At 43.7% G+C, this 138,324-nt stretch overlaps 10 protein-coding genes across 14 annotated transcripts in view; 4 read left to right on the top strand and 6 right to left on the bottom strand.

Moving 5' to 3' along the window:
• The first annotated feature begins 17,130 nt into the window (after positions 1-17,130).
• Positions 17,131-31,616, top strand: LOC121612373 (vasopressin V2 receptor-like). Its single transcript, XM_041945208.1, has 7 exons — positions 17,131-17,401; positions 18,392-18,465; positions 24,538-24,923; positions 25,936-26,181; positions 26,429-26,575; positions 27,594-28,110; positions 29,327-31,616. The coding sequence occupies exons 3-7, from the start codon at positions 24,540-24,542 to the stop codon at positions 29,524-29,526; spliced, it is 1,494 nt and encodes a 497-aa protein (XP_041801142.1). The 5' UTR covers positions 17,131-17,401; positions 18,392-18,465; positions 24,538-24,539; the 3' UTR covers positions 29,527-31,616.
• A 3,962-nt stretch (positions 31,617-35,578) lies between these two features.
• ssr4 (signal sequence receptor, delta) lies at positions 35,579-38,928 on the bottom strand. Its single transcript, XM_041946198.1, has 6 exons — positions 38,760-38,928; positions 38,412-38,530; positions 38,244-38,318; positions 37,306-37,395; positions 37,114-37,179; positions 35,579-36,230 (listed from the first exon to the last, which is right to left on the bottom strand). Exons 1-6 carry the CDS (start codon positions 38,806-38,808, stop codon positions 36,126-36,128), a joined length of 504 nt encoding a protein of 167 aa, XP_041802132.1. The 5' UTR covers positions 38,809-38,928; the 3' UTR covers positions 35,579-36,125.
• A 1,087-nt stretch (positions 38,929-40,015) lies between these two features.
• On the bottom strand, positions 40,016-49,085 carry LOC121612378 (rho GTPase-activating protein 4-like). Of its 2 annotated transcripts, none has more exons than XM_041945218.1 (22): positions 48,965-49,085; positions 47,252-47,341; positions 46,876-47,047; positions 46,562-46,724; positions 46,275-46,409; positions 46,068-46,196; positions 45,847-45,975; positions 45,374-45,595; positions 45,190-45,291; positions 44,486-44,659; positions 44,315-44,399; positions 44,109-44,136; positions 43,853-43,952; positions 43,646-43,706; positions 43,290-43,367; positions 43,039-43,167; positions 42,842-42,947; positions 42,045-42,272; positions 41,910-41,965; positions 41,587-41,818; positions 41,447-41,495; positions 40,016-40,788 (listed from the first exon to the last, which is right to left on the bottom strand). In XM_041945218.1, exons 2-22 carry the CDS (start codon positions 47,316-47,318, stop codon positions 40,612-40,614), a joined length of 2,622 nt encoding a protein of 873 aa, XP_041801152.1. In that variant the 5' UTR covers positions 47,319-47,341; positions 48,965-49,085; the 3' UTR covers positions 40,016-40,611. The 2 variants fall into 2 exon arrangements, with proteins under 2 accessions (XP_041801152.1, XP_041801153.1); XM_041945219.1 differs by having other exon boundaries at positions 46,275-46,337.
• A 1,525-nt stretch (positions 49,086-50,610) lies between these two features.
• naa10 (N-alpha-acetyltransferase 10, NatA catalytic subuni) lies at positions 50,611-53,516 on the bottom strand. Its single transcript, XM_041946015.1, has 8 exons — positions 53,328-53,516; positions 53,069-53,167; positions 52,886-52,944; positions 52,744-52,789; positions 52,505-52,620; positions 52,329-52,373; positions 51,332-51,416; positions 50,611-51,166 (listed from the first exon to the last, which is right to left on the bottom strand). Exons 1-8 carry the CDS (start codon positions 53,346-53,348, stop codon positions 50,984-50,986), a joined length of 654 nt encoding a protein of 217 aa, XP_041801949.1. The 5' UTR covers positions 53,349-53,516; the 3' UTR covers positions 50,611-50,983.
• Positions 53,517-55,070: 1,554 nt separating this feature from the next.
• zgc:158263 (ceramide kinase family protein) lies at positions 55,071-61,328 on the top strand. 3 transcript variants are annotated; one of them, XM_041946665.1, is made up of 14 exons: positions 55,311-55,437; positions 55,664-56,304; positions 56,678-56,773; positions 57,001-57,138; positions 57,432-57,560; positions 57,664-57,727; positions 57,834-57,979; positions 58,064-58,138; positions 58,249-58,401; positions 58,680-58,785; positions 59,620-59,729; positions 60,113-60,309; positions 60,395-60,711; positions 60,859-61,328. In XM_041946665.1, the coding sequence occupies exons 2-14, from the start codon at positions 56,217-56,219 to the stop codon at positions 60,977-60,979; spliced, it is 1,740 nt and encodes a 579-aa protein (XP_041802599.1). In that variant the 5' UTR covers positions 55,311-55,437; positions 55,664-56,216; the 3' UTR covers positions 60,980-61,328. The 3 variants fall into 3 exon arrangements, with proteins under 3 accessions (XP_041802597.1, XP_041802598.1, XP_041802599.1); XM_041946663.1 differs by lacking the exon at positions 55,664-56,304 and having other exon boundaries at positions 55,071-55,437; XM_041946664.1 differs by having other exon boundaries at positions 55,071-56,304.
• An 877-nt stretch (positions 61,329-62,205) lies between these two features.
• On the bottom strand, positions 62,206-65,872 carry LOC121612505 (glucose-6-phosphate 1-dehydrogenase-like). The gene is made up of 12 exons (XM_041945425.1): positions 65,715-65,872; positions 64,957-64,994; positions 64,726-64,834; positions 64,436-64,653; positions 64,177-64,335; positions 63,878-64,003; positions 63,679-63,772; positions 63,404-63,590; positions 63,066-63,301; positions 62,787-62,863; positions 62,611-62,703; positions 62,206-62,511 (listed from the first exon to the last, which is right to left on the bottom strand). The coding sequence occupies exons 1-12, from the start codon at positions 65,841-65,843 to the stop codon at positions 62,421-62,423; spliced, it is 1,557 nt and encodes a 518-aa protein (XP_041801359.1). The 5' UTR covers positions 65,844-65,872; the 3' UTR covers positions 62,206-62,420.
• A 600-nt stretch (positions 65,873-66,472) lies between these two features.
• galnt6 (UDP-N-acetyl-alpha-D-galactosamine:polypeptide N-acetylgalactosaminyltransferase 6 (GalNAc-T6)) lies at positions 66,473-74,251 on the bottom strand. Of its 2 annotated transcripts, none has more exons than XM_041945555.1 (11): positions 72,793-72,925; positions 72,181-72,686; positions 71,486-71,658; positions 69,737-69,886; positions 68,911-69,145; positions 68,707-68,824; positions 68,421-68,621; positions 68,113-68,244; positions 67,900-68,001; positions 67,643-67,801; positions 66,473-67,057 (listed from the first exon to the last, which is right to left on the bottom strand). In XM_041945555.1, the coding sequence occupies exons 2-11, from the start codon at positions 72,660-72,662 to the stop codon at positions 66,944-66,946; spliced, it is 1,866 nt and encodes a 621-aa protein (XP_041801489.1). In that variant the 5' UTR covers positions 72,663-72,686; positions 72,793-72,925; the 3' UTR covers positions 66,473-66,943. The 2 variants fall into 2 exon arrangements, with proteins under 2 accessions (XP_041801489.1, XP_041801488.1); XM_041945554.1 differs by lacking the exon at positions 72,793-72,925 and adding an exon at positions 74,017-74,251 and having other exon boundaries at positions 66,474-67,057.
• Positions 74,252-75,126: 875 nt separating this feature from the next.
• LOC121612326 (adenylate cyclase type 6-like) lies at positions 75,127-106,660 on the bottom strand. The gene is made up of 24 exons (XM_041945142.1): positions 106,392-106,660; positions 103,961-104,152; positions 102,966-103,848; positions 88,453-88,602; positions 87,929-88,050; positions 85,661-85,772; positions 85,226-85,353; positions 84,845-85,003; positions 84,607-84,748; positions 84,293-84,421; positions 83,174-83,202; positions 82,783-82,930; positions 82,561-82,658; positions 82,330-82,417; positions 82,069-82,185; positions 80,750-80,902; positions 80,418-80,593; positions 80,160-80,192; positions 80,043-80,072; positions 79,819-79,951; positions 79,193-79,456; positions 78,823-79,027; positions 78,520-78,644; positions 75,127-77,117 (listed from the first exon to the last, which is right to left on the bottom strand). The coding sequence occupies exons 3-24, from the start codon at positions 103,845-103,847 to the stop codon at positions 76,989-76,991; spliced, it is 3,552 nt and encodes a 1,183-aa protein (XP_041801076.1). The 5' UTR covers position 103,848; positions 103,961-104,152; positions 106,392-106,660; the 3' UTR covers positions 75,127-76,988.
• An 11,125-nt stretch (positions 106,661-117,785) lies between these two features.
• Positions 117,786-127,165, top strand: cacnb3b (calcium channel, voltage-dependent, beta 3b). The gene is made up of 13 exons (XM_041945276.1): positions 117,786-117,830; positions 121,294-121,413; positions 121,673-121,795; positions 121,879-122,000; positions 122,257-122,309; positions 122,598-122,617; positions 122,837-122,917; positions 125,366-125,424; positions 125,642-125,742; positions 125,906-126,057; positions 126,668-126,763; positions 126,874-127,044; positions 127,136-127,165. The coding sequence occupies exons 1-13, from the start codon at positions 117,786-117,788 to the stop codon at positions 127,163-127,165; spliced, it is 1,173 nt and encodes a 390-aa protein (XP_041801210.1).
• Positions 127,166-134,450: 7,285 nt separating this feature from the next.
• rnd1b (Rho family GTPase 1b) overlaps positions 134,451-138,324 on the top strand; it is a 7,432-nt gene continuing 3,558 nt past the window's right edge. Inside the window, exons 1-2 of the mRNA XM_041946158.1 lie at positions 134,451-134,570; positions 135,110-135,197. Of these exons, the coding sequence (XP_041802092.1) occupies positions 134,451-134,570; positions 135,110-135,197 (208 nt within the window). The remainder of the gene's footprint in view (positions 134,571-135,109; positions 135,198-138,324) is intronic.

Here is a 138,324-nt window from a genome sequence, read left to right as displayed (position 1 = left end):
CAGTGTGATATGTAGCTGTTAAAATGCGATAACCAGGGAGTTCACTGGGCTGTTCAAACACTTCATCATCACCTTATCTTTTAAAATGAAAGGAGCCAATAAAGCATCTGACTCCTGCCTCTTAATCAGGAGCTGCACACTGTTTTTTTTTTTTTTTTTTTTTTTTTTTTTTTTACACAGCTGGTTTTAACACAATAAGGATTCCATCTGGTGAGATCATAAGATGCTTATCATCGCAGCCCTGCTGAGAGTGAAGGGGTGCCCATCAGGAAATTCGTATTTTTCCACTTTCTGTTTTGGTTGCACGACTCTTTCAATTTGATGACTGATTGTTAGTCTGTCTGCAGAGCATGCATCCCCTCAACTGCTGGGGTTATACGACCTTGCATGTGGTTACTGCAAAGAGCATGTGCAGGCCATCGTAGCGTTTGAACCTGGGCCATGCAGTTATGAGAGTCTCTCTGACTTGAGCCTAACTTGGCCACCCTGCCCTACATAGTTGCAGGGGGCTCCCCAGTCTGAGCTCATAGTCAAAACATAGTTACTGATTTGAAAAGGAACACACATGCTTGTTTTATGTGACTCCACTTATCCTGTGCCTTGTAAAAGTAATGTGTAAGTCTACGTTGCTTTCTATTTTATCCCCGGGGAGGAAATCCGAGGCTCCAGGCATGGCTGCGTGTTTGTGTGTGTGTGCATGCTTGTAGTTTACTTGCAGTCCTACATACGTCTTACATACTGTAAGTGTGCACATCTGCATATGCTTTTACTGGAGCCATGTTCTTTGCTCCAGGCAGAGAAACTGATCCCACCTGTGCTACACAAGCAACCCGTTACACAGCCCTGCCCTGGTATTCTGCGCTGTTAGAGGTCCAGTGTAGTTAAATGTTGCATGGGGAGGGGGAGGGCATGCGTGTGGGGTGCCTTGTTGCATTGTGTCTAAATAGGAACCTGCCTGTCTTGCTCACTTTTCCTTAACCACCTCACACCATTTTCTTTCCCCTCTCCCCGGCACTGAGAGCCTCTTGGCAAAGCGAGAGCGAGGGGAGCCTGTGAGCTATTTCTGTTTGGTTTTATGTTTATGATGAATTAGTGCTTGTGTTTCTGGCTGGCTCTTCTGAGAATGCTGATATGTTGTGTCTCATCAGAGAGAAGCAGTGAAGATTGCAGCACTGTGGCCAGATGTATACTGGGAAACAAGGGAAGGAGGAAAGGTGAAAGCAGTGATTGATTGGTTATTGATGGGCTATTTGTTCCATCTGAAACTATTCCTCCAGCCGTGCCAATATTTCCTATGTTCTCTCTTTCTCTTTCGATCCCTTTACCTCTGTTGCTCTTAAATGTTTTACTGTTTGTGCCCTTGCTTGAGTTTAGGTGGCACTGCCAGAGTTACATTACATTAAGGCAACCTGCATTACACCGCCCTGATGTCATTACAACTTGCTCCCCTGAAACTGGAGCTTCTTGGCACTTTGACAACCCTGCAGCCCCCAACTTTCCAGCTCTGTGTTCACCAGTTCAAAAACAGTGTGTTGCCAAAACAAAGCATATTTCCCAGCGACACTCAGTTAATCTAATAAATCTCTTGATTCCCTTCCACATCCACTGACTCAGCACCGTCCGTCCCACCTGTTGCCAGACACAAGAGCAAATATGTCACACTAAAAGACACGTGCAATCCCTCTGAAACTCCCAAAATGAGAAGTGGGAAATTTAAATGCTATCCAAGTCCAAATCCTGTCATTCTTTGTCCATATTTTTAACTTAACAGTAGCTGTTAAATAAAACTGAGCCGTTTCTCTTGTGCCTCTCCCTTTTTTTCCTGATTTCTATCCATTTTGACCCCCGCCCTTGTCTTGAATGTCTGCAGTACTCCCCCCTCTCTCCAAGGGTGAAGCATCTCTAAAGAGTTTTGATGAAAACAGTCTTCTGCAAATCCACCAGAAAACACAGCTTTGATTATATATTTCCATTCACAGTGACAGCCTGGCAGGGTTGTTGTCTGTGTTGCTCTTCATAAATAGGGAAGTCTGGGTGGGAGGGGAGAAATGCTGTTGTTCCAACAAAACCTGAAGTGGGTTTCTGAGGTTCTGCTCATGTTATGTTAAAACAAAGGTGTATTGAATATGTGCTTATGAAAGAAAAGACTATGCCAATGTTCCAGTGACATGGTTTTGTGGCGTGTTTGATCCTGGTGAACCAACCAGGAGGCTGCAGACAGGAAGCGCAGTGCAGCAGGAACACGCCGGGCCTCTGGGCAGGCTAATGTGTGACATACCTGATGTGACCCGGTGCAGAGCCACCTAAGACAAGCTAGATATGAAAACATAGTCTCGCAATGACCTTCCATCGCCTCTTTTATCTCGCCATCTTTGAGTAGCAAAGCCAGTCTTTGGGTAAATCCAGAGGGAATGAAGCAGTAGGCATCCAATCTCTGACTTAACTGTTCTCAACTGATGTACTGCCATTAGGTTTTAGCACTTAGGACATGTTTCTTAGCTGAAAATACAAGCAGAAACATGAAACAGTGACAGTGTTTTTGCCTTTATTTCTAACTTTATCCTGCTTTTGATGGTATCTTATGGACCAGCTGGGATAATCACAAAGGAATGAAGATGGGATAATGGATCCAGTCCAGTTTGATAACATGCAGTATGTTGCCCCTGTATGTCTTTTATAAACTGATAAACAGACTGACTTTTGAATTCTATGATTTTTCAATGCTCATATCCGCAAGAATAACACTGTTGTTACTGGCTCTTAGGGTAAAGGTTCTGCTTTTTTTTCTCACATTCTTTCACTGTCGGTGACCATGATTCTTTCAGCAGCCCCTCAAGTGCACATACCTGCGTGGCCCCTCCACTTTACCCACTTCAAAGACCCCCCGCCATCCTTATCCATGGTTTCCTATCATCCCATTGCCTAATCTTAGAAAAAACAAAGCACAGAGCCCATCTGAACGGCTGTGTGTTCAACATATGCCTTCATTTTTCAGATTTTTGCTATGATCTCATGCTCTAATCTTCCAGGCTATTAGTGTATCTGTCTTGAAAGCGCTAGTGTTAACAATTCAGCCTATGCACAGGATAAGCGCTTATCTCTTTTTTCCAAATCTCTGCCCCTGCACTAACTTTAGGTGCACACTGTCCACATGCTACTCGCTGTGTGGTGCTCTGGCTCATTCTAGGAAACTACGGGCCAACAAACATTTCTCCTACACCCTCCTTGTGTGTCAACGCTGCGATACCAGTCATTAAATGATTACACTTAATCGTGGAAAGAATCTCCAGACAAGCTGTGTGTTTATGTGATTCTCCAGAAGGCATTTTGGTGGCGGAGAGCCAGTGGAGGCGGGGGGAGTCCTTCCAGCAGGCAGGTGGAATTAAAGACACTGGAGGGACACCGAACGTGGGGTGACGCTTATGGCAAGGAGTCAGGACAATCATGAAGCCTGAGCTCTGGCGTCTTTTGTTCCCTGTCAACTCCCTACATCACCTCATTTTCCACGGAAATATAATACATAAATCAGCCCTAATCTCTGCTCTGTCCCACGAAACAACTCACAGACTATACACAAAGACGGCTTTCTAAATATAACCCTTTCTTTATTTCTTTCTTAACCCTCCACCCATTCAGCGTTCTGCACTCCCATGAAAAGTTAATCAAGAGCTTTTACTTGGACATCACACTCAGGATGTCTTCAAGCTTGAGGAAATGTTTCAACATCAACAGATGACATAGTTTATATTTACAACTGTGGAAAAACTCAGGCTAATTGTCTGCATGATGGCTAACATATGACCCTATGGCTCATATGTTGGGGCTGCGCTGTTTATGCTGCACTCCATCTTATATGAACACTATTGTACTCAGGATATCCGCTGAAGAGCGAGGAACAACAGGGGCCACCCAGGAATGGTTTACGTTGTAGTGATGGCCTCGCTTCAGAACCAAATACAGCATTCTATGTGTCTATCTAATCTATGTAATATTCTTCAGTTACTCGTGAAAGGCATAACGTGGCATACCTCTAAGAGTTGACATTCACTGCTTCACCGGACTCTGTGGCCATCACAGCGGGAAGGAAGTGGGAGAGGGAACAGCTAATCCACCGTCATTCACTGGAACTTGTCATCCATCCCATTTGGCCGGTTGTCGCGGCATCATAACTGCCCTGTCACAGCCTTGCCATCATAAACACAGCAGCCCAGACTGAGCAGTAGCAGATGGCGAGAGACAGAGCTTGCGCTTCCTTGTTGGGCTGCCAGTATACGCTCCACTTATGCAAGGACTGTTATGCCACTCGGCAGGACGCACAACTGTTTGTTCCTGAACTAGAAGCGACACCTCCGTCACAGGACAGGAGTGGCAGAAAATTGGTCTACCAAGATCTTTTTATGGCCTGAATGGTCAAACTGTTGCAGGGTTTCCATAGCCTGTTCCTCTCCCAGGGAGCCGTAGGGTCTCGCTCCCTGGGAAGCTATGGGAACGCTGCCATAAACAGGGTCACACCACAGTATATACTCCACATTGGCACCAGCAACGTGAAGCTTATCTGCTGACAGTCGATCATTATGTTACTCCTCGCACAAACAAAATTAACCATATGTGTGCGTCTAGACATGGCCTAACAAAGTTACTCTGTCAGATTAGCACCCTCAGTCAGGCTGACACGCTGAGCCCGATCAGGTGTTAAGACTCATTTTACACTCGAGAGGGCCTCATTAAACAAACATTAATAGGTAGAGATACACACACACACACACGCTGACACACCCCCAGGAATTAAGGAGGGCCTCTCTGCGAAAGGCACTAACCTGATACCTCACAAACACAGTATGGCGACTGACACACTTAATGTTTCATTGACTGTAACAGGAGACGTACACCATCTACCTAAACACCTTCTCTTATGTATGCTGCTTTGTCGTGCTTGTGTAGGTCAGTGTACGTTTCTGCCTCCCTCCTTTTTAAATGCCCTCATCGCTTTTCCTAGAATTTCTGCCTCCTATTATCATGCCAGAATTTTTCCACGGCATGACCAAGCATTTCCCCCCTTAAGGTTAAAGGAAAACAAAAACAAGAAAAAAAGGCCCCCTTTTTTCACTCACCGTTCTGTGATCTTCGTATTCTGTTTGGCTCTTCTCCATCCTCCACCCTCCTTCAATCATCCCAGAGACCTTCCTCTCCCCCATTTCCTCCCCCTCTCTGCTTAATAATGACAACCAGCCTGATTTAACCGGCTCCTTAGCAGCTTTAAACTCAGGAAACACTCAGATCTGCATTTCGGACAGCGATTGTTCCCACAGCCGAACCGTACAGAGAATGTCAGTTGGGTTGCTTCCTGATAGCACCCCCATGTCAACGCCTGTGTCTAATTAAGCAGATTGATTACAGTGGATGACTGCATTGCAGCGGTCAGTGCAGTTTGGGAAAACATGGATTAAACATACAAATAAGCATTTTGTTCATCTTGGCTGTAAATACAGTTGTGTAATGGTGGAGCTATTACTCATGGTTACCTTTAATTTCCATTAAGCCATCAGATTTGGTCACTCTGCTATTAAATATGCCTCCACTGGTGTCTCTCAGTCCAAAGCAGTGTCTTGCCAAGCTCCGATTTACACTGCCTGCCACATGGCGGTGGTTTGTAGGTTTAAGCTGTGATAAATCACAATGGTGGAATAACCAGGAGCAGGCCTTTTAATATACTCCCCCTCTTTACATAGGCCAGACATTACTTACAGAGTCCAGAGAGTTGCTAAATGAAATTACACGCAGCAACATATCATTGCATGACACTACAGTGCATAATAGGCATAATGGTGCCATTTGAATTACAAGCCTCCATTCGGTCACACACACACACTGACACACAAACACCCTGATACGATCAATCAGACGAGGGACTACACTGACATGTAAACACACCACAAGAGGCTCTCTCTTTTCTCTCGCTCCCCACACAGAGAACTATTCACCCCTCTTCCCCGCTCCCCATCTTCCTCGCTCCCTCTCTCTTCCTGCCTTGTGCTCTGCTTTCTGCATCCCCCGACACTGCAGTCATTCAACCCCGTCTACCTTTTTCCACCTCCGCAGATGAATAAACACCATCGCCTTAATCATCATTAACACTGTGACGTCAGCACTCGCATGTACGCAGAACTGCGTGTGATAAGTGGGTATGTGGAACCAGTCATGCTCACATACATGCAAGTATGCCAATGCACACAAACACATGCAAGCACACACCTTGGATTTGCCCGGTTCTTTTTCCACAGGGGAACACTGGTTTCGTGGTGTGACATAAACAAATGCTCATTTTGATAGAGAGCAAAACACTTTTAAGGTGGCTCGACAGTGTGTTTGTGTGTTTGTGTGTCCTTGTTATAAGTGAAACATCTAGAGATGATTTCCAACCTGGATCCACTTTACCATCATACTGTTTATGTTGCTTTCATTCATTAAATCACATTCACTCTCCTCGAGTTCCCTCTTTGTCTGTCAAAGTGGAATTAATATACCTCTATTGTTGTGGTTTTGGATTTTTTCCCAGCCACAACTCTTCATCCGTCTCTTCCAGCTTGTGTCCTTTACTGAGTTAGACAGCCCAAGAGATGGACTGTCTAACTAAGTACATCGTTTGGGGTTTACAGAGGGATGTTCCAGGATTCAGGGAGATCTGTCTACACAAATAGCTGCGACTCATCTGGTTGTTATCTCTGCTCCACAGACATTCTTCTCCTCAAAAGCTACTGTTCCTGATTGTGAAAGATCTGTTCTGCAACCAGACATACAGGCACACAGAGTCAGTCACCTGCTTTAGGCAGCCCTACAGCTAGATTGAACTAATGAACTCCTATAGGCCCTCCCTCTCGCCTCCAAATATCAATCAAATGGCGAGCACAAAGCTGACCGCAGCTTGATTATATTTTGCCGAGAGCACCTGAAACCAACAATTACTCCTTTGCTGGAACACCGCGTAGCTCTGGGTTTGCTGTATGTTTGTGGGAATGTGATCAAAGAGGAATTCCTGTAGGAATATGTACCATGTAAGCATAATATCAACAAAAAACACAGATATCCAAAGCATGTAGAGCACATATTCGAGCATTAGAACATTGGTTGTGTACATGCAAAGAAAAATGAAACTGAAGCACAGGTCTGACATTTTGGGAATACCTTGATTGATACCAGTCTCCTGAAAATACCGCTGAGGTCAAGCCAGCCGTCATTCGCAACTCCATGGTCAAAACACCCGCCCTATATTTGGAGTGGGCTGACAGGGTTTGCAACTTTGTTCTGTCAGATTTCTCACTTTCCAAAGACCAGAGTGTTGCAGTCTGAAAGTCTTATCTTAAGAGGGGATCTGAAAGCTTAACTGTACCTGACCACATCACATACAACACAAGAAATCGGACAGAATAAAGTCGATAACGCTCCCCGTCGGTTGCTCTGGAATGTTTCAACGCATTTACCATAACAGTGTGAATACGCGTGCACTCCAAATGCAGTGAAATAACTAACTAACTAGCTAACTTAGCTTAGCATAAAGACTAGAAACAGGAGAAAAAAGATTCAGTGTGTGTTTACGAATACTGCATCCTCTGCTGCACACACACTACAGGTCGTGATTCCAGTTGCAGTAGGGGGTCGTTGGCTGACATTGAGAATGTGGAAGAAACTCGGAGGGCAAAAATGTCGTTGACGCTGGCAGCTTATCCCAGAGACCCCTCAAGCGTACAGACTGCTATTCACCACATCTGCATCTCCATCTGCATGCTCACTTCTCACACTCACGCTACTCTAAACAAACTTCCCATCTGTATGGAAACATGCGCCACACTGAGCTGCTCACTCATGTACACGCTCTGTGTACACACACGAACACGCCGCCTCCCACAACCATCACGTTGTGCTTATGGTCTGTTTTTCTGGGCGATCACGTTCGAGGCTCCACGGGCACAATGCTCCTGAACTGTGCTTTATTCCACTGTGAAGTCACCGGTGTTCCCATGTCTTGCTTTCTCTTCACTAAACACTGGCAGACAGCCCCCCCCCCCCCCCCCCCCCCCCCCAATTTACCCTGCTCTCTTCCTTTCCACTTAATCCCTCTAATTCCTTCTCCTCATGGTGTCTGTTTTTCTTTTTCCAGGATGCAGCTATCTACCATTCCGCTGCCTTCTATCCATCTTTGACGCTTGAATTACAGACTATCCCGTTTTTCCTGTTCCCAACCACTTCTACAGAGGGGATGCAGGATTGTGGAGGATGGATGGACAGATTGTGCGTGCAGAGGAAAGGAAGGATGAAAATACTCCTGGGCAGAGAGTTTTTAAAGTCTGTTTTTGTTGCAGCCTCCCCTGATTGACGGTTCAACTGATGCATCCTTAAACACGGCTCTCATTCATGGATCAAAACAAAACATTTGAAAAGCATCTTCATGATGAGTTAAACCTTGACAGCATTGTTCCCAGTTGTTTAACAATCTTTTCTTGCGCTGATTTTCTTCACATTTTTTCTTTCCTCTTGTTTATGCATCTTCTCTACCTGCTTCTTTTTCTGTTGTCCGCTCTTTTCTGTTGATAGATTTGTTTTGCTGGTTATCTTTCCCTTATCTGAGCCTTTTGTGTGTTTGCTGTGTACACAGAAAATCCATCATTGCCACCCAGCAGTAAGAGGGCCTCAAGCAAAAAAACAAAACAAAACAGACCTATAAACCAAGTAAGGGGCCACAGAGAGGAGAAGAAACAGACGAGAATAAAACAAACGTTTAAAATTCTTGACAGTTACAACAATCCTGCAGGAAATACACATGTACCCCAGACCCCCTCTGCAGAAGTTGTCAGCTGTGTGGTACGCATCCATGGTTTTCCTAAATCCTCATGGCTATACTGATTCTGGTCCGAGAGGATATTTAGCTGCACTGTGATGTAACAGTGTTGTCTGTGATGTCACAAATCGACCTGTGATGTCAATGTGTGATGTCAGTGTGTGATGTCAGTGTGTGATGTCACTGTGATGTCAGTGTGTGATGTCACTGTGTGATGTCACAGTTTGATGTCACAGTTTGATGTCACACTGTGATGTCACACTGTGATGTCACTGTGTGATGTCACTGTGTGATGTCACACTGTGACATCACACAGTGACATCAGTGATCACACAATGACATCACTGTGTGACACACAATGATGTCACTGTGTGATGTCACACTGTGATGTCACACTGTGATGTCAGTGTGTGATGTCACAGTTTGATGTCACACTGTGATGTCACACTGTGATGTCACACTGTGACATCACACAGTGACATCAGAGATCAGTGACATCACTGTGTGACACACAATGATGTCACTGTGTGATGTCACACTGTGATGTCACACTGTGATGTCACACTGTGATGTCAGTGTGTGATGTCACTGTGTGATGTCAGGGGGGTTGTCTGTGAGGAATTTTTGTGGCAGGAAAAATGTTACAAATTGCTGGAATCGAGCCAAAGAGATGCTCACAGTGGTCAGTGTATCAGAAAGGGGTTTTTTTTAAGGGAGAGCGGCTTTGACAGCTGCCATGTCTAGAGCAAATAAACAAAGGATCAGAAATAGGCTGGGTTTCTACACCCAGTATTCTTTAATCCATTCAAAATGCCTGGATTGGGCAGATCCACCTCATTGGCTCAGAACACGACATTCCACATGCATGCACGTAACCTCCATACATTTATTCCTGTCTTCATGTTCTCATCTCTCTTATTCTCCCACATATAGATGCATGCAAAATATGCAATTTATTGTCGCTGGCCAAACAAAGATTTGGAAGCTGCTTAGACAGCAGTGCTCGTTTTTTCTTCTTTTCTCCTATCTGTGTGACATCCCCCTGTGATCCATCTGTATCTGTGAGGGCCAGTGGATCAGATGTTTCGTCAGAAGCCACCATTAACATCCAACTTGGCAGTGAGCATTACAGGTCTGCCATTCAGCTTATTCATCTATGTCTTCCACAGCTATTAGTATGACAAAGTGTGCATAGATAATAGCTGTATTCCTCTATGAGAAGTGGCTGTGGCTATCCTGCTGTGACCATGTGCAGAGCTTTGCTGTGATATGATTAATTAACTCACCTCGTCACGCTGAACACTTTGAAATTTCATAAACAGATTATATCTCGGACAATCTGTCTTTTGAAGTGAACATAAACAAGACACATATTCAGAATGTCTGCACTTTCGATCAGCAGGACTTTTGTTTACAGAGCTCAAAGACCACAAAGTTGATCCGAACAACAGTATCATGTCCTGCCAAAGTGCCTCATTAATAAGTGTCCTTACTTGCCCACATTGATCTCACAGCAGCAGTCACTTCATAAAATGCAGTTTAGTATCATGCAAAACAGTTCATTAGCTCATAAAAATGAATGCACTGATGCAACTGACTGAGTTAAATGTAGCCACCGTGTGTTCTTTAAAAGGAATTTTAAACACAAAATGTATAAATGAAAGACGAAAACAAATGGATCCATTTTTTTTCCCCAAAAAGGATCAAAATCACCTTTCTTCCACACATTCTTGTCAAAACCAAGGAAACTGAGACAGAAGGAAGGGTAATTATAATAACGTTCTAATATTCTGCTTGGTGCTTATGGAAAGATGCCTGGAGAAGCACATTAAAAACCCAGCGTATCTACGTCTTATGACCTTTAATGAGTAAAAGCCTCTATCAAATGAAAGAATGCATTTCAGTGAACAGCTGTTCACTGATTTTTCCAAATGTGAGCATCCATTTATTTGCTGTTGGTCTCTGAATAGCATCCAAAGATGACTGTAGGCACAGCACTCGTGGCGAATCAAATTAAAATACACACAATGACAAAAAACAAAGTTGCAAGTTCCAAAGTTATAATAAACATTGTTGACAAAATCTGGGATCCACATTCCTTCTATTTTTACTTTGATCTGGAGGATGCTTTATGATGATTGTACACGAATGTAACTTGCAGGCAAATTAATGAATTGAGATTTAAATCAAACAAAATCTAAAAGAAATCTATCCTGAAAACACGTGAAACATTATCTGAATAACGCACCAAAATACCAGTGCCTTGTCTGCCCAGACTGAACCTGTGAACCCGAGGGGAGAGAGGTGAAGGGGTCAGCCCATTCACCGCAATGCTAACTGCAGCTGACAGCCTTCAAGTGTGGCACCAATGTGTGTTCATGGGTTAATGTGCTGCACAGTGAAGAAATCACCGTTCCTTCTTTTAAAGTTTCCTCGCTCAAAAACCTGGCACCAACATTACCCAAAACGCAAATCAACTGCTGATAGCTCGGCTGAAGACTTGATGGTTTAGCCGCAGCCTCAGACTACACAACACACCCACAGTACTGCATGACACTACCACTTCACCACAGGACACATCTCTTTAGATAATTTCCTGGATTAATGTTCTTATTTCAACCCAAAGCATGATCTTTTTCTAAACCTAACCAGCCTGCAACTGTTTGGAGTCCTGTGTCCTGTCTGTGACCCAACACAGGAGTGAGGTAGAAGACATGTGAGGACTCTACAAGACTCAATGGCCGTAACAGACCTCAGCTACCTGAGTTTTAACAAGAAAAGTTCAAAGAGCCAGAGACATCCATCCAGTTCACAAGCAGGTTTATTATTTAAAAGGTTGGGACAGCGCTGTGGATTACTTGGATGAAAGAACAGACGAGTAAAAGAAATGACCTTTATTTTACAATAATAAGAAAACGGTTCCTCAATAAAGACCTAAAACAGCTGAAAAGCTGAAACACCAACTGGCTGCACAATGGATAAGACTAGTACCAAGAAAAGTAGATCAAGAAAACAAGGATAGTTACTGCAGGGAGATCCTATCCAAGACCCCAACTGAAACCACCATGTGTCACTACAAAACACTGATAAATGCACTGCAAAGGTAACTCTAGAAGATAAGTGACCTTTACCCTAGGGATATCACAACATTTGCAAGGAGTGGCGTTTATACCATGCATACTCCCCACAGGGCTTCCCACCGCCAAAAGAAAAGAGGCAAAGCAGAAAAGAATGGTACTTAGGCTACAGTTCAGGTTCACAACAGTTTCACATATATCCCAGCATACAATCCCAAACAATATAAAAGTCAAGGCCATATTAACTAATAAATGGCTACTTGAGGCAATCTAGTAAAATTCAACATACAATCCCATTAGGCACAAAGGTCTAAAAGGTGCTGGGAGAGTTGCCAAGTCCAAAACCAGTAGGGCAACCTAACAATAAGCCCAAAATGACTGACCAAACCCACAGGCCAAACGGCATTGGTGAATCAGCTCAGGCAAAGCAGCAGTCTGGCGTTAAGTCTGAAAAGGGAAACATTGCATAGACCAATGGATAAGTATGTAGTAGTGGCTAATGTAGCCTTGATGATTGGACTACAGCCCAGCAAACAAAAAAACCCTTCCCAGCATGTCTCCTAAAGGTCCTCACTGAGTTCCTGCTGTGTTATGGGGACTTTTTTGCAGGATTTAATTTCATTCACTTTATTGATCCCAAACTGGGAAGTTCTTCTCTGCATTTCACCCATCACTGTTTTGAAACACACACGCAACATACAGTGAAACACACAGGAGCAGTGGGCTGCGGCATCAGGCGCCCGGGGAGTAAGTGCCTTGCTCAAGGGCACATCAGCCGGCTAATGGAGGGGGAGGGGATACTCCACCACACCCAAATTTTCCTGTGCCAGTCTGGTGGGGGAATCGAACCTTCCGATCACAAGCCGCTTCTCCAACCTCTTGGCCACGGCTGTTGGAGGAATGTGTTGTTGTGTTGTCTTGTTGAATGTGTTCAACAAGAAATCCATCCCTAGCACGTCCTAAATGTCCTTTCCGGACATCTGCAAAATGCTGAAGTATGTAAATATTATCAGCAAAATGTACTTAAAGTATCAAAGGTAAAAGTCCTAATAGTGCATTAAAATAGTCCCTTTCCATGTTTTACTGTCATGAAGTTACTGGATCAATGTTACTGCTGCATTAATGTGTGTGTTGTTTTTACTGCTGTACATGTTTAAGGCTGAGCTCATTTTAACTACTTTATGTGATGTTGTGTGTGTTGTGTTGTGTTAATCTACAGCAGTGCATCATATTCTATAAGATCACCATATGTTTTTGGACTTGCTGTCCTGTTACCTCTGAAAACTCAACTTTCCATGAGCTCAGACAAGCAGCCTGTTTTCAGCTTTGTGACGATGCACTCCAGCTAAACCAAGAGGGGTTTAAAATTGTTTATTTATTTTACAAGGCATCTTCTCAACCCCTAAAGGGAACAGTTAATACGTCAGCTGATCAGGAACATTCAAAATTAGGTTTATATGGCTCTCACTGGACAGATAGGGTAGGAAAAACTGTAATCTGAGAGGTAGCTAGTAACTGAAGCTGTCAGATAAAAGGTAGTGAAGTCAAAAGATCATGTTCTCTGGAGTAAAAATGCAATCAGTACAAAAAGTACAATACTTGCCTCTGAGATGTACCACAGTAGGCCTAGAAGTCTAAAGTCACAGACAATGGAAGTACTCAAGTAAAGCACAAATACTTCAAATTTGTGTTTAAGTGCAGTACTTGAGTAAAAGTACTGAGTTACATTACACCACTGACTACTACTGCTACTCTAACCACTACAATAATGTGCTTTATATGCATTTTTGTCCACACCTAAAAGAAAAATAGCACCTGCCAGTGTCTATATATGGCAGTCTGTGTGTCAAAGTCGTGCAAGAGCAAAGCCAAAAAAATCATACCTCCAAGACTGATAGCCTCAAACACAAAAGGTAAAAAATACACTGCGGTGTGTGCACAGAGCTGCAAAGCCAAAGCAAAGGAGAGAATAAAAAAGCTTTTTACGCATTGCTCTTGGAATTGAATGCTGCGAGGCTTATAGGAGAGCCCTCCATGCCTGAGCCAATGTGGATTTTAAATCTAGGTCTGATAACCTCACTTTCCCTCTCACTCCCCACCCACAGAATTTTTTCGTTTTCAAACTTCAGCCCCAACAGACACTGCTGGAGGACTTTACACAACTTTTTTCACATGCAGTAGGACTCCCCGAGACATGTAAACAGACTTTGATGTGTAAAGTCGAGGGAAATCCCACTTGAGGACATGTCACTGTGACTGCTACTACTTCGCAATACAGCTACTTTATTCAATGTAGGCCTGATAGAAAAAAAGCACATTTTCAACTTATCTCTGGTGGTATTTAACCATGCAAATGGTTATATTTGTCCAGGCGTTTGAGATTTCTGCTGCTGCATCAACATAGGAAGTGATAATGGAAGTGAATGGACTTTTGTGACGCTCACAGCATTCAAAATGAAAGAAAATCTGCAGCAATGTGTCACAACACACCAGTTTTCAGTGGCACAACTTCACAGCAGTTCTGTGGATTAGCTAGAGCAACAACAGGGAAATTGCTTCTGGAGAGAGATGTTGCCATTCTTTTTTTTTAAATGTGCTTTTTTTCAATGCTGTGAACACCGCAATCAAAATTCCATCCACTTTTATAACATTGCGCTGAAGGCACAGATGAAGGATGGGTGGATCAGATGTTTAAAACCTGTACAAATAAAACAAAGTAAGTGTGATTTAGGTGAAGCAACCTATAAATGAAACACTGTGGTATAGATACAGTTACATGAATAACATATTTTAGTTCTTCTTCACCTCTGTGGCTCTGTTTAAAAGCATTAACTTCACCATCAAAATGGAAGTGGAATGTGTTTTTTTGACAGTCATTGACAGGTTAGCAGAAGTGATTCATGCTCGCAGCATCTTGTGGAAAAGAGCTCTAAGAATAATGACAGTAAAAGGGCCTCTGATAGAAATAAAACTACACTTTATAATCTCAGACAGTATCTTTTCCTGGTTATTATGGATTCACACAAGATGAATCCCAAATTCTTCATCTCTCCCTGTTATTCATGGGTCGGCTGACAGTTAATGATTCGCTCAGATGTTCTTAACTTCTCAGTGCCAACTTTGTCGGACCAGGTGTTTTCTGCACTCTGTGCACTTCTTATCCTACGGCGTGGCCTAATTCAGGCTCCCCTAGAGGAAGACAAATCACTCTGTTGGACTTCTGTTCCTCTGGGTGAACATCCAGTTGAACCCAATCACTCTGTTGAGGTTAATGGTAGCCATGTCTTCGATAAAGCGAAACACTTTGGACTGAAAAGCGGTTGAGCGACCACTTTTGAATTTCGCTCAGTTTGTTCCAGGACTGCCTTCATCGTTCTCTTCTCCAGGCGGAGGAGGGCCCCTGATTGACCACCCGCCCACATACCCTCAAGGCAAGATGTTTTATAATTGTCAACACCTCTGTTCACATAAAGAGGTCCCTGAGAAGTATCATCGAAAGGTCTTTGCAGAAGAGGCTCCTTCTCAGAGGAAAACAGCTGTCATTTTTTATTTCTGGCACAATGCTAGGAGCTGGAAATAAGCCCCAACATGTGGGAGAATGTCCAGCCAGAAATCTCAGAGGAAAAGGTTGTCATAGATTGAGATATTTAAAGGTCTCAGCATTCCTTTAAAACTTCAGCGGCGCTCTGCGACTGAGCATGATGTGTGAGAGATGGTCCACCTGGGGATAGACAACAGTAAAACAATGTGGGTTGATGTTTTCACATATAGAATTTCATATACAGGGTGTCTTTCTCTACAGGAGCGTATTTTCATAACCTTAAAACTCAAACTAAAGCTGAGCAAATCACCTCTTTGTCTGTGGTTTCTTTGTCCAGCCTTTTCCTTTTGTTGCTGCTCCTTCCCTCTTCTCTCTCTCATCAGTTGTCATGTGCAGCTGTTAAACCACCAAAGTGGATTGTGGATTAATTTTGCTGCTTTAGCGCTTTGTCACAAAACGTCCTCTAAAACCAGAGGAGCCAGGATAATCATATTAGAGTGATTCTCAGGGAGCTTACAGCCCAACCACTTCAGCGGCAGGACAGAATGCTTACAGATATCTGATGTGAAACTGAAGGCACCACTGGAGGAAAACGGCCAGGTTATCTGACATCATGGGACAATTTGGTCTCCGCTGGACAGGGATGAATGGCTTTGGGCTAGACAGACAGAGTGTGCCCCCTGGGGATAGTGTTGTTGGTGAGTGCTGCTGGGGGCAACAGAATGGGCATGACATAATACTTGTAAAATGTCAATGACCTACAGTTTCCTTGTCATTTGCAACTTTCAGGGAAAAGGTAAGCTGCAATTTACTTGTCGAAATAAATTTGAGTATTGGGTATTTGCGTGTTTGGTTGGATTTATGTGTGTGCATGTGTTTGTGCATAAGACTATGCACAAATTTATGAATTGACTCATTGTATTCATCTATGAGTGTTTGTGTGCATGCCAGCTTTATTTCCTTGCCATCATGTGTGAGAGAGTGTGTGTGTGAGAGAGGGACAGCCTTGACATTAAAACTGAAAGACAGCAATTTTTTTTTCCTTTGCACTCACCTTCACTGCTCTGTGTGTTCACCAAGGGCGTGACCTGCTGTCGGTCCGGCTGAGTCAGCCAATCGGCATTCCTGGATGGGTGGAAGTGCACCGTCCCTTGTCCACCAGCAACAACGGGAATGGAAGACAACAGGGTGCAAAACAGGGAGAGCTTTGGATGAAAACATGAGCGGCATGTATCAATGACTTACACCAGACATAAATCATTACAATGAGGGGAAGTGCTTCTGTTGTCCTTCCCCCTACTCTCCCTTTGCCACACTCGCTCACACACACACACACACACACATGCAAACATTAACTTTAAGTTACATATGCACATGCACACACACACAGGCCACATGCAGATAAGCTCAGTACTCAGTCCACCTCTCTCTCTCTCATACACTTCATAGGTATGTATAACGCCCTCCCTCCACTCCTTGCTGCATGCTCCACCCTCAGCCCTGGAGGACAGGCTGGTTGACCCAGGAGGAGGGGATAGTTGGGTAGGGAGGGGGAGGTAGGAGCAGACGGAGCTCAGATTCATTTCTGCCGGTGGTGCTGGAGGCACAGCACATTGCAAGAGCATAACGTGACGCACAAGGAGCCGGGACACACATGGCTATCAAATGGATTACTCTGACACACACTTGTGAACTCCAACAGAGGAAGGACAATACAGTCAGAGAGCTCACAAAGGACCAGCTCAGACCCTGCAGAACTCCGCTGTCACACTGACACAATCAAAAGAAAAACGAAGTGACGTTTTATTGTGCGTACTCCCAAACTCATTCAGGAGCCAGCTGGTTTTACGCTGAGCAGAGGGACTGGGATTGCCAGCGCTGACGATGTGAATGGTTTGGGTAAAACCTGACAGCTGTCTGACTTCTTGTCACCGCTGAAGTGGATCATAAGTGAGTGCCTTTCAATTCCTCTGTTGTTAATGTTTGATCTGATTGCTGATAGTGATATTATTACACTATTTACTACTAATAATCCTCAAATAACTCCTCTAATCACTGAAAACACACATCGGCCCCGTGGCGTGCAGGAACTCAAACTTATACACACTGCTAGTGAATGGATTTGTTTACTGATTAATCTAGGTCATCTGTCTGTACATCTACAGTATCTCATATCCGCATGAGATACACATCTCAACTCACGCTCTGCATGCAGTATTTTGCCATTTATTGAGACTACTAGACTGCATTGTCGTTTTAATTTTTGCAGTTTATTCAGTTTATTCTTTTACACACAGTCATTGTGTCATCATCACTATCATTGGTCTTACTCTTATTAGTACTCTGATTAGTATAACACTTATTCGTGTTAACATAACAATAGTAGTTCCTAGTTCTCCTAAAAGAAAATCTTCTGTGTCATTTGATAATTAATAAAATAGAACAAGAGTAAAGCTAAACAAATCTCTTTTTAGTACCAGTACACCTGTTTTGGAAAGAACACCTATGAAAGAAAGCATATATTATTTAGTATATATATATTTGGTATATTTGAAAAACGTGCCATGTACTTATTTAACATATACATTGATATTGATTTTTAACATACAAATGATCTGAATGACATCTGTTTCTTTGCAGTTGAACATAATAAACATTCAGCACATTACACATAAGTAATGATATGTACAGTGTGTATTTATCATGCCTGTCAGTCCCGATTTCAACATATGTGATATATGTGAACATAAACAGTATGTCCGGTGTGTTTGATTGGAAATATTTTGCAGCAGAGCTTGAACTGAAAATGCATATGGTCCCCTCAGTTTTTCTGTGGATTAAAAAAGCTCAAAGGAACTGTCAGGTTGTTCATGTGACCTCCTCTAGCGTGCAAAGTTAATGGACTGTACTTGTGATGGATCTTAATGCTTTGTCCCACAGCCACCGAGACGAGAGCAGAACACACCGGGAGAAAAGGACACGCGTGAGAAAGTTTACCATGCACTGACAACAAGGTGAGAGGTGACAAAAGGCACATACACTCGCCTTCGGGTGCTCTTCCCTTCTGTCTGTTAGTGTGTCCTTATTTGATTTTATTTGTGTGTGTATGTGTGTGTGTGTGTGTGTGTGTGTGTCCTGCCCGTATTTTAAATGGTAAATGAAAGGTGTTTAGATGATAAAGAGGACATTTGTGGCTGCGTGTTTATGGTCAGGTCTCCATCTTCAAAGTTCTTTGATTTATTGCCTGACTTTTAAACTCTTTGGACAACAGATCGACTAATTTCTTAATATGGAAATGGAAATGAAACGTTTCTCTTCACAGTGACGCAACATTCACACAGCAAAACCCCAAACTTGAATCCTCAGTGAAGGCTTGTATCCTTACAGTAGGGGAGTAATGCACGCCAAGGGTTGTTGAGAGGTGCAGGAAGTATGATGAAGTATGATTGTGCATCTTGAAGAAAGCCTGAGGGACGAAACGTCGTCTAATAAAAGAAATGTATATGGAGCCAGAGTGTGTGACACCTCTTTTCCACTCTTAAGGCCTGTATCTCTACCATTGCAGCAGTTTGTCTTGTTAGTTTTCTCAAAAATAACAACTAAATTACATTGTCAGTTGAATAAACAAATCAAAGAAAATCACTGTTTGACAGAATCACTTTTTGAGATTAAGGCCAGGAAGATGCATCAACCAAAGTAATTGCTTTAAAGGGATTTTTTCCATTAATCATACACTTTCCTTCATTTTGTGTGTGTGTGTGTGTGTGTGTGTGTATTTGGCACAATCTATTATATGTACAAAATGACTTCCTTGATTGTAGCCACCATCCGGAAAAATCATCATCATCATCATTGCTGTTATTTTCATGGTCAATTTAGCTTGGTCTCTAACAGGGAATCATTTCATCATGTGGCGTGGATCTGATCATATCAACTACAAACCTCCAGGCCTGTTTTAGCTGATGTGGTAACACTGCGGCCCAGTTTCCATTATTCAGAGGGAATACTCTGAATTTTAGATCAGTTATGTCACATGAAAAAAGGCCCTGCTTTCTTTAGGGCACATGCTTGTTGGCAGTATGCTGGTTAATGATACATAACAAGAAAAACAGTCAGTGGTCTTATGAACAGGCTTTATCAGTGCTGATAAAGGGACTTAGACCTTCTTCAACACTGGACCTGGTGAGTTCTGTTCTCTGGCCAGTGTATTATGGAAATAAACTCATACTGATATATGTGACTACAAAACTCAAGGAGTGTCACAGCCCACATGCAACTGCAATGTGGGCAAGTAATGACTGTATCAGTGTGTTCAATGAGGTGTGGTCCCACATGATTAACATTTAATGGGTTGTTTGGGCAAGAGAGTAGAAGTGTTTACTTTTATTGCTCATATCGGCTGCAGTCTGTGGCGGAGACTAGGACCTGAGTGGCATGAAAGAAAGGAATACATCATGGTTACAGAGCTGATTTTTAATAGGTACAGCAGGTGTCTCCACAAGTCAAAATGCATAAATATATGCAGAGTATCCATCTGTCATTGAACCAACTCATTCAGATGGGGAATTCGTGCTGCATGTGAGAGTGTCAGCTGAGAGCTAATTTAGTGATATTTGGGGTTTAAGGAGAAAGCATGGTCACACCTGTTTTATCATGCAGATGAAATGCTGCACAGCCCAGATTGTGGCACCTCATGACTCATTTGGGCCTTTATTGTGTAAGAATCTATTGATCAGTATGCAAATAAAGTCTCTTGCTGTACTTAGAAAAGCAGCACTGAATACCAAAGCTCAAGTATATCGCATGATCTGATGCTTGATTCATATGCTTATTTTCAGTCGGCTGAGATGCAGATTGGGTCAGACCATTTTAATCCTGTTTTCTGCTGCCAAAGTCTGCCAATGAGGACGATAATTCAAATCAAACCAAAATAACAACCATGTCAGAAACTGTTTCCCCTGCAGTTTTGATCCTTAATGACAGAGAGGAGATGGTGGGTTGGCTGGGACAGAATGAGAGAGAGTGAGGGGGGTGCATGTAAAAAAAAACTGAAAAAATAACAGGTGAGGGGAAAAACAGAGAAGAGGAAGAAGAGCAAATTAGAGGGGGGAATTAGCAAATTAGTTGTTTGAGTGTACAGCCGGCTGCTAATGAGAACAGAGGGGTCCTCATTAATCAGATTGGGTGAAACCTGGTGAAAGGGAACTAATCAGGGGACTGACATGCACACACAGGACTGGCGGGGAAGTGATGGATCTTTCATTATGTCTGGATTATTACAGCTAGCGTCGAAGCAGCCGCCACCATTTCATGTTAGCTACTGATTAGCTTTAAATCTGCCATCCAGGTTCATCCGCGCTGTCAGTGTCTTTAAATGCAAATAAGGTGCTCTGTGCATGAAAGAGTGAGAGAAATGTGTTTCCCTACCACGCAAGAGACGGCAACGGGACTGGAGGCGGGCAACAGTAGAAAGTAACCAGCTCATGTGTTCTACTTTTATTCAAATTCCAGTTTCTTAAAAAGTAGTTTATTTTACCACAAGTGAAACTTACAGGACCGTAACAGTGGATTTTGTCCACCGTTGCAGACATCCAGTGCATTCCTTTCATTATCACTCAATATGAAATTCTATTAGCGAGCTCTAGAATCTTGACTGCATTATGTAAACCTTCACCTTGCAGATCAAATTTGCATTGATTTTTGTTACATTATTCAAGTCACCATTATGCTACATTATTGTGAGGTGCAGGCTTCAAATCAGCCTGTGCTCAAACTGCACGCAACAATAATGCAACACTGACGAGCATGAGTGCAAGTCTGATTTGTGGGCAGATTATGTAACACAGTTTTCAAGTCTGTTGATTTGTTTCCAGATCATGCAGAAAAGAATGAAAAGCAATGGCAGTTTGGGGCTATAATGGTATAGTGTGCATTTGTGAATAATACACAAAAATATACAATATTCTATACATACATAGAGCTATACAGAATGAATAAGATGCTACTCTTTGCACACTGTTATTGTCCTTTAAGAGTACCGTTTTTGTTGCCTGAGCCACAGTTTTTGTTCACAATCGTTCCAGCTGATCAACAGGTTAAGTCTCATTGTTCTGTATGTGCTTATATCACATCAGATTTATGACCAGTTTATCCTCTAAGCTTGAATTATGTTGAATATTTTTCATTTTGACATTTAGAATCTCATCCCGAACATGTGTCTCTTTAAGACATTTGGTACTTGACACACTTTGAGATGGTTTTAGAGAACTTTGGCACAAACAGATAGCGTTCGAATCTGGAACATCGCTGGAACATGACGTCGTTTGTCAAATGAAATGACCAAAACATGCGTGAACAGCCAGAAAACAGGAGATGTTGAAAGAGGTGAATGGTTTGTTTGCTATAATGTCTTCTTGCATGCTTTAACTACCTGTTTTGTCCTCCCTGAGGCACTGTATTGCGTGCTGGCGTAGAAAATGGATGGCTGAACACCGGCTTGTATCTGGGAGGAAAGCAAGAGAGGAACTGACTTCATCATTAATCATACTGAAAGCTTTAAAGTAAAGGGAAGCAATGTACTGCGCTAACTACTAAAAGCAGTGTCTACAGTCCATCCAACACAGAGGGATGGAATAATTTGTGCCCAACATTAAGTCGATCTGACAGATGGGAATGCCGCGCTGTGCTTGTGTTATTAAAGAGAGAGCATAGCAGAATACATTTTCAGAGACAGGGCATGTAAAGGAATACATCCAGCACAGTTCTGCAGGCAACATTTACCTTCTCTACATACCCTCAGATGAAGGAATTTCCTCTGAGGACAGGAAACATCGGTGCCAGAAGTTTGGGCTATGCGTGGGTCTCCTGTAGTTGAGCCATTGAGCAATTTTAAGACGATCCATCTTGATTTCTTGGATGCACCAGTCATGCAAATGAGATACGAGTACGTCTGGAGAAAAAAAATTCTGTCCCTCTGGAATTCAGGAGAACAGAGGCTAATGACTTAGAGATGGAGCAATCCAAAAGCTTGACGCCATTACAGAATCAATCCTTTGATTTTGTTTTATTCAATACAGTTTGGAGATATTAGTTTAGCATTAATGTAACACCGTAGATTAATTTCTCAGGCCACACCGGTATTATAGCACCTCCAACTCATTGCGCCTTGTCTTCACAGACTTGAAAAGGGGTCAGAAATTAGTCACATGGGCAAATATACATAATGAGATTATATGAGAGTATAAAGGAGCGCGGCAGCACAAAGAATCCTCTCAAGAATTATGCTGTAATTACAGAGAGGGGCACAAGGCTCCTCAGATTCTGACAAAGAGGGGCCAGGAGATTCCTCGTTGAAAAAAGGCCTCGTTGTCTAGACCCCTAATTAAAAAAAACTTGAAAAGGGAAAAATAATAAACAGATAATAAGAAAGAATATTACCAGCTTTGATCCAGAGGACCTTTGTACAGGACCGATATCTGAGCCGCTTTCTAAAAACTCACCGTGCAGATGTGGAGGAGCGCAATAAAAGCTGAACTCGGTTTGGCCATTTATGGCAGCGTTGAGGTGGCTTGGTGTGGCAGCAGGGATTCACTCAAACCAAAGAGTCTTCGTCTGACTTGAGAGAAGCGGTTCCGCTCAGATTCCCCTCCTGTCACCCTCCGCTCCACCTTCATGCAGGGTGGAGGGGTCCCGGCCTGTCATGCATTCATCTGAATACATTCCTCTAGCAAAGCCAGCATGTAGCGCTTGACAATATGTTCAGCTGTGAATATCTCATCCACCCCGCAGTGAGCAAGCTATTGCTAGCAAATTGGCCATTATGTCTCAGTGGAGTGGTGAGAACAACCTTGTAATGTCTTGTTAGTCGCGCTCAATTGAACAGCACTATCGCTTTAGTTTTCCTCATATTTTTAGAAGTGGAAAATTTCCCAACACTCGTTCGGCTGTAAGGTTTGTACACCAAACCACTCCTTGCACATTAGTCTAAATAATACGTCAATATGGTGTTAATCAACTCACACTGTGTTAAATAACAGCATGCAATTCTCCTCAGAGTTATATTTGACCTTCTCTTTCCTTATCTTATCAGCCTTTTTCCATAACTCTATTCTTTTACCTTTTCTCTGCTGTTTTTTTTTCTTTTCCTGCCCTCTCTCCACATTTCCTTCATCACCCTTCTTTCATCTTCCATTGTTTTCCCTTCCAGACTTTCTTCTACGTGCAGTTTATTTAACCAAGGATGCCCCCGGAGTCCCACAAACTCTGTTTCTGAAACTGTCATCTCATTCCTATCAACTTTCGGTTTTTGGGGGGCCATTTATTTATAAGCAAAGAAAAATAAATGTGAAAATTCGTTGAGATCAAGAGAGGGAGTGTGACTGAGGGAAGGAAGAAGAATGCCTGGGTGTATGAGAGAGAGCCGGGGAGGGGAGGGAACAAAAACAGGGGAAAACAGGAATGTATGGGGGAAAGCATGGGATGAGAGCGATTATGAGAGCGGAGGTGAAGGAATAAGAGTGGTGGGTTAGAGGGGAAAGCTGTCAATTCAACCTTGAGAAAATATGAGAAAGAAAATAAACCACGTTGGACTTGCGTCAGACAGAACTTGAGGCTTTGAGAGATGGATAAACAGACACACTGAAGACTTATTAAAAAAAATTGGAGACAGCACCAAAAACACAACAACATTCACATGGCAGCATGATCGGTGCAGTCTCTGGCTTTCATTACTTTCAGTGACATTTCATAAAATTGCATAAGAGAAGCTGCTGATCGTGTGAAAATACCAGATGCACCAAAAACAAAGAGTTCCTGTCAATTTCTGCATCACCATGCATCTTATGTAAAAGTTCTCAAGGGCAATTTGAGGAAATCTAATAAAGAGGCCAGATATGATACGGACATCGTGATAATACAGAGGAGGCTAATTGTTTGCTGATCGAATCGTCTTGTACAATCGCAGCATCTTGTGACACTGCGCTCGTTTGACTCCTGAGGAAGATTTTGCGCAGGGCATCACTGAAACAAACCAAAGGAACACCAGATTGTATTTGCTTTTCCACATGAGCTCTTTGTTTGTCTTTCAGGAATGGAAAGCATCAGCGTGGAAACGGACTGGGATGGGTTAGCCCTCTCCTCTCTGGTCGTCACAGGAAGGAACAACTTCTCTTCCTCGTCTTTGTTTGTCTCTGAACTGAACTCCCTCAATAGCTCTCACAGCCGGGGATCCTTGTTCGGGATCTTCCCTGAGAATGGCTCCACCACCACGCCTCACACCTTGCCCCAGCCCAGGGTGAGGGATCTGGGCCTGGCCCGCGCCGAGATCGCGGTACTCGGGTTGGTGCTGGCTCTTACCACCCTGGGGAATAGCTTTGTGCTGTGGGTGCTGCTGAGGAGAAGGAAACACAACGCACCGATGCACGTGTTCATGGTCAACCTGTGTGTGGCTGACCTGGTGGTGGCTCTCTTTCAGGTCAGTTCACGGGTTACATGAAACCGTTGTATGGAATGTAAAGTATGAGAGTGAACAGCCAACCTTCTAGTTTGTCCGCTTGATGAAGCATTTATCATGTAAACAATGTCTATGACTCCGCGATGCTTTCAATGTCTGTTTAAGGTAGCACAGGTTACAAATTGCTCTTTAACTAAGTTGAACTCGACTTGTGTGGCTGATTTTTTTAAACTGTCTTTGGAAGTATTAATTAGTACTGCTTCAATTGCTTAGCAACACAAAAAACGTAGGTAGACGTAGGTAAGAGTGAAGTGTAAAAATGGTTTTGAAGTCAGTGACATGGTAATGAACTGTGCGGTGTTTCAGCCATTCACAGCCGTGTGTAACAAGTTTTGTCAAAAACAAAAATACTAAACCTGTAAAGGATAAGACGTGTTATTCTATATTTTTATATTGTCAACAAATCTAATGAAAAGAGCAAAACCAACAAGTCCATCTCTCAATACTAATTAATTAGTTAATTTCTCACCCCCAAGTCCCCTGGTCCCTGCTGAACACCTCACAAGCATGTATCTAATTTGTTTCATTATTATTTCCTGAAACAGCTGGGCGCTGCAGTTTTTAGCACATGCACAGGAATAAAAACGTGCATCTGTAAGGGACTATTTTCAGCTGCGGATTAACACACATTTTGTTCTCTGCACAGAGTTTACAGCAGTAGCAGTAGCAGCAGCAGGTGTATGCGTGTTAATAATGATTGATAACGATTAAATAGTTTTTGGACAACAGTGGAGGTCTATGACACAGAGAGATAAGTTCTATCAGGCTTGATATCGTTGATAATTCATTGTTGGTTTTGGTCTTTCCATTGGGTTCGTTTACAATAAGAAAGAAGATAAGATAATAAGAAATACAAAATATCAGCAGACTTCAGCAGCATTTCAAAGAGCCAAACTAGGAAAAATGCTCCACCAAGCAAGGAATTACTTTTATATAAATACATATAAATATTCTTTTTTTAATCTGTGTTCAGGTACTTCCCCAGCTTATATGGGACATCACAGAGAGGTTTCAGGGCCCTGACTTGCTCTGCCGGTCCATCAAGTACTTGCAGATTGTGGGCATGTTTGCCTCCTCCTACATGATAGTTGCCATGACAGTAGACCGGCACCATGCCATCTGCTGCCCATTGCAGGCTTACCGTGGGGGAGCAATGTCCCGCTGGAACACCCCTGTCATGGTGGCCTGGGGCTTGGCTCTAGTCCTCAGCATACCGCAGGTAGGGAGGGGTGAACACATGCAAACAATACTTCACACACACTTACACACACTCACACACACGAAAACACATGGTGAAATAGGAAATGAGAGCTCAGCTGGTGTTCACACCCAGATTTCTACAGTAGAACTCAAGATGTTGGTCTATTTTTAGCTCAGTGAGGGCATTGCAGTTCAGCGGATGGAAGAGGAAACCGACAGTCGTGTCTGTGGGTGTTCTGACCACCTCCTTTTGTTCGGTCTGTCAGGTGTTCATCTTCTCTCGCTCAGAAGTGGCTCCCGGGGTGTACGAGTGCTGGGGTCACTTTGCTGAGCCGTGGGGCCTGAAGGCGTACGTCACCTGGATGACCGTGGCGGTCTTCCTCCTGCCCGCCCTCATCATTACCATCTGTCAGGTAACACCGATTGTACTGTCTGAACTCCCGATCTCTGCACAGTCCACAAAGAGCCACTGACGAGGGATTACATGCTGTAGGCAACATTATCCAATAATGAAGCGTGTGGCATGAATGAAATTCTGTTTTGTTTTCATGAAGGGCGCAGTTGGCAGGCATTGTTCAATAACCCGTGGGGGACCGCGGTTGGTGTTATGTAGCATCCCACGGCGGATAGGCATTCTGGGCTGCCTCCCATCAGCCCTGCTGCTCTATTTGCGGAAAGATATTTCCAGTGTCCAGCTATTTCCCCTAATTAACACAGCACTTGGAGGGCCACTGCTGAGACGGCTGCTCAGAAAATCTGCCCACTCTGAGAACCTCTTGCCAGGAATTGGAATGTACCAGATCTCAGCCAAACATAGAAGCTCTGACCTTTGTTCATTATCAGATTTCAAATCAAGGACCTCTTTACTTTCTTAGAGGTATGATGTAATTCTAAAAGTTTCAAATCCAAACTGATTAAAGACATTTTCTTCACTGTGGTGCTGCATGGAGTTGTAGATTGGAGATACGTGCCCTCATAAAGCTGTTTTTAAAAGCAAAAGGTGGCAGAAGAGCAATGGTTGGCAGCAACAAACCTTGAAATCATTACAAATAAAGCAAAAATAGCTGCAAGTATGAATCACCTGTTATTACTTCATTTAAGGTTATTATTTTAGTTCCACAGGACAGCCTGAAGAATAATGTTGCTGCAATAAAACTTTATGGTAACTTTTCTGATTGTAACAGAGTGGAGCAATAGCGGTATTGCAAAAAAATGTCTGAAACTGGTTTATGGCTAAAGGTGAAGGCCAACACACACTCTCACTTAGGTTTCAAATTTCCTGTCAGCGTAATAGCAGCAATGCAAACAAGATTGTCTGCAAATAGCAAAGATAAGCATTTCAATCTGGCACGTGCCAGTCATAAAACTTAATCCTCAGGCCCTTATAGGTCTTCGAGTGCCTGAAAACTGCCCCTATTCTGTTTTTTTCAGATAAGAATCTTTCGAGAGATTCACAATAACATCTACCTGAAGTCAGAGAGGATGGTGATGGCTGAGCTGAAGAAGAATGAAATCCTCTTCCGCTTCCACAGCTTCAAAAAGGAGGATGAGAGGACCAGGGACAGGGGGAGACGGGCGTCGGGAGGAGGGGGCAGGGACGGGAGGGGAGGACAGCTCTTAAAGGGTGTGAATAACAACCCTCACAATAACAGCCATTTCCGTGGTGAACATGTGACCACAGCGACATCGCCTACACAGCAGCAAATACTGAGCAGCTCAGATTGCCAGGAGTCCTACGCGTCCTACGAGCTGGCCTCAGGCTCACCCCGCTGCTCCCTTGACTACGCCCCCCCTCAACCCCCATCCACTCCACCTCCAAGCATCACTAAAGCCATGTCCAAGACAGTGAGGATGACCCTGGTCATCGTGCTGGTCTATACTATCTGCTGGTCACCTTTCTTCATTGTCCAGCTTTGGGCGGCCTGGGACCCCAACCCTCCAGATCAAGGTCAGCCACATATACTTGCTTTACGGGAACTGCGTATCCGTGATATCAGCCCGAAAGTAACATTCAATTATGTGTGTAGTTCATGCTCAAGAAGCAATAAAAATAGACATGTTGGTTATAACCACTTCCAGTGAATCACTTAAGTTGTTTTTCCTGATGTGGACTGATCCCTTTAAGCCCAGTTTATCCATTTAATTGCCTTAAATGTGCAGACCCTATCTGCTTTGCAGCCAAAAACAAAAGCAAAATAATTAGGTCTGGTTCATGACAGCAGCCTCTGATCAATGCTGTTGTCCATCTTACTGAGTCTAAACACGATCTCCCTTATTATTCCAAGGACACCTCGTTCCAGCTCAGATGTGGTAACAGTGAGTGAAATACAAGGTCAAAAACAATGTTTGTTTTGACCCACAACCAGAGACCCCTGGATGGCCTCTGTACATTTTGGCACACGAACAGCATCTGTTGATGTCTTTACTGGCAGCCAGTGACAGAGCAAGCAAGGCTAGCGTAGCCTTAAGTATGGGCTGAGGGGCTGCCCTCTGGGCTGAAGATAAACATCAGAGGCCAGTAAATAACCTGTTTATATCCCCCGCTGATTTCGTAATGCCACCAGATGTTCATATTCATCAACAATGATGAAGCGCCAGCAGCTCGCACACATAGTAGAAATCAAAAGCAGACACGCGGCGCAAGACACGTAAGCTTGCACACAGGCGCTCATTAATATGCAGAGTGTACTCACATGCAGATCCAAGTATGCATACACATGAATGAATCCTTACTGGCAGGCAGCTCCTATCGCCGCCACACACACATGCACGTACACACACACACACACACACACACACCTGTCTAGCTTTGTATTCTAAAATCAGTTTGTCCTTGCCCTCAATTGGCTGCAGTGAAATAAGCATGTTTCAGTTATTACATAAAGATGTATTATTAGAAGGGGAAAAAAAGGATGTATGTAGGACTTTTTACAGCACTGCTGCTTTCGCTGAGGGAAATGCAATGTAAAACAATAATCATGCAAAGTTTATATACAAACTGAATAGTTGTTGTGCATATTTAGGTTTGTTTTAGAAGAGAGAACAATGTGATGCACACTGCGCTCTCTAGTTGGAAGAATGCTCTTGCTCACAAACTGTTCATGTGAAAGTTCATGTGTTTATGCACTTTATGCAATGTGTGTGTGTGTGTGGGTTCTCTGCAGGAGTGGCCTTCACTATCCTGATGCTGCTGGCCAGTCTGAACTCGTGCACCAACCCGTGGATCTACACAGCTTTCTCCAGCAGCGTGTCCACGGAGCTGCAGAGCCTGCTGCACTGCCGGTCGGGACCTGGCCGCCGGGGCTCCCTGCCTGACGACTCCACCACCACACACACCTCCACCACCAAGGAAAGCCTGTACTGATAGAGACTACTGAGACAGAAACACACAGAGAAGACGTGCATGGGCGCAAGGACTCGGCCACCACCACCACCTCCGGCGTCGCAGCCTGAGAACAGAGAGCTCTGACCTGTACCAGATGTTTCCAACAACAAAGGACAGCTGTACTGTCAACAGGACCTCCATCTGTAATCACCTGTCCTCTCCACCCCAGCAGTGAGGAAGGGTGTCATTGAAGATGTCAACACCACTTAATGAGGGCACTGTGGAATATACTGTACAGTGACAGTCAGTGACAGCATCTGCAATGCAAAATGGTCTTGAAAGTAAAGAGATTTTCACCTTCACTGCGGCTGAGCAGGTCCCTGTGCATTGATTCATGTGAGAAAAACTGCTCAGACAGAGAAGAGCTGCAGGAATGCAATGGGTGGATCACTGCATTAATGGCCCTTACGGCACGCCTAATGTACAAAGCAGCAGACAAAGCTATGGGTGTAGAGAAAACAAAGCAGCAGGCTGAGGGAAAAGGAAGGAAAGACACATACAGACAGCAAGAGAGGGAGAGCGAGACTGCGGCTGGACGGAGAACAGACAGGGGATGACATGGATGTTACAGCTGCAGGAGCAGACCTGAGAAGGCTGTAGTTGAAATCTAATAATGTGAACAAACTTTGTTAAATCAAACAAAAGTGGATTACAGACGGAGGCTTGAGGCTGAATTCATATTCGCTCAGGAGGAATCCGGTTCCGAAGAACAATAGCGATTTGTTAGCAAGAAGGATGGAGATTCACTCATGAGGAGGGCGCAGCAGAGTCGAGACACTGCCCCACGAGGAGCTGGAATACTGCGGACAGGAGGAGGGGTGGAGGTGGGGGGGCGCCTGGGAGAATACAAATGAACAATCCAGGTTTCCTCAACCATGCAGGACACAATTATGTGACTGTATATTGTACAAACACAGCATATGAGGTACATGAAGTTACCTTCCTGCCACGCTCTCCTGAATGTACGAATCAAGAGCACGAACGTTAAGCAGGAGATACAGGAAGGAACCAAACACAACACAGCAAACAGCATTCCATGTACAGTGATGAACAATGTAAAGTATATTTATTGAACATGTAAGGCACATTGGATGTTATCTCATTTTGTGTAAGGTAAACGTTGAATGTAAGTCTCGCAATGGTAGCGGCCCGATATGTGTGGTAGAAAACAAGTCAAACCAAAGACATTGTGAAGCTCGACTGTGGACTCAATATGACAAACCTTCAGCATTTCAAGTGAGAATACTCCCGGTCAAACCAAGTGCCTGGGCGTTTGTAGAGGGGCCTCCCTCACAGGATTTATCTTCGAATGATGTCAGCCATGTTATTCTTAGACAGAACAACCACCAGGGCAGGAATCATAGGAAATGTTACATCACACCATGAGCCATGTGTGCTTTAATCTGTTTATTTATTGTTGTGTAAATGAATATATATATATATATATATATATATATATATAAAGAGAGAGAGAGAGAGAGAGAGATGTGTACATATGTATAGATAGATAAATAGATATATCAGTTCCTGTTACGGCCTTATGTTTGTGTACAGTTTTTATATCACATTTTATTCTTCGTAAAGAGTAATGTATTACGCCCCTCAACTGCATGACAGATTTAAAATTGTAATGTTATGACATTTTTTTCATAAAAGTGCGATTATATAAGTTACTATACACACTGTAGGTAACAACTTTCTGTGTGTATAAATTAGGGTTATAATTTACTGTATGTGGTCACACTATTCATTTCAGTCAAGATGTTCCTGTAAATGACGGCGTGCTTTTTTGAAATGCTGCTTACTCATCTTGAGCCAGTTCAACGCATCCTTATTTCATGAGAGAGCAGTGTCATGCGTGTCGGCGGGACAATGCTGGGATGCTTTCAAGGTGTCTCAGGAGCAGCCGTCTGGGTCGAAAAAAGGCCTCACCTTTTCCTCTGTGTGGCCAGGGTGTTTGGGCTTTCAGCACGCCACTGTGAATTTGTTCCCGAGACACAAGCCTCGGCTTTGATTCTGTGCCAGATGAAAGGCCGCAGCAACAACCGTCCCGTGTCTTACTTTGTTATATCAGGAAATAAATGAACTTCTCCCAAACCCTCGGGGTGTACATGTATTTTCCTCTTCCTGAGAGGAAGTTGAGAGGTCAGAGGATGATTCTTCTCAGCTGAAAGGGTCAGACTTCAGATCCATCCAGGCTTTCAGAGTGATGGGATAGGCCGAACGCGCTCTCTCTGTGCATTACACTGTCTGTGCAGCCATTAGTGAGCATTACAACAGCTAAATAATGAATGTTTCCTGATGAATGGAGAACTTGCTGGCACAAACGGCCACTAAAATTAGACCCATCATTGCAGAGAATTTCTCCGTGACTTGTTTCCTGAGGATAGAAGGTCTGACAGTAGCTATTATCGCCCCAACCACCATCACCGCCCCCCCGTCAGAGCATATGATAGATGGTCTATAGGGTAGGTTACTGCTTTTTTGCAATGATGTGGTGTGTCAGTGTGGGTGTGTTTATGCTGAACATCCTGATGCTTATGGTTTCCAGGCTGGAAGGTTGATGTCTAAACTCAAGGTCACTTCTTCATTACAGCGGGGCACAGCTTCCTCCCCTGTGGCTGTGATGGGGGTATAAGGGAAATAAACGAGCGCTCTGTGTGGCTGTCACAAGGGCAGGAAAATAGGTGAACTTGCCTCTTCAAATCAATCTAGGGTCAGCCAAGGAGTGCATCCAGTGGCTCTGAAGAATGACGGAGCCCCCCAGCCTTGACCAAAGTCGGCATAAATCAGACCCGGAGCCAGGAGCTTTACTACACTGAGCAATGTGTCTGCATTGCTTAACTCAAGACCCCTTCAGAGACCTGATGACTGCCGAGGCTGCTACTAAGCTCCCGCCCCAACCAACTTATACAACCAGCTCTGTTAGCAGAGAGCACTGGAGCATCTTGCTTTATGAGGAGAGGAAGCAAAAGAAAAACAAGCCAGACAATTTATTATGCCTTTTGAAAACACAAAATTGTTTTCCTTGTTTCGTTTTTTGTTCCTTTAGCTCGATTATTTTTTTTTTACACTTTCTGTCTGTCAAAAGAGCAGAGAGTTTATTTTGGGAAATATATTTTTCTAACATAAAAGGTATCTGCACCCATTACACCAACAGTTTGACTGCAACTGTTTTCAAGGTGATTTTTGCCAAATATAGCCACACTTTTATTTTTATTGGCAGCAATTATACCTCTTGCCTCATATGTGCGAGAGCCAGGGGGATCAAGGTTAGCTTTTATCACTCTTGCCCACCTTGTTTTCATTACTTAAAGCGTGGTTGTGTTCACACCTCAACAAAACCCTGCAATTTTTTTTTGTCCATTGTAAAAACAGGCATGTGGAGAGCATCTGATAAAATCCGTTTTATGGGAGCTCATTCAACAGGCTCTCACAGGATTTCTGTGCAAAGAAACGGTTTGTTGTGATGTGTCTGCGCCTTCTTTCTTTCCAGTATTTCATGGCTCCAGGCAAGCCGTGAGCAGCGCATGTCAACTTAAAGAAATGCTCCATTTCTGAGGTTGACCTTTTCATGTGAAATGTGAAAGGGGTTGTCTAACATGGTGTAGGAAAAGACATTTACAAAAAAAAAAAAGAGAGATTGACAAAAGGGCATTTCCCCATATATGGTTGGTTCTTGACTGGCGACTGCATCAACAGGCAAAGGGGATTAGAGGATGCCCAAAGAGGACAGGAAGAGGGGGATAACGCAGAGGAAAGCACAAAAGCTTCAACATGACAGTTAGTTCATTCACTCCAAACACAGTCAAACTGCCGTGGTTACAGCAGCAACACGTAGAACACGCACCACTGTACATGCACACGAAATAACCGGAACAATAACTGTTATTGTAGAGTGAGGAAGTGGAAACCGGCGTGAAAAGATACAGTCTGTTTTCTGAGTACTGAGGTTGCCTGCAGTTTGTTGACCTTGTTCTGCTTTGCAAAGAGTGTGAAGTGCGAGCAGCAAAAACAATGCTCATGGCAGAGACAGTAGGTGCGACTCATGTGAGAATAGTTTGTGTGACGCCAGTTTCCACATTGCTGAATCTCACTAAGCCCATCGGTGTCTGCCCCCCGAGTCAGTGTTTTACACACCTCTGTCAGAGCAGCTTTTCTCTGCCTCACAGCACACACACACACACACACACAGATTCTTCTGCAGCAACTTCTATTTCTCCATTATGTCTGATTCAATAATTTTAATCATCTGTTTATAGCAACAAGCTCTGGGCTCCTCCAAAAACAAAGTTACAAAGTGATTTGTCCTGCTAAATCCAAATTAAAACCATGTGTGGTGTAATTAGATAAAAGCAAATGTGATTCCGATTTTTATTTTTGCACTACCTTGTAAATTAGTGTCTGAATCAGAAAAAAAATATCTAAAGATAACCAACGCAGCATTGAATGAATAAATTGTGACTTCCTGTGACTGTATTCAGTCTGAAACAACAGCAGCGATCTCAGAAGATTTCATTCCACATCTGCAATCATCTGCCCTGGTGTGTGGGTCGAGGTTCTAAACTCAATCACACAACAAACAGGAGGACGAGTCTTGTGTCAGCATCGACTCGGCGGCTGTTTGTTTGTTCATTCCATTTATATCCCTCCGTCAGGCCGTCCCGAACTTCCCACAGCCTACTAGGTGACTCCATGAGGGAGCGCCTGGATTCACTCCAGCTCACGTCTTCTCTGAATTACCAACATTGTGATGTCTCTATTGTCTCCTTGCCAAGGTGAGAGGAGACAAAAGCTGAGATGTGCTTACACCATGAGAGTGTGTGTGTGTTTGTGCTGACAAAGCTACAGAAAAGCAGACATATGAGAAACTCCTTGTGCACTCAGTGCTCTGTGCAGTGTTTATGTGTGCTGATCATGTTACCCCATACACAAAGTTTACATTAGTCCCAAGGGAGTCAGTGAGACGTAGTTGTGCTGCACTCAATGTGCTGTACAGTGTGTGCAAACACTGATTCGGGCAAGCTACAGAAATAGACAAGCTAAGTTTAAATCTCTAACAAACTGGATCACATAAAGATGACATTGTCCTAAGTACCTCTAAATGTGACAGAGTGAAGTGGATGTAAAACAGGCGATGATATTAAAGTGTATTATGCAATGTGTTGCATTATATTAGAAACATCTGATACTGAACCACTAATAATCTCATGTAATCTGTCCATGAGGTAACAGCTGTCCTCACCCTCAATCCAAGCGATTGCTTTGAAAAGCAGCACAGAGCTGCCACAGTGTGTTCAACAAGCGGCACTGCACTACAGGACGAGCAGCTCTGATGCCCGTTTGCTCATTTAACACTTGAGCCGTGCTTCATGTTGGTGCACATCGAAGAGAAAACAGGACGGGACAGCAGCTGCTGGAGCGCTGCTGTGTCCGAACACGTCCCTCTCCTCAACTATCTAGGAATGCCAGTGGGACAGTGATGCTTCTCCTCTGCAGACAAAAATAGCCCTAATTTCCACTAAGAGTTCAGGCACAAGCTTCAAGCTGAACATGTGTGCAGCAACAGGGTTGTTCTTTATGGTTTTATTAACCACTATAAATCCTGTTAAATGACTAACTTTTTAAGTGCAGACAGAAATAGTTATCATATGAATCTTGTATTAGTAGTGATGTTCCATGAGTACAGTAGCTATAAATATTTCTTCATGGAAATTCTTAACTTTACTAAATCAGATATTGAAAGGAGGACATAGAAGGATACAAGTATAACCATCTTTCATCCCTCTAGCAATTAGCTGGTGGGAGCCAAATCTTCTTGGAACCGGTTATCTTTGATCTCAATGAGGTCAGGGATTGTTGAGTCATCCAGACTACCACTGTCAACCAGGAAAAAAAACTCTTCAGTTTAAATATGTTGCTATGGAACAAGAAACCATGAACCTTCCAGTCTGTCTTGGAGTAAAAGGAATTTATAGAAGAGGCGGTCCACGACTGGACTATCACATGAACCAACACCACACCATCACACTAGAAGAAAAACAAGCCATTTATTCATTTTACTGGAAGAGACAAATACACTAGGCCTGTTCAGGCCAGCCAGTGCAGTCACATGATTGACATTTCAGATGCATAGAGGTCTGAGCCGCTCTGTTGGTGGTCAGCACATCTGTAGTCTGTAAGCCCCAGCCTGCTCCCACACAGAGGGGTAATCTGGTCTGGCTGTAGCAACATCTTTTAAGTTAGACTGAAAACAGTACAGGGTCAACATTTTTGTTCATTTATGTGGTCCAGGTTTATTGTTGGGTTTTATCAAAAAATTACAAAATTCCGTCTATATTTACAAGACAAACTCATGATGAAATCATCTGTAAATTGATAAGACTGATGGCAGACAGACACAGTCTGAATAAAATAAAATTAAAAAAAAGACCGCTACTCTTGCTCCTCGGCCCAAAGCAGACAACGTGGCAAAATCCTACTGGCTTGCCCGCACACTGGATGATGGATCGTTGGTGAAGCACCACCAGAATACAGTCTTTAATGATCCAGTTGTTAAATAGTGATTGTGAATCTGTTTATGCTTGGATGGTGCTCTTAGCACTGAAGGCCATGTAGTAGACCAGGATACCAATGAGGGCGGCCACCACTTCAGTAGACACCCATGGGCCGCTCCATGCACCCTGTAGAGAGATAAAAAAATCATGGGTTTACAGAGGAGGAGGAGAAGTTAACACTGATTACACACTCCAGTTTCAGCTGGTTCTAGGAAAACTCAGGCTTGGACCGGATATCACAAAGTACACAACAACCAATCAAGAGCCATTTTTGAAGTATGATGTTATTCTTAATAGAGCCGTCCTACATTTGTACATATAAAATTAATTAGCACTGTGGATGATAGATTTCAAATTTGATTGTGTGTAGGTGAATAAAATTCTGCCTTAAATCCATTTCATGTTTTATGTTTTCTTTAAGCTCTTTCAGGAATTATACACTAACCTGAACACTTGCAATAACTGAGTTTTTTTGGCCTCTTGGGGGCAGTGGAAAAAAAAGCTATGAAAAGAGCACTGGCTTATGATGACCCTTTCAGTTGATATGGCAATTATGTCAGCAAACAGTTGACTATTTACACATCTAGCAGATACGGAGCGACATTAACATTCATTGGGAGTCATGTTTCTGGATGCCTACTTCTGTTTTTGGTCTCCACTTCTGTTTGCTGTTTTCTTACTGGGTAGGTAATGTTCAGTGGGTTTTTAGAGCTTTCTAGAGCTGAAAACAACTGCTTGCTGATGAGAGCATTAAGACTGAACCGTGAGCTGAAAGATGCTATAAAGCTCTGTAAAGCTGAGAGGAACAGCAGAGTCGGGTGATAATGCTCTGTGGGTTTATCACTTCAGGGGAAACCTTTCACACAGAAGTAGTCATGTGGTTCATGTTGATATAAAAATTATGAACATAGTGGCTTTAATTCATGTGTTTACTTGATTTTACAAGGCTAATGGCACCACGGTTGTGACTAAATCATGTGTTCAATCCAAGAGTCTATAAGAAACTCACCCTGTGGTCGATGTTGACAGAGAAGAGAGGCTCAATGGCATTAACGTCTTCATTGTTTCTCTGGGCCTGGAACAAAGGAGATTCACACATATGAATCAAATTAAGCAGCGTTTTCTTTGAAAGACAGCAAACTGCAAAACAAGTGGAGCTCATTGCGGGTAAATGATGATCAACTATGCATCAAAAACTAACCTTGCGCAGGGCACTGTAGGACTCCTCGTCAAAGAATTTGACCTGATATGTTCCAGAGCTGGCCTGTTTGTGAGGAAGACTCCAGGACACCTGAGGGAAAATGGTGCATGGTGACAATAGGCTGATGTTTCTTTGACCCAAGAGGATTGGGTCATGGTCATGGTATGCTTAGAAGTTGAGTGAAGAATTAAAAATAGGTCTTGAGAGACAAGTACAGATCCTGCCTACCAATACACCTCTACACACCTGGCCACTGTGTGAAGTTACAATAACTTTGTTCTTTCATAAGCTCTTGGTTTTAAAGGTTGGTTGAGTCATTCTTGAGAAAGATTGTTGATATAACCATCCCTTCTTTTTCAAAATGTGATTACGTGCCTGATCTACTGTCCCTCTCGCTGCCCTCATCTCCCCTCCCCTTCACCTTCGCCTTGTCTTGCATGTACACAAACGCCACCTGCTGCTGATTGGAGTTGTGTGGCTCAGTCTAAGGCACTTTTTTTCCATTTACAGATACGTGGCTGTGTACAAAAAGCAGATTTCTTTTCAGTGCACACACAGAATGGATAGCTAGCAGGCAGTGAATTTAGAATTCAGCAAATATCAACAATCCTTCTCCAAAATGCCTTACCCAACCTTTCAGAGATGGTTCATCTGTGGACGACCAATAATCATTGACACTTTTTGACAAACATGAATGAACAAACTGGTCAAACAAAATCCAATGATTCCTATGGCTCTTGGTGTCAAACGTGTTTTTGTTGTTAAGGGTAAGTGGTTCATGGTGGTGTGGAGTAGGAACAGGAAACTAGACAGCACTCAACTCATTGTGGCTATGAGATCAATCTTCTTCAGAGGCATTAACTTGTATGATCTAGTAGTAACCACAAAATATTACCAATACAGTGAGAGCAAATGCCTTAATAAGGCCGCTACCATACCTGGTATTTGCCAACATCCTGGCCTCTAGTCACAGGGAACTGTCTTCCATTGACATCAGCATACAGAGTCACACTCTGGAGAGGACAGAAATGATCGGCAGTGAGTCAGTCACTAAATAACATCAACCTATGATGAGTCTGTTTGAAGTGTTGGAGGTGGACTGTCACCTGTGCTCCGTTGGCACAGGCCAGGCTGAGTTCCACGATGAAGACAGACTCAGAGGAGATGACGGCGTCAGAGGTGGTGTAGGCCGACGGAGTGATGGCTGGGTCTGTGCAGCTCTCTCCTGTCACCACACAGTGCAGAACGAAGGTTAGCTAAAAATCTTGGACACCAATGCGTCATCTGCACGGTGCTAACAATGTATATATCCACAACCAATACTCATACTCCACCTATCTTAGAGGAGAAACTGACGTGATTTGATGAACTACTTAGCTGCTAGCTAAGGCTGGGTAGCATTACAAGCTAATTAACCCAGGCGGATCTCTCCCACCGGCTGCCCGCTGACTTACCCGAGCAGGCGACCACCAGCAGAGCGAGGAAGGCGGCTATCCGAAGCATCGTGATGTCTGAGGGTGTATCAGGTAGGTTTCGCGTTGCTCCGGGGGTCCAGCGGCTGAACTGTACTGCTGCTTTCACACTGACTAAAGGGAAGAAGTCCACCTCAGCTCACAGCTCCTGCACCTCTGCGCATGCGCGAGAGTGACGTGGACCGTTGCGCCGAGATGCATTCTGGGAAGTTACTCTGTCGACACGTCATCTGAGTCAAAACAGAGGACAGCATTTGAATGCAATCATTTAAATTAAATAGCTTTATAATTTTATAATTTTGATAGGTTGTACCACCACTAATCTGCATAAAAACATTTTAAAACATTTTAAATGCTGTGTGATAGTTGTTTTTAGTCTGATATATTTCATTTCATAATGTACTTTTTACTCCATTACTTTGCATTTTAAGGCTTTGTATTGAAAACATGATCATAGACCAAAAGTAGGCTGCATAAGACAATTTAAATTAGCTCATCCCAATCAGCTAAAATATTTAAATTCATATACATGTATGCATCTCAAAACCTAATGGTGAAAGGAGACATTCTGTTGACTAATGTATACTTTTACTTTTATACTTTAAGAACATTCTGCTCATAATACGTAAGTTTTTTAATTTAAGTTTGAATGCAGACCTTTTTACTTGTGACCTGGACCTGGATTCTTCTTCCACCACTGAATTTATTACATCCTTATGGTTCAAAGACTTATTTCTTGGTTTCTATAGTTACATTAAAAGTGAATCTTGACGCCATGATAGCATTCTTATAATACAAACAAAAATCGAGTTATAATCATACCCAGAATATATCAAAAGAATTTTCACATCAAGCAGTGCAAAAGCATTGAAACATGTGGGTTTGTGTAATCAAGCTATTTTCTGTTTTAGGATAGATAGATATTGTCCCTTGTTCTCATTCTTTCTTCTGGCATCTTCCTTGTGGCCACCATTAAAATAATTTAGCCCTTAATATTTGTACACTTTTATGCTCCCCAGTCTTACTTGCTTTTTGTTTGTCTAAAAAGCCTGAGGCTCATTCAGTATTCATTTAAATGGACATCATAATGAAGAGCTACCTAAATAAATTCAATTTAAAATTTTAAACCTACTCATAATGAACAAGGTTTAAAGTGAAAGAAATGCAGATTATACATGCTGTATTTTCCACTACTCGTATTTTAAACGAAAAAAAAAAAAAATTAAAAAAGCAGCCGCAATAGACAAAATATTTATTTGGCATGTAGCCTTCATATACAGACAAATCATAAAATGTGAATCAAGTTACAAATCATTAATATATACAAATTCCTTAGAGATACAGTATTCACAGTTTTCTTATCTATGTGACTCCATCTCATTTTGTTAAACAGACATTTGACGAATAATGTACTTGTGCTTGTGTGTAGATGTGCGTGTACTGACTAAAAATAACTGAGAAAATTTGGCTTGAACTGAAAACAGTTTAACATCAACAGCTACACAGATGCAGATAGTTGCATAACCACATTCAGCTATTCACAAACACATCTGTGCAAGTAATGCATAGTTTGCACATTGTACTGCAGGTCTGCAGTCACAGCAGGGTTCTGCTGTACAAAACATGACTGAAAGGGCCTCTGAATAGGGAGCCACCCTGTGGGAAGAAGCCCAAACCAACAGGGACCTCAGAGAAGTGACTATGGGTCAGTGATCTCAGTTTTCTACAAATAGATGTGCTGAAAGCTACTGTCAGAGCACATCACTCTACATCTCAGTTTTCCTTAGTATCATCACTCTCTCTCTTTCCATGTCATCTACTGTTGCCAGTCCTCTCAGTCCAGTGGATTTGCGACTTTGAAGAGCCCTGCTCCTCTACCCCTGTGTCCATCCCGCCTCTCCTTCCTTTGGGGAGCCTGGGCAGAGGGAGAGGGGGCGGTGGAGGAGGGATCCTGCACCACTTGCCGCAAGAGGAGCTCCTTGAAGACAGAGTCCATCTGGCGACAGACCTCCTGCGAGATGAAATAAACATTGGTGATGAGAGAGAGGAAAAAGACAAAACTCTCTTTGTTCTCCACACTTTAGTCTACTCAAGAGCTTCTGATTATATTTGTCAGAAAATACAAAATGTGCTATTGTCTTTAAATAATTCGGGTATTAGTAATTTGGTTCCATCTTCTAATTAGACACTTTCTAAAAGGTTTATAAATTATAATTAAACATATATAAAAAGTGAATGCATTTACTATAATAGATCACTCATAAGCTGTTTGCAAACTATATTTAAGTTGCCAGGTTGTGAAAAATCTTTGGCTGGTGTTAAAACTTGATTTGTCTTTTTAGGTCTTTAGTTCATCAGGGAAAACTCTCCAAAGAATGATTCAACCACTTAGCGTCTGGAAAAGTGCTGCAGAAGTGTTCAGTTACCACATTTGCAACTGCAGACTTGATAGATTGTTGTAAAAACCCCCAAAAACTTATTGACATTACCGGCTGCAGATGACTTACTAGAAAATAGTCCCATTAGTTTTTTATTTATGTGAAAGCAGTGGAAAATGATTAACTAACTCTTATTAAAGTCATTAGTTACAACTTACAAATCCTTAAAAACAGGTGCCTTGTCACATAGTGGAACCAGTCATTTAAAACCAAACGAGAAACCAGACAGACCTTGTCTACTTGGACGGAGATATCCTCTGAAGACGAGTGTTCCTGAAATCTGTATGAAGAAAAAGATCAGGAAACACTGAATATTCATTTCTGGCGTAAACATAATGAGTCTGCTGTAATGCTGCAGCACCGGTACTCACTCTCTGCGCACGTTGCCAGGAGAGTGGCCCCGCCGTGGCTTGCACTGTGGCCCGACGGGAATCTGGAGCATTAGCTTCCCGCCTGAAGCGAGGCCGCCCCCCGCTGGCCCACCTGTCAGCCTGCTTTGGTCCATCGAACCGCTGCTGTTGGCTCGAGGACGTTCTGTTTTTTTCTGTGTTGGTGCTGCTGACGAGCTGATGGTGTTGTCAGATGAGCGCCCTGTTTCCAACTCTGTAAGCATGTCGCACAGTCTTTTACTCTATTCAGACACACCATCACAGCCATACTGAGGTGATAAACTAAGATGAGCACACAGACTTACCATCTTTGGAACGGGTGCACTCAGCTTCTACGTCCCCCTCTTCAATAATAGGCTCACTGTGAAGAAAACACCCACAGACAGTCATTCCACCATACACTGCATTCATGTTGTGTGCATTAACGTCTTTGCTCTTACCAGTCATCCTGTTCCAGCGTCATGCACTTCTCGTACACCGGCCCTTGTAATTCGCTCTGGCTGGGGAAGATGCTCTCATGCTGGATGATAATGTTCTTCACCAGGGCGTTGATCTGAGGCTGCAGGGTGACAACATCATCGTCCTGAGCCCCTCTCACCAGGCTGGGGCCGAAACACACGGCCAGGTTGTAAGGCTGCATCATGTTCTCGTCGCTGTACTGAGACACACTGGAGGCAGAGAGACACAGAATCACACAAAGATGGAGTGACATTGTTCAAAGGCAGAGAGACACATAGTGAAACAAAGCTTAACTAAGCTTTTTTGCCTCCTTACATTTGTCCAAAAATGATCAAAAACATTTCACCTCAATTTACTTTAATTTAATTTAATTTAAATTACATACATGTGTTTCCATCAGTTTGGTTTGTTTCTGTTTTGTAAAAATGCACAATATTTTGTGTGTAAACCCTTATTTTTGTGTATTTTATCTCTGTTCTCTGTCAAGTCACTATTTAATCTGAATCTCATTTGGCTATCCATTTTATGAAACAACAAATCATTTGTATTTTTTTTTAAGTTGTTGTGTATTATTTTGTGTAATATTAGAAGCTCCATCCAACACACTTCTGTCAGATCTAATAAGACATCAGCCAGCTGGTAAAAATATTTCGTTCATCCTCTTCGTGGAAAAAAAAACACATTTCGGTTTCCTATGAGTGACTGACTCTTTTTATAAATACACATCCTGAACGTAGTTAAACAGTTCAGGATGTGCTAAATGTGTTAAAATACTCACTGATGAAGGAAGGCAAAGAGGTATCTCATCACAATGACGACAGGCTTGGGGTAGGAAGAGATGACCCCTTTGAGCTGAGCTGCTCTCTCTGCCTCGTTTTTTATTTCTGAGGAAAGGTGATGAAGGAAAGATTGATGCAGATTCCAAACACCGCTCATTTGACATTTCCACACACACACTCTCGCACACCCACTTACGGACATGCTCCAGGAGTTGGCCAGTGCTTTTGATGGGGAAGAGGGGATTCTCCAGACCTCTGAAGTAGAGCTTCAGCACTCCAGCAACAGAGTCCAGGTCAACACTCTGCTCAGCCAGAGGGTCTTCTCCTGTAAGGGAAGCCCACAGCACACTGCCCCACATTATTAATGCTCCACAGTTAGGGGGAGCCACTCCAGTATGACACATACGGGCCATGCAAACACATACACACTAAAACACACAGGCCTACCTCGCTCAAATGCATCCCTCAAGTTGTTGATCTCCATCTGAGACCCCGGCACTCTAAATATCCCTTCATGGTGTAGACCTAGAAGACAGACAGATTATTAGAACCATAATTATATTTATATATAAAGCCACTATTTGTAAGATTTTAATGCCAGTGGCAGAACACTGCTGTCTGTCACAGTGGCTTTTTAATATGACCACTGGGTGGCGCTCAAGATGGGAATTTTCAAATTCTACACATTGGCCTTAAGTCTCACTGTACTTTTATTTAAACTGAAATATGTGGAATATATTTTTGCATTTGAGCTGTAAATGTGCAGCTGCTGTTCTGGTGCTCCTTCAGCTTTGAATACTCACCATTGAGGTTGATAAAGCAAATGCAACTTTGCACAACAACTGGAATTTGCTGTCCTGATGCCTGAATGAAAGAAATGTAGTGATGAATTTCACAAAAAGCGAGTCGAATACGTCACTGCTAATGGAAAAACAAAGGGAGAAATACACCAAGAGAGAGGAATGCTAAAGGAGGAAATAGTGAGGTGGTGTAATCATGGTGGTAGCTACCTGTATGAAGGACAGCATGTCGCCATTGAAAAGCTTGTGATTGTGCATTAAATTGCCACTTGAGTGATTCTTCCTGACACGCATAGACTTTCCATTGTGTCTGCAGAGCCAGATATCATAATGTCAGGACCTGGTAAACTTCATTTTGTCACAGTTGCAGAATTGTAGAATCCTAAACTATACAACATTGTTCACAATTAAACCAAGAACACAATGACTTTATAAGAGAATGCTCATAAAGCATTTCTATCCATACCGAGGCTGATGTCCATTTGATGCTTCAGCTGGGAGGGACAAAAAGAAAATCAGAATAAATAAAGATTTACTGCTCTGGTTGCCAGTAAAAAAAAGGAAGGAGGGTTTAATGGAATATAATACCCCATAATGCACTGTTTTCAAATGACACTTTGGGTCAGCAGTTTGCCTTTTGGTATTGTTGTGTGCGAAATGCAGAAGCGATACCTTTTTCCACAGCCACTTTAAGCTGGTCATGTTTTGCTTGCAGTTTAGACACCAGGGAGCTGCCTAAAAGGTACTCTTTTATTCTCTGAAAAACAAATCAGATGGGATTTAAAGTCATTATCATCAGTTTGCTGCTATTCTCATGTATGACTTTAAAAAAAACGGACTCACAGTGCTGTAGAGGTTTTCTATTTCCTGCAGGTTGGCCCTGCGTCGGGCCGCACTGGGCTTGACTGTCAGGTTCTCAGTGCTGCCGTCCTGAGACGAACCGTTGCCAGAGTCCAGATCGTCATCAGTGATGCTCTCCAGCAGGGAAGACTGGGCTGCCAACATGCTCTTACTCGCCTGTATGACAGCGGTGACTGAATATTATGCTTTGGCAATATTGCGTTTAATTATGATGATTCAGTTGCATAAATAATCCAAATTACCATTATGGTGACAGTGTGCAAAATATGAGAGTCTGAGGTGAACTGACACTGTAATAGAAATTATGTTGCATTCATGTCTGTTGGGAAGCCCAACATGAATAATAATAGTCTCGACTTGGACTTGAGGTTTTAAGTGATTCAGGCTGGAAATATGGTCTAAATAAAGTCTCTCATTGGGCACATTCCTGCCATTTATTGACCTGAAGGCACACTGGCCAAATTTTGATTAATCTCTATAGAAAGTCAGCACACTTCAGTTTAAGTTGGATCTTTTGTTGTTTTTTTTCCCCTCACATGTTTACTTGAGCTTAGGACACTCTCCATCTACTTAAATAAAGGGTGGTACAGAAGGCCCTGGACCCAGACGTTAAGTAACAGTGGTAGATACAACATCCCTACAAAAGGGTGCTAATGAGGTGTTAAGGGTTGTGTGACGCACTCTACCTCCTCTGTTTCCTGGGTGACTGCTTTCAGTCTGGTTTGTATCTGTTTGAATCTGGTCTCCAGCTCGCATCTCATCTCACACTCTGCACTAACCTCACAAACCTGACGGACACAAGAGAGTCATTAGAATTAGAAAAACAGCAGAATAATCCACTAAATGCGCACACAGACATAGAATACAGACCTGGTCTCCATCATGGGGCTGATAAGAGAAGCGAAGGGGCATACAAAAGGTGTTAAAGTGATCCTGCAGGAGGGCGTCTCGGTCCTGGCTCTGGTCCAGTCCAGACACTGTGTTTTGGAGCTGCTGCAGCCCCGTGCTCAGGTTCTGCTGGCTGCGCCACCGACTGGACAGGTAGGCCCGCATCACCCGGCCCAAAGAGAGGTGGTACCCTGCATCTGCACACTGAGGGAGACAACGGAAACTCAGACAATAATCACCTATATAATTTGGGTGCTGTCAGATCATGAAGACTTCCTTCAACATGAGGCATAGCAGTAAAGGCAAGTAAAGACAAAAAGTGATGATGCATCTCCTTACTGAGTCGTACATGTGGTCTGACTGGCCCTAGAGTTGGGGGATCATAACCTCGAGGAGTACACAGTGTTCAAAGGAAAAGACAGCAGACACACCCAGGTGTTAACTGATGCACTCACATCTATGAGAGTAGAGATGTCGTGGAGGTAGTACTTATTCATGGAGGCATTGGCAGCAGCCAAGTTCAGGAGGTAATCGTTTCGGGCCTTGCTGCACTTCAGGTAGATGTCTTGGACCTTACCTTGTCTCTATGGCACATAAAACCCACATCAGTAAAAGGCGAAATAGACACATACATGTACATATGCACGTAATACTATATAAAAGGGTATTCGTTTACTTTCTCTATCAACCTCTCCAGTTTCTTAGCAGCACTCTGCTTCTGCTTTTCTTCCTGTTTCTCTGCCTCCTTCAGCTTCCCCTCTGCACACACGTAGTCTGAGTGGTACTGGTAGTATGTCCGCCATGCCTGCACACAGACACACGCAGCCATGCTTTCCTTTGTTTACTAAACCGAAAATGTTTTGGGTTGTCGTTTTTCACTTACAGTCTGCAGCTCTGTGGTAACCTTGAGTAGCCCGTCTTGCAGCTGAGTGCAGATGTCTTTACTCTGGAGACGAAATACCACAAAGTGAGATGGCAAAACGCAGGAGGAACACAGTGAACCACAAGATATCGTTTGCTGTCAAGAGGAATACAGGGTCAAGTCAGAAAGGGAAAGTGGTAGCATTGTGAGAGTCAGGCAAATTGCACTATTCACGTACAGACTTGTCCCAAATTCGTTATGAAAGACTGTGCTTCTGGTTTGGTAGGTGCCAGTGCTTGTATTAGTACCTTCTTAGCAAGGCGTTGTGTGTACTCCAGGCAGTGTGTGAGAGGCTGGATGAGGAAGTTACTGCAGCAATCACTCAGGCCACTGTGGTCCCTACTTTCTTGGCGGGTCTGGGACAGCAGAGCCAGCCAGACCTGGGCCACTGAGTGACTACTGGGCTCCTTTCTGAACACATGTAAAGAAGGAAAGGAGGACGAGGGGACAAAAAAAAAAAAAAAATGTGTGAGATGCAACCAGGAACGATTCACAGCAGCAGCTTCAAATGAACTGTGGTCAGTTCTTGCGCAGTCTGTATATGTGAGGTTATTGCCTTTACCTCTTGATCCTGGACGTGAAGCGTTCAGCGAGTTTTTCAAGGGAACGGGCGTACTCGCTTTCAATCTCGCCCCGTCTGCGCAGATAGTCAGTCAGGTCCTGCAGCTGCTGGCTCTTCTGCTCAAGTTGCAAGTCCAACACCTTCAGCTGGTCTACAAGCTGGCAACGGACCTCTGAAAAGGGAAGAAAGATGGGGAGCAACAAACACACATGAGAGAATATGACTCATTCTGAAAGTCTTGCTGTAGAGTGAGAAACGGATTTTGAAAGGGTTTTTTTTTTTCCACGAGAGGAACACATGTTTATCAGTCAAGATGGGGTGTGATAGAGGGAGAGCTTCTTCAAATGCTGCTAATAAAGAGGTATCCTTATTGTACCTTTGATTTGTGTGTCGTAGTCCACCAAACCAACCCTCTCCTTCCTGAGTTTCACATGGGAAGTCATTGTTGCTCCAACTGGCTGGAATTCTGGGAAAAGGACGTGAATATTTTGTGTAGTTTGTTGTATGAAATACCAGCTGCTCTGTTCCTTTTACCTCTCTTGCAGAGTCATAGTCTGCTGCATGTGCATGTAAGCTATTCTGACTGTCTTTGCTGCACAGTGTCGGGGAAAAATTAAAGGTCTATGCCCCCACTGCTGCACCCAAGCATGTCTCTCTTCAAACTGTCACACTCATAGCGCTGAAACACCCGCCCTCCTCCACAGACCGTGCTAACTTCCTCCTGCCACAGAAAGAGCAAAACGTGCATGTTCATCTTACTGTAACACATCTCTCAAAACCGGCCACCCTCTGCTGAACGGCAGACGACTAGAAAACCAGTTGGCATGTGCAGCCTGCTGCACCGGTCATGCTGCAGAATTGCATGAGGTGCAAAAATAGCTCTAGCAACATCTAAGCTGCCCTAAAAATAGGGTGCACCATAAGGTCTACAACTCTGTGGAGATGTTTGTTCTGGAGAACACAGGTGGTTTGATACTCAAGTTTACTGATTTACTCGGAACATATTCTGTGTTTTCAAGAATGGGAAATCAAGTCACTTTCTGGTTAGTATTTGTAGAGATCCTCAGTCAACAAGATGACTGAGAATCTTCATAGAAAGTATATTTCAGTTTAGGCACCAGTTTCTTACTGAAGCTATGCTTTAGACCGAATAATCACAATTAACCGTAATCACTGAAAAACATTTATCTGACAAACTTTCTTGCAATTGTTTTGAGGTTGTATGACAGCAACTATCACCACCTTATAATATCTAGTCCCGTTCTCAGCAGCATATTGATGAAATGGTGCAGAAGAGAGCGAGGCTGGAGCATCTCAATGCATGACAGCCATTTGTACACACAATCATCTGATGGGCCTCTAAAAAAGTGAGAACGTCAACTTAGCCACTAATGTCTGCAAGATATCACTGACAAGGACAACATTTATTGCACATAAGAAAGGGGAAGAGTGGGGTGTTTTCTTGCTGGATCATAACCCTTTGTACACCATCAAACACACAATTTCTCTCGTTCCCCCTCAACTTCCCCTTTTTCAAAAGCCAAACATCACTCATCAGCATTCTCTTCAGCTGAGACATTTACTAACAGTCCTGCTAAAAATGACTCTGCAGCATTACAACAAACCCAAAGCTCCCTGTAGAAAGGAGAGTGCCTCAATTTTCCAGCCTATGTCACCCTTTTCCGTTCGCCCTTTCATTCTTTCTCTGTGTGATCAGCAGTGAATCACCACCTCCTGTCGTCACAATATGCTGCAATATTTTATTAGAGCTAGCCTTAACCTCACTGCACCAATTCTTTCAGTTGCTATTTTGGTAATTCTGCGTGTTTCGCTCTGAGTTTTCACAAGTACTAACACACATATGCTGCTTGAGCTATGAAACTTTAATGACCCGAGGGCTGTGTCTGTAGCCAACAATAACGTAACTGAAATAATCAAGCAGAATGATCCTTCATGACAGCACTTGCTTGGCGTTACAAAAACATGTTTATTAGGTCTAAACTGGCAAACCGGCCTGTTTCCTTGAGACAGGTCAGCAACTGAAAATCAAGAAAAGTTGAATGCATCCAGAAAAAAAAGAGAGTCCTACCTGATAAGGAGCAGTCTTGACTCGTGTCTTCTCCAGACTGAAGCAACTAAATAATGCCAGTTAATAACACAGCAAGCTCTCAACTGTTTCACCTCCCCCTCACATTGGACACGGATGGATGTGGGTGGAGTGGAACTCATCTCTCTGACTCTCTCTCTGTCACACACACACACACACACTCGCTGCTCTACTGCTCTCTCTCTCTCACCCGTCATCTCACTCACACATTCAGTTTGAGCCATCGGCGTGCAATTGTGCAAGTGAGACCAGTGAAAACCTTTTTGAGGCTCTCTTTCATGCTGCCACTTGAACTCCGGAGAAGGTTTTCAGTCCAATCAAACACCAGCTGTTTTCACTGATTAGTCCCTCTGTGCTGCTTATTCACAGGCTGGTAAATGAAATCAGCTGCTATAGTGTGCAGTTGGGGAAAAAAAAAACATCCTGACTACTCTGAGGGTATTTTTGGCATAACACTGACGGCCACTATGATCCACAATCTGCCTGCATGCTGTGTGACCAGTTTATGGTGAATAATGTAGCTTGTAACCTTGGAAACATCTCACTTGAAGAAAACAGTTATACAAAAGCTAAGAGGGTCTTTGACTTCTGAGAAAGTCCCCAATAACATTCATTGTGTGTACCCTGGTCACAAAAGGAGATAAAATTGCTGCTACTAAATCACAACTCACCTATCGGTGCCTCATTGCTCTCGAATATTTGTCTTGAACAGAAGAAGCGCTGTTGTCTTCTCTCACCTCTCGCTGAAAGTGTTACGTGGCATTAAGGCGTGAAACGATGCTATTTCCAATTTGAGACAAGCAGCCAAGCTTTCTGAAAGGCCAATGTGCAACAGTTGCTGTTATCTGTCATATACTTCTCTCTAAAAAAAACACAAGTATGAAAAAGTACAATTAGCTGCAGGAAGTCACCACTGAGTCCTCATGTATTGTGAGTTCTCACATTGAAATTGAAGAATTTCCACCTTTGAGCTCGACTGCAAACAGATGGTTTACACATAGAAATCAGATATTTGCTGCAGAAAGCAGTCTTTCACTGACTTGACTGTTGAGCTGCATGCTTTTCATTTATCTTAAATCCCTTTTATGTAGCATTATTAGGATACATTTTGTATTTGTAGAAAAATGTGGTAAACCTGGTGAAAACTGACGCAGCCTGTTGCTTTCAGCCCATTCATTAGCGTCCAAGGGTCAGATCCGTTACTGTTTAACAGTGTGCAATGCAGTCTGTCACAGTGTCTTTTTTGATGCTACCACTAGGAGTCGCCAAAGTTGAAAACTCTCAAGTTAGGACACTGTGTTCCGGCCTTTTCACAATCAATGGGAACCTTTATCATGGACCTTGTGTACCTGATATGATTGTGTTCAACAGAAGTAATATTTATGACATAGTGAATTCAACTGTACCTCTTAACTGGCTGTGTAGATGGTACAAAGCTGTGATGACGAATTCACAATTAAGTGTTGCTTTTACTAAATATTTTGATATATCATTAACCTCCTTTGCACGTGACCAACTTATTTTCCCACTGTAATTACTGTTATAAAAATGTAATGTTCTACAGCCGTAAAACAAATAAGCTGCTTATACGATCACTTGCTGAAAAGAGTACAACACAAAAAATATTATTTGAAAGATTTATTTGCAGTAATCCTGTTAAATAATGAGACCAAATTGAAACAACTTGTTTTCAACTCTGTAAATCTCACAGAATTTTGGGTCACCTTTGCTAATCACAACAGCAATCCAATAAAAACATTGAGACCAGCTTTTCCTTTTAGATTCCTTTTGATAACACCATGATTCATGTCATGTTCCAAGACATTTTGCTCATCACTGCAGTCAAAAGCAAGACTTAAAAAAAAAAAAAAAAAACAGTGATGGAAATGTGTGAACAGCTTTGACGCACAGATAGTCACAGTTTGCAGAGTCAGAGATATTGTCAAATAGAGATTAAAGTGGAAGTGAAGGGTGAATTTAAAAATGTCTAGAACTGCAGCGTCATTGTGAATCAGAAGAAGAATCTTTAACGTCTGTGCTTTCTGTTGCCTCGCTGACTTCACTCAGCTCTTTGCTCTCTCCTCCGCTGTCTCTCTCGCTCTCTCTCTCGTGGTCACCAGACCCTGACGGGCTCTGGCCAGACGGTGCATCCTGACCCGACACGCGCACTCCGGGCTTTCTCAGCTGTGGGACACACGGACAAAAATACGACACATTCATGACACAATCCGCTCATCTGAGCTCAGTGGTGTTACACAACCCCTGAGGGAACAAAGAGACTGTGATAATCATGTCAATATAGTGCCAACATCTGCTGCCATAGTGGATAAAAGTGGAGAATTAAGTCACCTCATCAGCCATGTGGGCCAGGTCTCTCTTCATGGCGTAGGCATCCTCTCCATCTGCATAGTATTTAGGTTCTACCTCACTGATTCTGTGGACCAACAACATGACACATCCGCTACAGTCAAAACAAATTTCAAGTCAGAGTCGTGGCTGCCATTGAGGACACTGAACTCATAACTGGAGCCCAACGGAAACCCCATTTTTGAGGCCAGTGCTGATGTATGTATGTAGGTAGGTAGGTAGATACTTTATTCATCTCTAAAGAGAAATTTGCAGTTCCATATACAGTAGATGTTATAAAAATCTGACAACAATAATTGCCAAAGCAATTTTTTTTAAAACACATTTTTGAAAAGGATCCCTTAAAGTTTTTTTTTGTAAAATATATTTTCCAAAAGGCACGAGGCAGAACATTTCACAAAACTCAGCACTCTCTCTCTCTCTGATGCTCCATAATGGCAACACCGCTTCAAAATGACCTCAAAGATAGGCGTAAGAAAAGCTTTGAACAGAGTGCTCACTGCAGAGCTGGATGAGCTGGAAACTGCAGAATGAAAACATGTGGTCAGAAAAAAAAATATCGAGCCCAATGAAGCACTAAGCAAACACTGCGCACCTATCAAGTTAAAAAAAGATCCTTGATCATATATTTTTTTTATTGTTTGAGTGTGCATTCACTACTACAAACTGTTGTGGTTTGGTCATTTTTTTTCTGACCGCAAAGATATCTTTGACACTCCTGTTACATAATTTCTTGTTACTTGTTGGTCAACATATACCAAAAAAACACTGTAAGCTCGAAGCTCGAAGCTGACTGTAATACATCTGCAATAAGCTGGTTGACATATCAGCCCAGCGAATCAATTGGTCTAACACCATTCATGACCTCAGTATTCCTGAAAATACGGGCCATGGCCACGCTAACTGTGTAACAATACTCCAGGAGTATATGTATTGCAATAAAAACACTGAAGTAATGTTGGGAGAGAAACAGACTTACTGGAATTTGAGTGTGTTTGAGTACAGGTGCAGGGCTGCTCGGTTGCTGCAGTAGGGAGAAAAGATTGGTAAGTCCTTCGAAAACAGGAGCATTAACACACATAGTCAGAGCCTGTAAACAGGGAACTATACAATAATTTACTGCAACAAAACAACGAATAAACAAGCACACAGTACCTTTTGCGAACATGAAGCGAGACATATTTAGCATTGAAGTTTTCTATCATGGCCCGGCTGGCCTGGTCCATCAGCTTCTGAGCCAGGCCAAGACGTCTGTGGGAGCGCTTCACTGCCTGGAAGACAAAGTTGAGGGTTTTTTTTGTTTCCCGATAGAAGTCAGCCAATACATTAGTAATATGAAACATGTAATTTAACGAAAGGAGGAGATGTGTGAGGTGCTTCTCATTCACACTCACCAGGGATGTGATGTGTCCATGGGGTACATCATCTGGGTCCTCCTCCCTAATAAGAGTTCACAATAGTTTTTTGTGGAACACATTATGTATTTCCTTTTTCCAAGTGATGTCAGGCAGAAAAAATAGGATCACTTATACTCACATCTTTGCCAGCACATATCCAACAATTTTGCCATTTTCGTCCTCTGCAATGTATGAGAGCTGAAACGATGTAAACAGACATTAAGTGTCAAACAAACGTACGAATTCACGGAAAGAATTTGGATGATGGAAGCAGCAGTGTTAGCTAAGAGAAACAGGAAAGAGTAAAAACTACACTGATCACCTGAGGCCAGGACAAGCCGTGGTAGAAATAGTATTTCATCTGGTAGTTTTCTGGAAGACACAGCAAGTTACAGTGCTGCATATTCATAAGGTCCTCCGGCTGAAAGAAAGAAAGTGAATGTCAGAAAGGTGCATGACACGATGCTGAGCTCTTCAGCGGCGATATTTGGTCAGCTAACGAGTAGGCTATAGTAACTAGCTTAGCTGTAAGTTAACTAGTAGGCACAGCATGGCTGTCGACAGGTTTTCAGCACGCTTACCCTTGCGTTTCGTATGTTCATTTTGTTAGTTGCTTTGTTACCCGGACTGTAGAAACAGAAATCAAATGTACTTCGATACACTAACCAATCAATTCATAATAATTGCACTTTAAGATTTAAAGAGCTTCTCTAACTAGCTAGCTAAGTCGGCTTGCTAGCAAGGAAGGGAGGGGAGGAAGGAGCGTGCCACAATAACGACAAGCATTTCCGGCCACAGTATGCGCTGGGACTTCATAATAAAAGTCGTAACCCTTGCATGAGGCACAAAAATATTCCACAAATCACTTTTATTTTGAAGAACGCCTTCCCGTCGATAAGAACTCGGATGCTAGTTTCTTGAGTATTATCGTACACTTTCTACACGTACAGGCAGGTTAAACTAGATTGTCAACCAGTGAAAGACGGTGACTGCGGGCCCCAGATCCCCAAGGACCCCCCCAAACCACACCTTCATTTTGTGGCAGTTAGTTGTTGCACCTTTACAACACTAAAGTACAATAACAACTCTATTTAACAAAAGCATGTCTTACTACCTGGTAGTGTGACCCTATGAGGGCCTTGTGATTAAATCAAGTTATTAGTCCTTAATTAGATAGAATGAGTTGCCATATATTGTGCATGCACATGCTGTCTCTCACCTGTTACATGAGAGCTGATACCAGCCAGCTCAAACAGAGGGGCAACCAGAGGATGGAAGATCTTTCTCCCTTTCTTTTTCCGTCCAAATGGGTTGATAACCACCAACAGCCTGTGTGGGTGCAATGGACCTAAAAGGTACCTATGGAATCTTACAGGAATCTTAGCAGGTAAAAACTGTCCTCTATGTGTTGCTATATTGACTTTCAAACAGTGAAAATACTGCAGCTCCAACGCTAAATTCATATACTGCAACATATATTTATTATAATTTAGGAAAATAGTAGTTTTAAAGTAAGCAAGTCCAAGTTATGTCTCAAGTCAGTCAAGACAAGAAGCCTCTACTAGCCACAAGTCCTTGAGGGAACATTAATATGTCAAATATTCAAAGCCAGCACCTTTCTGACAATATGAAAAAAGGTGCAACTATCTAACATTTGGACCTTTGGTTGGTGTTCATACTGGTCATCCAGTTCTGGAAGAAGCAGGTCTGGAAGAGAAGGCGGGCGGGGGGTGTTGTGGTCAGAAAAGGCCCATGTAGTGTTTTTGTGATCTCATTTGCTTTTTGAACTTTTTACATTATGATTGCTAAATTGAGAAACAGCAAAATCACTATTCTTATCTGTGCGTCAAGGAAACTTAATATATCTAAAAAATACGACAATAAAAAGTACAGATCCTACGTGGAAAAATGAATATAAACGTGGCGACCTAGTGGTGAAAGTTAAATAGAGCTTTGTCACGATCATTTTGGAAATAATAGTAATCACCTGCTCTCTCTCTCTCTCTCTCTCTCTCTCTCTCTCTCTCTCTCTCACGCACACACATATACACACGGTTGTATTTCCTCTGCAGAGTTGGATTTGGTTTTTATAAGTGAACTTGTAAATTTAAATGACTCACTTTATCTCTTACTCACTGTGATAAGGCCCGATTCTTCCTTCCATCACAAAAGTTTTCGTGTCGCTATAAAAACCGGCCAGTATGCTGATACTCCAGGTAAACTCCTGGCGTCCAATCAGCAGTGCCACATGCAAATGCAGCAGGTGTCACCAGGGAGGGACGGGAGAGGAAACAGATATTTTTAGAATAACATCCTGTGTGGCAGGCGTTGTCTTCAGCACTTCGCACAAACAATGGCCTAAACGCGTCTGCAGGTTCATTGAGAGGGAGATGAAGACGCGCACATGTCGGTGAAGGACTCTGGTGGCCGCTTACTGACTGATGGCGAGGACAGATTGCCACCCTGGTGCTGCTCAGAGTTGCGACAGTAATGAGTGTCAAGTGTGATCTTATTAAGTTTTGTGAGAAACGGCAAAGAGCGACGCTGTGGCTGGAGCGCGTTTCCAGATGGAGACGGACCTGAGGCTGGAGTCGAGTTTGTGGGTCGGGAATAAGAGATACCGAGCGGTCCTGACTGGCTGGCATTTCAACTGGACCGAGGTCGATAAGAAGAACCGCGACAAGAAAACAAGTAGGTGTCTCCTCACCATCCAGAGCATCAGCACATCTATCGCGTCATGTGTTTCCTCGCCATAACCTCGCTGTTTAACACTTGTTTCAAAGCCTTAGCATGTTTCCTGTCTGTGCTGAGCTGGCACAACAAGACAGCATTCATTATGTGAAAGTAGCACAGGAAACACTATGAACAGACTTCAGCCCCAGAACACCTGACATGTCATTTTTCTGCACTATTACAGGAAGACAGCGCCAATTAAGCCCATAGCTGCTCTGCAGAAAACGTGAAGAACAAGTTCAACAGCACCAACATGAAACACAACCTGCTGACAGTTTACTGAAAACACAGGCTATAGAGCTCACACACCTCCTGGCACAATGCGATCATATAGGGCTTGTCCTTTAATCAAACTTTGCTTTTCTCAACACCACACACACATTGTAAATGATTTTATTTGAAAGTGAAAATTTGTTGTCAGATGCTTGAAAGACGTCTGTGTGTCTTCTTTGAGACACTTATTTTTTAACATAATGATGATAAATTTGAGCACAATCTATGCCCCATTTCTATAAAACTCCCCCATAAAAACCCTTTAACAGGGAAAAGATGAAAGAAAACTGTTATAGATTTTGTATTGTTGTATAAAATTATAGACATATTGTAATGATATATGTTGACAATATACAGTATGTTGTCTTTGATATGTGTTTGAAACTAAAACATTGATCCAAACTGTTGTTAATGGGTCTCTCTTCAGGTAGACTTTTTGACTTACCATCAGCAGGTGGAACAGTATGGATGACAGCATCATTTTTTTCAGGTGTGCCAGTGAGCCTAACTGCAGAACACACCCTTTTCACAGCGGACAGTTTGCTTGTCATAGTAAGAAAAGCTCTGACGTTTACTAAAAACATCAACAATGGCTCTGTCTTCTGTTCAAGTGTCCCAGGCAGTCATGACAGTGTGACAGTGTGACAGTGAGCCAGTACTGAAGCATGTGAATGGCATTCAGTCATCATCAATGTTATTTGTGAGACCTGTGGTTTTCCTAGCGTGACGTGTCAAGAAGGCCCAGAAGAGAGGGCCTGTGTTGGAGCACCTAAATGGGATGCAGCCAGTATTCACCTTATTAGTGCCACCTGTGCTTTAATGGCCATGATGAGTAAAAATATCTGCTGTGAGGTCTGAGGATAGTGGTTGAAATATTCTGTTCACTGTACCCTGAAGTTTGTGCCACTTGTCTGTGTGATTGAAGTTTCAGTACCTGTGGCGGAGGTGGTTGGAGTAGAGGAGGGTCGGGTGGAGGTACTGCCCCAGAAGTCAGTTGAGGACACAGACAAAGACTTCACGGGTGGGTTCTCATGTGAGACTCTCAGATATCACAAACCCAAGGCCACAGTCAATGCTTCAGTAGATAGTGACAACACAGGCTCGAAGCATTTCGCATCATTTGCTGTTGAGTTTAAATTGAGATGAGTGTCAATAATTTGCATATAAGTGCAAAGCTCCACTTTGCATATGTTTTTACTGTGGTTTTACAGTATAGTTTTGTCTTCTTTATCTATCATCCATCTCCAGTTTTCTATGTGAAGCGCTGCAGCAGTGGGGGCTCTTATGGGTTACTATGGAGACTGGGCCGGACCCAGTTCAGCTGCCCCAGTCGGGCGCTAAGAGAACAGTGGACGACATACCTAAGAGCAGCTCTCAAAACCCACAGTAAGAACGGATAATCAGACAAAGCTGATATCATAGCTTCTATGTCAAGGTACAAGGTGTAAGGTTCGTTAATTCATCATTTTATGATACAGAGTTGTATAACGAAATGCTGGTTATATTATCCTCACAAAACACAATGATATCAACGGATAAACCCATGATCAATCATAAAACATATATGTATGTTTAAATCTTTTTAGAAGACAGTCTAAATACATAATCATTTTATTAATTACAATATTTTCAAATCCGTCAGAGCTTGCTGACTATAATATTCCAAATGTATCTTCTAGGCCCGTTGCGTCCGCACAGGCTGTTGGTGTTTATCAATCCATTTGGAGGGAAAAAGAAAGGAAGAAAGATTTTCCACTCTCTGGTCGCCCCTCTGTTCGAGCTGGCTGGTATCAGCTCTCATGTAATAGGTGAGCGGCAGCCTTCATCTGTTTTGAGAAAAGTTTAATTTGCTTGAAAAAGTGCATGAAAGTGATTTGCAGTCTATATGTAATGGTCACACTTCTTGTTTAGTGACTGAGCGGGCCAACCAGGCCAGGGACCACCTCCTGAAGAAAGACCTGACAGGCTTTGATGGGTGAGAGCCGTCCACAGTGCAAACACCATGCTATGAGAGTGCTACAACAACTAAGCGGCCTGGGAGGTGCTGTCCTAACAGAAACTCCTCTGTTTGTTTATAACAGTGTGGTGTGTGTGGGTGGGGATGGCATGTTCAGCGAAATACTTCATGGTTTGATTGGGCGGACACAACAAGAGGCAGGCCTTTGTGAGAATGATCCCGCTGTCACTTTACAGCCTTGTCCGCTTCATATTGGCATCATTCCTGCAGGTAATGACACTGTTATTCATAAACGGATGGAGCTAGATTGAGGGCAGTTGCAACACACAGCCTGTTGTCTCTTACCTATTATAGGCTCTACAGACTGTGTGTGTTATGCCACAGTGGGAGTGATCGACCCTGTTACTTCAGCTCTGCATATTATCATTGGTGAGGAAAGATTCATTCTTTGAATCACCCTTTAAATCAAATACCTGAACAGTTTTGTCAATCCTGAGCTCTGTAGTTTAGTCATTTCTATCTCCCACAACACCTTGCAGGAGACTCTCAGCCGTTGGATGTGTGTTCAGTCCATCAAGCCTCTGCTCTGGTGCGCTACTCGGTGTCTCTGCTGGGCTATGGCTTCTATGGGGACGTTATGGCTGAGAGCGAAAAACACCGCTGGATGGGGCCTCTGCGATATGACTATTCAGGTATGGACTTTAAACTCATTTAGAGAACAGAAATTACAACATGCCGAATTACATTAGATACTATTAGATCTCTATTTATTTTTGGCTCAAATTAAAAAAAATACCCCTGAAACTGTCGCTGTGACCAAGATCAAAGGACGTCATGTGATGCACATCCTCTTTTTAAAGCATTTTATGAAACAAAACCACATTTCCTTGCATAAGCTCTTTTTTAAAAATCTCATGTGTACGTGTAGCGTTGCGCATTTTCATCTAACCTGATTGTTCTCTTTGTCCAGGCACAATGGTGTACCTGAGCAACCGAAGCTATGCAGGCATAGTTCAGTATCTACCAGCAGACCCGGTGCTCTCCAGCCCGAGAGACAGAACACGCTGCCTCTCAGGGTAAAACACCAACTGCTGACATGGCATGACATGAAGAAGAGTGTATACACAGTGCAATCAATTACAAACACAAAACAGACTCTTAAAAAGAGAAAATCAGCAGATCATGGTTGCAAAAAAATATTTAAACTTTCCCTGCATCACAGTCAGAAAATGATTGTCTCACAATAAACCCCTTTTAGATGTGTCATCTTGTTTTCAGGGGGGGTCCCAAACAAACAGCTGGAAACAGAAAACCAGTGTCATGTAACTCAAATATACGAGGTGGCACAAGCTTGACATAAACAACACCGCTGCAATGACGTTTTTATGTAGTGTCTCTCCATGAGCTCCAGTTGTTTAAGGCCAATGAGACTCTGGTAAGAGGAAGACAACATGGGTGCAAGGTGTCAGTGTCACACATAGTAAAATCTGAACTTGGTTCCTTGGTGATTTATCTTACTCCCAGCCTTTCCGTGAGTCCTCATTCTTATCTAGGCTATCTAAGGATGTGGCCGTTTTTAACCTTCCCTTTTAATCTCTCAAGTGTCCTTGAGAGTAGCATCATTATTATTCAAGCACTAGTGAAATGGTCCAAATTAACTGTTCGAGATATCGTAACTGCCACCACCTGCAGCAGGGACACAGGTGTTGGGTGCACCTTAAGGAGGGTAGGGACCACGTCAGGAGGAACTTGATCTTGATGAAAGGTGATCCTTGGCCTCCTGTTAGAGTGTACAATGCCCCCAGCATTGTGACGCTCTTATGAATAGGAGTCAGGTTGAGGAACTTGTTATTTCACACACTTGCAACCAGAGTGAAAATTCTTTTGTTTTCTGTGTGTGTGTGTTTTAGGTGCAGCGTGTGCTCTAGAAGCACAGAAAGACTTTTCCCCCACTCTTCAGATTCAGGCTCCCTGTACAGTTCCCACAACAGCCAGTTCAGTAGTGACTCGGAAGGTAAAGGTATGTGTTTGTTTTGTATATTTTAGCCCATTTAGCATAAATTCTATATACTTAAAAGCCTTCTTGGCTTGTGACCTTTTAAAACAAAGCTCAGTCTAATAGCACCTTCTCGCCAGGTTGCACAGTGTGAATCTTTCTTCTAAGACAGTTTTATTTGAGTTATTTATAGAGGGCTGAAGAGGTGACATTGTCCATTACTTAACAAGAAAAGAAAACTGGAAAAAAAAGTTTTGTAAAAGAAATCTGTTTTTTCTGCTCCCCCATCTACCAATCATCTCACAACCCCTCAAATTTTATGTTAAGCAACCCCTCAGCCCAGTTAAAGAATCAGCGGTGATGTACAGTTTTTTTTTTTCATGTCTCTCTTTGCCTTGTCTCTCCAGGTGACTGGGTGACTGTGGAGGGCAGGTTTAGGTGTGTGTCTCTCACTTGTATGTCCAGCTCGTGTCCCAAGAGTCCCCTGGGCCTCTCTCCCTCCGCCCACCTGGCGGACGGAACGGGGGACCTCATCCTGGTTTGGGATTCTCACCCGCTGGGATTCCTCAAGTTCCTCTACAGGCACACGAGCACACAGGACCAGGTATGGGCGCTTTCACATTAAAACAAAGCTGGACAAGCAAGTTTAGCCAGCGCTTCACCCAATCTCTGTCTCCCTTATTTTTTAGTTTGACCTGCCGTTCGTGGAGGTCCACCGCGTGAAGGCCGTGCGTTTCTCTCTCCCCTCTGGCAAAGACGAGGAAGGATATGAAGAGATTAGAGGCAGGAATGGTAGGACGGACGAAGAAGAGAGCGACTATGTCGAGACCATGAGCAGGAATGGCTCTCAGCAGCACTTGGCAGAGAGACCCACAGGACGAGAAATGACAAGCGAGCAGAAAACAGCGCCCCCCTTCCTGTGTTGTATGTGCTGCAGGAAAGCTCCAGCAGTGTCAGTGTGGAACTGTGACGGCGAGATTCTGCCGTTCACCGACGTCTTTTGCAGGTAATTCAGCACCACAATCCGTTCTTGCATACTTCAGAGTCAGATTTAACACAGCTCTGTCATATGGCAAAAAAATCGTCCACAGGCGGCAAAGGATGAGCGTTTCTCAGCAGCACAGTTTTTAACGGCTTTCGCTTCTCCTCACAGGATTCACGGCCAGTTGGTGCGTCTGTTTGCCAGGGGCATTGAGGACAGAGCAGCTGCGGACAACTGCAGTGAAAATGACAAGTGTAAAAGGACATCATACACAAATAGCCTCTCACCTTAAGTTTGGAGAGATTGGCGACCATGAGAATGTTCTCTAAGGCAAGGCTGATTTATTCACGGCCAAAGAGTTCCTAATATTTCAGGTAATTTTACATTGCAATCATTAAAAAAAATCTATTTATTCTTAAATGATTGTGTTTGTTGAATGCTGCTCCTTTAAAGACACTATTTGCTAAATGATGCACTCATCTGTAATGCAGGTTAATCTGCACAAAACGTGTCTGTATGCCGTGTCTGGTCTGAAATGTTTTTATTTTTACTTGAGCTTCCAGAGATTAAAATCATGTGGAATGTCAACAGAATTTAAAAGACAAATATTTTAATTTAAAGCAATAAAAAGACTGACCTGACAGTTTTATCCTTTATTGTCAACATCAGTTCAGCGATGCATTTCACCTTTGGATCTGAATAAGAGCAGCAGCAGCTTCCTTTTTGTTGCACATAAACAATCATGCAGCGGGAACTATTTTTTTCTAACCTGATCCAAACTAAATTTGCTCATGAGATTAGAACATTTTCAAAAATATCTTCACTACTTCAGCATAGCGTCCCATGGAGACAGACCATTATATTATTACTGCATACAGCAAATGTTTAACAAATGAATCAAATAATGCATGAAAGAGCAAACAGAACATTCCCGGAGAAGTTCTTTAAACGCATGCTCAGGTTTGCTGCACTTCCCACGGTCCTCTGAGTGCTGGCAGGCCCACCAGTGGGACTGTTTTTGACCAGTGAATTTGTGTGTTTGTGTGTGTTTGTAGATGGGAGACCCCCAGCTAGACCACGCACCTGGTAGAGACAGACAGGTCATAATGTTAAATCTCATCCATGCATCCTTATATATGTTCGAAATGTTATGAACAATTATTTGAACTGAATTTAAAACACCTACCTGAAAGTCACTCTTACCTTAAATATTCAAACCCGTCTCCTTTGTTATTAAGAGAGTCAACTGTTATTACAAACCAGACCAACAAGCCCTCCTACTATAAATGTTATGTGGTGTTGTTGCTTGACATGCATCACGTTCAGTATCATCGTGGTTTAGTGATGACTGTCAACACAGGCCTGCTTGCAGCAGCGAGCAGGTTTTTATTCTTTGCATTCGTGTAAGTAGAGATTTTCTGGCTCTACAAGTCTCATGTAAGGTTACAGGTGTGGCCGATGCTATTTTTTTTTAAAAAAAAAGAAAAAAGGGCAGGTGCAAGAGTGAATGACGATTTATTTTGAAATTTACAGGTGAACCCTTAAATCAGGCTAGTACATTCATTCTTGTATGATTAGGGACAAAAAGCAGTGGTATGTTTATTTCACATGCAGACAAAATCAGACGGTACAACAGTGAGTGATTGCAGTAAACTTTATTGTCTGTAAACTTGCCGACAGCAGTGTGCGTGTTCATGAGTTACGTGATGCGTGTGTGTGCGTGACAGAAGGCATCATGTGGTGTGGGGCTGCACCCACTTGTATGTTCCTTCATAGCGGAATCCCACCCTCTTCACCAGATCATCTGCCTCATTCGGGCCGCGACTATGGGCACAACGAAGCAAAGAGAGGAGGGAGAGAAATGAAAAGGGAAAAGGGAAACGTGCTCCCTGTTTTAATGTCACATTAAACAGATGATGTTACCTTCCATATGTGTAAGAGATGGGGTGTATCTTCTCTGCTTCTATCTGGTGGAGGAGGGGGGTGAAGATCCTCCAGGCCTCCCGCAACTCATCGCTGGGACAGAAAGAGGAAGAGTTCAGGCCAGAAAACACAACATTGAAACAAAATACACCGTGAGTGTAAATAGGACAACCAACCTGCGGACAAAATGCATCTGATTCCCACAGAAGACATCCAGTATCAGCCTCTCATAAGCATCTGGGAGCTTCACATTCTAGAAGAAGATGCAGCAAGATGAGACATCAAATATCACCTCAAAATGAACAGACTTATAAGTGTCTGGAAAGTCTGGAAACAAGTAAAGGTCTTCAGAACCTTTTCTTTTAACTTTAAGCAAGGTAGCTCATCATGTTCACAGTAGAAACAATAATCTAAGACTGACGCTTGGACTTGAATGACGGATGGATGCGCAGCACCTTGTATCTGCTCCTGTAGGTAAGGTCCAGCTCAGTCTCCTCTGGGCTGAAGTAAACCCCAGGCCTCTTGGTCATCATCTTCAGGTAAATGGCCTCGTTTGGCTGCACCCGCACCACCAGCTCATTCCTCTGACAGCGGTTATCAAATATGTCTCCTGGCACGTCGGTGAACTGCAGACGCACTTCTGCCTTCTGCTCGTTCAGAGCTTTCCCACAGCGGAGAATAAAAGGAACGCCTGGTGGTTGCCGTGATGACAGGCGCAAAGGGAGAAGATGTCATGAAAGGCAGAATAACACAAGGGAGGAAAAAAGAAAGATGAGAAAATGTTTTGCCTTACCATCCCACCTTTCATTCTGGACATAGAGGACTGCGGTTGCAAAGGTTGGTGTGCAGGAGCCTTCTGGTACCGTGGGGTCATCAAGGTAACCCAGCCTGGAGTGGCCCTCCCCCTTGGGGTCCCCCACGTACTGACCGAGGACCACATCTGACATAGCAACAGGGGCTATACACTTCAGTACCTTCACCTGCAGCACATCAACAGGATTGCAATGACATACACAGAAAAAATGCACAGAAACGTCCTATTTCCAACCATCCGGTCATTGTTGTTACCTTTTCATCCCTCACGTCAGCTGGGCTGGTGGAGGCAGGTTTCTCCATGGCGACCAAACAGAGCATCTGCAGGAGATGGTTCTGCATGACATCTCTGCATCAAGAAACAAGTACTGTAATCAGGCCAGGCAGAGGCGCCAGTGCAGCAATAACAGTGTATTCAATGTTTTCACTTTTATCCGAGTGTACTGTCTCTCACCGAATGATGCCAAAGTCATCAAAGTATCCTCCACGGCCCTGAGCGCCAAAAGGCTCCTTGAAGGTGAGGACCACACAGGCCACACTGTTCCTGTTCCATATGGGTCCAAAGATGCGATTTCCAAACCTGGAAGTAGGAGAATAAAACACTGCTAAAATAAGGCCCTCAACACCAGCGGCACAGGAAGGATGAGATGAAGGATAATGAGTACCTGTGAAATCCAAAAATCTTGTCTATTGTGATGTTTCGATTTATACCTGTGGTAAAGGGCTTGGAATAATGTGTACAGAGCTTGTTACCTCAGAACCATTAGGTTCTGGACCATCTCTTTGCCCAGGTAGTGGTCTATGCGGTAGATCTGGTTCTCTGTGAACAGGGAGGACAGGTGGGCTGACAGCTCCTGTGAACTCTCGAGGTCACGGCCGAAGGGCTTCTCAACAATCAGCCTGTTCCAGCCTCTGTTTTGCAAGCATACACAGATGAATAGGAGAATGTGGTCAAATAGCAAGCAAACCACTGCTTCTGTGGATTATAGATAACGGTGTAACAGACACTGACTTGCTGCTCATACAGTGGGCTCTGATGTTTGTGCTAACATGGTGGTAGACAGTGGGAGGCAGAGCCAGGTAGAAGAGCCTGTTGGCGTCAGCTCCCCCCGGCAGAGATGACAGGTGAGCGTTGAGTTGAGCGAATGAGCTGTCGTCGTCATACCTGCCTCTAAGGTAAGAGTTCTTACTGAAGAAGGCTGAGAGACACTCACTCTCTTCATCAGTGACCTGAGGGAAACACACCCCAACCAATCAACAGCCCTGTCCCAGGTGGCCAACAAGGAGCCTTAGATGTCTTACCTTCATTTGAGGCAGACATGCTGTCTTGATGTCCTCCATGGTCAGGTTAGATCGGGCAAAACCCACAAAGTATGTGTCATCTGGGAGCAGGCCATCTCTGAATAACCACCTAAAGAGGGGGCAGAGTCAGTGAAAAGCAGCGAGGCAGAACACTGGCCAAGGGTCAAACTCCTCATGATACGAACTGAGCTAACAGCTTTAAAGAAAAAGCTGCAGCAAACCTTCACTCACCATAAAGTTGGATAGATCTTCTTTTTCGCGAGATCCCCCTGTGCAAATAAAACAAGCAAGAGAGAGCTCTGATTATGAACCACTCCTGATATTCACTGTGGCCGAAAAGAATGAAGAGTCCAAAGAGTAGGTAAACTTTAAAAACAAGCGGTCACGCTCATGTGGAGCGAGTGATTAAGTAATGTGAGAACTTTGAACACATTCCTAATTGCAGGACTCTGAGACTTCATGTAAAATTTAAATCGATCACTGGATTTTGGCAAAGAGAAAACGAACAAGAAAAACATAAAAAAAAAAACAATTGGATTTTGCAACTTGTGCTGGGCTTGAGGCCAAGAGCAGTCTGACAAAATGTTCCCCGTCTTTCAATGCTTGACAAAGGAAAAAGTAGATGCAGCACATTTCCGTCAACATGCTCATTCCCTGGCTTTCATGTTCTGATTAGCACACTGCAATATTGCCCAGTGGATTGTTCTCCTGTGAGGCTTTGTGTCAGCTCTGCTGGGCCCCAGTCACTTTAAAATCTCATTTTAAACTCTTTTTCACAGTACGTAGTTTAATGCAGATAGAAATCTAGATGGATGAGCTAACCTCCATTAACAAGAGTTTGTACAAAGTTTGAACAAACTCATTATTTCTGCAGATTTGTGTTAAATTGTGTCAAAAGGAAATTGCAAGTGTATCATATATACTTTCAGAATAGAGGAAACAGTGGTTTTTTCTAGTCATGTTGTAAGAAGTTGAGAAGTTGTACTCACAGACGCTCCAAGGATTATGAAAATATGTGTGTTGGAGTGAGGAGACTGCTCCTCTCCATAGAGCTCCCTCCTGAGCTGTCCAAACACCTCGGAGCGAGTCAAAGGCTCAGTGCTCATCTTCTGGCCCATCTGGTCTCAGTCTCTCCCTACTGTGGCTACTCTTATGTCCCTATGGCCACATGACACACAGTATGGAGTAATTTCAACTGTCATCCTCACCTTGCAGAAAAACTCAGTGAGTTCATGCTGCCACCTACTGTTGCAAAGAAATAATGCCTTAATATCACAGCTTCCTCATAGTTTGCCACATATCGGCTGAATAACCTCTGCTGTGAAATCGGCTCTTGAAACCTGCAATGTTTCCTTTAACCCATATTTCAAGTCTACTCAGACAAGGCTGAAAACAATGGGCAGGAATGTTCCTCGCGCTTAAACCACTCCTTGGACAAATGTTGCGCAAACGTTAACAGGTGCCTCTCACTGAGAAAGTCGTATGATTTTGTAGCAGAAAGAAGTCTTATCAGTACATAACCTCTGGCATCGCATCTGAGTTAATTATTCTTTCAGGAAATTGTACACTTGTTAAATCAGTACCCAAAAAAATAAAAGACAGCTCTAGTACTAATAGAGGACTCCTGCTCTATACATACAGTACAGTAGTACAGTTGATCAGGATAGATCAAAGCTTTGAGTTACAACTCAAATATATTTTGACGTATATGGTGATTAAAAAATAATACAAATGATCATGTATCTGACAACATAGTTTTTTTTATTTAAAAAAAACAAACATCTCTTACTGTTTTGTAAAACATTTCAACATTCATTGTCAGACCACAAAAAAAAAGTCACATGAATCGTGATTTTAGCTGGAGTGTAAATTCACTGAATTAAGGTCACTGCAGTTGACGGCCACTGCCCCACAGTCAAGCTGCCACTCCTGAATGCAAAGTTCACATTCTGTTTCATAATGCCCAGCCACCATCAAATGCCTTTCCGGAGTTTCATCGTAAATAAATTTAAAATAGATTAAGGCCAACCCGAGCGTCTTCAACAGATGTGACTGTCTTTATTGTCCTCCATCCTTAACTGTCAACTCAGTATGGCCAAATGCTCCAAGCTCCACAGCATGAAGCCCTCCTGGATCAATGTTAAGTTGGCTTCTCGGAGCGGAGTCTGAGGAAGGGGACACATGGTGCCAGAGGTCACCTGATGGGCAGACTGGGAGGTCAGCTGAAGGTCCAGTGCTGGAAGAGGTCAGCACCATTACAGTAGTCCATCTGAATTTGGTCTCCTTTCAACCGTAAACATTGGCCACTACTGGGATTCCTCAGAAGATTTTCCTGGAGAGTAGTTTAGAAAAAAAGGTGAATCAATACAGAAGCCTAAATAAATACACTTGAACTATTCCTTCAACCATTCTCTGCTGAAGAAATATTACACTTTGCAAAATATGCTTACTTGCTTTCTTGCCAATAGTTGTGTGAAAAGATCAAGGCCACAGCCAGCAGCTAGTTAGCTTAGCTTAACAGAAACAGTGAAAGCAGGAGGAAATACATAGCTAGCTCTGTCCAAAGGTGACAAAATCCATGTACCAGCACTTGTAAAGCTCATTAATTAACATGTTATATCTAATTTTTAAAACCAAAGCGTACAAAGAACATTTGGTGGTTTTATAATGGGCTATGAGCCAGAATATTTTCTTAATTGGGTGCAGTGACTTCTTGCAGTCTCTCCTAGTTTCCTGGCAACCAAACGGTGACAACAAAAGTCAGGAAGGCTCACTGCATTTATGGTAAGCTAGCAGCTAGCTGTAGCCTTTCATTGAGCAGACAGATATTATACCGATACTGATTTTCTCATCCAGCTCTCTGCAAGAAAGCCAATAAGTGCATTTCCCAAAAATGTCAAGCTGTCAGTGCTCTCACTTCTGTAAAGATCCACTCCTGTTGCGGTGCCAAACTGGTGCCCTTCCCCTTCCGCTGGCATAGATCGATCTTCACCGGCTCTAACTGGGGTGTGGCATGAAGACACAGCTGCTTCCCAATGTTATGGCGCAGCTCCTTATGAGATGAGTATTCAAAGTACTAGAAGAGACAATTATCCAATCAGAGACCCAACTGTCCCAGAGAACACCAAATTATTTTCAATTCTTAATTTCACATGTGTGAGTCAGTCTTTGTACCTGGTTGCCTCCCATGTTGTGACACTGGTACATGATCAACGGTTTACCTCCCTGGTTGTTCTCTCCAACATCCAGACAGGTATTAGATCCTGAGTTTCTAATCTGGTGCAAACACAAAATAACAGTGAGATACAGCTGCAGTTATGCAACTTGTGAGGCGTGTTATATTGTCGATATCCACATACAGACAAGACAAAGGGAAACGTGACTCACTGCTCCGAACTTTTCTGGGGTTAAGTCTGGAATGAAGGCCTCTGGGTAGACTGTGTTTAAATACCAGGTGAAGTTCTTGCACTGAAGCCTCTCTCTCAATTTCAGACGATCAGAGATGTCCCCATACTTATTCTATAACAGTAAAGAGAATGAATTTAAAACTCTGAGAAACAATCTAAACAATCACTTATGATTACATGATCAACTTGTTACATCACGGGGGCTGCCTATAAAGGGGCTAAATTGCATTATATCCCTGTGCTTTCTATATCTGGACACTGTTATTCTTATCAGCAGGTCACACTGACCTCTCTGGCCATAGTTGCAGCATTGTTATTGCGGCGATAGTAGATCTTCTTGTAATCATCCATCCAGACCTCAGCCAGGCGCACCTGGTTGCGAGTGATGACCTCTGTGCCCTTGGGGAAGGTGTGGGGGCTCTTGGTGCGAAAGACATGGCCCACCACAGAACAAGGGATGATCTCTAACTGACCCCCACACTGCCACACCTGTGAACCACATTTGACACAGGTAATTCAGATTAACTTGGTAAGGACATTGAGACTTATTAAATAATAAGATCAAGAGACTGACCCTGAAAGACATCTCCACATTTTCACCACCCCAGATCTCCATCTTGTCATCGTATGTTCCAATGTGTTCAAAGTACGTCTTCAAGATGGAGAAGAGGCCTCCAGCAAAGGTAGGGGTTCTGAAATGTTCACAGGCAGATGCAAAAGCTTTAGACACTTAAATGATTCAGGATATTCTAAGTGAAACCAACACGATCCTTCTTACTTTACAGGGTAGGTTTCATCCTTGCGCAGCCTCTTCGCATCCTCAGGAATCGGCTCCCAGCCGAAAGTCAGGCTCCAGTCAAAGTTACCTCTGTTGAAAGCGCGGTTTGTCGCCACAGGCCTGTTGAACTGGAAGGTGTTAAGGTCAATGGTGGTGATCTCAGGACTAACCACTGCAGTGGGTTCCTCAACGATGCGGGCCAACAGGGGCTCGAGCCAACCATGGAAACACTCGCCTAGACATGACAGGAAGGACAGATATCAATACCCATTTCTTTACATAGAATCTATTAACTGCTCCTAATCAGTTTCAGGTGTAGACAGTTATGATGGGGCAAACCATGGCTTCATGAACATGCTGGTACATTACATTTAGCATGTAGCACTTGTGTCCAAATTATTTGGTACATTTTTTGCATCACTGCTCTGCAACATCACCAAAGTCATAATATATGTTGAGGTTAAAGTAGGTATAACTCGATATGATGATTTATAACATGCAGGTGGAGAAAAACTGGTTAAAAAGTAACACAGCAAAAATACAACATAACTGGACCTAATCACTGCCAATGGCAGGTGGCTGAAGACAGAGGGAGATGTCTTCCAGCTGCCGCTTGTTTAAAATAGATCTGATGCTGCACGACAGAAACAAACTATTTTGGGAATTATAGCAAACATGATTGCTTGTTGCAGTATGTACATTTATAGTTAGGCTTGGAAACAACACATTAACCCTTATTTCCCCTAGTTATCCCAATGAATTACACACAGATGCTTAAAATGGCCACTGGGACTAATGCAATGCTGTGGTTGTGTGTGTGCCTTACAGTGTGCGTCGAGAAAGGTTAGCACTTCGCCCTGAGCGATACTAGCACCCAGAAGCCTGGCAGTGATGAGGCCCTTCCTCTCCTGCTGCCTCACTACGTGGACAATCTTCAGTTGTTGCACATATTCCTCCAGTTGACTCTTCAGGTGCTCTGAGGGAATAAAAACAACATTATTGTGTCTATGTCCTCTTAATGTAAAACAAAAGCTGTCCAGGTGCAAGTGTTGTCTTCAGTGAGTGCCAGTGGTGCAGCTCTTATTCGGTTTCACTTTGAACCACAGGGACTTCAAACTTGTGTGGTCAGTGACACAATTATCTTCAGCCTGGTGTTTAAAAAAACAATTTGCTGCCTCGGAGAAGAATAAAAAAACAACTAAACATTAGTTACAACTGTGAGATCAATGTCAGAAGAAATAGCAACCAAGTGGAAACGTTGCCAGTAAAACTAGGTCACACTTCCCTTCTCAAAGCAACTATGACCACAATGCATGCCGCACATTTGTCATAAGTTTCGGTCTAAGTAAGTCCACCAACCACTTCTAAACATTGACAGCATGCTGCTGCTCTGCTAGCAAAAAGGGAAGTTTGGTTATAAAAGCAACTGTACACATACAGCTGAGGGTGAGGGTTCATTATCTAAAGAGAGAACTGACAGAGGACATTTCAAGCTCAGTCAATAGGTGGATAACACTAAATTTAAGTATCCGACCATGCATGTAGCAGTGTGAATGACTTATCATTGTCTGCTTTACTCTACAGGGCTGGTCAAACTAGTGTCAAATATTATGGAGTGTGTATATAAGGTCAAAAAACGGCTTGCAAAACAGACCTGATAAATCAACACAAACACATTAGAAGACAATGATTTGTCTATCTGTGGTGATTCATTTTCTTCTGGTGCAGGGACTGAAATGAATTCACACCTAAGACAGTAGCTGCCAGCTCTGTTGGTGTTACTTGAAACACTGTAGTGAACCTGATCTGCATTTTAGATGAGATTCAACTTTACGTCATGATGTTTTACACTTTTCCTGTATTATAACAAACATTTACAGACAAATCAATTATGCTGCTGTTGAACAATAATATGTGACAGTGTGTGTACAGCACTGACATGTTCAGCTGTAAAACACTTTCCTATGCAAACATATTGCAAAGCTGCACTCTGTACATCAACGATAGACTTTTTTTTATAATAACCCCCCTGTCACTCACTGAGATGACTGTAAACTTGTCAAGCTGGTGCTCACTGTAATTTGTATGTCACGGCTGTGTGCACATTGTAAAATCCACAGGGTCATTCATATTTATGACTCTGTTAACTACTGTCTCCCTGCATGTTACACTCAAACTTCTTGCGCTGCCTGTAAAACCCCACCTATCTATTACTGTGTGTGCTTTGTTAAAAATCCAAGGCTAAAATCATTCTGGGTTATCTTATCAAAGAAGTGCTTGAAATGCTGCCCTAAAAACACTTGACAAACCAAAAGTTAATCAACAAATTACTTGAACGATATGTTCCCTGTTTGTGCTCTGCACCTGTTGCATGCCTTTTTAAGAGCTAACCCACCAGAGCTACCTTGTGATTTTCTATCATGTTGTTAAGAAATGTCTCTTCACTGTCCAACTTTTCTGTGAAACATACTCAGCTGTTACAGTGAGTGTTGAATGTTATCTTCACATCTTAAATAAATAATAATGTCAACACTGAATCCATTACATCCATTTTCAGTATCGGAAATGCACACACCTGCAACACTGGCGTCATCTACCAAGATGATCTCTTTGAGCAGGATAGCAGGAGAAGTGTGCAGGACGCTGTAGACCGTCCTGAGGAGGGTGGACCAAGCCTCATTGTGGAAGACAATAATAACACTGGTGGTAGGCAGACGAGGGCAGCGTCGAAACTTTCTGTCCACACACCTGAGCGACGCGAGTCATGTCAAAACACAAAGAGAGACAGGGAAGTGTGAAAGTCACAGACAGCCTTTCAGTGCCACATATAATAGACTATTGTTTGCTGAGATATTCAAGGTCTGCCCACAGGCACTTTAAATAGTGCCATGTACAAACAGCCAAACAATCGGTTCATTTAAAAAGTCAAGTTCAACAAAGCAAATAGCCCAAGGGCTATCGAGCTTGCGATATGTTGAGATGTCGAGTTGGATAAAAAAGCTTACAACGAGTGAAAGTATTTACAACACTGGTAACGCCTCAGTGTCAGTAATGCAGGACACTGGCATGTGCCTGTTGCTATGGGAAGTGATTTGACAGGATAAGGGAGAGCGCAATATGAAAATACATGTAAATAATTTACTGCCCTGAGCATGACCCCAGCTGAGACCCGAGGTATTATCTGGCCTGCTGTGTACATGTCAGCACACTTGTTGGTAAAACAGTGATTAGTCCAAGCTATCTCAGCTTATTTTGAGAACATGTTCTTACTCTGGAGGCCTTGTGTCATCCCCAAGACTACGGCTAAGCGAGATGCGGTCGCTGGCAAACTGGTTGAAACAGTGCCGTGTCATACCCTCCTCCTTTTCCTTCTCCTCCTCTGGGGACATGTGGTCTTTCTGAAATGCCTTCCCATCAGCCCCGGGGCTTCTAGGGTCCTGGGGCAGTCTCTCCAGGTGAGGTTTGAGCTCAGCCTGAGTGTAGAACCCAGAGGGGCAGTTGATGTCCTGGGTGGGCTGCTCCTGTCTTGATGGTGGCTGTGGCGCTCCGATTTGGAAGCCGAAGTTGTTGACAGCGTCTCGGACCATTACCATCACCTTGTCCTTCTTGTCCACCAGCTCCTGAAACCAGGGGTCATCAGCAGGTGAAGACCCAACATCCCTCTGAAGAACCACCAGGACCACCATGAAGACAGTCCCACCAAGGAGCACCAGCTTTAGGGGGGACATACGCCGGCGTAGGAACATACGCATGTTTCAGGATGGGGGTCCTCAAGGCTGTTGAAAGCAGAAAAAGCAAAACTAATTCCCCAGAAGCTGACAGCAAAATGTTTGTGCATGTTATGGGAGGGTTTGAGCCGACCCACTCCTCTGTAACCCTTACCTGCCTTTACTTGCCAAACATTCAGCAAGTTATTCTTGTTGCATAAAAGGACGACAGGCAAAAGAAAAATCCCTTAAACCGGTTTGTATATCCGAGCAAGTGTCATAGCAGCAGGTGATCTAACCAACCTCACTCCTTCCTCCCTCCCTCCCTCCCTCCCTCCCTTCAAGACACAGTCCCACTGGGCGGGTGGAGAGAACAGGGAGGTGGAGAGAGTGAACAAACACACCACACCTCTAAGTAAACACCTGAATTCACCTGCTCCGGCCACAGTCCTCCAGGACCCACGTGGCATCAGGTGGGCTGGGACACTGCTGTCTCAAACTGCATCTCCCACGCTGGTTAATAAGTGACGCACTACACCTTGCTTAGACACCTGCTCCAAAGACAGCTTGCCAGTAATGATCATCCATCATCTGCAGCAGGAACTAGACTTTGCTACGTGGAGCGTGACAGGACCATAACATTGCGCAGCCTTGGCACAATAAGAGGCTGTTTCCTGCTATGGGAAACAGGATATCATTGCAGCGTTGGGACAGCTGCGTGTCCTTAGGTAGTCACTGTTCAGTTAGAGACTCACTCTTACTTGGTCATAATTAATTTACTCAATTCTCAAGCCAGCCTCCCTCATAATTGATTCAAGAGGACACTCTTTTGGTGTTCCAGAAAAGGGAAACAGCCACAGTCCACTTTGCATTTGTCTGATGTGCAACCAGTTAGTCCAGTTTGTTGGCACACAGTTACAGTAAGAGGAAGCAAACCTAAAAATTTTATTTGATATTGTATGGGTCTGCAAATCTGAAATTACTGCCAAAACACCATTATGCCCAATTGGGCCAACTTTTTGTATTTTCAGGAAGCCACAAGTGTTGTCAGAAAGATCATTTATACAAATATTTGCATTTCTCTACATATCAAAGGGACTTGAAGCACAAGTAGACAAACTGTGGGCAATAAAAGATGCTGAGCACTTACAAAAGTCACCGTGCTAATCGACGCAGTGTAGCACAATGAAAGGGGAAGAGGTGACTGAAACTGTTCTGCTTCCATTCAGAGCATGTAAACCCACCGAATATCACGTCTAATCTCTTCTAGCCGCTCAAGAAATCACATATTTGACGGGCGAATAAGACCTGACAGCCAGCAACACAAAAAATGAGACGGAGCCGTTGCTTAAAGGTGAATATTAAATAGTTTCTATCTCTCGAAAATGCCGCCACTCACCTAAAACTGACGAGCAGCCGTCGCTTACAACCTGTTCCGGTTGATCTGATATTTCTTTATTCGTGTGGAAAGATGCCAAGTGAGCGCGCGGCGGTCTCTCCGGTTTCTTGAAGTTTTCAGAGTGGACTTTAGAGCGAACCAGGACGCAGCAGTTCCGTGGCCTCCCGGCTTTTCCTTTGAACCGAGCAGGTGCCATTTGTTGAAATGATTAGCTGGAGCGAGTCCTCTGCTGGCCGCGCGCGTCCTCAGCGGAATTATTTCCGTGCAGCACGAGCGCCTACGCGAGCGTGTATACAATAGGCATCAAAATGCGGAAAAACATCAAAAGTACTCAGAACTACAAAATAAATACAAATACAAATAAAGAAAAATTTAACAGTCCCAAAAAAATTATTGGTAAAAGTTCAAATATAGAAGATATGAAGCTGCTGGAAATATACTATATTTTAAAGAGATACCAAAAAAAAATAATGTTAAAAACAAACATAAAACTAGTATTCTAGTGTGCATTAGAGACACGTTACCAGTCCCTGTGTCATCAGCCTATTATTGTAACATTAGTGCTTTTTCATCAGGGATTAGGGGGAATTTATGTCGCTTAATTAATGTTCAGCATAGAGTGCTGTAAGTGAACATTGCCATTACCTCAACAGAAATTCATTATTCATGTACACGCAATTAAATACTCTCTCCTGTATCACCCTCTTGAAACTGTAGACTGATTTATTCAGAAGAGGAGAAGGAGGCGTCTCTCAGGTTACTGACACGAGGAGAAATCTTGATTGCAGGCTGCTGATTGACATGAGAGCTAAATTAAAGCCAGACAAATAAAGCACCTCTAAGCAGGCTAAAGCTATGTTGTGAAATAATATTTTTTTCAGCTGCTGGGGAAGAAGTGTTTGATGTCTGTAATATTCACTGCCCCTTTCTAAAACAGCAATAATAATAATATAGCTTCTTCCTTTCTTTTTTTTTTTTTACTATTTATTCTTCTCAACACAGGTTATTAAGAACAAATTGAAGGTAGGCGCTGGCTCTCTTATGTAAAATCTATTTCACAGTCATACCTACAAGAGCATCAGCAGGAACAATTAAAAGAAATAAACACAATCAATGCAAAAACAGCCATTTATTAATTTCTTATTCATGGGGAAATGAATCAGATCAATCATTGCACTATTTCCTAAACGCAACCTTTTAGAGGAAAATGCAACAGTGTTCAGTTGACCTTTCATTGTAAGGACAGAGAGGGATAAGCGAAAGTGACGACCTTTTTTTGTAGCCTATGAAGGCAGCATTTTTGACTCAGGCAGAAAAGTGAGCACACCAGGTGTAAAGCTTGTCCAAATACAAAATACACCTTCACTTTTCAGCAGACATGGAGTCCAATCAATTTGTCCTCTAGTTCAATGATTAAGCTCCTTCCTCAATACCAAAGGCAACGTAAAGAGTGGTTTTCTTCAGTAGTAGTTTCATTGTGGACAAAAATATTAATTATTACATACATTCATGTCATTTTTGATTTAAACAATTAATTTTGAGGGATTTCAAGCCACCATGTGCCAAATACAACCAGCTAGGGTCAAATACTGTTGTGTAAAGTTGTGAATGTTGGTCCATTAAGTATGTGGACCTTGGAACTGCATAATCTCAAGGCAATATTCGTGATCAGACAGAGAATTCCTGTATAGAGTTAATCCTAAAGCCGTCAGGAAGCCAGTTTACGCTCACGTGGTGTAACACAATCCAAAATATATGTTTCGTAGACTTTTGTCTATTTAGGTTGGAATTAAATCAGTCAAAATCACAGTCCAATAAAAGGCGCTGTAGATATAATTCTCTTCAAAGGATCATTTTGACACAAGAAATCAGGAATGGGCTCACAACTCCGAAGAATAATAGAAAACATGCCTTGCAGCAACCAGTTTGGCAAGAAAGCATCATCATACAGTATCATAAAAACCTCACAGTGAAAAGTTACAGTATGCCCCTTTATAGATAAAGATCAGCATTCAGCCATGTGTTTTCACACCCATACACACACACCCAAACACCCACACATAGGGTACTCACACACACACACACACACACACACACTAATATAAAATGTTTCATAACAGTTTAACAATCTCTCTTCAGTACCGTGATACTAATGCAACTGTTCTTCCTTCATTTCTTACATCTTGTTTTTGCCTTGAACCAAAAATACACTGCAGGGAGCGAGTAATCAACCGTACATTTCGGTAAACCACAAACAGCATTGTGTCCAGACTGCGGCTAATCACAGGCTGGAAGAGACAAAGAAGGCCCTGATAAGAAACACAGCCAAGGTTATTGTGAGTGTTTTCTATCTGCGCATGTGTTTTTCCCTTCATGAACGAGTCCACAACAACAAAAAAAGAAGTGCTCGTCACTATCAACGACAGTGACGTTACCGTGGCCTTTGCTGTCAAAAGATGAATAAATTACTTAAGGTTACTGTACGTATTACGGTACAGAATCATTAGTGTGTGTTTCATATCAAACATTTGTTCTTTGGTCATTTTCATCCTTCATGTTGTCCTTGCATATTTTCTTTTGAGTAACATACATATATATATATAATTATATATATATATTCTTTTTATAGAAAGTCATCACAAAAATCCATCCGCACGAAAATAAATAACTACTCCAGATGAAATACTTGTACTATTGCTCATAAACACAAGCATAGCCACTTCCGTTCTAAGGCAACTGGGGCTTCGTGAGCTCTCGAGCAGCTTGGGAAAAAGCCTCCAAACACGGACAACGTCCTACATGTGTGCATCTGAGTACATGACAGCATACAAACGGGCCAGGCTCGTCTGCGCTGTCCCCCAGTGTGTTCGCACCGCGCCCCGGTGCTCATCGCTGAGCTGAACACTCAGTCTCTCTGCAGTCTCTGTCCTGTCAGCGCAGTGGGAGTCGCGCTGCGGTCGGCCTCCCTGTTGTTAACTGCCCGGGGGACCGCTGGTGAGGAAGTAAGTGGTCATCTCCCCCTTCCCCTTCACCTTGACAACACCTCGACAGTCCAGCTGGTATCCGTTGCTGACCAGCACGTGGTGTAAGTCTGTGGTCACCTAAGAGAGGACACGGACATTTGACACCCGGGATGTGAGACACTCAACCCTTCCCAAGAGAAACACTGTCAGTCCCAGTTTCATGTTGAATAATCTCTTGAAAGTGACTGCAATGAAGGCACAACATTACGAATGGAATATAAGATACTGATTAAAGGTTGAAAAAGCAGCGCAAAATAGATCTTTTTATCTGAAATTAATTTTGTCAATTTAGCATTCACTAGTTCACTAGCAAATTCACTAGTTCCTGTTTTTCTCTACTGTATTTTATATCAGGGTGAACAGTCCAGAAGTATTTTTTGGACAGTTTGGACTTGATTTTTTAGCGTCTCAGATGTGAAGATTTGCTGCTTCTCTGTGTCTAACTTTATTCTAAATTAATATATTTGGGTTACGGACTGTTGGTTCAATAAAACATGACATCTAATGGGCATTTTTCTCAGATTTCTGACACTTAGACTAAACAATGAATCGATAAATCAAAAAAAAAAAAAAATCAACAGACTGATAATGGAAAAAATCATGTGTTGCAGCCCGACTATTTATATACTGTGTATTGTAGAGGGCATTTTGATTTGCAGTGACACATATTGTACAACAGATGGCAGCATTTTTCTGACTGTAATCTTTCAAGCAGCCAATTTATGGATTTGATTTGGAGCAGTCTCACTACAGTTCTCAGCTAGGCTGCCGTTCTTTACATATTTCAAAGTGAGTGTTGACATCAACTACATATCCATTAATGAGATGATAAATAAATACTGTGGGAATCTTGTCCTTAACTAACCTGACACTGTTTCTCTGAGCAACATGTGATTGCTGTTCACTGTGGTTAAGATTTCCCTCTTGAAGATGAGAATAATGTGCGGAATTCATATTAAACTTTCTGCCCTCCTCCCGAGGAACACTAGAGCACCATTTCTGCTGGAGATCAGCATGCTGACAGGGTTTGCTGCTGCAGGGCAGTTCTGCAGAGCAGATGTCTGAACTCGAAGCTGAAGAACTGTGCACTGATTACATCTGTACAATTTGTATCTGTATGATTTTCCTACAGATGACAAACAGGCAACTCTCTTCTAAACACCACAAACAATGCTTTCAAATGTGCCTCACCGTGATAAACATCTGTCAGTTTGAGGACAGACTGTGGTGTGGACTTTTGTTGCTACAATCCAAAAGATGCAAAAAATGCAGAACTTATGCAAGATTTGGATATGAATCAACATCACTGAGACACGTGTTCATGTTGGACTGACTCTGACAGAGTGTAATGATGAATTTCTGAGTAACTAGATAATATTCTGCATTGGCTGTGACAGTAACTAAAAAATGCAAAGTGCTTCCTGGGAACATAAAGTTACAAAGTGCGGAAGAGGTGCTGAGAAGTGTTGGTGTGCAGTACCTGGATATAGTCTGGTACTCCTGTGCTGTCCATCCGACTGGCCACATTGACTGTGTTCCCCCAGATATCGTACTGGGGTTTCCTAGCTCCGATCACCCCTGCTACCACTGGCCCCATGTTCAACCCTGAGAACAAATCACCTGGCTGTTTTAGCTCCACCATTAATAACTCTATTATAATGCTGTTTCTGAGGTAGTATGTTACTGTACTGCTTTGACAGGGAAAAGGATAAAAAAAAGGCAACCCAAAGAATATTTTTTAGATAATGTTTCAAGGCTAATTTTCACTACCTCCCAGGCTTACCTATCTTCATCTGGAAGTTGTTGAAGGAGTGCTCGTTGATGTATTTCATCTGCTCCCTTAGCCTCATGGCATAGTCAGCCAGAGCCAGGATGTGTGAGCGGCCCTCTCTGTCGTAGGTGGAGTCGTTGAGGCCAGAGGCTGCCATGTAGGTGGAGCCGATGGTCTTGATTTTCTCTAGCTGACGGAACCTCTCCTCGCTGATGATCTAGAGGCGAGTAATCAGCGGCGTGCAAGAAGAGGAAATGAGACAAACAAAACAAGCCCTCCAGCTATAGGTCAACAGCTTGGCACAACAACACAGATAAGAAGCATTCTTTACACTAATCTAATTTGCGTTCATCCTACTCTCTCATCTTTCCTCTCTTCTCACCTCGTCGAAATCAGCAATGATCTCGTTGAGCAGCCTGAGACACTCCACTCCCTCGTTGTTAGCCTCCAGCTCCACGTAGAACTCAGAAAAGTTGCTGATGGAGGCAAACATGACTGCGACGCACTCACAGGACTGGTAGTACAGCTCATCATTCCGACGCTCCCGCGCTAGAAAGTGGGCGGCTACGTCCTTGGGCAGGATGTTGTGGAGCAGGCGGCGATTGTACGCCTGCAGCTCCTCCATCTCCTCCTTCTCCTCTGTGGCCTGAGATGGGACGAGGTGAGATGTGGTTGTTTGTGTGTGTTGCTACAGGCCTTTTTTATGAAACATTTTTTACATGTCACAGTTGGAAAAGCACAGGTGTAAATGAGAAAATGAATGATGGCTGAATTCCATTTAGCTGCCTCAGTTTCAGGGTCCTGTTACTGTGCATGCTGGCTCACTGTCCTGCTGCCATGGCCTAATGGGACACTTAAATAGAACAGAGCCAATGTTAATGTGATTACTGACCCTGTGCTTTTCCTGCTGTGACAAGTCAAAATGTCTGCTGTGAAAAAGGCCTTCTGGTGAGCTTTAACAACAGTAGCTTGAGTTTTGTGTCTGTTTCACACATGAAACTGATTTACCTGCAGCTTCCAGAGAAAGTCAAGGCGGGCGGTGGACTCCACCTGCTGGCCGTGCAAGTAGAGAGCCAGTACAAACACTGTCAGGATTACAGGGGTCATGACCTTTAGCGATACCTTGGTCACGCTCTCCAGGCTGAGGATGGAAAGAGCAGTCATGAATAAGTGTCATGCATGGGATGCAACCTGATGTGCATTAAAACATATGACATATGAAAGCTACTTACCACTGTTCTGCAGTTTCATTGAAAACAGGCCTGGAAAAAGAGACAGAAGACATTCATGTCCACAGACCGTATGAGTCACAGAAATTAGGCAGTACACAACAAAATAATACAACTTACTGTTGTAGGGAATCATTAACAGGTGATAATTGCCTGAGGGAAAAAAATGAGAACATATTCAAAAAAATAGAGCCCAACTGGTACATGAGGAAGTAGGTCTTTTAAATTCTAAACCTTATCATGAAAAAGTAGGCCAGGTCCAATCTAAACCACATAGATTGTGAGACATGAGCTGAAGAATTCACACTGAAACTTGTGAAAGAGTGAATGTGCTGTAGGTGTTTGTATATGTGTGTGTGTTCCTTGCTGGGGACTCACAGGGTGTTGGCAATGACCAGCAGGTCTGCATTGTCAAACAGGGCCACCTGAGGCCACTCCACCAGCAGCAGGAAAGTGAGCTGGATGAGCAGCATCAGAGCCAGCTTCCCTATGCTGCTGATGTGGAGGAACACGGAGCAGGCCAGCAGGGTCAGCAGTACGCTGTAGCTGAAATACTGCAGCGGAGAGGAGACAGCGAAGGCGGAGGAGGAGGATGAGGAGGAGGAAGGTTAGGTGAATACTCAAACAGACTTTTCAGGCACACAGAAAAACATATAGCACATAGGCACATCTGACAACATACACTCACGCCAAACTGTTGTGGGACTGACCTCTGGGAAATGGCAGGGCATGGCCTGGCTGGGACACAGAGTCAAACCATCCGCTGCTGTCTTGGTCAGGTTGTGTAGCAGGCAGAGAGTCACTGATGATGTGTTCAGCTCCTCGGCCACACAGTCGTGCAGTTTCTCTCTGCTGCAGGTAAACTGGCAGGAGGGGAGGAGACAGTCTGTCATTTAACCGTCAGACAATGAAGGAGAAAAAGCAAGAAGCACACTGACTGACAGCAGAGCCCAATTGATACTGGAGTTATGTGGCTGATATCCATGTTTGAGAGTTGCATACATTTTGTAAATATTTGCACATAACACACATAGTTATTGGTCATATAAGAATTTTGATCAACATATCTTCTGAGCAGGTTTTTTTCATTATATCAAATATTTAATCTTCCAATGACCCCATGTATCGACCAAGCTCCACCAAAAAGCCCCCAACAGCCCTTAACAGTAACCAGGTGATGTATAAATCCAAGATAATTTGACACAGAAAGTATGCATTCAGTCATGTTGCTTGAAAATAACAGAATTTTACAGATTTAGAACGTATCAAATGCAATAAGAGCAAACAGTCCAGAGAATGGGCAGACTGATGCTCTCCAGTGCAGAAACAGAGAAAGCAGCTGCTGAACTGAGCAAGCAAGCGACTCAATAAATCCTTATGAAATCTAATTTGGCTCGCTTAATGTTGGAGTGTGACAATAAACAACCAATCAGGGGCTGAAACGACCCTGCAGGCAGCCAATCATACAAGTGGATCGGCACAAAGCTACAGAGCACAGACAAAGAGAGGGACACGCAGGGTTACGCTTGTCCTGCTCTGTCCACAATCACTCCTGATATCTTGAAGATTTACAATGCACAACAGTACATACATTCTTCATTTGTAATGTGGCACACTCAGTGGTGTTGGCATTAATTTAATCCACACGTACACAAACCAATGCTAAAAACGTCTGCGGAATATTGGTAAACATTAAAAAAATGTGATGGTTAAATATAGAGTAATTTCCACAACCCCATCTGTCACAGTGACAGATTATGATGTATTACAGCTCAAAACCTAATTATAGCACCCCATAGGCTCATTGGTCCAATTTTAAAAATGCTAAGACGGTGCAGAATTCCCTCAAATCTCTTACAAACATGTTTAGCAACTTCTGAGAAGAAGTGTGTGATATTAATGGAAGGACAGACAAATGGTACTGAGGCGGATACATAACCTCTTCCCTGATGTCACTGTTGGGGGGACAACTCGAAACGACACGTCACATGACACAAAAAATGACAAAATGAAGAGCTGTGGTCCCTACCATGTTAGCAAAGGAGGAAATGAAGAGGAGGAGGATGGTGAAGACGCCCACCAGTGTGCTGTTTGCACGAGACTGGACTATTTTCTTGGTTACAGTCTGCAAGGCAGCTGGGAAGAGCTTGAATACACACAGCATGGAGAAGATCAGATAAGAGAGCGTTAATACCATTAGTGATGCTGGCTGAAGACATATGATAATGACTCTTATCCAAAGATATCTGCAAGAGAAATCACATGAGTGGTGAAAGCCTTCGTTTCTCACTTTGATGCAGGAGTAGATGGCACAGATGAAGAGGATGTTGGCGAGGATGATGAAGATGCTGATGTAAAGACCAAGCATAAGTGTTGTTCTGCGGAAGAGAAGAGAACAGACTCATTAGGAAGTATAACTCGAATTAACTCCTCATAAACTAATAAAGACCATATTTCCTGTCCTTAATTCAGTAGAACTGGGAAACTGGGAAATGCGAATTATATAGAAAGAGCTACTTACTTTGGGAAAATGATAATCTGGATGAAACAGATGCAGCAGAAAACAAGGAGTGTGCAGGCCACATATCCCCCAAAGCGATCATCAACCTTTTTGGAGTACTGAAAATAGAAAATCGATGAGAAATAAGTTCCCTTGCAGCTCTGTTAAAGAGGGAATAATGAACTCGGTTTATTTGACAGGGAATTATGGTGAATTTCAAACGGACTCCACTCAAATACCAACCTTCTTCTCAAGGTCAGCAGTCTGAAAGGTGAGCAGGAACTTCTTGACGTGGTCCTTCCTCAGCTGGTCGATGCTGCGCGCGTCGATGGCCCGTCCAAGAAACTCATCCACCTCGTCCTCAGGGTTCAGGGCCTCCTGAGCGCAGCGGCTACGAGGTAGATGGAACAATAGGTCACTGTGCGGTGTGTGTTTGTACCCATGTGTGAGGGAGTTGGCCTGTGCTATGACAGGCATCATGACTCAGAGCTAATGTGGTATTAGTGCTGGGTTGGATCCGACTGCATAAAACCAACAGAGCTCTAAAGTTAGACCGCTACAGTGACAGTCTGCCAGTCAGCCGACAATAACAAAAAGCCACCCTAATAACAAAAACTAGAGGCAAAACACTCACTTGTCTTTGCTGGATGCTTCATCGATGCCCTGAGAGAAACAAAAAAAAAAAACACAGAGTGCAAATGAGATGCAGAGACAGTGCAGGAAGGAGAAAGATTATCATGTAGCCACAGTACAACTGAAAAACAGACAGAGACTCAGACATCTGCACTGCTAATCCCCGAGAGCCAGACTGATGTTTTAATTAATGCTAGGAGGCTTCAAATTACACCCTCTTCGCCCCTGGGGCTCAAACCCTCTGAGATGGAGAGGACAAAAAGGAGGAGGAGAGGGGAAGAATGCCGGAAAGACGAGGAAATGAGACTCGGTGCGTAAAGAGAGGGAGGAAGTGAAAGAGAGTGAGTGAGAAAGAGAAATATCTGCAGCTGCAGCCTCATCAGATTAGCTTCAGCAGTAAATGATGCACTGGGAATCCCTGGGAGCCCTGTTGTAACGCCTGTTTGTTTGATGGCCACAGATCAATACTTCTTCTCACATTCCCGTTGTCTCCTTTAGGCTTTACCATATATACAGCTCCATGCACATTTGTTACCTTCAGGCGCTCAGATTCATCTTTATAGAGCATCTTATTCATTCAAGGTTGAGGAATTCTAACAGAGTCAGCCATGCTGGCATGCTTTGTGAGGCTGCCGTTGTGTGTGTAAGATGAGAAGAACTCTACATTAAAGGCTCATCTTTGACCCCGGTGGTATTCTGTGCAGCTATCTAACAGAGGCAAAGTAGTTTTGTGTCAGATTATAATTAAGCACAAAGTGCAGCTGAGGCTGATGAGAATGTCATTAGTTTTGCAAGTATGAGGTTGTTCATCAAATTACTGGACAACTGAAAGTTTGACCTGATGGTCTGGATCACCCTCGAGCCATGCTGCTAGCATGACTAAATAATCAGGATTTTTTTTTAATCTGTTTTCAGTGATCGTATGAAAAGCAATCAGTTTTGTAGCAGCAGTGGTTTGTAGGATTTCTGCCCTATCAATAAAATGACCACAGAAGAGAAATATCTACTATTAGCAGCTACTGTACATCATGAAGAAGCATAGGATGACACATGAAATCGGATATGGAGAAGGAGAGCAGGTGCCGTGTGCTCAGCTGATGGCTCCCTGCGTTTATCTCACCATCTGCCTGAAGACTTTGGACTCCTTGGTTCTGGAGAAGGATCTGTCAGGCACCCAGCGTGGCATCAATCCCTCCGCAGAATTTGCACGTGCTCGCTGCATCTTGGCCATCATGGCTTTCTCCTCTTTCTGGAAGTGAAGAAAACCCCACCAGGGTTTGACAAACAACGTCTTCTATGCCAGGAGACAAGCCATTATATTATTTGTGTGAAATATGGCACTAGTGTGAGGCTCTGAGGAGGTCAAGCAGGTGATCAAGGACGTGTGTGTGTGTGTGTGTGTGTCTGTGTGTGTGTGTGTGACCGTTCACTAACCCTCTTCTGGCTGCAGCCCAGCACCAAGAAGGTTTCAATGTTGTGCTCCTTCAGGTAAGCATTCCTCTCCCCTCCAAATCCCGGCTCCACCTCGTAGTCCCCGTTCAGATACTGCAGTGTGGCTTTGGTGATGTGGATACGTCTACACACACACACACACACGCACACATGGTCAAAAACTAAATAAGCTGTGCGACCTTACGCCGGAGCAGTAGCACGTGGAGTAGGAGGGACTTACCCAGCCTTCCCCCCGGCCTCCATTTGGTTGGCAAGCGTCACGTCGTTGGACCAGACGTCAAACTGCCACTTGCGCAGGCCCAGCACCCCGCAGTGAACGCGCCCGCTGTGGATGCCCACCCGCATGTTCACATTCACGCCCGTCACCTCTCGCACCAGCCTGCAGTTGCACACACACACACACACACACACACATGCACACGCTACTGTCAAAAACTAGTGTCACCTTCATCTTCACAGCATCTCTTCTACACCCTCGCGCAGCATAAACAAAGCAAGAAACCTTTACTTCACCTTCACTGGGGTTGGACTATATGGCTGTAAGGGTGTGTGTTTTTGTTTTAAGTGTGTTGGTCTCTGCATTAGTGCGTGTTTGACTCACGAGATGGCCTCAATCATGTCCACTCCCATCTCCACACAGCAGTGGGCGTGGTCGGCCCGGGGCTCAGGCAGCCCTGACACACAGTAGTAACAGTCTCCCAGGATTTTAATGCGCAGACAGTGGTTCTCCTGTACAGCAGGGAGACACACACACACACACACACACACACACATTAGGCCTTCAATTACAGCTAATACACAGCATTCTCATGACCAATTTAGAGCTTTTTATGCATAATTTACATGACTCATCGGCCTCAGCAGAGTCTAATTGATGTCTTACACAATTTTTAAGTAACCTCCACTCACCAACAAGTACCTCATGTTGGCTTTGTCATACTAAAAGTGGAGGCTCCAGACCATACGGTTACATAAGCAACAGTGGCTCAAAGTTCTGTTGTGTTCTGTTGTTGTGCAGCAGGTTGTCAGCGCTCACCGAGGCCAGCTTGTCGAAGCGAGCGAACAGCTCGTTCAGCGTCATGACCAGCTCCTGGGCCGTGCACTGAGACGCCAGGCTGGTGAAGCCCTCAATGTCTGCAAACAGTATGCTGCAGGAGAGGCGATGGAGGAGGCGGCGAGGGAGAGGGAAACGGACAGAGAGGAAAAGAAAGACAAAGGAGACAGAAAATGAGATCAATCAATAAAGTATAGAGTTAGTTAGCATGGTCTAGCGCCTCCCTCCCTCCTCACTGTCCAGCTGCCAGGGGAGGGAGGGAGGCAGACATTTGTTCAGCTCTGGCTCTCATCATCTAGGCCAATGTAGGTCATCTCCTCCTGCCCGTCCCTCCGAGAACACCACCCCCCGTCCCCCTGTCTGCATGCCTTTCATTGCTAACTTTTGATAGTAATGAAAGGCTAGGACAAACAACACCACAGACATTGTGAGTTCTGGCTGAAGGCAACAGATGGCGCTGTCTGTCCCATGAGGTCATCCACTGGGGGAGAACTGGCCCTTAATTACAGCAGGCCAGAGTCTGCCTGCATCTCCCACCCTGAGCGAGGCCATGATGCAATAGTTTATCTGTAAAGGGTCAGTTCAAACAAACACACAACAAAACACAAACATATTTCCTTATTTAACTCAGGTGGTATGTAGCCTAGTTTTGACATGCACTCTTTGTTTTATTCTTTGCCTGTGAGCAGTTTTCACTGGAACTACTTTCTCCTGGAATAAATAATACTGACAGTGTGATCTGCCGCCTATCCAGAGCGGCCATTGAATTGTTTCTGGAGAAAGATCAATTCAATTCTGTGAACAAATAAAATAATTAATTCACTTCCATTGTAGTGAGTGTACACTTCCAACTAAACCACAACTTTCTGCATGGAGAAATATTATTAGGAGTAAGTGAGATAAATATGTGTCTGTAGTTTGGGTGAAGAGGCCCAATGAGTAATTTTCTGACCATGTCAATTACAGGTATAGTCACGTGCAAATTGGTTTGACTTATTGATAATATATAGATCAGCATTTTGATTCCAAATATAGGCCTGTTTTGGAAACATTAGTGGTGAAAACATGCCTTCTAAACCCTTTTTGGTGTGAGATGTACACAGAAATAGTGACTTCATTTCGGACAAAAATGACTTTTAGTTGGAACAAACTCCTTTTTGGTCATCTACATTCACAATCTATGAATATTGAAAGAAAATACTTATTTGGAATATTGAGTGCAGCTGCTTGAAAAGTTGGAAATTGCTTAAGCTGGACACCCCATCTAAAGAGACCTGGCATAGCATCATTTTTGAAATCAGTGATGGAAAGAATCACGCTCTCCATGGGGATCAAATTTTAAGGAAAATTGGGAGAAGTGGAACATGTATATTTCCTCAAAACGCCCTTGTTTTGCTTAAAATTATTCATGTCATTATTCATCTTTTTTATTTCTTTTTGGTGTCTCTGATTACACGGCAAAACGTTGAAAAGGCGGATCAATCTTTAAAGGTCTACACTAAAGATTATTGTGTGAACCGGTGCGGTTATGTGATTTCAAATAAAAGAAAAGCTCTTCAACAACATCAGAAACATTAATAACTTTGGTTTAGTTGTTGTCTGGTGTTAAGAGCTTTTACACATTGACTTGCGCATGAATTTGAGCCAAAAACTAAATCTTGTGTTACACTTGGATAATGGATTGTTCCTGTAAGTTAACACCTTGGTAGAACGTCGTCATTGCAACAGATTATTCTGCTAAGTGCACCGCCTACACCTATTTGGGTAACCTCTGACAGGAGATCTCTGCTGCAGCCTCGTTTCACAGTCCTACCCCCATCGCCACTGCAACCTGAACAGCACCGGCTGGGCTCAACAGTAGGCTAATGGACTAAGAGTTTCAATCACCTGTTAGTACTGATTTATTCCTACTCAGGAGGTGAAATCCAGTGGTGAGGGCTGAGACAGGGGGCCAGCAAACTTGAGTTCTGCCACCTACAATTTGCTACAGAAAGCACAGCAGTGCGCCAAAGTCAATATCGTTACTGCAGCCGGTGCTGTCAGTGTCAATAAACAACAACATGCATAATACATGCTGTCAGGGAAATAGCTGTTGGAGTGACTCTGTAACTGACACATCAGTCAGCGGAGTGAGGTCAAAGCCACTGGTGCTAGCTGTGATGGCAAAGCAGACAAGCTGTCCGACATCTTGCTGAGCGTGTGCTGGTGCCGTCGTGTGGAAGCACGCGTGTGCTTTTTATCTCTATTTACCTAACATTGTCGTGTTTTTGGATGTAGATCTTGTGGAACATCATATCTTCCTTCTTGGCATTGATATCAGCCTTCATCTCCATGGCAACGTGCCTTGGCAGCACTGACAGCAGTAGGCGCTCCTGGGAGAGAGAGAGAGAGAGAGAAAAAGAGAGAGAGAAATTTAAGAAATACAGGGAGAGAGAGAGAAAGTCCATTCATTTCCATCAGTTTGTGCTGTTGAGACTGCTCAATGAGTCACACTGCCTCGTTGGCATCTGCGTGGGAACGTGTTAGTCAAATAGAGAGGAGTGGAGATATGTGTTATACTTCAGAACATATTGTTGACCTCAAAAACTGAGACAAAAAAAATGAAGTAGAAAACGGAGACACCCATTTGTTGCTCTTTTGCATTCGTGAATGTTTTTAGTTTTCCTACAGGGCGCGGGAACGGCTGCCTCCCTCGCTTATTAGCGTGGAAGCATGCATGTGTGTGTGCGTGTGTGTGTGTGTGTGTCAGTGCATATGTGTGTGCATATTTGTACCTGCTGCTGGTTTTCCCTCTGCAGGTGCAGTCTGGCCTGGATATATCCTCTGGTCTCCTGGAAGGCTTGTCTCTGTGAGACCTCAGCAGGATAGTGGGTACAGATCCCGATCATGTTAGTGCACAGGAAGATCAGCACGTTGGCACTGATCTGAAAACACACACAAACATGACAGAGAGGGTGAAAAGGAAAAAAAACAAAACATGCGAGTCCCACCAAACATGCACATATCACATCATAAGAATACAGTGAACTCTGCCTGACTTGGGAGAGGTCAATACATGAAATTGATAACACTCTGTGTCACAGGATTTACTGCAAGGAGAAAAATTCCTCAAACGTCTGAGGGGCCATTAGATGCGATCTGGTTAGAGATGATGACCGTGGCCTTGTGGTTGCTTTGCTAGCGGACATTCTCCTCATGTCGCGCTCTGAACAGCAGATAGGAAACCCAGACGGTTCAGTGCGATGCCTAGCTGGGGACACGGGAAGACTGTGTCACTCCTGTTTTCGTACCACTTAAGCTGAAAGTTTGTATTGCCTCTAAAGTGCTTGTAGAATCCATTCATTCAGCATGTAAAAATATGACTTTTTTAAAAGCCGACAACACATGTGAGCCCACGAAACAGCATTTTCATGTCAAACTGGGGTGATTCCGAGCAGTGTAACGCGCTACAACAGAGCACTTTTCATGCAACTGGCGGCGTATTTGAATGCACAGCGTCAGGCAGCAGTGAGAAACAGAAATGTGACTTTCTCGTGTGCACAGCGCAGCGAGGTATGTCGGGTTGAACAATGAGGCTCTAAGAATGCAGAGGCACAAACTGTAAAACAGCATTATCTGTGGCTTGAGTAAATGAAGTGTAGATATAGTGTACAGTTAGCTTTGTGGGGTCATCGACCTTAAAAGCATTCCTCTGCGCTGCTCCGGCCGCATTCTGTGTGTGCTTGTGTGTGTTTGGTGCGTGTGGTAAGCCGGCGTGTAAGTCTGTTAGTGATTTCTCTTCTCACTCGTCCACAGCCACGACTGAGCATCAGAAACGGGGCCTTGAGCTCTGGACTTTCCCTCAGCTCAGAAGCGCACAGGCGTGCACACGCACACACATCCTCTACATGCTCAGAAACACACTCCAGCCTGGGAAAGTCACTTGACCCATGACCAGAACACAGAGCGTTTCCTCTGAAGATTATATCATCAATAATGAGAAAAAGACATGCAGGCATAGTACGCTTATAAGGGCTGAATTTCAATCAGTCTTAATAACAACCTTAAACTAGAGGAAATGAAAAATCTCATCACCAGTACCAGTGTTTCAGAGCCATGGCTGGTATGTTGCCAAACCAGTGTGTCATTTGGGTTTATGAGAAGAGAGATGGAGAACTGGAGATAGGGGATGATTATCTGTACACATGCATGTACAGCATATTTTCATGAATGTGCTCTTTTCAAATGAAATCAAAAGGAGCATTAAAGTACCGACATCCACAGCCAACGTCAGCCAACTAAAACGCTCACACTTGTCCGAGGGATGGCTGCCGTTCCACCGCCGTCCTGAGATGAGGTTTACAGTGTATACATGAGAACTCGCCCCTATGTTGTCAAAACAAGACAGAGACAATCTAACAACCTGCGCCTGAAACAGTACACCACTACCACAGGACAGTGGAAGGCAAATTCCACTGTTTATTCAAAGAGAGGGTTGGTGGTAGCTTCTTATTCTGCCTCAAAACAAATGGCCAAACTAGATTACAAGCGCAGCAGTAAGCAAAAATAAACACACTGATGGTCCGCAGGTGCAGAAGCAAACATGGTCTTGATGTATTGGGTAAATACCAATCCCTGAAGTAGCTGATGCAGGCAGAGAGCAACAGCGTTATTCAGGAACTAACAACAGAGCATCCAAAATGTATCCTCATTCTCTTTCCTGAGCTCCAGCATGCAGGATGACAGAGAATGGTTGATGTCACCTGTCAGTCAGCTTTCAAAGATTCAGATCAAAGCTGTGGAGAAGTGTGATGCACCTCACCATCGAGCGATCGAAGATCAGGTGCGAGCACCTACAAACAATACCTGCCCGGAGAGATTGTTCTCTAAGTGCAACATTGAATTTGCGCCGGATTTTTGCTTAATTAGTAATTAGCCTATTGTGTTTGTAAATCACTGACACACCAGGGCTTCCTGATAAACCCAGGATCATCATGTTATAGACCACAGATGGAGACCCGACACTCCGGTCTTGAAGGGCTCTGACAGAACCTGATCACTTTAATCCCAAACAGATGGCTCTGAACAGAGTGAGCCAGATAACTGAGTTAAGTGGCCTGTCTGAGATACAGGGCCACCTGCAGTTCCCAGGACCACGCTTCTCAGCAATGCCTTCAATTTGCATTCAGCCAATTCAGCTTCCCATGTGAGCGCGATCAGATTTCCATCCAAGTAAAGACATTCCTATCAAATTGATTTAGATAGTTTGGCAACAAACATGGAGCGTGCTTAAATGTGGCTTAGGAGGTCCCACATTCAGGGTTTTGTGTATTTGTGTTGAACAGGAAAACACACAAAAGCGCAGCGATGGCATGGAATGCGCATTTATTTGCAAATGTGATGCAAATGCAAGTTCAGCATCTACTGAAACCTTGCAAAAGCCCAAAGATATCCGCAGGTGTGGTGCATTCAGGTGGAGCATTATTAGAGCTACATCTTGAATGATAGCTCAATATAACAGCCTGACAGCTTTGAATAAGTGAAACTAAAGTGTGGGGAAACATGACGAACAAAGCTTGCGTTAATGCCAAGTTATGCTTAGTCACCACATGGTCTGGAGATTAGAGGCAGCAGCATTCATGGGGGCTTTTGAATAAATCTTGTGTGTTAGCCGTGCATGTGAGTGTGTGTGTGTGACTCGTTTTGGACTGGCAGCTCTTTGATCCTGAAGCTTGTGTCTGTTGCTGCACTTATATCACCCAGGCATGCAAATCTAGCAGAGGCCCACGGCCGCTCTGACACTCCCCTCTCCAAACAGCGGTGTGGTGCGAAGAGAGCAGAGGAAGCTTCTCTTCATTAGCACGGTGCCGCTCTCTTTATAACCTCTAAGTTGGACTTAGAGAATCTCCCACTGATGTCTCCTGACCATTCTTCCTGCAGACTTCTGGCTCTCAAAGACGAGCCTCGCTCGACATTTACTTAAGCAGGAACCTCTTGGCGGTGGAGTTAAAAGGAGTCCAAACATTGGCTTATAAGGTGCGGCTCCCGGCAAGGTGCTTTATAAAGTAAGACAGACGGATAACATGTTAAAGACCCAATGAAGGAAGGGGATGGAAAAGATTTTTACTTGGCAAACACACAGCAAACCCATTCAGTCCTTAATAATACCTCACTGGTCAATTCCCTCATGCACAAGCATGCTGGAATGTACATGTGCTTTGTTCATGTTTTCATAGCTAGGTCATTATCCATTCATTAGGATACAGTATGCCACGGCTGATATGTTCTATTGATCGATAAGGGATGTTTCCATGACATTTAGGCCTGCTGCACTGTTGCAATTATACAAGTGTTTCTTCAAGCAGCATCAGTGAAGGCAACTGTAGAAGCAGAGCTGAGGTGGTCACATGTCGATGATTTTGGAACTAATATTAAGTCCTATGACAATGAAGTCAGACGAAGCAAACTAGGAACTGATAACCACAGATAAAGCGCACTGTCACCCATTGGATTAAGGCATTGTTTAGTAATCAACGTTTGGATTTTTCCACAAGTATTTAAAAAGGCCTGCAGTGAAAGATAAGTCCAACCCTGAGCTCCACTAAAGCCAAAGTTTAAACTTTAAAAAGGCCAGAGTGCTACATCCCATAAGTCAACACACGGGCTCTAGGGACACTGACTGCTGTTGACATGGAGGTTACTCTCCAGCACATGACCTTTGATAGGCATCTGGAGCTTTTAAAATGTCTTACAGAGATGAACGTTAAAGCCCACTCACACACTGCTGATCCTAGCTGGAAAAGATAACATGTGGTACCACAGTGGTATAAATAGACAATACTACGAGACTTTGTTGCACTAGTGCAGATCTAATGGGGTGACTATAATGTGTAATTACTGACACAAGAAAGAAGTCATTCCTTATAAAGATAAATGTTGCTGAGGGGTGGGGGTGCCTGTCTTTGCCATCTTGGGTCCCTGCCATCTGGAATCTGAGCTCTGTTTTCGTCATGGCTTGGGCCAAACCAAAATTGGTCTCAGGCGACCAGCGAGGCCACAAGTAATCTTTGAGAAGCGCTGAAGCAAATTCCACCAAGCTAAATAGAGCTGGACCCTGGCCACACATCCGTCAGAAAATCTGATCCTGAATTAATACTTGCACACAAAACGTTGTCCAAACATGAGCAAAAATCCCAGCGATCCTGGAATTACTGATTAGAACCAACTGCAACCACCAGCTAACACTTTTGTTCACAATTTTTCTAATTTCACCAACACATTTTTCCTCAAATCAAAAAATCATAATGCTCATTTATCCTCCTAATTCAGTGTCTGAATATGCGTCTGGTTGGCCCTGATTTCACCATTTTTACAGAGTGTGTATGACAGTGAATAGAGGGGAACAACTTTTGGTAAAACAGCGCACAGATAAAAGACATTCTTGGTTGTCGTCATTTGAGAGCCTTGAACAAGAGCCCACATTTTAGCCGTCTTATTACTTTCTTGTGGTTCACTTCACTCAGCTGAATTACAGCATGTAGCATCCTCAGTTTAGGTCCGCTATAGGACTTTTATGACTTGTTCCCTTTCCCTCTCTTTCCCCACATTTCCTGTCTCTGACCCGGAGCCACGAAATAATCTGAGTGTGCAACCTCAAGGCTTCAAGGCTCATGTGCACTTTGCTTGACCTACAGTATTGCTGCTGCTTCAACCAATGTCCATTCAGTTTTGGGTCATGGTACACCTTGTTGGTGTTATCATCATGAGTTGAAGTTATTATTATCTGTACAGCATTGTCAGTGACGCAGCAAAAGCACAATTTTAGTTGAGATATTTAGTCAAAGATGTATATAGATGATAGAAATTTTCACATATTATACAAGTAGAATATTACTGCAGCAGTGGGAGCAATAGCACTATGATTAGCAGCATTAGTAACAGCATCAACAGGTGTGCATGCTAGTCACTGTCCTCTCGATTTCCTCATTTAAGTTATGATTCAACAGGTCAACCCTAACCCCCATTAATACATATTAGTGTTAAACGCACCGTTGGGCTGGGCATTAGCCACAAAGCTGTGATGATGAGTGCACCAGTGTCTGTTTGTCAGTGGTCTTGGCTGTGCAGTGGTCCGGGGTCAGTATTTGGCTGGACGGACAGAGGGCAGATGGGGGAGGAGTAGGCAGGGCTGGACAAAACACTCTCCTCCCAGCTGTGTCCTCACTAACCCTTCACTTCCTGCCCGCTCACACCCTCGCAGGCACAGCTGCAATTACAGCACAGCAGCCGCAAGAACACAAGATCTGGTTAATTGGCTTAACAAGCCAACCAGCTCCGTCCGCTCCTCTGCTGGCTCCTCTTGCTGATTTGGACTGCGTGAGGGAGTCCAGTCCTTGAACTGCGTGACTGTGAGCTAAACATCCAGGAATTCCCATTTCGGTGGCTATGGCCTCCATCTCCTTTTAAGCACAACGTTCAACATGAACGCAAGGCCACCATTTCACAGAGAGACAGCGCACCCTGGATGCAACAGGAATATCAAGAGGTGACTCAAAAAAGGGAAAATGCCTGCTGGTGTCTAGTATAACTACATTTGCTTAGAACTAAATCACGTTATTTTTCTCTCAGCCAGAACGTCTTTAAATACTCAGGAGCAGACTCAAGAGAGGGACCACTAAACTACATTAAATGAGATGTGTGTGGCCAGATGCTGGTGCGCCAATAAAAACATACAAGCGTTTAGTTTCACTGTCCGGTTATATAAGCATGTTCTGACATTCACTGCACAGTTTTAACCACTGTCCTTCCCTGTTCTGACTCTTCCACCATACACAATATTGACTTTTACTACAAAGCATACAGATCAATACTGGTACAAGAACAACAGGTTATAGTTTAAACAGCAGGAACACGAGAGCAGTGTGGTAACTGCTGCGGCTCGAGTTCTGGCTTGGCCTTCCATGAGTTGCTCAGTGGAGGATGAGCTGATACTGAACTCATGCATGGAACACATCCGCCTCCCGGGCCAACTTCAGGAAACGTCACATGTGACATGTTTGTGAAGCCTGATACATCAGCAGCGTTTCAAAGGAATAAAAGCGCAGGGGTTGAGTTTCATGGTTTGGAAACTACGAGCTGAACTGTTGCTGTATATGTCTTCCTGTTCCGACCTTTTATTCATGATCCCGATCACCTCTGCTCAGCCCTTAAAGGCAAGACATACCAAAAACAAAAGCTCTTGGAAATGTGATTCAGGCGTATTGAATGTTAAGCAGCTTTGGCTCCTCTTTAAAACATGAAGGCTTTCATGACACTTCAACTCAAACAAAGAAAACAGCACCGTCTTCCTGCCTCCTGAAAAGGAAAGGATTTCATTTTTTATGTGCGTAATAAATTGTGACATGAAACAATTCTGAGCTTTCTGTCGCAGGACTGGTCCTTTCAGATCCTCTGAAGGCACAAGCCAGAGCGCAACTTCCTTTGGATGAACCGTGAGTGTGTGAAATTACATCATGGGACCAGGGTCTTGTTATTGTGTCTGTGACATCATTCGCTGAAAATGTGAAAAAGACACCGAGGCCCAGTGCTTTAAACTTCACAGCGCACAGGAAAAACTGTCCACACTGACCGGACAGAATCATTCGGGTGATACGCTCTTTTCCTCCAAGCAGCTGATCGGGGTGGAAGTAAAAGAAGTGTAGCAGGTTGAGGAGGATCCGTGATGCCTTTGACAGCTCACAGTGGTGCACATTTCAGTAGCAGGAAGGTGTCTGATGGTATACATGTTTGCTAATTGCGGCTTATCAGGGAAGCAGTCTCACGCCGGCCCGACATATGTTGTGGCTGTTTTAACAGTGTCATTGTGACTGGGATAGTGGGATAACAAGACAGTTGGCTAGCGTGACAATAACCTTTGACAGCGAGCTATTCACCTTCCTGTCACCAGCACTGCGAGAGGATGCACCACCACCCTCGGGATCCACAGTAGAACTACCCTTGAAAGCCTCGGGGGCTCGCATGCCACACAGATCAACATTTAACACCGCTAATGGATTCCTAATATATATCTCTTGGCTGTCCGCCATGGCAGTTCAGCCTTAAATCCCTGTATTTACTTTTGCTGCGAGCAAAGTTGTTAGTAAACCATGAGCTGTTATTAGAAGCCTGCACTTCCTCATCCCCGACTCACGCGGCTATTATTAGCACGGCTATTATTTGCCTTATCTCTGGCTGTATTTTAAGAGCAATATTTCGCTTATCGCTAATCCTAATTGCTCCCACCCATGGCGGTGGAAGTTATCCGGGTTTGTATCATTGCCTCTGGTTGTAATACAATAAGTGGATGAGTCACAAGCTCTCTCCCTCTCTGAGGGGTGGGGTTGGGAGTTAAAGGGAGGCGGAGGGGGTCTATTATTTGAGCCAGTGCATTGTTTGGCAACCACGATACCTGATGATGGGTTCTCACCATTTGATAGCAGCCAAGTGAGCTTCTCTGATCCGTGACAGACAGACACAGATCACACACCCCACTTCTCGTGGCCTGTGTGTTTGTGTGTGTGTGTGTGTGTGTGTGTGTGCGTGCGTGTGGGCGAGCATAATGTGTGCGTACTGGACGGCTCACTCAAAATAATCAAATTTGTATACTTGTATACTTCAGAGCGATAATACTCGAAAGACACAGAAACAACAGCACGTTTTCTTTCACTTTCGATACCTCTAAGAGAGCAGAGGGTGTGAACGGAGAGCACATGTGAGGATCAGACACAGCTGTTGTCATACTTTCCAAGCAAACATCATAAATAATTGCATAAAGGTTGAGGTAACCTGTGTGGCTGCGTTCAGCTTTTTCTTACATAACACCAATGTTCTGTCCTAAATGCATTATGCATGCTCCATTCATGCCTGTGACATTTCTTTGATTGGTATCTTTTGCACCAGCGTTGAGCAGAGGGATCAGTATGTTTCCACTAGTCCTACATTCGTTGACCCCATAACAATCTGCCAAAGGAACAGGTTTTTCCTCTCAGCACATCATAACAAAAAAAGACTGGATGTACCTTTGTGACTTCACTCTCTTCTTGACCTGCCTGTCAATAACTCCTTTTCAGAGGACTCTGTTTGGGATTTGGTTATCCAAATATATCCTGCTGCACACAAAAGAACCACTTCTGTTTAGTTCCTTGTTAATCCTTGTATGACATCTTGCACGCCGGCTGGTTATAAATTCTTAGAACTAAACAATGGTACGGTAAGTCACATAATCCCCTTTAAGGCATATATACGTATGGATGCACAGCTGTTCATATTTAAGTTATGAAAATACATATATCAAAGCAAAACTTAGCAGTGCTCTCGATGCCAACCGCGTCAGAATTAGCTGCCGCCTCATGTACCCATGAGAGAGCAACGTAACAAAACCACGAGGGACAGGTGCTCTCTCACAGGGAAGCGCTCTGACGGCCAAAAGAATCTGTTCTGGACCATGTGATGTGTGTTCGGGTGAGCCTGCGTGTGTGCACTGGCTCGAACATATATGACTTCCAGCCACAGTCTGAGGGCTCGGCGCCACGAGGTGAAATCATAGCTCAGGTGACTGGACAAAAGTGGACCAATGTAATGCAAGGTGGCATTTTCTATTGAGACCTTTTAAAATCTGGGTGAATGTCTAGAATAACTGCTGATTGTGTACGCTACATCCCTGAGGGTGATAAAAAGTCAGACACTAACAATCTGCTGATCGCCCATTAGGATTATTATGTTAAAGGCTACAAACAAGACAAGCTCTGTGCTGCTGGCTCTGTGTGGTGCATTCACGTGCCGGAGGGCACATTGGACTTTGTGACTTCCAGCATGGCTAACAAGAAATTTCGGAAAACCTAAAAGGACAACAAACACTGACGTCATCAACAGAATAAATTTGGTAGCTTCTTTCAATCAAAGGGCTGCTGCTTATCAGCCAACTGTCAAAACTTGGAAGTAAAACAGCCTCCACAGCGTCAGCTGTCAGAGCAGCCTGCAGCAGACTTTTTAAGCCAAATGCAGTTAAAGGGATGAAGCGTGCAAAATCCAAGTAAGCAGAAGTGAAGATGAGGAAATAATGAATTGACCCTTCCATGGCCAAGTTTTCGCAGTCAGGATATGTCATCCACTTCACAGTCATTCGGCAAGGAAAAAGTAATTATGAGCACTGAAGGTGAAGACAGGTGAAGCTGTTTGAGCTGTTCAAGAGTAAAAATAGTAGAGATAGAAAGATAAACTGGATAGTTAGCTTTGAATGAAATTCTCCTTTATGATTAAAAATAAATATTAAACTGATCGTTTACTGAATAACTGAAAGTTGCAGCAACCTAAAATATACAGGATAAACAGTATATACATAGACAGTATTGCGTACTATATTCTCCACCATAAAAAGACAACGGACATACTACACCTGAAGCTACAGCAGTTAAGGGCGATGCTGATAATAAAAGAATTGTGCATTGTAATTGAATCTACACATTTATTATCCTCACACTATAGTTACTCCACTGTTTGTGGAGCTGCAACAAACTATTATATTAATCAGCAACTAATAATCTACTAAACTAATGAGAGGAGAACACTTAAATGTGACCCAGCTTTCTCCAAATAATGTGTTACTTCTAGGGCTGTAGAACGAACCACTTAAGTTGAGTCCGAAGCAAGTCTGAGCAGCTCCGAGTTTATAATTTAAGAAAAGAAATATTCTTGCTACAATGTAACAAGCTAACCATTACAGTTTGATATCTTTCCACTGGTGGTGTGGATTCAGGTTGAGAGTTACCACTGAGGACATGAAGGTCAGGACTCGGGTGAAGCCCTTGTGAGTCAAAATCTTTTATTCTAAGCGGACCCCACCTGTGGGAATGAGCGAGGTCCCTCTGAACCCTGATCCTGCAAGATAGTGGAGGCACTTCAGATGAAGTAGCAGCTGTGTAACTCGCTCCTTCCTGAGAGCAGTTATACCTTCATCTGTCTGCAGTTGTCTGAGGAGGCCCTTCAGAGCCGAGCGGCGAAACATGGAGATCTATGGAAACAATTCCCATGAGTAGCGTGAGCTCAATCTCAGCGCGTTGTGAAATAAAAGGCCACTCCATCTGAGGGGGATTTTGTGAGAATGAAATTATGACTCAGAGAAAAAAGAGGGAGAAAAGTGGAGGGAGAAAAAAAAGAGAGAAGAGACTGGCAGCTCTTTTACAGCCCGATACGTCAGCCCAGCATTATTTCACACTCTCCATCCGTGGTCGTCCCCTTTTCACCACTGTAACTTCCACAGACCCCCCGCCCACCATCAGCACGCCTCCCCTGCCTCATCGTGGAGGTCCCTCACAAAGACCCCTTTTGTCCTCGCGATCATCGCTCTCACATCTTCTCAGCTCTGATCCTGCATGAACGTCTCCGCAGGGAAAATACAAATAAGGGAAAAAACAAGGCTGGGACACAGAGAGGGTCGGAGGATGATGAGGTCCCAGAAGAAGAAACCAGCTTTCCCACATCAGGGAGTCTGGCCATGTGACGCCAGGAGCCACAGAGTTTGTGTGAGTTTGCATGTGCACATACACGGGGTGTGACAGACTGAATGGAGACCTTCTGTTTTCACACAACTGCGAGCAGCGTGAAGCCAGATTGAGAGATATCTGTCGAGACTGGGAGCTGGCTAAATGACACAATGTGCTGCCCTTTTCTTGCGGGTGAAGACAGAAGAAATCACCCTGAAATTCCTCCTCGTTTAAGAAGATTTATGTGAGTGCAAAAGCCTATGAGTCCAAGAGAGGCAGAGAGAACAAGCGTTTAGCCAAACAGCGTGAGGCCCATGTCCCACCATTGATTGCTCGGAGAAGTGGAACGCACCGTGTTGGGGGTCCAAACCCTCAGGCGGGGCAGCAGTCCATCATCAGAGGACCAATGCAGCCAACCAGAGCTGGAGCAACAGACCAATGTGCCAGTCGTCACTGTGTCTAGTCTAGGGGAAAGGCACTTAACACACAAGCTCACTGGACCAGTAGAGTTATGTCAATATTGCCTTATTCACAGTGGGTCCACAGCCATCTGGTTGCTCAATTGCGATAGTTGGTAGAGAAAACCAATAAGACATGTGCTGTTTTGTGGCAGAATTCATAGTCTTCATACATGACCATTTCATACAGGATCATGTATTTAAGTCTGGAGTATTTCATTCTTTTAAAGGCCTCTGAAACATCATGTAGGAACTCACGGGACACTAAAATTGGTAGACCGTTTAGTTTAGTATTTATCTGGCCGATGTCTGTGCTCACAAGGCTGATTAAACTGAAAATGTCTGCAGACACGTCAGAGACAATGCACATTTTTTCTGTGCTCCACGTTTCCTCATTAGTGTTAAATAAATGTTCATTGGGACCATAAACAAAGAGATGCTGCTAGATGCTACTGTGCACGCTAACATTGTTTATTTTTTATTTTGTTCTCTCTCAGAACCAAGGAGATGCTGCGATCTGCTGATAAATGCTGCTGTTTAGTGCACCAAAACTCACCCATAAGTTTTCTTTTTACAAAGAGTTCAGCTTTTGATTACCTGTAGACACTTATTTAGCTGCTACATTTTTATTTAAAAACAAGTGCACTGCAGACAGGGTGCAGAGCAATCTAGTAAAAAACATTGGTGTTGAATAAACGTTCATTTCGGTTCATTTAAGTTAATTTAAGTTCAGCAATTGTGTCTCATTTGTTATTATGAGTAAAATGGTTTTGTTGCATCTGAAAAGATGCAACAAAACCAACATGATATCGGCATTGTATATCAGGCGTCGGCTGCCCTGCTCTCTAAATATTGGCTTTGGCACCGGCCATTAAAAACCCTACGTTAAGAAGAACTATAGTTCTTTATGGCAGGTTGACCTATGACACCAATTAAATGGCAGGAAAATTGTGGGATGCATACATACAGTAAAACTAATAAAGTGCAAATAACTTTTATCACAGCCCTGTTTTATAGTCATAGCTGTCACATTGGGAAAGCACAAGCGTAACTAACATTAACGATGACTCTGCTTTATTTAAGTGTCCCAGTATGTTATGACAGTGTGACCGTGAGCCAGCGTGAACGACACCAGGACGCTGAAAACGAAGAAGCGAAATGGAATTCAGCCATCACTCATTTCAATGTTTACACCTGAGCTTTTCCTACTGCGACATGTCTACAGGATTGGGTCTGAAATCATTATTTGATCAATCAATACTGAAACAACAGAAAAATTGATCAACAATTTAAAAAGGTTTCAGAAAAAATATCATGGTTGGTGCCTTTTGTTTGTTTCATATCACTGCAAATCTGACAGTTTGAGGGTTTGAGCTGTTGGTGGCACAAAAAAAGGAATTGGGAACTTGTGTTGTGCATTTTTTTTTAGTTGTAACAGTAGTTTTAGTTGCAACTCTACAAAAGGTCATTCATTACTTCTTTTTTTGAGGTTTGAGCAGACTACAATAAATAGTACAATCTGATACAGAGAGCATCCTATGAACACAAACACACTGCACATAAGAAGGAGATCGACGAGGACCTGACACCACATACAGAAAGAATTAACAGACAAACGGAATGAAGGAACATTTCCAATGTGTTGGAGGCTGAAGACATCATAAAAGTCTAATTCTCCTCCAATACGACGAAGTAATCATCCTGTTTTCCATCGAATTCATTGCACAATCCGAGTATCCCACCCCACCCTGTTTCATTTTACTACAATAGCCTCCTTGTTTTAGGGAATTGCGGCCTGAATGGCACCATACTACATTATCATGATATTCCTCCACAATGCAGCTAAACGGGCTCATTCAACCCAGATGACCTTCCACAAACCCCAACAGAGTTGCCAATAGCTGCCCTACAGCACAAAACATAGGCTCATTAAAAATCTCATTTGAAACACTGCCGAGATCTACAGCACCATCTACTTTTAGTACGGCACCTTTGACATGGAAAAGCGGTTGAGGAGTCTGTACAATGTTTGTCCTATATTGATGGGAAGAGAAAGTAGGGCGTTTCCACTTGTGAATACAGTAACAACATTGTGCTCCATTGAATGGTGATAATAGTGGCCCTGACCAGCAGGAGTCTGAGAAATGTGTGTCGTTTTCTCATGAATATAAATGTTCACTCTGATTTTCAGGGATGGTTGTACGAGCATCCAAAAAGACGTATGAGGAATTAGACTTTATAAAAGGAAAAAATAAATTAAAAGTGCATCAGTCTCAAAGTGTGAATGCAATGAGTGTAACCGCAAGTGTCTTACAACAATACTCACATATCCAAATGTACAGTGAAAGAGTTACTGCTACTGATGCTCCTGTCCATACTAGCCATGAAGAGATCCCTTCCTACTGTGATGGCAATTTCACACTAAGACCATCGCTTTGGAAGATTCCCACTTGATTTGAATTACTCAGACAGCTGAAGCCTCATATTAACTTTGGCTGAACTCTGAAATGCATTTTTGCACAAAATGAACACTGCTGATTTTGTCCTCCACCACTTACATTGAAATTGCTATAAGAAGAGACCGGCGAGGACCGGAGGAACAATCACAGCCACATGTACCATCCATACGGCATGTGAGAATTGTGAAAAGGGTGCATCTGGCTGAATTATTTGTCTTTTGCCAAACCTTTTATATGGAGGTAACCATCTCTTTATATCGCTGTCTGTGTGAGACCATTGAGGGCGAATCAATGAACAAGAACACTTTATGGCAACAGAGGATTTTCTGCATTGACGTGAAAATTTGTCATATGTTTAATGTACAAAAACAGTCACCTTCATTAATTATTTTATCCGTTTTCTCAAACTTTCAGAAAAATTGCAATATAACTACAAATTAGGGCTGCAGCTCGTGATTATTTTTATCATTGGTTAATGTGCAGATTATCTTCTTGATTAATAGATTTGTTGTTTTGCATGTAAAAAGTGTGGATAATGCCCATCGCAATTTCCTGCTTTGTCCGGCCGACAATCCAAAACCCAAAGACAATCAGGTTATGAAAAAATGAAGAAATCACCACATTTAAACTCACATTACTGCAAAAGTTTGCCTCAAATGTGAATTTAACAATAAAAGAGTAAATTCCAGTTGATTGATCGTTTTAGCACATCAGCTCTAATTACTACAGTGGGTGTTCATATTACAATAGAAAAGTAAATGTACCGTGATAGAATATCATATATAATATCAATAACCATACTGCCCTCACCTGAAGCAGACTTACAGGCATTATTTCTCAGAGCTGATTTATTATTCCTGCTATCACTTACCTGTTTAAAAATGAACTTGTCCTCTTGGTTGAGCTGCCAGGCCGTCACTACGTGTATGGTGGACAGCACAGCTCCGCTAACCACAGCAGCTCTCATTCTGACCGGCAGCAGCGTGTAGATAATGTAGATGAAGAAGACCGTCCACCAGATGCCCTCTGAGGCACTGGAGGGGTACACCATGAGCACCCCAAAAACCTGCACTACAATCAGCACCGCGATCACCAGGTAGCTCACAATCCACATGTAGTCCTGGTGGAAGCCGTTGCGGTTGCACACCACCATCATGGCCAGGAAGAGAGCCATGGCCACAGAGAGCACTGAGATGTAGGCCACGTCGGGGATGGTGTGGATGCAGTGAAAGGCCAGCATGACCCCGCACACCACCACCAGCATCCCCATCAGCATTGTCAGAGAGCTCTGGTTGAGCCTGAAGAAGTAGCGCTGGTACAGCCGCTCCAGCTTGGCGGACTGAAACTTCTTGGATTGGAAAACCCACACAAGCCGCATCCAGCAGTCTGCTGCGGTCATCGTCTTGCAGCTGCCCTCTGCTAACTCCTCCTCTTTCCTGCCCTTCAGCTCGCCATCTTCAAAGCCCAAGTCCACAGCCTTTAGACCCAGATCCCCAGCGCCCATCCTCTTCCCATAGTGGTCCTCCTGCCAGCCACAGCGCAGGCCAAAGCTGCCTCCACTGGTGCTTGCTCCACAATGGTAATGCTGGGGGGCGGCATTCGGGAGCTCCAGGTCCTCAGGGTCCCTCAGGCAGCTCATGTAGTGTGGGTTGCACAGTGACGAGCTGTCCTTCCTCTTTTTGCCGTTGCGCTCTCCCCATGCTGTTTTTCGCTCGTCCACTCTGCCTACGAAGAGGCCTCTGGCCCACGACATCCTGAACAAAACACAGGGACGTTAACAGAACACACACAGACGGACAAACTTCACATAAAACGGCAAGGAAGTTTAATCTGAACACACACATAGAGAACTGAGGATCCCCTCACCTGTGTGGGCTTTATGGTGCAACACTGCGCTCTCTGGCCAGGCCACTAGTTTATCCCAGCAAGCACACACCATGAGCTCAGACTGGCCAGAGGCATCAGGGGTGCGCCTGTGTTTGAGCCGTCCTTCTTTACAAAACAGTCAGTGTGTCAGGCCTATACACCGCCTAGTGCCTCTGCAGACCACCTGTTTTCCTGTGAAAACACACAAACAATACGTTACTGCGCTGACATCGCCCACAGGAATATCACCTGAGGCTCAAGATCGTTATGTACACAAACATCAAGGAAAACACACGTTTGTCGAATCCCATCTGTCGACGGGGTTGCTGTTTATTTACGTGTTTGCGGGTGCATGCCTCTGTGTGCGCTCCCCTGGAAGAAAGCTTGACAGTCAATGGCGGAGACAGGAAGTAATATCTGGTAAATGGCTTGTCCGTTCCACTCTCGCTCGTCACCTTCCGTCACCAGCCTGGGACAGCATTTCCATGGAAATGAGCTGCTGTTTTGTTTGCAAAACACTGGACTGTGACAGCGAAATCTTAGCCAGTTATTGCCTCATGCAGCAGGTGCCACTGTTCAATTCTGTCATCAATCCCTAAAGCTAAACACAGTCCCATTTCAACAAAGTCTCTCACTGATTACTGGAATGTTGGACATTTACCACAGGGGGCTTCTGGGGGAGAATAGCAACTGTTCTTGCTGGATGGCACTCCGCTACACTCTATCACTGCAATCTGCCCCTAACATCTTGAGTGTGCAGGGATGGGTGTGCTCTATTTGACAACAAAGGCCTACTGAGTGGGCACCATCAGAGATCAAGAGCTCTCCAGTCCAGATTAAATTGTCCATGCTTCCCCCATTAGCTTTGATGACTCACTATAGCTGGCTTCTGGCAGCACATGTCAAGGACACTGCTAACCTCTAAACTTAATAAGCAAATCTCTGCCAGGCTGTCTGAGCTGAGACAAACAGTGGGATGAACTGCACACATGGCCATGTTTACAGTCACCAGCAGTTTGTAGTCGAGTTGCTCAACCACCACACACACACACACACACACACACACACACACACACACATATTACAAAAAAAAAAAAGAGTGGTTTCAGACACATTCTGGTTCACGTGTCTAGGATTCTTATTTTTCTAATCAAAGATAACACCTGTAGGAAATGTTCCTTTTCCTCGACAGCTGTTCTAAACTCCTTTTGATAATAATCTAGCAATAACACATCCCAGCGATTACAAACTTCCATAACAAATCAGCGTGACATTTCCAAATTGAGAGCATCGTTTTAGCACATGACCCACTGTGGGATAATGCAAATGGCCCCTTCTGTTTACAGGCTTCCTGCAGGAATAACCTTAGTCCTCGACTCACCTTTGATACACTAAGGACGGGTCAGGCAGCGGCATGCGGCTCTTATGCAATGCAGTCTGTACATGCATGCATCTGCCACGGAACAGAAACAGAATCTGTGCCACATATGGGCCGATTTGAGTCCGCCGCCCTGCATGCATTGCAAATGAAGATGGTGATGCTTCCACTTATGAGTAACAACGGCTTGCCTTGCTTTGCGTCCACATGCCACTGATCAGCAACCCTCCTGACACCCTTAACGCAGGCCCGGTGTTAAAAAACAAACAAACAAAATAAGCATGTTTACTAATTACGCGAGTAGGCCCGGGCTGTTTGGATGCCGGCAGTCGGCCGAAGCGAATTACATAACAGGACGCTCCAAGTACCCTACAGGCGAAGTCTGCAGCTCCCCGCGGTCGACCGAAGCTGTCTTTAAACCACACCGCGCATGGAGACATGCTGCGCAGCCTGAAGTCAGCCTGGAGTCTGCAGGAGAAAAGTGCAGCTCGACACACAGCACCGCCTTCGCCAACTTATCAGGAGTAAAACATTCCGCCGGGGCAACTTCAGCCTTGGCCGCGGACCTCCCGATATCGCAGGGGTGTGCGCTCCAGCCTGCAGGGGACTCACGCACACTGGATAATGGGGGTCCACACAGGCTCCACACTGGGCCTGTCTCCCTCAATATAAACGTGTACGTCATTATGTTCAGACTCCGAACGGGTCACTGGACCAGAGGAAATTGGTGTAAACGCCGCGGGACTGAATGCAAACTATAAAACCAGCTGATGTGCCTCTTAATCGCGGCTGAAAATAAAGAAAGTGTAAATGAATTGCCTGAGCCTGCAGAGGGACCAGCACCTCAGCGCGTACGGTCCCGCAGAGCAGTTCAGGCTCCTCTGCCGCCGCAATCATCACAGCAAAACACTGGAGTACAAGTCAGCTGTTGGCGTTTTTTTCCGCCTGCTGTGTCCCGCGTTTCGGATTCAGCCGGAATGCAACAAATGAGCATTGTGCGGAGCAGCTGCCCGCCGCCGCCGCGGGGAAGCTTCGGAGAGGCAGCGGACTTACCATCGGACATCCTCGTTACATGAGTAACTGTAACACTGCAGTGGAGCTCCGGCTGAGCTCCGTGTTCAGCCTTCACGCAGCCGCCGTCACACGCTTCAGACGCGGCTCTGTCCGTCTGGAAGGGTCGAGGGAGGGGGGGTTTGAATCAGAGGGAAGCGAGGGAAAACTGCGATATCGGCCGGACAACCTCCGCTCTCCCCAGCCGGAGCTACAGTACCTTCCCACCGCCTCGACCTCCCCGGCTCGCTCTCTTTCTGCCTCTCTCTCTCACTCACACACACACGCACACTAACACACACGCACACAGAAGCTGCAAGCTGCATTCGTGAACACAGGAGTCCCCCTAGAGGTGGCACGTGTGCCTCTCTGACTGTGTGTGTGTGTGACACTTTTGCTGCGATGTTGTCCGTTTGTTCTTTAACCTTTTTCTCATCAGCCCACGGCGCCGACCAAATTACAAAAACAGCACAACAGTTAAAATCTTTTCTGTTTTTAAATGGCACGCGACAACTACTCATGCATTCACAAGGCGTTATAGCGCCATCTAGCGGGGAAGAGGTATAATCACCGCACAGGTCAGAGGTCACACTAAAGCTGTCACACGCTGTTTCTGTGTCACGTTTGTGTCCATCAGACGTGGCCGTTTTAACCGTGGAATAATAAAGAAAAACAGTGCCGGGTTTAATGGCCGTGCAGCCAGCAAACAACCCACCACATCATTAAGTTTAATCTGCAAACCAGTAAGGCAACGCTGGTGTTGACACAGAAGAATATGTTGACTTTTCTCCCTTTAAAAGAACTCCACACCCTAACCGGGAACATCAAACATTAGGTTCCTGTCAGCTGTTCGTCTAAAAGTAAACTATTCTACAGCTATTCTATTATAGGCCTACTACACTGTGTACTACTATCACAATAACCTAGTTCTACTCATGATACTCCCATGCAGGAACTAGAATAGAAGATACTACACGTACACCAACATAAACTGTAAGTAATAAACAAATAATGAGACACTTAAATCAAATATATATATATATATATATATGTATGTATATGTACACACACGTTATGTGTGTGTGTGAATGAATGTCATCGTCAGTTTGCCCAGCAGTCGGCGCCATTGCTCATCAACACTCTGTCCTCTCTGTGTTGGAGGGCCTGTTACTGTACATTTGTTCTCTGCAGAGACACCAAGAGGTTTGAGGACACGCATGTATGTATGTGACAGGCATGTTTGTGTGTGCTGGATGTGACAGGAGCGTCACCAAGACTTTATAAAGAATTTATGTGCAGGTCCTCACCACTGTCTCACCATTTATCATGCATGAAGGCACCATCCACAAGCCACTGCTGGTTCACAAGGCTAAAATAAGTTTTTTGAATAAAATATGTCCTGATCCCTCAACAGACTGAAGCCCCATGTTCAGGCAGTTTAATTCTGTTTGCTCCCGAACATTTTGCTTGGTGTTAATTTGATGTTTGAGCTTCACTGCTCAGCATGATATGTGGCGTTTGAGAATTAAGACCTTTCCACACGCAGTTCCTGAAGGGAGGACGTTTCTCTGGGTTTACCTAAAATCTCAGTGTGTGCATGGGAGTGATTTTGCAACTAGCTCAGACCAATCATGGTCCAACACAGCATGTAAACTCACACAAAGCTTGACGAGGAAGAACGTTTGAAATAAAAAATATTTGTTGTTCATTTATTCTGAATTTTTCAATGAGGGAGGGAAAATGAGTAGATATAATTTTAAGATTTAAAAACTCTATAATTAAACTTTGTGCAGAATCATATGAAATTTAGATTATTTCTCTTAATGCATGATCACTATATTTGACTTGTACATGTTACTAAATTTTATTTCTGCCAGATTGTCACGAACACCAACAAGCTGCTTCAAATCCGGGACAGTGTGAAATAACACCAAGCACGAAAGGTGCCCCACTCCACTTTGAGGACCCCCTCTGCGTCCCTGATCGCGCGCGCCTGTGCGTGCGTGTGTTCAGCGGTTGTCTCTTGTCTTTTTGACATTGGCAGTATGAGCTACCTGACTGGGGCGGTCGATCGGCCTTGTGTAAATGGAAGGCGTTTACAGGATGAGAGGGGGCCAAAGTGCTGGATCAGTGAAAACTGAACCCATCCGTGCCTGACTGGACATCATCCTCACGCTGAAAACAGCATCCCAGCCAAACAAACCTCAGGGCATGGCATAAGTGCAGCTAAAGGAAGACTGATAACGATGTAGCACATTTCATTTTCTCCTCGATGTGTCTGAGTCATCCCGTTTCATTCATTTCTTTCCGAGCAATAAATCCTGCTGCACGCTGATCTTGAGGGGCCACATTCGCTGTGTGAATAACTGGGTCGAGAACATGTTGAGCCACACTGAGAGGAAAAACAGTTTAATTCCATTCAGTTACATTCAAATAAAAATACATATGTCAGTGAATGGGTTTGGGCACAAATTCAAGAGGACTGATGCCAAACTCATAGACGATCATCATGTACCCAAATGAAGGGGGAAAAAATAGAAATCCGACAAAAAGCAGGAGAAATTGTGGGGCTGCGTGAAAAGTGCAGGTCTTGCATAATTTATTAAGAAAGCTGTAATCTATCCATCCGTGTGTCCGTGCGTGTGGCTTTGTGTACAGTCATTGATCATGCCGTGGACCCACACACGGCAGATTTCAGCGCGCAGAAACCGCCGGAGCTTCGCGTCCGGATGAAGCGTTGAGGAGCAGCCGAGCCGTTTCCTCCAGGGTGAAAATGTTTGGACGAGGCGCGGTGCTCCGCCTTTAGTTGATGCCTCTACTGTAAAATAAACTGTGGCTCTTATTTTTTCTTCTTCTTTCTTTCACCCAAGTTGGGGCCGAGCTGACCGAGATCCCCGTTAACTGCGGATGTCCCTGACCAATTCAAGCGTCTTTCTGCTTAACGAGGTGGGTTATTGTCAGCTTTCCTCTTCTCGCGGATCTCTCCGGGGGTGGTCGAGGTAATTGAGTGAGATCGTGGACCGTGCTGTGCGAGGCTGCATGCGTCGTGCAGCCCTTTCATTGCTGTGCCTTGTGCAGACATAAACAAGCGGCAAAGGTGGAAGCGGGTCCTTGCTGGGATGCCGATAATTAAATTAGACAGGCCGACCTCACTGGGAATCTTTCACTTCGGAGCAGAGAAGTCTCGGCATGCATCGGCGCTGTCAGTCTGCCAGCAGAAATTAGACACAGACGAGCGCGGCTGCAGGGGGGACTTCAAATGTCCGTGCTAAACATGTGCACCAAACTAAAATCACTGGTCAGCTGGAGCAACAGATGAAAACAATCACCCAGCACTGAGGCGTCTGTTCATGCTTCCACACGTGCAGTCAGAGCGGGTTTTTACTCATGTTTGAATGAGAAAAACATCCATTGATCGTTATGAGTGTGTGCAGACTAATCAAAAACAATTCTCTGCTTCAGTCCTGTAATGTCTGCCTTAGTGAGACTGAGACAAATTCATGCTCATGACAATTTATGTTCTGACACTTCTGATATTCAACTGTAACCTATATTCTCAGTAGGCTTTGCAACAGAGTGACATCAGGACAAAAATGACTATTCAAGATCAAAACTCAAGTGTCAGAGAGACAAATTTAAAATGGAATTTGAAGGTTTTGAGCTGTGGTAATACTAACTATGACAGAGGGGAAATTTAGAGTGCAAGTTCCCTCTCTGACAATGTTATGTGCAGCAAATGATGATGTAATAGCTGTAAATGATATTGCAATATGCATGTACATGTTGTAATGATCCAAATGAGTCAGAATTGTAATCCCAGTATGTTTACTAATGTAGTAATGCTTTGTGTGTCGCTTAATCCATTAGTCGTGTGGACACAGAGACAGAGAGTCGTGTCATTATGAAGAAAAATGTGATGAAATAACAATGCAACAATTCAGCAGAAAGTCCCCAAAACCTTCATCTTTCATTTTTTCCCCCATTTTTTTGGTTTTTATTGTGTTTTCCCATCTTTTTTTTAAGTGGTAGCATGACTCTCTCTTTTCTGGAGGTTTGATATATCGAAGACAGCATATAGAGATAGACATGGTTTCCAGAGTGAGCACACTTTTCTGAAGGTTAACAAACAGTGGCCCACTAGTGGGATAATCCATGATCCAGGACACCTTTGGGGTGTCCATCTGCATCTCTGTGAGCTTGTTTCCCCACCCAGAGCGTCTGGATAGTGTTAAAGGTGCTTGAAAAGTCAAAACGCATGACTTTGACCGTGCCGCCAGCTGGGAAAAAGGTCCTCTGTGGAAGCTAGATGATTGCATCATTTGCTTCAGTGTGTGCTGGTGGGCAAACTGCAGGGGGTCCAGTCAGTCTCTCAGCACTAGATTCATCCTGCGTGCCGGAGAGCTAAAACTCTCTCCAGCATGGCACTGAGGCAGGTTTTTGCACTCCGAATTAAGCATCTCTTATTGGAAAATCAGCTGCAAACGACTTTTGCAATTTGTGTCATTATATTTGGGGTGCACAACATTTAGTGAAGTGTGAGACACTTGCTTTGGAATGACATTTTTTTTCCTGTCATGCTGACTTTGCTTGCCCTCTAATCAAGAAGAGAGTCGAGTTACAGCAAAGAGTTTGTTGAAAGGTGAAGTTAGCAACAGAAATCTTGTCTGATAGTTGGTTTAATCAAATTTTAGGCTGTAGCATAAGACAGAGAACAAGACATGTATTGCATACATATTGAATTCTTACCATTGAAATTAAATGGAGAGTAAAGTTGTGTTGTTTATTGTTGATAAACTGCACACATGTCACACTAATGTCTTGTGTTTTTTGGAAATTTCTTACTGGTCGTATTTACTTTGGCAGCTTGAAAAATCTTTCTGCATAGTGGTTAAATGAACCACCGCACATCCACCTGCCACCCTCATCACACATTATACTGTATGTGTGTGTGCTTCATCAGTACCTTAAAGTACACTGTCTGTGTGAAGAGCTGCTCACTCATCCCACCAGTCTGTTTACCTCCTCCTTCCTCTTGGCGTGCACACTTCAAACGGGGATCAAGTCCCCGTTGGAACACAAGCTGTACCTGCATGTCTGAACCCATCGAGTAGTGTACAAACCTCATGAAAGGATTTGGCAGCAGCCAGGTGTCATCTCCCTCCACTCAAAAATCAAAACGCAGCATCCCCGGCGCCTTAAAATAGCCCCTCATCCATAATGCACCAGCAGCAGTTCTGCCCACAGAGGCGCTTCATATGGGACAGACGAACAGACATCTGCACTCAATGCTTGGGTGCAGCTCCTGAAGCTGCTCTCTCTCTCCTCTCTCTGCCTGTCTCCCGCTCAGCGCAAAGCACCGTGGAGTTTAACTTTCAAACCTTCATTCATTCATGTTTTATTCACATCGACTGCTCATGCAGAATTCGAATGGATGCCTCCACCATCTCGCTCTCCTCCTATTTTTTTCTCCCCCGCCTCACTGTTTCCTGCAACCTATCCTATGAATTATGAATTTCAGCTTTGCTGGAGATTTTCACATCGCCCACAGTCATGGTTTTATCTTGTCCGACTGGTCGCTGTTTAGATACACGTTGTTGATCTCACACTGTATCTTTTGCAAGACGTTCTGCGCGCAAATGAACACATAAAGCAGATGCATCCTTCTTCTCTTAAGGTGTTTGTTCGGTTTGTACGATTTAAAAGGGCAAACCAAGATCCACATCTGTACACATCCATAACACGTACACTCAGCAGCTGAGCAGTTGTCAGAGGACAGACAGCCATGACATCTACAGAACACACTGAGTGAACAGAGGGCTACGCTGGGGACGTCTCCACATGTCGAACGGAGACAACATACATGGCTCCCACAGCTCCTCACCACCACAAGACGTCCTCCTGCCTCTAAACTTTTGGATTTTGACAGGTTGAAATCCACAGTGGCTGAAATAACAATGTGACAGGACTGTAGATTTTGCCTTTGCGATTGTAAGCTGCATGGCTGTGGTTGTGGATACCCCTGCCCACTTATTTGTGTGCGCTCTGGGTCCAGGGCTGTTTTTCATGGTCTTGGCTAGATACATTAATATTAACGCTACATGCAATTGTATTCTAGACGATAGCGTGCTTCCAACTTTGTGGTTTCAACATGACACTTACCCTTTGCAAAAAGTTGCATGCTTCGTTGTGGAATAATTTGACTGGCCTTCACAGAGACCTGACCTCAACACCATCAAACATTTTGGGATGAACTGGAACGCCAACTGCGAGCCAGGCTGTCACCTACCACCAGTGCATGACCTCACTAATGCTCACGAGGCTGAATGGCAGCGAAACCCTGCAGCCAGGTTCCAAAATCTTGTGGAAAGTTTCCTGTGATTGCCTGTGATTTTGGAATTAGATGTTCGACAATCACATGCTGTATGCGTGTAATACTCAGGTATCCACATACTTTTGTCCATTTAGTGTATGTGAGAACCCAAAGAAGAGATTAAAATGAGAATATGATGCTTCATAATTAATTTTTTACTTGTTTTTTGCCTGCACGGGTTTCTGGAAAGTGTGGACTGATTTTCCAGCGTGATAACAGTGAGAAGAGATTTTACAAGCCTGTTTGCTGCATTAAGATCAGATCCCATTCAAAATGGCAATCTTGTTCACCATAGTGATGTTGAATCGTGACAATCGAGTCCTGAATGAACTATACATGCAGTTGAGATACAGATCCTCATTGGACGGGCGAGGTAGAGATGAGGGGAGGAGAGGAGAGCAGGAGAGAGGGTGTGGAAGGACGATATGCAGAGCAGAGAGAGCCTCACTGACGTAGCAAAGGGTTGTGTACTGAGAGTGGTAGAGAATAAGAGGGGGGGTGGGGGGGTGTAGAGAAAGAGAGAGGGATAGTCTGCTTACAAGCACGCTACAGTACACTTTAGTGTTACCCAAGAGAGAGAGCACACCATGACTGACTAGCAGAGAGAGCGAGCAAGAGAGACGGGGAGTGAGCTCTCCTACCTCCAACTGAGTAAGTACGCTGCTATCTCTTCTGCATCTCATCTCTGCTGCAAATTGTATTGATAGCCACCATAAACAGCTGATCTGTACATCCTCTTTGGATAAAACCTGATTAGATGGTGATGAAAGATACAGGTTTACTTTGTAGAGGCAGGAAAGCCTTTCAACTCTGCTCCTTTGAGTGAAAGTTTGAGAAATGGAGTTGATGTACGCGGCAGTCAAAGTGGGGCACGGCCGAATTTCCATCTACATTTGAGCGTTTTGAACAAATTTGACGTATGTCCAAACTCCTCACCCTCAGCGCTGACATTTCTGTGCAAAGTCTGAGTTGCAGTAAAGCAGAAAATGGCATTTAGTGCAGCTGTGTGACAGAGGAGCAGTGGTGGGAAGCTGTGGGCATACTTGCAGGCGTTCATGCTTTCTCTGTTGGTGGGGGGAAGGAGTGCATTTGGGACCGCTAGGCTTCCTGTGTGGGGTCAATTAAATACTGCATGAGACACAGCACTAAAAGCTTGTCCCGTGAGGAGCCAAGTGCTTTGTGTGTTTGTGTGTGTGTGTGTGTGTGTGTGTATGTGCGTGCATGCATACTGTATGTGTGTGTGTGTGTGTGTGTGCTGGTGCATCAGTGTGCAATGCCTTGATTAAATTTGATGAACCAGCGATGTTGAGAGGGCCAGAGATTCCAGTTCAGCTTCTCTTTGAGTTCCTGTTTCGAAACCCTGTGTTTTTATGATTTTTTTACTTACTAAAGACAAGAACAAAGTCAGGATGCTAGAAGTATGCTCTCTCATTCTCATTTCATATGACATCTGTATGTTTGGCTGGTCCTATCTAGGACATCGCTTTAGTTTACTATTTTAAACCTCTCCAGTTGATTCATCTGGCTTTCTCGGCTGTAACAGCTGCAATCTGTATGCTCACATTACGTTTATTTCGATAAACCTGCCCGATGGGCTCACAAAAATGTTCAGGACTCAAACTTGAAAGAAAGCACACTGTTTTTAGATGTAAAGCTGGAATATGCGATTATGTAGGGCACCATTACATATTGATAAGTCTGACATTCCCTCAGTTAGCTCAGCCCACTAGTCAAGATGCACCAATTGGGCCTAGACCTAGAGTCTAAATCAGGTCAGCTTCTAACAAACACATCTGATTTAATGAAGGATGCAGCAGCACTGTGCCATTCTGTGCTGCACCATAGGTGCACAGCTTTATGTGGGTTAGCTCCAGCCTCTCTGCACTTTGAAGCAGTTTGGTGAAGTCAGGTTGAGGGATCCCCGGGGGGATAAAAGCCTAAGTATGCACAGCGTAGCTGGCAAGGCCAAGTCGACAGCATCGACGAAACATAGAGATGCCTGCTCCTCTTTCCCCACTGTATGTCAGTGTCACTGTCGCTTCATTCATGATGATTCACATCATTACACTGTCCTCACTGCATCCATAGCATTTCCCTTCACAGTTGGCTAATACAAGATGTCCACTGTGCTTAAACCTCCATGCAGGCTACTGTTGCCCTGAGGACTTGGTGCCTTTGGGGAGAAAGCAGTTGTGTAGCGTGCGCTGAAATGACTTGGAAGCGCTTATTTATAGGCTGCCAAGGGCTCATTACAGGCAGGGAGAAAGTATCCTGAGGTAACATTAGAGCGGGAGGAGGGTGGAGCAGCTCAGGACAGGATGGGGTATCAATCAGGGTAGCTCTCCTATTGATCCACTCTGCCCTACTCTGGTTGCACTGTCAGGAGACCTTCTCTGGCTCTGGATGATCCACCTCTGGCTGTAATGCTGCCTCAGCTCCCACTGCACACAGATCGCAAGGTGCCTCCTCACCAGTCTAAGGGCTGGATGGCTGCAAAGCTTCTGTGCTTAAATCTCCAGATTTGCTGGGGAAATCTGGAGCTGTGTCTTCACTAAATTGCCCTTTCGCTAGCCACAGTGTTCCCAGTTGGTGCAGAGCTTCACAGTTGCTTACAGTATAAGAGCGTGGTGGCAGTGGGCGGCTCTGCGGTGCTTAGCAAAAAAAAAAAAAAAATGAACAAAGGGCTCAGTTTTAAGCTTTAATACTTTTATAGTACAAACAGAAACGTGCATGAGTACTACAACAAAGCTTAAACTGTCAGCTGTTAAAGTTTGCCATTGAAAGTCAAATTCATATAAGCTTTAATCAGATTTAGAACATATTCCATAAACATATATGAGGAAAAGTATTGTTCGTTGTCAGTACTTGTGAGTCAGCACTTGTTAAAATGAGAATCAGTGTCACATGTCCAACAGTGGTTGAAAAATGACATTTTAAATTACTTTTACCCACTTTTCCTATTGTTGAAATGGTCAGCTTCGTGTCTTTGTGTAGCCATGTTCCTCTGTGAACTGTAAAGGCAAATGCTAAAAAAAGAAACATTATGAAGTATACCTGCATCACATTATCAGGAGGATTGAACAACACTCGATGTAATATCATCCTGTTGGAAAGAAGAGGGAAAAAAAACTGCTGCAGAGTCTGAATCCTCGCTGTAGACCGAACAGGGACGAGCCTCGGTGGCTGTCTGCTCTTATTGTCCAAACAGGCGCTTAGTTCACATTCAGATGGGCTATCTGGCATCAGTGAATATAGCTGAGCCAGTCTCAAATCTGCTTTGCTCTTTCTTGAGGGAATTCATCAAAACTCAGTGAACTTTGACAATCCTCCGCTCTCCTCTCCCCCAGTCTGTGATGGGAGGAGTGGAAGGAGAGGAGAGGAGGGCTATATTTAGACTGCCTGAAAAGCAAAAAATAACAAAAAAAGGAAAAAAAGATTGTACTGCTAATACTGCTAATCTCTGGTTCTATTGTTCCAAAGCACCGACTCCTCCCTTCTTCTTCTTATCCCTCTGTTTTCTTCTCACTCTTCCACCTTTCCCTCCCTTATCTTTATCATTCTGTCTCCCTCTCTTCAGTTCAAGTTAAAGATCGTGAACATTGGAAAAGCAGACGAATGACACGATAAACAATCATAAAAATCACGGTTCAGCCTTTTTTCTTAGTGTTTCTGTTCTCTCTCTCTTGCTCCGTCAACCCAATTTGCTATTCAGGTATGATTCCCAGGTATTATTGCTGTTTCCAGCTCTCGTTCAATTTCCTGGGCGTTTTTTTTCTGCTCCCTCTCCATCGTTGCATTTCTCTCCCACTGTCTGAAAGGCTGTTATCAATGGCTGCTTCATGCCGAACACTAGTGATGAAAATAGTCACCCTATCTTCTCTGAGCTAGTTGCTCTAACTACAATAACATGTGTGCGTGTGCATGTGTGTGTGTGCTTGAAAGCTTGCGTCCCTTTAATTTTAAAAAGCCACGCAGAAATATAGCCCTGAGACATTTTTTACTAAAAGCCCTGGTGGAGTGCTCTTAATTCTTAGGCAGCCAAAGTTGAATGAGGGTGAGGGAGTGCATGCTGCCAGCATAATGGTTGCATAGGGTCCTCGGTGCCTGGGGCAGCCCGGAGAGCAGGCATGCAGCCCCGGCTTGCCAGGAACAACGAGGCTGTCTCCTACAATAGAGACCTCTCTGCTGGCTTATTAAGACATTTGATGGACTCTAGATGGCTGCTTGCTGACTCACCGCTGCATTTCTGTTCTGTAGGCTCATGCATCACCTTCCTGTCAGGATGGTGCAGGGCAGGCAGACAGGCAGGCGGCCACAGCCCTGCCCTCCTCTAGTCCTCTCCTCTCCCTCTTTCTCCCCTCGTCCTGCCTCCTGTCCTCCGCTAACTTTTGCACCCTTTGTGTTGTGTTGCTGCTGCTGTCGAAGCAGTCACCTGTTAAGCAAAGGGAGCTGCTAATTGGCAGAGGAATTACAGACTGGTTATTGCTGATATCACATAGCATGGCTTACATAACCGCTCAGTCTTTGTTCTGTCTTATTTATAGAAGTTCTTTCTGTGCCCATGTGCGAAAAATGATACCCTGCATTGTGAGAGTCATTTCATGTCACTTTTTCTTAATTGACATAAGAGGAATGCATGCGAGGAAAAAATCTTGAAAGGGTTTTGATGCTGGAGAGGCATGCATGAGATTTTTGGCATGGTGGGGTGACTCAGAGGAGAGGAGGGGAGAGGAGGGGAGAGACGATGCATGAAACCAGAGGGAAGCTCCTTTTCTGACATGAGTGCTGGCTCGAAGCTGAAGAGACCTGTACTGTACCAGTATGCGGGCGTGTACACACCAGTGCTGCAGTCAGGGCATCAATTTTGTATAGGAAATGGCTGTTGAGGCAGCGCAGCAACGTCAGCTGTGAAGCACTTAGGCTGAGCGCGCCACCCTCTCTCTCCCCCCTGTAACCACGGGCTGAGGGGAGGAGGGTTCTGCCTTTTTCTGTGCAATGGGGGAGAAGAGAGCGCTGGCAGCACAATCATGTCTGCCTCCGACTCGAGCGCTACAGGACTCATCTGTAACAAGGTACGCTGCTGATGCTCCCCGTTTTGTCTCATCACTCTGCATGCAAACTCAGCCTCTTCGTCCATGAGTACCCCCGTCTGTCTGCTCTGAGACATCTTCTTCTTTCTGTTTTTCTCGGCTCCCCTCCCCTCTCACTCTTGTCTCACCAGAAGTCTATTCTGGTTCACTCACTTTGCCAGCATCTCCCCACTTCTCCTCTCTCCCCTCCCTCCTCCTGCTCATCGTCTTCGGACATGCTGTGCACATGCGGTTTCTCTACCGCAGCTCTGGATGGGCTACTTCTCAGCTCTGTGTTGAACTTGTAGGCACATCTGTTGAATGTCACTGATTTGGACTCTGTCATTTTGTGTCACCTCCGGTCTTTTTATGAAGTCATACTTTTAAATATCGTAGCTGAGTCTGAGTTTCCTGGTTACTTTGGGTGCAACAGCCACTTCCAACATGAAATTTCAAAAATTAAAGTGATCCCTGTTTAAAGTGCTTCAAACGGAAGTGGGGCACCATATCCAGTAAAGTGAGAATATTTCAAGGTTGCAGTTTCTTTAGTATGAAATTCCCTTGCACAAAGAGGAAATTTGCACTAAAATGACTGTGACTTTGGAAGCTACCCACTTGATGTGATTAACTCAGACTACTGAAGTCTCATATTAACTTCAGATAAACTTTGGAATATATTTTTGCACAGGATGACTGCTGTGGATTTCAAACCAAATCGCCTACCCTGGAAGCACGTTAAGAAGGAATCTCTTTTTTCAGCATTTCTGCTTTATTTAGACATTGACAGCTGGAGAGAGGCAGGAAAGGCAGGGGGTAGAGGAGGGATGTCATGCAACAAAGGGCCCCAGCAGGAAGTGGATGCCACAGTAAGTGTCATCACAGTCTTATACATTGAGGCCTTGGTACATCTGCGCAGGTGAGCATCCCAGGAAAGGATCTCTTAAAGGCCAGTATGAACAGGAGGGAAGGTCACAGCATCAGTGTCATATTGAAAAAGTAATGCCCTTTAATTGCTCGCAGTGTGCTGATCAGGGGAATCCATTTTCCACATCAGCTTCAGTATCTGCTCTGTTGGTTCGTCAGCTGAAGAGGTTTTTATTCAGTCTCTTCAGTAAATGTGAATTTACACATTTGCATTCTTCATTCGTGCGCACGGCGAGACGTACAAAACAGGCAATGGTCTGATGTCTCTCTGACTGGGAATATCTTTGAACAGCACAGCACTGAGGGACATGTCAAATCTTCATAGTAATTGGCTGTAATATCAGGCGCTCATCACACAGTTGAAAGAGCAAGAGAGAGAATGAGGGATGGATGCAGCATCCGTCTGCATGAGATTATTCAAAACTTCCCACACAACTGAGGGAAATCTTTTTACAAACTTCACTCGTTGTCATTAAACCTTTGCAGCCTAAAAAAAGATTTCTTTCTTTTCTGTCACCTTGGTGAGAAAATATTCTGTACATATCAAGTGATTATGTGAATTGGCTCTATTGCAATAATCACTTAATACTGTGCAATGTTCGTCTGTAAATGCCTACACTGGTGTCGGCAAGTGGAGGCTACTTTGAGAATATTATAGATCAGACATTAAACATTGCATGTTATCCTTATTATCCGATTCGTTGCAGTTGCTAGAAAAAAAAACAGAGAGCAAAGAACGTCAGAGTATTTTGCATCGTTGAAGCTCATTTGGAATACGTGTGGAATTAAGAGAAAGAGAGCGGCTGTCCTGTGCTGCAACTTTAAGGGAACATATCTTTAGTTATCTCTTGTATATATCGATTTTTTTAATCTATAATGGAATTTGTGCTATAGCCCCTCGTCATCAAATCAAAATGATATAACGGTGTGAGGCTATAACGGTGTCATCAGTATAGATGAATATGTGCAGATATTTTGTGGTAAAGAGGCTCAGACTTCAAAATACTGTTCCTCTTCATCCATCCGCAGAACTCTGTGTGCTTTAATTAGGTTTTGTTTCTTCTGCTGGTAGACTCTTCAGACTCTGGCAGGCTTTGATATTCAAATGATATCCACAAACTCTGCGCTGGATTCAGTTAAAGCTTTTTTTTTTTTTTTTTTTAAGGGGGGGAGCTGGCAGGAGACAGGGGGAAAAGCACAGGAGGGATGGAGGGAAGTGTTTTGGAGGAGGGAAGAGTAGAGGGAGGAGGAGACAGGTGGAGGGAAAAAAAAGGTAAAAGTAGGATGACGTTGTTATTGAGCTATATTTGGCTGTCTTATGTGGGTGCTCCTGTCTGCTATGTGAGGCATCTTCGAGCCCTGCACCCAGCTGGGACTGCAGCCACCGGGGGAAGAGCAGGATGCTGATGGAGTGAAATGTAGGATGTGGTGAAGTGAGACTTTGTGAGACTTTTATCAGTCTGGATGTTTACAGCATGTGTTAAGTGTAAAGAGGATGGCAGTGTTTCATAGGAAAGAGGCAGGCTTGTTATTTAGTGATTGACATTTAAATCCTTTCTCAGGAGTTGAGCTGCGAGCCAAAAGAATTAGAATTTTGTGTTCGTTTTTTTGTCTGGATTTGTTTGTGTAACTGAAGGCTGTGATTTGTATCTGAATGTTGGAAAACTTATGTGAAAACTTGTCCTTTCATAATGCAAATGTGGCTAGCATGTCAAGTATATTTAGTGTGACCACTGAGTGAAAGGCAGTTGGATTATGTCAGCAAGCGATTATTGCTCTTAAAGATCAGGGTGGTGCCACGAACTAAAGGTTTTATTTAGTCTGATTAGAAGTCATATCCTCAGGTACGCTACAAATGTCTGCAATAAAATGACAAAACATGATTTTATTGGATTTGAAAGTGTGTGTAATTTTCTTTGAATTCTGATATAATATCCAGTGTTTTGATTCCCTAAAACAACTTCAGGACATAAACTGCAAGCTCAAAACATATAATGAAAACTGACTTGTCTGTTGACACTTCACCGCATCCTTTGTCGATACAGACCAATGGAGTCTAGAAAAGGGATCGAGAGATGGATTTTGTTGTGTTTTTTCCTCGTTGAAGTCTCTGGGCTTTAGCCGACATCTGGTGTGCCTGGTTGAGTGGATACGTAGACAACAAGTGTGGTGCTGGTAGTTGGTGTTGTTGCAGTGCTCACGCACATGTTCCCTCTGGGACGGCTGCTTTGGAAAGCTGCAGGAACTTGCTGGTCCTCGCAGGCTGGGTCACATGGCTTTGGGAAAGGACAGGCAGGATCAGAGACGGGCAGAACAAGGAGAAAGGCATGGGAGACACAGAGGGAGATGTAGGTGATCTGTTCGGAGCTGCATCAGAGCAGTTTTCTGGAAGTTAACAGTTACGATTTGATGAGTAATTCTGAACAAATAGCAACAGCTGCTGCCAGGTGTTAGGTACTTTGGTGGATTTACCTCCTCTCTGCCTGCGCTCTAACTGTCATTTCTCTCCTCTCCTCTCCTCTCCTCTCCTCTTTTCTTTCAGGGTTCAGCCGATTCCTACACTAGTCGACCCTCGGATTCCGACCTGTCCCTGGAGGAGGACCAGGAGGCGTCTCGGCGTGAAGCCGAGCGCCAGGCTCAGCTGCTTCTAGAGAGGGCCAAGGTGAGTGCCCAGGGGTCAAAGGTCAATGCTTGTCAATAAATTCACCTTCAGTTCCTGAGGCACACCATGTAAACAGCTGAATCATGTTAATACTCAGAGGATGCTCTTCAACAGATGGATTTAATCTTCTTGTAGATTCATACAGGTCTATAGAGCCTAAGCTAATCTTCAGACTAAAGGAGAAAGGCAGTGATGACGTATATTGGCACATACAGCACTGTATGTCATTTATATTTTTATTTTCCTTACCTTTCAACAGTCTAAACCAGTAGCATTTGCAGTGAAAACCAATGTGAGTTACTGTGGGGCCCTTGATGAAGACTGTCCGGTCCAAGGTGCCGCTATTAACTTTGAAACCAAAGACTTTCTGCACATAAAAGAGGTGAGAGGCCTTCACCATTAAGATTTTCGCACTACTTGCACATTAAAACGGAGTCATAAAAGGTGTGTTTGACTGTCATGCAGAAATACAACAATGATTGGTGGATCGGTCGGCTGGTGAAGGAGGGGGCAGACATCACTTTCATCCCGAGCCCAGTCAAACTGGAGGCCATGAGGATAAAACAAGAGCAGAAAGCAGCAGCAAGGTCAGAGGTCACACCACTCTGAGAGATCTCTGTGTCTCCGTTATCACTCCTCTGCTTGTCTCCTTGTCTCTGGCTTTCTGTCTCCCTCCGTTGCCCTAATTCTACCAGCTTCCTGTCTAGCACTGTCTTTGAAAACCTCCTCTTTTTTAGAACGAGTTCTTGCTCACGTGTTGCTCTGTTTTGCGAGTCCTTCTTTCTAAATTGCCTCCTGAGGGGATTCACGCATAACGAAGCTTTGCATTATGTTGCTCCACAGGAAAGGAGGGAACGCTTCATCTGGAGGCTGGAGGACGACCCCACCATCTGCAGGTAAGTGGGACCGTGTCTGTCTGCTCTGCCTCTACTGGGACTGCACGCTGTCACTGGGTCAGATTTGCATACAGGGCTATTTCTGGCCTAAAACGTTTTCCTTTTACATCAAAGTCAGCTGAATGATTATGTGAGATGAGCTCTGATTGGCCACAATGTAAATGTACGTGCCACTGTTATGGAGCCTTTAAGCTCAAATATTTTCTCCTGAAGAAAAGACTTACGGTCAGAGCGTTTTCATTAGCTTTTATCCCTCTTGCTTAATGTTTGTTCTGTTTATTCTGAAAGCCAAACAGAAGCAGAAACAGGTATGTTTGGCGTTGTGCCTCTTCCTCTGTGTATCACTGTACATCTTTACAATTAATTTTACAGCACCCTTAATTATACTGCTACACTTAATGCATTTCCGTGTCTCTGTAGTGGCTGCTTTTTGAGGTTGTTAGCATATTGTGTGTGTCACTAAGTTCACTTTAAAGTGTTATAAATTTTCCACCTCCACCCTCTGTCTGTGCTTGCGGCCTGTGCAGACCGAACATGTTCCTCCATATGATGTGGTCCCGTCCATGCGGCCAGTGGTGCTGGTGGGCCCTTCACTGAAAGGCTATGAGGTGAGACAACCGTCAGTGCGGTTTTTCACTTCTTATAGTTTAATTTTGCTTATTCAAGCGTTGCCTTGAGTAATTTGCTGGATGTGGTCAGATATGGAGCATGTGCCGAAATGATTAAACCAATTAACCAATTAGTGGATCAAAAGAAAATTTTACTGTTTGTTTTGATAATGAATTGTTTTATGATCTGTGTTTCTGTGGGTGAGATCAGCTGAAGTTTTGGAGCATATTGCTGTCAGCCACAATGTCTTGTTTGTCTCTGGAGGAGCCAAAATTAGACATTTTCAATTCCTGCACATGGCTTTAAGTCATTTAAGTAAAAACGCCAAACATGTCATGCTTATAGACTCTGAGATATGACTATTTTCTAACTGTAAGCCACTACGTACCACTAAATTGATTACTTTTTGGCGCAACATCTCAATATTTCATCACTTGGACGGATTACCATGAAATTTAGTGTAGATATTCATGTTCCACGCCATTATCAGGTCAAATTCAATTCGTCCAATATTTTGTTTTTCAACATTCCCATCAGCCTCAGCTACACTTTGCGTGTCGTGGCAATCATCATAGCATGCTCACACACTAAAGTAAGATGGTGAGCACAGTAAACATTATCCCTGCTAAACACCTGCATGTTATTATGGTCATTGTGAGGATGTTAGCATGCTGACATCAACACATTTTGATTCATGGAAAAAAAAGGCAATCATCTATGTTTATATTTGAGAATATATTGTCTTCTCTTGACTCTTTGTTCCAGTTTAATCTGAACTGTTTTTTCTGGTCCAGTTTGGACTCGCCTGGTTTGATCTAAAGGGAGTCACTCTGGCCTCCATTATCCCATTAACACTGATACTAAACACCACAGTCACATCCTGATGAAATTATAGCGCACACAACAGGAGTCTTAGATCCATTTTGAGTCTGCAGCCATGGCCCTTTGTAGTAGCTGCTGTATGTGATGTGCTCCTACACTAAACCCTCTGTAACACGTATGGGATGAGACGTATGTAAACACGTTGCACTTAAACTCAATGATCGTAGAATATGTCCGTTTCGAATGAACCTGCGGATGAATATGCTGAAATGTGAGGCGTGTAATTGAACAGAATGTCTCAGTGCTTCAACATTTTCTCTCTGCCTCACTCTCTCTTCTGTGACTACGCAGGCTGTGTGCCAAGCCGTTTGTTTTGTGTGTGTGTGTGTGTGTGAAATATTTATGCATCGCTCTGGCGATGTGCTTTGGGGATGCTCCAATGGTGAACGCCAGCCTGCCTCCTTCTCTCCTCGTTCTCTTTCTCTCTGCTTGATGTCTCTCCTCTTCATACTGTATTCCGTTTCTAGCCATTGTTGTACGACGTTGCTGTCGTCTTTCCCTCTCGTGCACTCTCGCTGTTTCTCCATCCCCGTGTTGCACCGGGAAAGAGCAACACCACTGTGCACCGCTGCATCCCCTCTTCCAAAGGCCATTCATTTTTCAGGACTGTTTGAAAATAGACTGCTTCACTTCACCCTCACAGTGTACATCCAAAAAAGAAACAACAACCTTAAAGACCCCGTTACACATTGAAAACACATAAATAAACTCTGCTGAGAATAATAATTTAAGTCTACCCAAAAGCTTAATTACCTGATTTAAAAAATTCAGAAAATTACATGATGATATCTCCTCTACATTTCTAAGCTATCAATATGCTAACTATGCTAATATGCTAATAACAACTGGACACAAGATGTCTTAGGTTTCCACATCATGCTCCAAATCAGGCTCATACATACACGTTTTAAACTAAGATTGAAGGTGAGCACAGAGAAACTTTCCTGGAAAACAGCCCTCCGATGTCAAACTCGTGTATCAGCTGCTCAGTGACGCAACAATAAGACACATCTTTGAGTGGAGGGGTGACTTTAATGGCACTCATTTCTATCTGTGCTGACATCCTTCCTTCACGAGGAATGTATTCGCTCATAAAAATGACTATTACTACTGGATATTGTTGCTTTAATGTCTTTCTGGTCCTGTTATATTGTACTAAATGTGAATGTGCCAGATTGATTGTGAATGTACTCATGTGACTCCGTGTTGACCAGTTACCATCTGGGCTTGGTCACTTTATTAAAAGAGATAATATAAAACTCAACAATCAAACCAGCACTTTACTTTAAGTCCCCCTATTAAGTGTTTATAATCAGTGTATAAACATTTAATAAATAGTTTCTAACACACTGGTCAGAGACCATTTATTGTATCCTGAGCTGCATACAACCACGTTATTGTGTGCTATGAAGCATTTATTAAATATTTATATCATGCATATAAATGTTCATAGGAAGGCTTAGTTCATCAAAAGTGAGTGAAAAATATGAGCAATAATGTAAGGCTACGTGTGCTAGCCTCTCCTAACTCCTCTCCACTCTTCCTTCCTCCTATCTGTCGCCTAGGTAACAGACATGATGCAGAAAGCCTTGTTTGACTTCCTGAAGCACAGATTCGACGGCAGGTGGGTACGGCGCTCTGCGCTGCTCTCTACAGCCGCAGCTCGGCGTACAGTAACGCTGCGAGCGAGCTCCAGAGCCGCGTGTGAGATTCACGTTTCACGGTCGATAGGACACATGATGATGACGATTTATTTTTAGTTGCAAGAGAGTGCAAGTTCATCTCATCCTTTTGAAACGGAACAGTTGTGGATGTGATGTGATAAGACACCTCTTCCGTAGGATCTCTATTACACGGGTGACTGCTGATCTGTCACTGGCGAAGCGCTCCGTGCTGAACAAGAAGGCCATAATGGAGAGATCCAACACTCGCTCCAGTCTGGGTTAGTGACAAGAAAGTTGTCTTTGATCTTTTCATGCTAAATAAAGATGAATACCTGCTGATAATAGATGCCTCTTCTTCTTTTAAAGTCAGCTCTGTAAAATAAAGAGATGTTTCTCTGTTAAATGTGCCCACTCCCTGCCCGTCTTTGCTTTTGTTGACAGCCGAGGTTCAGAGTGAGATTGAGAGGATCTTTGAGCTGGCCAAGTCTCTTCAGCTGGTCGTCCTGGACGCAGACACCATCAACCACCCGGCCCAGCTCCTCAAGACTTCTCTGGCTCCCATCATCGTCTACGTCAAAGTCTCCTCGCCCAAGGTGGAGCACAACCCGCATAAACTTCACAAACAAATTCATTCAGGACGTGGTTTTTTGCCCGTTTCCACTGAAACAGTTAAATAATTAATTGTTGGAAGGCAGAGTATGAATATCATTCTTGTTGTTCATTCATGTAAAAAACAACAAACATTTGCTGGTTCCAGCTTCTCCAACGCAAGGATTTGCTGCATTTCTCTATTTTATATCAATGTAAACTGAATGTCTTTGGGTTCTAGAGTCTTGTCTTGGTCAGACACAGGACATATGAAGTGTCACCTTGAAGCCTCAGAACTGAGTGTTTTTCTTGACATTTTATGGATTTAATAATCAACTGATAACGACAGTAGTTACTTTAGTTAGCTGCAGTCCTAATTACACTGAATCACAGAACGCACACACAGGCTGAAATGGGCTTCAAAGCTTCTCCTCATTAACGGGAGGTTGAAAGAGCTTTCAGATGATATGCCACAATGCTCTCGCTTTATATGACTAAATTAAAGAAGAGAACAATGAGGGAAAATCAGGAAGCACATGAGATTAGAAGCATTCATTTGAAAACATTCATCTTTTTTACCTGCTCGACTCTCCTTGTCTGCGGCTCCTCTCACAGGTTCTCCAGAGGCTGATCAAATCTCGAGGGAAGTCACAAAGCAAACACCTCAACGTCCAGATGATGGCAGGGGACAAGCTAGCTCAGTGTCCGCCTGTATGTCACCCTGCCTGAAACTCATGCTTCTGAAAAAGAGTTGAGAATGCATGCAGGGATCTTTGGTGTAACCTCTCTCCGCTCTCATGTTCCCGTCTTTGCTTTGTCAGGAGATGTTTGATGTCATCCTGGATGAGAATCAGCTGGAGGACGCATGTGAACACCTCGCGGAGTACCTGGAAATTTACTGGCGCGCTACACATCTCCCCTGTTCTGCCCCTGTTAACCCCTTACTGGACCAAAGTGTGATCACCCCACCCTCAGCTAACTCCAGCCAACAGGTAAGACGAACACACGACTAATTGATTTTAATTGATTAACAGTCTGGCTGCATAATTAATTACAACTCTGCCTCCTGTGTCCATTCACTAGTTTTCTGAGACTCAAGAGTTGATAGAATGATTACTACCACAGACGTAGGTGAGAAGACATTTTTTTCTCTTTCTTGCTTTGATTGGTCTTTGTTTCATTTGCTACTGGTTTCTTGTGCTGGTGTTGTATTCTCTCTTGAATTGTGCCCCGCTGCCCCCCCGCAGGAGCAGCCTTTGCTGTCAGACTAGGAGGTCATAGAGCACAGGGACCAGGGCGCCACCAGGGGGCAGCAGCAGCCCTCACCTCTCCAAAGCCAGCCGCCACCTTCTCTGGCCACACCTGGGGCAAAGACGACAACAGGAGCCCTCAAGAGAGAAAGAGCAGGAGGCTGGTGAGCTGGAGGAGGAGGAGGAGGAGGAGAAACACCCATAGGGAGAGGAGCAGGAGGAGGAAGATGGCACAGCTGAGCCAGCCCATGTGTGACCAGAGGAGCCTCCGTCTCACTGCTGCCCCCTCGGCGAGAGCTCCCTGCTCCCACCGCCACGCCACAACTCAGGGCCGCTTTCTACAGCTGCACGCCTGCTGGTGACAAAAACCGGTACAACAGTGCAGTCACCGCACTCCCTCACCCTCCCTCCCACCCTGACCTTGTTCCCAACTCCCTGCTTTCACACTGGAGATCACATGGCACAGCTGAGCCAGCCCATGTGTGATCAGACACACAGAGGTGGCTGTCCCAGACACAGATAGGCTAATTCAACTCTCATTGGAGACAAAGTACACACCTGTGCAGTCAGATGCTGTTAGCATACAGTACTGTAGCATAGCAACACTATCAGTATGGCACAAAATACATGAATAGCTTCCCATTGTAGGGTTCCCAGGCTTTAGCCTTGATAAACCTGACTTCCCCCCTCTGGCCAAAGAGTGCAGAGAGCGACAGAAAACCGATTCTGTGTGTTTTCCATCTCTACAGCTCTGTGTGAGCTGTCATTCCAGTTCACCCAAATGTTTCCTCAAAGGCACAATTACTCCTTCATCCCTTGTTTTCTCTCTTAGTTTATCCAGTAGCCTTTTTTATCATCTTTTTCCTTTTTGTTTTTTTTTACAGTAGCTCTCTATACTACAATCTATAACTCATACCTTGGCCCTCAGTATAGCTGATCACAGTCTACGCAACAGTGAAGCAAAACCCATGAATGACAAGCACAGGCTTGAACTTCAACTGTCTATATGCATCTTCTGTCACAGCTGTGAATGTATAAATGCTGGTCCGTTGGCTTAGGAAGGATTATTAACAATCACTGTGGTTTGCTTGCAGATGGTTGACGGCAACGCCTATAACCGAACTAACTAAAATGAAAATGCAATTCAATATTAACCAAAAACTCCCCCAGCAGGTAATAAACGCACTAACTCACGTTTGGCTTCAAGTGTGATTCTAGTTAATCACATTTAATCATTTCCACTAAGAATACTGTTTATCAGTTGCTGCACAGTAGCATGCATTGTTTTATCCCAAAGAAACTGACACAATTTGGTCCACCTGGATATATAACATGTAGCACAAGCAGATATCAGGAGATTCACTGATACTTAACATGTCTGTAGGTTACAAAGACAGATCCAGATGCAGTCTGAAGCTTTCAGTTTGGCACACCTGGTTTTTAATAGCTGTTGTTTCCTGCGACCAAACTGCTCCTGATGATGGTTTTTAACGTGAAACTGAGAGCTTCAGACTGGAACAATGACAACATTTAGAACCAGATGTAAATTAGCTTTTTAAAACAGTATTTTCTATTGGCTGTTTGTTGTATGTTGTATTATGTTATTTTGAACAAAAATGATAAATCGGGGCGAGATTAAACAAACACAAAGCGACTTGATCTTCGGGTTTCCAAGCAGACTGGAAAACATAAAAAACACCTTGTTGGGTAGATTTACTGTATAATTTCCAAAGAGAATAGATGTATAGATAAATAACACCTTTAAATGTTACCTCAGCATGAGTGCTGAATGTAATTCGTGGTGATATTAGCACTAAACTAAAATAAACACAAACTCCACAGACAGGAACATATCTGCGTTTTCTTTTTTTGCCATATCAGTGGCATCATTTCAGTTTCACACTTCGCTGCTCCTCCGTGGTGATGTGGTAACTGAAGAGGTGGATGGACCATAGACTCCTCCTTTGATGGTTGGGTGATTTAGACGTCAGTGGAGCTTCAGAATTAAGTTGCTCAGTGAATATGAAGCAGCAATGCTGCGTTCGCTTGCACTCAGCCTCCACTACACCACCACCACACCTTTGAGCACACCAACAGACTGCAAAGGGTTCCTCTCTAATAAGCCCAGTAAATTATCTCATTATCTTTTGGCATAAACAGCTAAAATCAGCATGTGTACCGCAGGCTTATAAGTATATGGAGGGCGACCTCTGGTGGCAATATATGTTATTCTTATATCCACCACTGCTTATTTCTCTGCCCACTGCAAACAAGCTGCAAGACATACATTTACCATACATATATAGAAGTATATGTACAACCTCCAGTCATACGACTAGTTAAAGGCCTTTGCTGCAAATACAAAAGCTTCATCCAAACTTCAATCCATAGTCTCTTTCGTGTTTATTTAATCATCCATTTGCCTCCATTTCGTGTCTTACTAACAAAAAATGAATGCATCTCAGTAAGTAAGCACTGAAGTCCTCACATTAATGCATCTGCTTTTATCGTGTAAAACTATAGAATTCAGCTAACATACCACATTATGTAAATACTCTAATGTATGTGCATGACATATTGTATTCCTGTTTCATCAGAAGGGCTTTTTTGGGACCATCCTCACATGAGCCATTCATCCGTCAGAGTAAATCAACCTGAACTACGTAACCACTTTTACATTATCAAGGCTTCATTGTACATACTGTATATTCAATATGCAGATATTATTATGATTATTATTATCAAAGTGCACAGAAACAAACAATGCTGACAAAGACTAGAAGGGTTTTAGTCACAGTACAGACTTCTATATTAAACGCCTCAGAAAGCATGTGTTTATGTTTGTTTTCCTCTCTTTTTAGAATGATGCACTGCAGTTATTTAGGACCACCGTAAAGTTTGCTTCCACTGACACCCACATTCATTTCTGAAGGACCAGGTTTGAGATACGTAGCTTCTACTTGATGAAACACAGAGAGCACAGTACCTTCTTTGGATAAAAGAAAAAAAATATATACATATATATATATATATCAGCTCCTTCTATTTGCTTAATTTTTATTGCAGGAAATTTCTACAAAACGTGAATTATTCTTTGGACGTCCAAAGCACAATTTTTTACAATTATCATTTCCTATTGCGTTTGACTTGCCTAAATTCTGTATGCAATACAAAGTCTAGCATTGACGAGACACTAGCTGAGACTATCAAGATATCTCCTCTGTTATGATGGGGTAAAATTGCACTACTATCATTTCTACGTCTGCTTTACGATGCAATAAATGCACTAAACGTTATGCTGTACCCACCTCCAATGCTGAACAAGTTGTCTGGTCTAATGATGATGTCAACATTTCACGTGGTTTCTGACGAGTCGATGAGATAAATGATATCCAACAGCGTCTGATGATGATGTGTACAGGGTGCGTCTTTTGTCAATAGCACATCTGAAAGAGGGGGTGAATAAAACACATTTAAGTAACATTTCAGTGTGTGATGTTTTTATTTCCTCTCAGTGATTCATAGCTTCACCAGCAGAGGGCAGAAGAGGCATGTCTGAACCTTCAGGTTGGATGATGCTGTTTAACAATCAGTCCAATGTAAACCAGAAATATACTACAGTGATGGTTCTTGTCTCTCTTTAAACAGCTATTTAAAGGGTCAGTTTGCTGTAATTACAAAAGACCTCTGTCTCTGAGATTCCTGCCACCCCAGACTTGTGAACAGTTTTCATTGGATTTGTTCCAGATAAATCTCAAGGCTACTGCACACAATGAAATTTTAGCCATCTCCTGTTTCACAAAGCCAGGTAAATTAAAACAAAATGTAGCTCAGTTTGGTGTGGAAGAACCTAACTGGTCTGCACCGATCCCTGACCTCAGGCCTGTCCAGCACCTTTGGGATGAACTAGGACAACAAGTCTGAGCCAGGCCTAACATTGACACCTGACCTCATTTGTGCTCTTGTGGCTGAATGGAACCAAATCCTTGCAGCCAGCTTCCAAAATCTTGAGGAAATCCTTCCCAAGGGAGTGGAGGCTGCCCCATTTTCAAGGCCACTAGTTTGGGATGAGATGTTGAACAGTATGGGTGTAACATATGGAGTGTCCACATACTTTTGGTGACAGAAAAGCTAAACTAGGATGTACACCAGTACACCAGTCTGTTCAAACCATCCATAACTGCGCCCATGTGACACTCATTCAGATTCAGCTTGTCCTCTGTTTCCTACAGCGAGCCATGTTATTACCACCTCTATCTGGGCATCATCATTTCCTGCCTGCCCTGTGCTTGAAATCCCACATTTCATCGATTGGCAGAATAATGTCACTTCCCTCTTCACTTGATCTCACACGTCTTCACAGAAAATGTGTAAATTGCTGTTTCATGTGTAAATCTGGAACATACGTGTGATAGTCACGGAAGAAACCCTGAGTAACAACACCATCTGCTGATGAGTCTGTGGCAGGAAAATAAGGAAGTCTCCCCCTTCACGTTTCTGAGCGTCTGAGAATAGTGACTCAGCTCTCGTCTATTTTCCGAGGCCGTGAGTAGACTGCTGCCACCCTCTCATTGTGCTGATGATAATTACCAACACTGTCACCAAAATATATTGAGCTGTGATGATTTAAGGTGTCAGTGCTTTACGTTGCCAGCAGTGAGCCTTTCCTCTTCAGCCACGTCCTTCTCATCTTCCAGCATCAGCCATATTGGAAGGTGTCACTTTATGCCTGATGATTATTCACCGCCACCTGTCTCTCTCTGTGCCGTCAGAGGAGCTCTGTGGTGGTTACACAGGCGTTCAATTCACAGGCAGTTAGTTTCAAAGGGTGAGAGAGAGTTCATAGTCTGCAACTTTTCTTTGAAACTGTCTTCATGTATAAAGTACTGCACTCAAGTTTTATTCTCTACCGATGAGCAGCAGAGCACAAACATCTGGGTCCTGACCCAGAGGCCTCCTTCGCTCTTTCATACAACCATTGTCACATCTGTAGAAGTACTCAGTGATAAAGTGTTTATAATGCATTAAGAAAAGCTGTACGATCTCAGCATATTTCAGCCCTCTTTTCTCCACATACTTTAATTATTGTCACAATTTTTCAGGTCTTTATTACATCCTGGGAATAAGATAAAGGTGGAAAGTCATCTAACTCTGACTCCATGCGCTGGATTAATGCATTGCTATGTTATACAAGACAACTGAGTAAGTCTTTGTTTAATTGTGTTTTATTTGCTGAATTAAAGTGAATTAGTTTTGAACAAGTGCTAACCCAGTTCTTTGCACAGAGAGAAGCGTATTAGAATTTTAGAAACACAAACAGGCACAATCAATGTATTCCCAAAAAATGGTGGCAATGCTGCTTCACTTACCAGCATGCTGACTATCAGAATATTAACTAGCTAGCTGTGTTGCATACCAATATTAAACCATTCTGACACACTGCTGGCAAGTTGTGTTTATCCAACCATTAAGATGTTTTGGGGCAAATCTGAAAAACTCCTGATTGTGAGCAGCTCTATTTTACACTCACTTGAAACATTGGTGCAAAAATCACAATACACACCATGAACAAAGAGAGAAAGAGCCCTTAGTCAAATGTAAATAAAAAGCCAACAGCAACACAAAATATTTTCTCCTCGGCATGCAGACACAACCCCCACAACCAGAGCCGTACACGACGACAACAAGACATATTGGGCTGTAAAACCCAGACGGGTCCCAGCATGAGGGATGAGTGATGCGGGCTGTTTGTGAACAAAGGCAAATTGCTTTGACCCACTGGGGCAAAAACTGAAGGGGTTTGATTGGCAACAGTAAGTAAATTAGCCAATGCGCTGCCAGACACAGGGGAAGTCGGCTAATTGACTTTTATCTTTTAATTCTCCTTTACCTAACAGTGAGATGCTGTTTCCATACAGTAATAACCTTCAGGGTGTGAAAGTCAGTGTGTGTGTGTGTGTGTGTGTGTGTGTGTGTGTGTGTGTGTGTGTGTGTGTGTGTGTGTGTGTGTCTCCAGGGGTTCAACCGGCACAAGTGAGAGGAAAGACCTCTGATTTGACCCTGTGGGCAGACGGTAGCTGCTCACCTATCGGGGGGCCCTCGCACCATCCCGCCGCATGTCAACATGGTGGTATTATACTGAGCACCACGCTGACAAGGGTCAGAGTGCCCTTTGATCAGCAGACATGCACTGAAATATCTTATCCGTCCATCTCAGAAGGCTGCAGCTAGTCAGAAAAGTCGGATTTTAGAGGAAATTCACCAGTTTTGAAAATCAAACATTACTGTTAAAAACACAGTCACAGACAGAAGGGGTTCAGCGCTACTTTGCCTCATTCCAGAGTCCATGAAATTTTGCTTCCACATACTTTCACACTGCTAAATGTGAGTCTCAGACCAGTTGTGGAAGACGGACAATCATTTTCAACAAGAAGATGCTGACTTGTGTCGATCAAATTGACTTGACTCTGAGGTGCAGATTAAAGTTAACTAATTAGCGCACTGTGGATTGGTCCATCAGCCCCATTGTCCAAACCACAGCGGTATGCTATTGATCCAACCAGTCAAGTCAATCTAATCAATCACTTTGCAGCAGGCCGAGTGACAGGACCCACAGGTGATAAAACAGATGTCTGCAGTGACTGTCTGCTGTGTTCCTAAAGCCTTAAACATTCATGTTAAAACAGCTCTACATTAAATTATTGAAGGGTTAGAGAAGGAACTACTTTATGATAATATATTTGCTTACGTTGCAGGGGGAACATAAGTGAGTATATGACTCTGAGACCCCTCTTGTAATGTATTCTGAACAAAATCTCCAAAAAAAATCCCTGCTTATATCGCGACTGTTCTGTCATCCTTGACAAAAAAAAAACTTGTATTGCTCTCTGGGAACATCACAGAGTGCAGTGAAGGGATGTTAGAAAGCCTGTGGAATGGCGAGCTCCTATTGGCTGCTGCTCGCCTGTATAAAGAGCCGCAGTGGCAAATTCAATCAGATCCACTGCGAGCATCCTCCGAGATCCAGACACCGGGACGCCCGACCACGCTGGGACGATCTCTGGGCTCTTCTCTTCCTTTTTTTGTTGACATTTTCTGCGAAAAACAAACAAACAAACAAACACAAACACTGGACAATCATTCACACCATGAAGGAAAGGAGAAACACACAGCCGCTGGTGGTGAGATGTAAACTGGTGCTTGTGGGAGACGTTCAATGCGGAAAAACGGCGATGTTGCAAGTGCTGGCGAAGGATTGTTATCCAGAGGTATGTCCTAATGTGGCTCGTGTGTGTGGAAAAACAACTACAAACACATGCACAGGAAGCTGATCTGTATTTTGCTGACATTCCGAGTGTTCAGTTTTCTTTAAATGATTGAATGTGGCAGACATAAAAAAAAATCGGTGCGTCTGTTGCAGTCACAGTTTTCATGCGCATTTTCCCAAAATTTCGTCCTCTTGCTTTATGTTTTATGCATTTACCGAAACACTTTAAAATGCATTAGCTTTTTTTATGGCATGATTGATTAAAGGGAATGTATTACCTACACATTTGTGATCGCTGCATGTTTTAGTGGCCTTTGCCGAATGTTTCCTGCAGCTGCAGCGATTCATGTGATTGATTGATCCAAAACACCTTCAAACTGAGGGAAAATTGTATTAAGCTTATTATTTGATCGACCCCCTCAGTGCGTGTTTTCGTGTGCCGCTACCTAATTAGCTGGACAAATTCCATTACCTGTAGCTGACTGGCTGACTGACTGACACCTCCCCACTAATGGCACCGTGTTGCTAATTGCTCCCCAGACCTACGTGCCCACGGTATTTGAAAACTACACGGCCTGTCTGGAGCTGGAGGAGCAGCGGGTGGAGCTCAGTCTGTGGGACACCTCAGGTAACCGATCACCTTCTCTCTGTCTGTCTGGCCCATCGTGGCCTGCCATCCTGCCCGCAGCGCTGAGGGAGACTGGGATATCAGGCCGTGCGCTGTGAATGTAATGAGCGTCTGTCTAGAGCAGAGCTGCGCCCTTCAGTTCCCTTCTATATCCTTCTTTTGGGAAAGCAGATGACATGAAACAATTGCTCAATTGCTTAAAGGTTTATGGCTCAGGCCGCGTACTCTTTGTTTTGTTGATGCAAAATGTGCACTTGTTGCACTGCAGATTAGTTGTCTTTCAAATCTACAAAGAGAAGCTTATATTTCCTCTTATATCACATGTTTGCACGAGGCAGGGTGAAGGACTGACCCACAAGTATGCTTCTCTGTCTGATGTGTCTCACTGGAAACTACACAGAGAGACAGTGATTATTCCGCATCCCTTGCTGTTGCTGCTGACTTTGTGCATCATATGTTCATTTAGACTAAGCGTGAAAAAGAGGGTCAATGTGTCAGAGTGGATGTCCCCGGGGATCCGCTGTTTCGAGTGTTGACCTGGTTACTGCGAGCTCGGGTCTGCAGCACCTGTTTGATTCCCTGCGTGCTCACTGCACAACGGTTCCTCTCTGTGTCTCGCATCCTCTCCATCCATCCACGCTTGTGCTGGGTGTATCTGCAGCCTCACTGGGTCACCGTGTGTGTTTGTACGTATGCGTGTCTGCGTACAGCAAATCCTTTATGTAACAGACCCACTTGTATGAGATGATGCAGTGTTTACTGTGCCCCCCCTCCCACTCCTCAATTATCCAAAAGCAGCAACAGGAAAAAAAGTGAGTGTAATTCCCTCCCCAGACCAAATCCTGCTTTTTAATCCCAGACTGTGGACCTTTGGTCTGGCCAGCAGGAGTGGGCCTGGTGCCGGGGGATGACGGGCACGCAGAGAGACATCCTGTTGAGCAGGAAGGTTTTCTGGAGCAGACAAACAGGAGGCAGCTCAGAAACTCTGGTGACCTGCATTCGCCTCCATATGTTGCTCCGGGTCACCCACTCGAACAGCATGATGCAGTGGATTAAGACTCTGAATGGGACCACTGGGCCACCCCTTCTGACTGACCCACTGAGTTTGAGATGCTTTCTTTCCTGCTTTCTTTCTTCATCATTTCACTTTTATGCAGCATTTTTGTACCCGTTTACACATCTTTCCTTCCCATCTTTCATTGTTTTGACTCTTTTTTTTCGCTTGCTCACTAATGCACAACCCAAAATTGCAGCAATTACTTTCCACCTAATTTGCATGACAAGGAACCATGATCATACCCAGTACCAAACACATACCATGCAGTACAGTGTAAAATAAACATGTATGTCCCTATTAAAGTGACCACTCAAGGCATCGCAGGAAGTTATTCGTGATGATGTGAATATTAGGCTTAGGTTTGATTTAAAAACTCTAGTGAATTTTCTACTCTTTTGTTCTGCTGAGAGGAGGACTTACATCACCCACCTACCATCACTTGCTATAGACGCCTCTCATGTATCTCATGTCAGGCTCCTGGTGATGGACGACAGGCGCAAGGGCTATTTATTGGTCGGGCCGCACAGTTTCTCCTTCTCACTGTAATTTGCTCTAATTGCGTGGAGTTGTTCCGCTGCAGCCCCCCCCCCCACCCAACACTGAGCGGGTCTCCTCATTATCCCAACTCCCCTTCATTGATTGGACTGACCTCATCACCGGCTCCACATGGCAGGCAGCTCCTTCTCCCAGCTCCGCCATGGATTTACAGACCAAAATCAATCCACCGGTTTTAATCAGCCTGGTCTGATCGGACATGGAGGAGGGGGGCAGGGGGAAAGAGAGGAACACCGTCCAAGTGGCTGTAACTCATGTTTAGTGAATAATGAATCTCGTTATGGTGTTATAGGTTGAACGGTCTTGCTGATAAAGCCTTTGAGTTTTATAGGATAATGCGTATCATCATTTTTTGTATGGTTAACAAATTACATTGATTTCTAATGATATCCATGTAAGCTGATGAAACAATCTGTGTAATTTTAAGAGGCACTGTTAATCAACAGTAATCACGTTAATGGCTATATATCAGTCATATCTAATGACTACAGTTTTTGGGGGTTCAGTCTGTTTTAGGGCTGCAACTATTTTTGTTTTTAAATAATAGATTAATAAGTTGACAATTGGTCTATAAAATGTCAGAGAATGGGGATAAGTGGATGCAGTTTAATTGTTTTGTCCAACCAAAAGTCCACAAGATACTCAATTTACCACTGGAATCATCTGATTGGTATTTTTCCATTATAATGATATAATTGATTGGCTCGTTGTTTCAGCACTAATTTAGTTTCAGTGAGAATAAAGAATAAGGTATTAAAATGCATTATTACAAAGTGCATTAATTTGGTATTCGTATTAACCTTTTAACTGTTCTAACAGTTGTAGATTTTTAGCTCTGAGGTTCTGACTATAACTTTGTGAAAGATCACCAGCAGAATGTGCTTTTAATTCAGTGCACATGGAGGCTTTGGTTTGAATTTTTTAAACCAAATCTGTTGTTTGACTCAGCTTCAAAACGCAGAGTGTGATCAACTTTGACAGTGTCAAGTTACAAAGTAAAGCTTGTTAACAGCTCAGACGTGGTGATGCTCAGGAACAAAGAAGCGTCCTCTCCATCCCTGCAGGGGGCTTCAGCTGTGATTCTGACCGGCTCTGGCATGTGAAACCAGGGAACAACTGTCTGACGCAATGTAGTGTGTTTTTTGGCCTAGCTGTGAAGACCGTAGTTATCAGCTGCAGCAGCAGCAGCAGCAGCAGCACAGCTCCCAGCTCCCAGCCGGCTGAGTGTGGGTGGAGGGCCAGAGTGAGTCCCATCCCCAAATCAGTGAGTCATCCCATCACCAGATCATTAATCTGTCTGACCCCTGCATTCTCACTGTAGGAGAGGAGCGTGCTAACGATGAAGACGGGCTCTGTCGCTCAGTTGATTCAGCGCACGTGCACAAAAATTCCCTCACGGTCTCTCTCGTGCACACTCGGAAAAGCAGACCCTCCCCTCCCCCACCTGTACGCTCCAGCACAAGGCCCGTCGTCTGGGCCTGCGAAGCCTACTTCTGCTCTGGCCCAATTTCCACC

The sequence above is a fragment of the Chelmon rostratus genome, chromosome 10 (assembly GCF_017976325.1).
Source record: "Chelmon rostratus isolate fCheRos1 chromosome 10, fCheRos1.pri, whole genome shotgun sequence".
NCBI lineage: Eukaryota > Metazoa > Chordata > Actinopteri > Chaetodontiformes > Chaetodontidae > Chelmon > Chelmon rostratus.
Note: the sequence above shows the minus strand (reverse complement) of the source record. Positions and strands in the feature narration are given on the sequence as shown.

Coding starts and splice junctions, on each gene's coding strand:
- LOC121612373 (XM_041945208.1), top strand. CDS start 24,540: ATGGAAAGCATCAGCGTGGAAACGGACTGGGATGGGTTAGCCCTCTCC. Junction 26,182..26,428: donor TAGTCCTCAGCATACCGCAG/GTAGGGAGGGGT, acceptor TCGGTCTGTCAG/GTGTTCATCTTCTCTCGCTC. Junction 28,111..29,326: donor CCCCAACCCTCCAGATCAAG/GTCAGCCACATA, acceptor GGTTCTCTGCAG/GAGTGGCCTTCACTATCCTG.
- ssr4 (XM_041946198.1), bottom strand. CDS start 38,808: ATGCTTCGGATAGCCGCCTTCCTCGCTCTGCTGGTGGTCGCCTGCTCG. Junction 38,531..38,759: donor GCTGGTGGTCGCCTGCTCGG/GTAAGTCAGCGG, acceptor GTGTGGTGACAG/GAGAGAGCTGCACAGACCCA. Junction 36,231..37,113: donor CTGTCAACATCGACCACAGG/GTGAGTTTCTTA, acceptor ATCTCTCTACAG/GGTGCATGGAGCGGCCCATG.
- LOC121612378 (XM_041945218.1), bottom strand. CDS start 47,318: ATGACTTCCCATGTGAAACTCAGGAAGGAGAGGGTTGGTTTGGTGGAC. Junction 44,137..44,314: donor TAAAGTGGCTGTGGAAAAAG/GTATCGCTTCTG, acceptor TGTCCCTCCCAG/CTGAAGCATCAAATGGACAT. Junction 42,948..43,038: donor CCAACTCCTGGAGCATGTCC/GTAAGTGGGTGT, acceptor ACCTTTCCTCAG/AAATAAAAAACGAGGCAGAG.
- naa10 (XM_041946015.1), bottom strand. CDS start 53,348: ATGAACATACGAAACGCAAGG. Junction 53,168..53,327: donor TGAACATACGAAACGCAAGG/GTAAGCGTGCTG, acceptor TCTTTCTTTCAG/CCGGAGGACCTTATGAATAT. Junction 52,621..52,743: donor ATGGACACATCACATCCCTG/GTGAGTGTGAAT, acceptor TTTGTCTTCCAG/GCAGTGAAGCGCTCCCACAG.
- zgc:158263 (XM_041946663.1), top strand. CDS start 55,314: ATGGAGACGGACCTGAGGCTGGAGTCGAGTTTGTGGGTCGGGAATAAG. Junction 60,310..60,394: donor ACACGAGCACACAGGACCAG/GTATGGGCGCTT, acceptor CTTATTTTTTAG/TTTGACCTGCCGTTCGTGGA. Junction 60,712..60,858: donor TTCACCGACGTCTTTTGCAG/GTAATTCAGCAC, acceptor TTCTCCTCACAG/GATTCACGGCCAGTTGGTGC.
- LOC121612505 (XM_041945425.1), bottom strand. CDS start 65,843: ATGGGCCAGAAGATGAGCACTGAGCCTTTGACTCGCTCCGAGGTGTTT. Junction 64,995..65,714: donor TCATAATCCTTGGAGCGTCT/GTGAGTACAACT, acceptor TTATTTGCACAG/GGGGATCTCGCGAAAAAGAA. Junction 62,512..62,610: donor ATCTCTTACACATATGGAAG/GTAACATCATCT, acceptor TTGTGCCCATAG/TCGCGGCCCGAATGAGGCAG.
- galnt6 (XM_041945554.1), bottom strand. CDS start 72,662: ATGCGTATGTTCCTACGCCGGCGTATGTCCCCCCTAAAGCTGGTGCTC. Junction 69,887..71,485: donor AGATGACGCCAGTGTTGCAG/GTGTGTGCATTT, acceptor TTATTCCCTCAG/AGCACCTGAAGAGTCAACTG. Junction 67,058..67,642: donor AGGAGTGGATCTTTACAGAA/GTGAGAGCACTG, acceptor ACTACTCTCCAG/GAAAATCTTCTGAGGAATCC.
- LOC121612326 (XM_041945142.1), bottom strand. CDS start 103,847: ATGTCGTGGGCCAGAGGCCTCTTCGTAGGCAGAGTGGACGAGCGAAAA. Junction 80,594..80,749: donor TGCCCTGCCATTTCCCAGAG/GTCAGTCCCACA, acceptor TCTCCGCTGCAG/TATTTCAGCTACAGCGTACT. Junction 79,952..80,042: donor AATGAAACTGCAGAACAGTG/GTAAGTAGCTTT, acceptor TTCCATCCTCAG/CCTGGAGAGCGTGACCAAGG.
- cacnb3b (XM_041945276.1), top strand. CDS start 117,786: ATGTCTGCCTCCGACTCGAGCGCTACAGGACTCATCTGTAACAAG. Junction 122,918..125,365: donor CTTCACTGAAAGGCTATGAG/GTGAGACAACCG, acceptor TCTGTCGCCTAG/GTAACAGACATGATGCAGAA. Junction 125,743..125,905: donor CAACACTCGCTCCAGTCTGG/GTTAGTGACAAG, acceptor TTTTGTTGACAG/CCGAGGTTCAGAGTGAGATT.